The 127029-nt window shown below is 49.2% G+C and overlaps 2 protein-coding genes across 6 annotated transcripts; both read right to left on the bottom strand.

Moving 5' to 3' along the window:
- Positions 1 to 28995: 28995 nt before the first annotated feature.
- Positions 28996 to 107939, bottom strand: Ldb3 (LIM domain binding 3). Of its 5 annotated transcripts, XM_004658012.2 has the most exons (15): positions 107893 to 107939; positions 105927 to 106042; positions 94579 to 94730; positions 93982 to 94057; positions 88426 to 88448; positions 87067 to 87270; positions 81525 to 81694; positions 81003 to 81039; positions 65615 to 65800; positions 61224 to 61354; positions 51405 to 51873; positions 49035 to 49215; positions 47930 to 48050; positions 39921 to 40036; positions 28996 to 29371 (listed from the first exon to the last, which is right to left on the bottom strand). In XM_004658012.2, the coding sequence occupies exons 2-15, from the start codon at positions 106017 to 106019 to the stop codon at positions 29282 to 29284; spliced, it is 2049 nt and encodes a 682-aa protein (XP_004658069.2). In that variant the 5' UTR covers positions 106020 to 106042; positions 107893 to 107939; the 3' UTR covers positions 28996 to 29281. The 5 variants fall into 5 exon arrangements, with proteins under 5 accessions (XP_004658069.2, XP_004658068.2, XP_044993384.1 ...); XM_004658011.2 differs by lacking the exons at positions 87067 to 87270; positions 88426 to 88448 and adding an exon at positions 92353 to 92720; XM_045137449.1 differs by lacking the exons at positions 87067 to 87270; positions 88426 to 88448; positions 107893 to 107939 and adding exons at positions 92353 to 92720; positions 107373 to 107499.
- Positions 107940 to 109631: 1692 nt separating this feature from the next.
- On the bottom strand, positions 109632 to 122405 carry Opn4 (opsin 4). The gene is made up of 10 exons (XM_045137772.1): positions 122295 to 122405; positions 120711 to 120856; positions 119026 to 119159; positions 118496 to 118699; positions 117421 to 117592; positions 116105 to 116260; positions 114738 to 114845; positions 113772 to 113952; positions 111514 to 111657; positions 109632 to 109670 (listed from the first exon to the last, which is right to left on the bottom strand). Exons 1-10 carry the CDS (start codon positions 122403 to 122405, stop codon positions 109632 to 109634), a joined length of 1395 nt encoding a protein of 464 aa, XP_044993707.1.
- Positions 122406 to 127029: the final 4624 nt, after the last annotated feature.

Genomic DNA, 127029 nt, shown 5'->3' with positions numbered 1-127029 from the left:
ACGAGGCAAAAGACAGCAGCACTAAGCCATTGTGGGTATGGAGATAAGAGCCCAGTAAAGACTAGTGAAGGGATGTCCTTAGTAGGTGACATTGGAGTTTGTTTCAAACCCATTATTAAATGGATAAAAAATGTGGTAGAGCATGGACACTACTATATCATTTTATTGCTTAATGACATGCATCATGGTTTTAGGAGGGTCAAGTCACAACAAAATTGTGTTTATGGAAAAGATGTAATTTTGAACAACACAGGGAAAAACTTAAAAACCTGAATATGTTGTTTGGAGTCATATTTTACTTCCTCTTCTACTTAGTTGAATATGTTGTTTGGAGTCATATTTTACTTCCTCTTCTACTTAGTTGTTGTTGTTTTGATTTTTTTTCAAGGCAGAGTCTTTGCTCTAGCCCAGGCTGACCTGGAGTTCACTGTATAGTCTCAGGGTGGCCTCGAACTTGTAGCAATCCTCTGCTTCCCGAGTGCTGGGATTAACGGCATGAGCCACCACGCTAGCAATCTTCTTCTACTTTTAATTCTCAACAATTTTCTCTTCCCTCCCCCTCTACTTTAATTTTGCTATGCTTCAAAGCCCTAGTTTACTATGACTGGAAATCAGCTTCCTAGGGGTATTGCTTCAGAGTAGCATCACTTAATCTGGTTTCTGTATTCTTCCTGGCTTTAGAACACTGTCCTTTCCTAGGTAGGCCATGAGTTAGAGAGGATCCACAGAGCTTCTTTCTCAAGCTTAAGGCCTGGGCTTTACTATTTACTTGAAGGGCCTTGACCTTGACCTTGACCTCTGTCTAAGAACTGATTGCCAGCCCTTTTATGTTGATATACTTGCTGGTTTGTTTTTGAGATGAGGTCTGTTGGATCCCAGGCTGACCTGGAACTCTCTGTAGCTGGAAATGACCTTGATCTAGCTAAGGACGACTTTAACCACCAAAGCCCTTGGCTCTAAGTACTAGGGTGACAGACAGGTTGTGCTGGGGGTGGCTCCCAGGGCTTCATGTGCGCTATGCAAGCATTCTACCAATTGAGCTATATCCCTAGGACCTTTTCTTTTTAAACCCTGGTCTGTAAATCTGGCTGGAACTCAATTTTCTTTGCCTACTGTCTAGATTCAACCCCAGCCTTACCATACTAACTAGCCACACTTACTTGCCTGTGCTGTTTCTATGCTTCTAAGTTCTCTGCACCTGTATATTCTACCAGTCTAACGAGGTTGCATTGCCCGCATTATCTCAGACTGGACATCCTGATGCCAGCTGCTCTCCTGCACTACCACCTGTTGTTTGCTCACTGCTCTGGCTGTCAGCCTAGAGGGCTACACTTCCTCCCCTCCCAGATCACACTCAGCCCAGTCGCAAGTCTTGTCCTTCCCTGCCCTGCCACAGCCCAGAGCCTCACCTTTCCTGCCCTGAGAGTAGTGAGTTTATGACCTAATACAACAGGATTCTTTTGGGGTTTTCTCGGCGGGGTGTGTGGGGGGAGATGTCTTTTGAGATCTTGGAGGCAGGGTTTCACTAGTACCCTGGCTGACATGGAACTCACTCTGTAACTTAGGCCGGCTTTGAACTCAGAGCAGTCTTCCTACCTCGTCCTTCCCAGTGCTAGAATTAAAGGTGTGAGCCATGACACCAGCTTCCAGGATTCTTTCTCAAACAGAGGGGAAAAAAACATCATGTAGCATCACAAAATGTGTGTGCATCACAAAATTGTATGTAGAGAAAGTATAAGTGTATATATACTAAGTATAGATATTGTAAATAATTTTTATCTGATAAAAATAATAATCCAAGCCAGGCATGGTGGCACATGCTTTTAATCCCAGCACTTGGGAGGCAGAGGTAGGAGGATCTCTGTGAGTTCGAGACCACCCTGAGAATACATAGTGAATTCCAGGGTAAGGTAAAACCCTACCTAAAAAAAAAAAAAAAAAAAAAAAAAAAAATTAATCCCAGCACCTGAGAAGTAGGAAGATCTGTGTGAGTTCCAGGTCACCCTGAGACTACATAGTAAATTCCAGGTTCAGCCTGCGCTAGAGAGAAACCCTACCTCAAAAAACCTAATAATAGTAATCCTGGCAGGAGTATAGCTCAGTGGTAGAGTATGTGTTTAGCATGTATAAGGACTTGGGTTTAATCTTCAGCAAAGAAAGAAGAAAAGGAAGGAGGGAGAGAGGGAAGAAAGGAGGGGACAAAGAGGATCAGAAGGAAAGAAGAAAGGAAGAAAATCCAAGATAATATATTTGAGAAGACTCCCTATTTTTTGCTTATTATTGGCAAGCAGGAAAAGAAAGAGGAGAGAAAGAGAATGGCTACACCAGGGCCGCTAGCCACTGCAAGTGAACTCCAGACACAAGCATCACTTTGTGCATTTCACTTTTTGTGGACACTAGGTAACTGAACCTGGACCATCAGGCTTTGCAAACATGTGCCCTTAACCGCTGGTGGTGCCATCTCTACAGCCTCCCTAATATCTATTCTTTAAAAATCATGTATGTGGGCTGGAGAGATGGCTTAGCGGTTAAGCGCTTGCCTATGAAGCCTAAGGACCCCGGTTCGAGGCTCAGTTCCCCAGGTCCCACGTTAGCCAGATGCACAAGGGGGCGCACGCGTCTGGAGTTCGTTTGCAGAGGCTGGAAGCCCTGGCGCACCCATTCTCTCTCTCCCTCTATCTGTCTTTCTCTCTGTGTCTGTCACTATCAAATAAATAAATAAATAAAATTTAAAAAAAATCGTGTGTGTGTGTGTGTGTGTGACCTGTATTCCATACCTGATTCTACTACCAATCCAAATACTGATTCTGCTCAAAAACCCCAGTGTCTCGAGTTGAGTATGAGAGTTGAGTATGAGTGACTGGTCAGAAGGTAAGGTTGCATGGTAAAGATTCAAACTGAGATAGCTGGGGGTATGAAATCCTGAATCCAGCGTTCAGAACCATTAACAGCCACACTGCCTACTGAATGTGGGCTCTGCAGTTACCAAGCTCTGCTCCGCTCCTAGGTGTGGTGTGGTTTCAGCGGTGTGACCAGACAGACACACTTGTTTATTCGCCAGATACACTGGGGGTTTTTGACACTGCTGGACTTGAAGTCCCAGCCTCTGCTTTTTTTCAAGGTCCAGCTGGGGGTGGGGAGTCATAGATTGGATAAATTCCTTCCTGTCTACTCCCCTCAACCCCATGAACACCTTACTTAACCACTGTTGCTGTATTCACTGTGCTGAATGCCCTGTTGCTAGGTTACAGCTCCAAAGAGGTGCCTTCATGCCCTGCGCTGTGTGAGTGGTGCTATCAGAGTGGTACATGCTCCTACCCAACACCACGAGAGTACTGCTGTAGATACTGTCATCCAGTCTAATCCCTGCCTGCTTAAAGAACCAGCTTTGTGGAAGAAATACGAATGGCATATAAGCATCTAAAAAAATGTTCTACGTCACTAGGTACCAGGGAAATACAGATTAAAACTACATTGAGATTCCATCTCACTCCTGTCAGATTGGCCACCATCATGAAACAAATGATCATAAATGTTGGCGGGGATGTGGAAAAAGAGGAACCCTTCTACACTGCTGGTGGGAACACAGTCTGGTACAGCCATTGTGGAAATCAGTGTGGAGGTTCCTAAAACAGCTAAAGATTGATCTACCATATGACCCAGCTATAGCACTCCTAGGTATATATCCTAAGGACTCATCTCATTTCCTTAGAGATACTTGCTCAACCATGTTTATTGCTGCTCAATTTATAATAGCTGGGAAATGGAACCAGCCTAGATGTCCCTCAACTGATGAGTGGATAATGAAGATATGGCACATTTATACAATGGAGTTCTACTCAGCAGTAAAGAAAAATGAAGTTATGAAATTTGCAGAAAAATGGATGGATCTGGAAAGGATTATACTAAGTGAGGTAACCCAGGCCCAGAAAGCCAAGCACCACATGTTCTCTCTCATATGTGGATCCTAGCTACAGATGATTGGGCTTCTGCGTGAGAATGAAAATGCTTAGTAGCAGAGGCCAGTAAGTTAAAAAGGAGATATAAAAGGAAGAGAAAGGAAGGGAGGAGGGTACTTAATAGGTTGGTATTGTATATATGTAAGTAGAATGATTGAGATGGGGAGGGGATATGATGGAGAATGGAATTTCAAAGGTGAATGTGGGGGGGGGGAGGGTATTACCATGGGATATTTTTTATAATCATGGAAAATGTTAATAAAAATTGAGAAAAAAATAAATATAAAATAAAATAAAGAACCAACTTTGTCAATTCTCAGGGTGTTGGGGGGCATGTAGGGAGGGTACTAGGGATTAAAGCCAGGAGCTTGTACCTACTACATATTCTATGAAGATTTTGAAGAGAGGAGCTCAAAGACTCTAAATGATAAGAAGACTGACATGCCAAATAACCTGATTTGGTCAATATGTATTATAAACATGTATTGAAATATACTCCATGAATATATAATTACTACATGTTAATCAAAATGTTTTAAAGAATAGCCAGGTATGGTGGAGCACATTTTTAATCCCAGCATTCAGGAGACAGAGGTAGAAGGATGGCCATGAATTCAAGGCCACCCTGAGACTACATGGTGATTTTCAGATCAGCCTGAGCTAGAGTGAAACCCTACCTCAAGAAAGAAAAACAAAACAAAAAAAAGTTTTGAGACCCTATCTCAAAAAATACAAACAAGCCAGGCATGGTGGTGCATGCCTTTAAACCCAGCACTAAGGAGGCAGAGGTAGGTGGAACCCCATGAGTTCAAGGCCACCCAGAGATTACATAGTGAATTTCAGGTCAGCCTGAGCTAGAGTGAAACCCTACCTCAAAAAAGAAAAAGAAAAAGTCTTTTTTTAAATATGCATTGAGTGCTGGAGAGATGACTTCTCTCAAGCCCTTTGTTACTATTTTAAACAAAACAAGAGAAGAACTTAAACATTTTTGTTTTAACTTTTAAAATTCTTTGTGGGTTTTTGAGGTAGGGTTTCTAGCTCAGGCTGACCTGGAATTTATTCTGTACCCAGGCTGCCCTTGAACTCATGGGCATCTCCTACTTCAGTTTCTCAAGTACTGCAAGTACTGGGAATAAAGACGAGCCCTGCACCTGGCTGAGAGTAATTTTTGTTACGAAGATAAATATACACAGCAAACATATGGAAACTTCAATAATACACTGTGTATGGCTGTCTAACTGAATCTGTTCTAACGTGTGTGTGTGTGTGTGTGTGTGTGTGTGTGTGTGTATGTATATATATATATATACATACATACATACATACATATAAGTGTGTATATATATATATATATATATATATATATATATATAATGCAGTATTTATTTTTCTCATTTTTTTAATCAAACAACTATTTTATTATTCTTTGGTGTTTTTGAGACAGAATTTCCATGAAGCTCAGGCTGATCTTGAATTCAATATGTAGCTGATGATGAGCTTGAACTTCTGAGTCTCCTGCCTCTGCCTCTCAAGTGCTGGGACTACAGGTGAGTACCACCATGTCTGGCTTACAGCCAGTTGTTTTAAAGAAACTTTTTCTTTTTTTTGTGGTGATAGAGAATGAACCCATGAACTTGCATATGGTAGACCAAGAGCCCTGAGTTATTCACTCCCACCCCAGCTCCAATTTTCCTTGGTTATAAAAGTTATTTGGCCCATTGCATGGACGTAAAGCTTATTGAAGAACATAATAGGCTTGTACCAGACTACCACACAGAACACTTCTGAGATTTGGTTACCATTCCTTTTACTCTTCCTATGCATACTTTAAAAATATATTTTTTATTTTTATTTATTTATTTGAGAAAGAGAGAAAGAGTGGGCATGCCAGGGCACCCAGCTACTACAAACAAATTCCAGATGCATGTGCCACATTGTGCAGCTGGCTTACATGGGTCTTGGGGAATTGAGCCTTAAACTGGGGTCCTTAGGCTTCATAGGCAAGTGCTTAACTGCTAAGCCATCTCTCTAGCCCAAAGTTAATTTTTATTTTTAATATAATCCAAACATGTGACCTGATGGTAGTATTCCTTCTAAACTTTATGTGACTGAATTGTAAGTCATTCACTCGTGTTTGTTTTGTGTGTTTATATGCAGTTGAATTGGCCTGCCTTTGCTTCTGTGGTGAACACTCACAGTGTGGCTATTTAGGGATTGTGCTCAGCAAGATTATGCATAAAAAACCAAGAAATTCAGCATATATGTTGATACTTTGCTCTCTAGATGCATTCAAACTTCCTATATTTCATCATTTTGTAAATCTTTCTTTTAATTTTCAAACTTTTTTGAAATTGCAATGCCTTATATTTGATGATGTACCACATTTTAATTGGAGATTTGTAAAATTAATTTATTTAAAGTTCTCATCCCAGCCAGGCGTGGTGGCACATGCCTTTAATCCCAGCACTCGGGAGGCAGAGGTAGGAGTATTGCCATGAGTTCAAGGCAATCCTGAGACTACAGAGTTAATTCCGAGTCAGCCTGGGCTAGAGTGAGACCCTATCTCAAAAACATAAATAAATAAATAAATAAATAAATAAATAAATAAATAAATAAATAAATAAATAAAGTTCTCATCTGAGTTATTGTTATTTTGCTTATTTATTTATTTGATTTTTTGAGGTAGGGTCTCACTCTAGCCCAGGCTGACCTGGAATTCAGTCTCAGGGTGGCCTAGAACTCCTGGCGATCTTCCTACCTCTACCTCCCGAGTGCTGGGATTAAAGGCGTGAGCCACCATTGCCGGCTATTTTGTTTTTTTAAAAAACTTATTTATTTATTTACTTATTTGAGATACACACACAGAGGGAGAATGGGCACTGCAGGGACTCTAGCCACTCTAAACACTCCAGAGGCACCTTGTGCATCATAGGCAAGCACTTTAATGGCTAAACCATCTCTCCAGCCCCTGCTTTACTTTTTTTTTGAGGTAGAGTTTCTGTCGAATACAAGCTGACGTGGAATTCACTATGTAGTCTCAGGGTGGCCTTGAACGCATGGTGATCCTCCTACCTCTGCCTTCCAAGTGCTGGGATTAAAGGTGTGTGCCACCATACCCGGCTCAGCCCCTGCTTTTAAAAAACAACAAAAAAAAAAATCTTTTTATTGATGGGGCTGGAAAAAAAATGGCTTAACTCCCACCTTTATTGCTCCCTCTCTTTACTTGCAAATAATAATACATTTCAAAGACTCTTTTATTGACAACTTCATATAAACAATATACTGTGATCACAATCCCCTCCCCACTACCCAGGACCCATGTTAGCCAGATGCACAAGGGGGCACATGCATCTAGAGTTGGTTTGCAGTGGCTGGAGGCCCTGATGTGCCCATTCTCTCTCTATCTTCCTCTTTCTCTCTCTCTCTCTCTCTTTCTCTGTCACTCTCAAATAAATAAATTAAAAATGAACAAAAAAAATTAACTTTTGACAGTTGCTTATACTAGAAATGTGTGATGACAAGAGAATTCTAGATGCTAGCACATGTATTTATCATTGGAAAAGTCAAACTAAACAATCAGGAAAATCTCAGCCTTGCGGTAGAGTGACTTTCCACTATCCCGGAAGCTGAACAATAGTGCTTGCTGCTTATGGGGCGGTCAGGAAAAGCCAGCTGTGGATTTCTTTCTAGTACAATTAATTGCTTCCGCTGTATATAAAATTGAAAGAATTGGGTGCTTTAGTGCGGAAAAAGGATATCCTGCTACACAGTTCCTACTTCCTCACAGAGGCTATTACTGAGCTTTTTGCCATTAATTCACATGCATTGGATTATCCTGTGATGAAAGACCAAGAGGCTTTTCATTTTTATAGTCTCTTATCTCCTATTTATTTGGCACCTCTCTGGAGATACCTCCTCTTCTTCCAAGCCTAATTGTTGGGGTGTCAGAAGGTAGCTAATGACTGACTTCCTCTTTAAAGACAAATTGTGAGCCCATCTTTCCATTTTTATCTTGGAGTGGCATTTCTCATTGCTGAAAAATATTCTGAGTTCTGTTACTGTTTGAAATGGCAGATGCTGCATTTTCAATGCCAGCTTTCAAGCCCTACCCACCATATACTTTGAGACTGCATTTTACAAATACATAGAATTGCTAGAGCCAGCATGGCAGCCACTTGACATGCATCTGGGTGACTGTGAATAGTCTGATTCTTTTTCTTTTCTCTCTCTCTTTTTCTCTCTTTTTTTTTGGTTTAGGGAACCAAACCCAGGGCCTTAAATACATGAGGCAACCAGTGTATCACTGAGCCACATCTCAGCCCTTAGGCTTAGTTTTTTTTTTTTTTTTTTTTTTTTTTTTGGTTTTTCGAGGTAGGGTCTCACTCTGGTCCAGGCTGACCTGGAATTAACTCTGTCATCTCAGGGTGGCCTTGAACTCATAGCAATCCTCCTACCTCTGTCTCCCGAGTGCTGGGATTAAAGGTGTGCGCCACCACGCCTGGCTCTCTCTTTTTTTTTAATGTAAGGTCTCACTTTAGCCCTGGCTGACCTGGAACTCACTCCTTAACCCCAGGTTGGCCTCAAACTCACTGCCATCCTCCTACATCAGCCTCTTGAGTGCTGGAATTAAAGGTGTGCACCACCATGCTCAAATCTATGTATATTCGGGTTAAAAGTAGTCATGCCTGGGATGGAGAGTTGGCTCATCAGTTAAAGGGCTTGCCAGCAAAGCCTAAGTACCTGGATTTGATTCCCCAATACCTTTGTAAAGCCAGATACATAAGGTGGCACACGTGTCTGGAGTTTCTTTGCAGTGGCTAGAGGCCCTGGCATGCCCATTCTCTCTCTCTCTGTCTCTTCTTTCTCTCCCTGCCTCTTTCGCTTTCCCTCTCAAGCAAATAAATAAATAAAATATTTAAAAAGAATAAGCCTGGCATGGTGGCGCACACCTTTAATCCCAGCATTTGGGAGGCAGAAGTAGGAGGATCACTGAGTTTGAGGCCACCCTGAGGCTACATAATGAATTCCAGGTCAGCCTGGGCTAGAGCAAAACCTTACCTTGAAACACCAAAAAATAAAAATAAAAATAAAAATAAATAAATAAAATTAGCCTGGCATGGTGGCATATGCCTTTAATCCCAGCACCTGAGAAGCAGAGGTAGGAGGATTGCCATGAGTTTGAGGCCACCCTGAGGCTACACAGTAAATTCCAGGTCAGCCTGATCTAGAGTGAGACCCTACCTTGAAAAAAAAAAAAAAACCCACAAAAAATTAATAGAAAACTATCCTTTCAAGTGTTATTTTTATGGTATTGGAAATCAAATTCGGGGTTTGCCTATACCAGGCGAGCACTATAGAAACTATATCTCTGGCTCCAGGCATCTTTTCCGTCCTCTGTCAGCAGCAGATTTTCTAAATATGTAGAGTACTGGCAGCGTGGGTTACTATGTTTCAAGTTCTATGAAATGTTCCTGCCACAATCAAAAGCCAAAAGTATTAGCCCGGCATGGTGGCGCATGCCTTTGATCCCAGCACTCAGGAGACAGTTAGGAGGATCACTGTGAGTTTAAGGCCACCCTGAGACTACATAGTGAATTCCAGGTCAGCCTGAGCCACAATGAGACCTTACTTCGAAACCCAAAAAAAAAAAAAAGTAAAAAGTGTTGGACTGGAGAGATGGCTTAGCAGTTAAGGTGTTTGCCTGCAAAGCTAAAGGATCCCAATTCAACTCTCCAGGACCCACGTAAGGCAGATGCACAAGGGTACATGCATCTGGAGTTTGTTTGCAGTGGCTGGAGGCCCTGGCGTGCCCATTCTCTCTCTCTCTGTGTCCTTCGTTCTCGCAAATAAATAAATAAAATATATTTTAAAAATATTTTTTACTTGCCAGGCATGGTGGCACACACCTTTAATCCCAGCATTCAGGAGGCAGAGGTAGGAGGATTGCCGTGTGTTCGAGGCCACCCTGAGAATACATAGTGAATTCCAGGTCAGCCTGGGCTAGAGTGAGACCCTACCTCGAAAAAACAAACAAACAAACAACAACAAAAAAAATATATATATATATATGTGTGTGTGTGTGTGTGTGTGTGTGTGTGTGTGTATTAAAAAAGAAGTGTTGTTACATCATTTGTGAGTGTGAGTGTGTGTTCTGGGATTACAGGAGTGTGCAAACACACCCAGTTTTATGGGTGCTAGGGGTCGGACACAGGGCTTTGTGCATTCTAGCAAGCACTCTACCAACTGAGCTACATCCCAATCCACCACATTCTTTTAGTAGAAAATGGGCCAAATGCTGAATAATAGTTGTCTCTGTGTAGGGAGACCATGACCATTTTTTCTTCTTTCTACTTATATGTATTTTTCATGTTTTATTTAATAAGCACATATTCCTTTCTAAATTGGCAAAAAATTAAGATTACCTAAACCCATTCATTTCTTTTATTTCTAATTTCAGACCAAGTTAGTTTCATTGAGTTCCTGTCTCTAAGAGAAGAGTAAATCATTCCAAGCTACAAATTTTTTTCAAATATTACTCTTGGGCTGGAGAGATGGCTTAGCTGTTAAGGCACTTGTCTGCAAAGCCAAAAGACCCAGGTTCAATTCTCCAGAACTCACATAAGCCAGATGCACAAGGTGGCACATGGGTCTGGAGTTTGTTTGCAGTGGCTGGAGGACTTGGTGCATTCATTATTTCTCTCTATATATCTCTCTCTTTCTTTCTCTAATAAATAAAATTTAAAAACTACCGTAAGGTAATACCTTTTGTTTTGTTTCAATTTTTATTTTTAAAAATATTTTATTATTTATTTGAGAGAGAGAGAATGGGCATGCCAGAACCTCCAGCTGCTGCAAATGAACTCCAGATGCATGCGCCACCTTATGCATCTGGCTTACGTGGGTCCTGGGGAATCAAACTAGATCCTTTGGTTTTGCAGGCAAGCAAGCACCATCTCCCCAGTCCTGTTTTGATCTTTTGAGGTAGGGTTTTGCTCTAGACCAGGCTGACCTGGAATTCACTATGTAGTCTCAGGGTGGTCTCAAACTCATGGTGATCCTCCTACCTCTGCCTCCTGAGTGCTGGGATTAAAGGTGTGTGCTACCATGCCTAGCTTAGGTAGTACTTTCTAATTGGGAGAGCTGACATCCTTCCCTCCCAGCATGAATGATATTGGTGTCCTGGAGCCCTGCTCTGTGGAAATGGAAAGAGATGGAGAATGACTGCTAAGAGTCCCTTCACCAGAGCATTTGCTGAGTATTTTCCAGGATCCATATGTTTCTAGACTAGATAGTCTCGAAGTCAGTACTCAACAGATAAAAAGAAGCCTATGCATTCAAGAGGGTTCTGGTTTTACCACCAAGAACCATAAAAAAGAAACCCTTGTTTCCTAAAAGTTCAAACATGACCATACAGGTTTAATTAGGAACAGCAAGCTGTTTACAGAGAATTATAAACTGTATAAAGCAGACCTCAGTGGACACTCCCAGCGGATGTCCCATGAACCCTTCACTCTCTGAGTCCAGATTCAGCAGATCTGGCTTGGTGAGATAGGGCACTACAATGCCAGCCATAGAACATCCCAGAAATCCCTTCCTGGAACTTTCCACTATCCAAGAGCTCATGGAAAGTCTTATCTTTCTTCCTTGAAACTTAAAGCCAATCCCACTGTTTTCTTTACTGTTTCTGTTTTCATCCACCAGAGAGGCATCCAGAAACAGGCTTAGCATAATGTGGTAGGAAGAATATAACCTTGGTGGAGTTAAACTCCTGCATGTCCTATTTACATATATATATTATAATATTAATAATATCATAATATATACATATGTATAGATATAGATATAGATACAGATATAGATATAGATAGATATAGATATAGATATAGATATATAGATATATATATTGGCAGACAGAGACAGAGTGAGTACAGGCACGGCATGCCAGGGCCTCCTGCCACGGGAAATGAACTCCAGATACATGCGCCACTTTCTGCATCTGGCATCTGACCTTATATGGGTACTGGTAAATTAAACCTGGGCTATCTGGCTTTGCCAAGCAAGTAACTTTAATTGCTGAGCCATATCTCCAGTCTTCCTTTTTTTTTTTTTTTTCCTGACATGGAATTTCCTCGTAGCCCAAGGTGCCAGGAACTCATTGTGTAGCCAAGAATGACCTTGAACTTCTGATCCTCCTGATTCATTTCTCAAGTGTTGAGACTAAAGGCATGCCTGTTTTGTTTTTTTTTTTAATATTTTATTTAATTAATTATTTGGAGAGAAAGAATGGGCGTTCCAGGGCTCTTGCCACTGCAAGTGAATCCAAACACATGCACCACTTTGGGTATCTGGCTTTACATGGGTACTAGGGAATTGAACCTGGGCCACTAGATTTTGCAAGTAAGTGCCTTAAACAACTGAGCCATCTTTCCAGTCCTGTGCCCAGTTTTATGCAGTGCTGAAGCTCGAACCTAGGGCTTCATTCATGCTAGGCAAACACTCTACCAACTGAATAACATTCCTTACCCCTTGTATGTCCTACTTTTTGACTTTAGACGAAGCTCATCCATTCTTAGAGTCCCAATTCCTACCTGCACAGAAAGAAGATAAATATTAATATAAACTGCATGTGGTGGTGCGTGCCTTTAATCCCAGCACTTGAGAGGCAGAGGTAGGAGAATTTCAGTGAGTTTGAGGCCACCTTAAGACTACATAGTGAATTCCAGGTCAGTTTGGGCTAGAGTTAAACCCTACCTTGAAAAACCTGTGTGTGTGTGTGTGTGTGTGTGTGTGTGTGTATTAGAACAGATGTGAGGATTAACTTAGGGTTTGCAAGGTGGTTGGCAGAGAGTTAGTTGCCTTCCCTTTGCCTTCTAGAAAGTGATTTGTCCACTGGTGTTTACGTCACTGAGGAGAGAAAACAACTGTAAAACTCTTAATGAGCTACACATACTTCAAATAGAGCCCAGTGCAATGCGGTAATTAGCATGTGACTTCTGCTTCAGCCTGGGCTAGCATCCAGCTCTTTGCTCTGGAATCTCCTCCTTACAAAACTTTGGTTACGCACTCCTGGGCTGGCTTAGTGACCCTCCTGCAAAGCAGCTCACCTGGTCTCCTGCTTTTCAAGCCAGAGCACCTAACAGGGAATATGAATTTCACAATGATACCTTCTTCAGGGCATCCATCAGGTTTTTTTGTTGTTGTTGTTAGTTAGTTAGTTTGTTTGTTTTATTTTTAATAATAAGTAACTTAAGTCTAGGGATGTACTCAGTGCTTGCTTAGCATACAAAAACCCTGGGTTTGGGAGCTGGAGAAATGGCTTAATGGTTAAGGTGTTTGCCTGCAAAGCCAAGGGACCACAGTTTGGTTTCCCAGAACCCATGTAAGCCAGATGCACAAAGTGGTGCATGCATCTAGAGTTCATTTGTAGTAGTTGGAAGCCATAGCATGCCCATTCTGTCATTCTCTCTCCCTTTCAAATAAATAAAATAAAATATACATTAAAAAAAAAACAAAACAAAACCTAGGTTTAGCCAGGAGTGGTGGTGCATGCCTTTAATCCCAGCACTCGGGGTGTGTGTGTGGGGGGGGCAGAGGTAGGCAGATCACTGAGAGTTCAAGGCCGCCACCCTGAGTCTACATAGTGAATTCCAGGTCATCCTGGACTAGAGTGAACCCTACCACGAAAAACTAAAATCGAACTAAAACAAACAAACAAACAAACAAAAACCTGGGTTTGGACTGGAGAGATGGCTTAGTGGTTAAGTGCTTGCCTGTGAAGCCTAAGGACCGCTGTTAGAGGCTTGATTCCCCAGGACCCACGTAAACCAGATGCACAAGGTGGCGCATGCATCTGTTGTTCGTTTGCAGTGACTGGAGGCCCTGGTGCGCCCATTCTCTCTCTCTCTATCTGCCTTTCTCTCTCTGTTGCTCTCAAATAAAAACAACCAAAACAATTAGGACCTCCAGCCACTACAATTGAACTTCAGACACATGTGCCAGCTGGTGCGCATATGTGACCTTGCACACTTGCATCACCTGTGTGTCTGGTGTATGGGGGACCTGGAGAGTCGAGCATGGGTCTTTAGGCTTCACAGGCTAGTGCCTTAACCACTAAGCAATCACTCCAGCCCTTCTTAAAAAAAATCTTTTTCTTCCTTCCTTTTTGCTTGCTTGCTTGTTTGCCTGCTTTCTCCTTCCTTCTTTTCTTTCTTTCTCTATGTATGTTTTTTTCGAGGTAGAGTTTTGCTCTAGCTCAGGCTGACTTGGAATTCACTATGTAATCTCAGAATTCACGGCTATCCTCCTAGCAATGTCTCCCAAGAGCTGGGATTAAAGGCATGTACCATGGCGCCTGGCTTTTTTCTTTCTTTCTTTTTTGGCAAGCTAAGTTTTAGTGAAAGTGAAAGTAAAGGCAAGTGCTATTTTTTGTTTTGTTTTGTTTTTCAGGGTATGGTCTCACTCTAGCCCAGGCTGAACAGGAATTAGTCTCAGGGTGGCTTTGAACTCACAGCAATCCTCCTACTTCTGCTTCCCGAGTGCTGGGATTAAAGGCGTGCACCACCATACCCAGCTTTACTTTCTCAATTTTTATTTATTTATTTGCAAGTAGAGAGAGACAGCATGAGAGAGAGAGAGAGAGAGAGAGAGAGAGAGGGAGGGAAAGACACCAGGGCTTCTTGCCACTGCAAATTACAGGGACATGCACCACTTTGTGGATCTGGCTTTATGTGGGTACTGGGGGACCTGGGTTGTTAGGCTTCACAGGCAAGTGCCCTCCCTAACTGCTAAGCCATCTTTCCAGGCCTCTATTCTTTTTGTTTGTTGTTTTTCGAGTTAGGTTCTCTCTAGCTCAGGCTGACCTGAAATTCACTAGTCTCAGGGTGACCTTGAACTTCCGGTGATCCACCTACATCTGCGCCACCACACCCAGCTTCTATTCTTTTTCTTAAAGAGAAGCCTTGTAAACCGGGATCTCAGGCTAGCTAGGTCCTTCTCCAGCCTGTGCCTCCGTTCTCCAGTTCATCCCTCTGGTAGCTACTAGGAACAAGAACACAGGAATGGGGCTGGAGAGATGGCTTAGTGGTTAAGGCGCTTGCCTATGAAGCTTAAAGACCCAGGTTCGATTCTCGAGATCCTACATAGGCCAGATGCACATGGTGGCGCATGTGTCTGGAGTGCGTTTACAGTGGCTAGAGGCTTTGGTGCACCCATTGTCTCTTTCTCTTTTTTTCTCTCCCTCTCTCTGTCTGTAATGACAAATAAAAGTTAATTAAAAAAAAAATCAGGGGCTGGAGAGATGGCTTAGTGGTTAAGCACTTGCTTGTGAAGCCTAAGGACCCCGGTTCGAGGCTCGGTTCCCCAGGTCCCACGTTAGCCAGATGCACAAGGGGGCGCACGCGTCTGGAGTTTGTTTGCAGAGGCTGGAAGCCCTGGCGCGCCCATTCTCTCTCTCTCCCTCTATCTGTCTTTCTCTCTGTGTCTGTCGCTCTCAAATAAATAAAAAACAAAATAAAAAAAAAATCAGCAGGAAGGGCTCTGCAGCGTGGCCACAAGCCAGCACCACTTGCCTTCTTTCTGGCCCAGGCTCACTTTAGTTACTTTGCTCCCCAGCCTGCCACAGACAGCTTTCCCGAATGTTTCACTAGAAAAAACAAAATAAAATAAAACAACTAGTAGCTGACTCCTTCCCTTAATCGAAACACTATTCTGCATCAAATAACTTTGGACTAGAATCAGATAAAGGAACAACCCATTTTCAAATGGAAGGATAGTCTAAGAATTTACTTAATAAAATGCTTTGGTTTTTGACTAGAATTTGTTTATGAAAAAGGAACTTGTTTCTCAGCTAAGTGATCACACAATGATGGCATTATTTTGTCATTTTGCTTCTAAGTGTCTTCTAGCTGATAGGTGGAAACTCCTTGACAAAAGTATCTCAGGAACCACCCTGAGACTCCATAGTGGGCTAGAGTGAGAACCAACCTTGAAAAACCAAAAAAAGAATTAAAAAAAAGGGCATCATTCAGTGTTCTAGAAAGAAGTCAGAGTTTTTCACAGCCTGGCTAATGTCAAAATATGCTCCAAATAGTCATTCTTCACAAACTGCTTCTTGTGAAAAGAGATGAGAGATATGGGTACATAAACAGACAATTGCTAGACAGTGAAGTGTTGTGGAAATGTGGAGGAGTGAAGGAGCGGCCAAGAAAACACTGGGTTCTGTACATATGGAGTCAGGAAGCCAGGCCAAGAGAGGCTAATGAGCCCTAGCATGTACGGGTCTGAATGTTGTACCAAGGGGGTGATAGGAAGTCCTATCGGACTGTTATATAGGTCCATTCGATGGATGGTCACATTCAGGTTCAGAGAGGTCCTGAACAGCAGATGGATGGATGGGTTAGGAAGCTGGTGAGATAGGGCAAAGGAGTGCTGTCTGAAGGCAGGATCCCAGGGTCAAAATGGAGAGAAGAGATCACTTAGAAAGCTGGTGAGATAGGGCAAAGGAGTGCTGTCTGAAGGCAGGATCCCAGGGTCGGAGACGAAGACAGATTCAGGCGGCACATTGGGCCACCTGTGGTAATTGCTGTTTGTCAGAAACAGCCATTGTGGGAGGGAGAAGATAGGCACTAGAATGACTCTGTATTCCTACTTTCGGTGACTGGGTGGTACTTACAGTTCACAGAGAGAAAGAATACACAGGGAGAAGCTGGCGGGTGGCAGCAGGGTGGAGGGTTAGCCAGAGACAGCTCCAGAGCCTCATCCAGATGGGCTGTGGGGCAGCAGCACTGTGGGATTTGCCTGAAGCAATGCAAGCACACTTCTTTGCTACACTAGATGCTTAGATACATGCAGTGGCATGGGTAAGCTGGGTGCCAGGTTATTAGGGCACCAACCAGAATTTAGCAATGGACATTACAGTTGAGATTCTTTGGGTTGAAAGTAACAGAAACCTTGGCTATCTGTTTGCCTATATGTGTGTATATGTATACATGTCTTTTTAAAAAATTTTTGGCTCATTTTTATTTATTTGTTTGAGAGTAACAGAGAGAGAGAGAAAGAGGCAGATAGAGAATGGGCATGCCAGGACCTCCAGCCACTGCAAATGAACTCCTGATGCATGCACCCCCTTGTGCGTCTGGTTTATGTGGGTCCTGGGGAATTGATCCTCGAACCGGGGTCCTTAGGCTTCACAGGCAAGCATTTAACCGCTAAGCAATCTCTCCAGCCCTACGTGTCTGTTTTACAATGCTGGGGATTTCACCTAGGGCCTTACACATGCTAGGTGAGTACTATAGCACTGAGCCACACTCCCACCCAAGCCAAAACCCTAATTTAAAGAGGTTCAAGGATGGGAGCGGAGAGATGGCTCAGTGGTTAAAGGGTCTTGCTTGCAAAGCCTGGTTGAGTCCCTATTACCCACGGAAGGCTGATGCACAAAGTAGTGTGTGCATCTGGAGTTCTTTTGCGGTGGCAAGGAGGCCCTGGCATGCCCATTCTCTCTCTTTCTCAAATGATAAATAAGTAAATAATATTTTAAAAAGAAGGCCAAGGATAAAAAGGGAACATTGTTAAACCAAGGAAAAAATAGGCATGTTGGGAATGACTAGGTCCAGGAGCCTGCCTGTAAGCAGACACACACTCTGTCTCATTTTTACTTTTTACTTCTCAGTGCCAGGTGGCTTTGTTCTGTCCTAGTGCAGACAGATGTTCCTGGCTTCCACGCACAACCACCAGTGACAGAAGAGAAGGTCTTTGTACAGGTTCCAGTTTTAGCATATTGCTGGGGAAGGATTCTGATTGTCCTGGCTTGGTTCACAAACCCACTTCTTCTTTTTTCTTAATCCTAATTATTATTTCTTCATCTTTCCTTCCTTCCTTCCTCTTCCCCTTACCTCCTCTTTTTTTGTTGTTTGTTTTGTTTTTTTTTAAATTTTTTAATTTTTATTTATTTGAGAGCAACAGTCAGAGAGAGAAAGAGGCAGATAGAGAGACAGAATGGGCGCTTCCAGGCCTCCAGCCACTGCAAACGAACACTCCAGATGCATGCGCCACCTTTTGCACCTGGCTAGCGTGGGTCCTGGGGGAATGGAGCCTCAAACCGTGGTCCTTAGGCTTCACAGGCAAGTGCTTACCCACTAAGCTATCTCTCCAGCCGCGGTTCTTGAACCAATCACTGTACTGGAATAAAGGTTGGGAGGAGCACGCATATGGCCCGTCGTGTAACAGTGAGACTTGGATGGCCGGGCAGCATCCAGATTAGGCAGGAGAGCAAAACCTGCACACGAGAACCCAAGGCTCTCGGAGCTGTTCGTTCACTGCTCAGAAAAGGGGGTGAGTGCCTTGACAGCATTAATGGCAGCATGTATCCTGAAACTCGGATAAACAGATGAGCTCATAACCCTTGGTCTCAGATAATCCTTCAGTTGTAGTTTACAGAAGTATAAGCAGGACCGTACAGTGAAGTTCACGGTCACAGAGCAAATGGTCTTTAAAAGACAACGCACCTTAGAACCATGGGCACAGTATGATTCCAATTAGGTAAAGCAATGTGTGCAATGTGTGTGGGTGTGTAGACAAGCGTCGATTGGCGTTTCCCAGACTTCGTGGCCATACAGTGCTGCTGTGTTCCAGGGTTCAGACAACCTGCATTCCAACTTGGACAGTCTTCTCACTCATCCAGACCCGCTTGATAAGCAACTCTGCACACTGTTCCAAGTGAAAAGTTTTGTATGGAAAACACATGGCATGCTTTTTATCAGAAGTCAGGTTCTTAATTTTTACTTGGACTCTACCATTTATTTCCTCCTTCTGCAGGAGGAACTTGTGGGTGCTCTGCAGCACAGCCAAGCCCCCCCTTATCTCTTCTCCCCACTCCCCTTACCTCTGCTCTCAAGCCCCGTTCAGGATGTAGAAACCACCTCAAGTCCTCTATATTCCTTTATGTTTGCTTGGTTGGTTGGTTTTTCAATGCAGGGTCTCGCTCTAGCCCAGGCTGACCTGGAATTCACTACGAAGTCTCAGGGTGGCCTCGAACTCATGGTGATCCTCCTACCTCTGCCTCCCGAGTATTGGGATTAAAGGCGTGCGCCATCACAGCTGGCTTTTTTTTTTTTTAATTATTTATTTATTTGAGAGCGACAGACATAGAGAGAAAGACAGATAGAGGAAGAGAGAGAATGGGCGCGCCAGGGCTTCCAGCCTCTGCAAACGAACTCCAGACATGTGCGCCCCCTTGTGCATCTGGCTAACGTGGGACCTGGGGAACCGAGCCTTGAACCGGTGTCCTTAGGCTTCACAGGCAAGCGCTTAACCGCTAAGCCATCTCTCCAGCCCAACAGCTGGCTTTTTTTTTTTTTTCCATTTTGTTTATTTGAGAAAGAGAGAGAAGGAGAGAGAAAGAGGCATGTTAGAGCCTCCAGCCACTGCAAATGAACTTTACCTCCACAGTCTGGTCATTCCTGGCCTCTCAGTGTGAGTGAGACTCTCAGAGAGTCATTCCTTTGCCAACACACAGCTCTTTTTATCTTCCTATAGCACCCACTGCGATCTCTCAGGACAAGACTGCTTATTGCTATTTCTTCTTCCTCCTCCTTCCCCTCTTTTTTTAAAAAATTATTTATTTAGTTTCAAAGAGAGAGGGAGAGAGAGAATGGGCACAACAGGGCCTTTTGCTACTGCAAACAAATTCCAGATGCATGCACCACTTGGCATATCTGGCTTTACATGGCTCCTGTTGAATGAACCCAGACTGTAAGTCTTTGCAAGCAAGTGTTAAGCTGAGCCACCTCTCCAGCCCTTTGTTTTATTTCATTTCATTTATTTTATTTTTTGAGGTAGGGTCTCATTCTAGCTCAGGCTAACCTGGAATTCACTATGGAGTCTCAGGGTGACCTCAAATACACAGCAATTCTCCTACCTTTGACTCCTAAATGCTGGGATTAGAGGTGTGCACCACTAAGCCCTGAGTAGAGAGAGAGAAAGAGAAAGCAGGAGGGAGAAGAAGAATGGACACATCAGCTGTAGATGAACTCCAGATGCATGAGCCGCTTTTTGCATCTGGCTTTACATGGACACTGGGAAATCAAACTTGGATCATTAGGCTTTGCAGGCAAGTGCCTTAACTGCTGAGTCATTGCTCCAGTCCATTTATCTGTTTATTTATTGAGGTAGAGTCTCACTGTAGCTCAGGCTGACCTGGAATTCACTATATAGTCTCAGGGTGGCCTCAAACTCATGGTGATCCTCCTACTGCTGTTTCCCAAGTGCTGGGATTACAGGCATGAGCCACCACACCCAGTTTATCTTTTAATACTTGTTACTTACTTATTTATTTATTTATTTATTTATTTGAGAGAGAGAGAGAGAGAATGGGTGTACCAGGACCTCCAGCCACTGCAAATGAACTCCAGACACATGTGCCACCTTGTGTATCTGGCTTACGTGGGTCCTGGGGAGTTGGACCTGAGTCCTTAAGCTTTTCAGGCAAGTGCCTTAACTGCTAAGCCATCTCTCCAGCCTTCCAGCTCCTCCCCCTTTAAAAAAATATTTTTATTTATTAGAGAGAAACAAAGAAAAAGGGAAAGAGAGTTTGTGATGATGGTCCCACCATGGTCTGCCACCACTGCAAACGAACTCGATTCAAGCACCATTCTGTGCATCTGGCTTTATGCGGGTACTGGGGAATGTACCCAGGCTGTTAGACTTTGAAAGCAAGTGCCTTTAACCTCTGAGCCATCTCTGCAGCCCATTCCCTCTTCTTGGAGATAGGATATCACTGTGTAGTCCCGGCTGAACTTAAGCTCATGATCACCTAGCTTCAGTCTCCTGAGTTCTGAGATTACAGGCACAGAGGACCACGTCCAGCTTTTGTTGCCATCCTCCATACCACAACAGAGCCTTGCCTTACTCAGGGTATGAATGTCTGTGGCATGAAAATTCATAGATGGTCCCTCACTTAGATGGTTTCACTTTGGATTTTCCAGTGGCACAAAAGTGATATGTGTTTAGTAGAAGCCAGACTTCAAACCTAAACTTGGATCTTTTCATGGACTAGCTATATTCATGATAATCTTTATGCAGTGCAATGACAGAGTTACAGCTTCAGTCAGCCCTGATGACAAAGGGAAATAACCAACAGGCCACAGCATGCTATGCTGCCAAACTAGGATAACAGTGGGTTGGGTAGACTTGATACTTACAAATTTTTTTTTTGTTTTTATTTATTTATTTATTTATTTATTTATTTATTTATTTGAGGGTGACAGACAGAGAGAGAAAGAGGCAGATAGAGAGAGAATGGGCACACCAGGGTCTCCAGCCACTGCAAACAAACTCCAGACGCATGTGCCACCTTGTGCATCTTGCTTATGTGGGTCCTGAGGAATTGTAGGCTTCACAGGCAAGCACTTAACTGCTAAGCCATCTCTCCAGCCCCGACTTGATACTTTAAAAAAAATTTTTTTTTCTTTAAGATGGGTGTATTGGGCTGGAGAGATGGTTTAGCAGTTAAGACACTTACCTGCAAAGCCTAAGGACCCAGGTTCAACTCCCCAGAGTCTGGAGTTTGTTTGCAGTGGGTAGAGGCCATGGTATGCCCATCCCCCACCCCTCTCTCTGATAAGTAAATAAATACAAATAAAAATACATATTTTTTGTTTGTTTTTTGAGGGTCTCTCTCCAGCTCAGGCTGACCTGGAATTCACTACGTAGTCTCAGGGTGGCCTCGAACTCACGGTGACCCTCCTACCTCTGCCTCCCGAGTGCTGGGATTAAAGGCGTGCGCCACCATGCCCGGCTTTGTTTCTACTTTTTAGCTGTTACAGATGATGCCACTGTGAATAGTTGTGTACCAGCTTCTTTTGTAAACATTTGCTTTTATGTTTCTTGAGACATATGTCCATATATATCTATATCTGAAAATATGTTTATCTTCATCCAACTACTGTTTCCCAGAACTCTGCCTTCATTCTGTGTCCTTATTATGAACGAGTCTCTGCCCAGCTTCATGCTGCATGGCAGCCTTAACCAGTGCAAACAGTCCAAACCCCTGGCATGTGTTACTTGTTTGACTGATTCATTGGAGTCCACATTTCACAAAAGCAGAGTTATTGTCTATTGAATTCAAGTTCTCAGAGTCCAGAACTGTACCTGGCATCTGGCTGGGCACTCAGTGACTATTTGGTTTCTGTTATTGTTGTTCTTTCCAGAACGTGTTTATTGGGATGGTTTCCCACTCATCTTGATTCAAGATGCCTTTTTACCACATATTCCGCCTACAGGAATGGCCTTCTGAAAGCCTTCCTTTTCCTACTGCAGGCTGGTAGAGGAGATTGGAGCAACCAGCACACACACATGCGCGCGCATGCGTGTACACACACACACACACACACACACACACACACACACACACTGCTATTGGGCAGGAGATGGTAGCACATTCCTTAAATCCCAACTCTCAGGAGGCAGTGGCAAGAGGCATTCAAGGCCAGCCTGAAAATCCATAGTGAATTCCAGGTCAGCCTGGGCTAGAGACCTTACCTTGAAAAATCAAAAAAATAAAAAACAACAAACAAACAACAACAACAAAAAAAACCTACCATTATATTGAGGAGATTGAGTGGATAAAGCTTGTGCTACTTAAGCTACAGCACCTGAGTTAAATCCATACATTCCACGTCAAAAGCCAGAAACCCAGGCTGGAGAGATGGCTTAGTGGTTAAGGTGCTTGCTTGTGAAGCCTAAGGACCCAGGTTCGATTCTCCAGGTCCCACGTAAACCAGATGCATATGGTAGTGCATGCATCTGGAGTCTGTTTGCAGTGGCTGGAGGCCCTGGAATGCCCATTCTCTCTGTGTGTTTGTCTCTCTCTCTCTCTCTCTTCCTCTCTGTCTCTAATAAATAAATAAATCTTGGAAAAAAAAATCCTAGTACCCTGACAAAATGAGAAATGGACAGAAAAGAATTTTCTAGAAGCCCATGGAGAGACAGCAAAGTCAATAATACAGCAAAAATCCAGACAGAAAAACCTGCCTTAAATGAGTGGAAAGCTAGAGGATCAATCCAAAAGGTATCCACTTCAATGTGAACACACACAAATACATAAAATAAATAAAAAACAAAATGCTGACAGGTGTGGTAGTATACACCTTTACTCCCAACACTTGCGTGCAAAGGTAGGAGGATCACTTTGAGTTCTAGGCCAGCCTGGGATGACAGAGTGAGTTACAGGTCAGCATGGGCTAGAGTGAGACCCTACCTTGAAAAAAATCAGAAAAACAAAGCAAAAAACCTGGGCTGGAGGAATGGCTTAGCGATTAACGCGATGGTCTGCAAAGCCAAAGGACTCTGGTTCAATTCCCCAGCACCCATGTTAGCCAGATGCACAAGAGGGCACATGCAATCTGGAATTCATTTGAAACGGCTGGAGGACCTGGCATATCCATTCTTTCTTTCTCTCTAATAAATAAATAAATAAAAATAAGATATAAAAAAAAAACCCAGACCTGTTTATGCATGGCTAAAGACCATAGTGATTTTATTGGGGCTGTGCACCAGGCACTTCCATTGTTTCCTCTTTTCTCCTGAAGAGGGGCAAGGGGTCCCTTCGTGAAAGGCTCATTCTCTCAGCTGTCAGAAAAGAAATATTTGTTGAAACAATGAATGAGTAAAACAGAAAACAATTTGATCAATTGATTTTTTTTTTTTTTTTTTTGGTTTTTCGAGGTAGGGTCTCACTCTAGCCCAGGCTCACCTGGAATTCACTAGGAGGCTCAGTGTGGCCTTGAACTCACAGTGATCCTCCTATCTCTGCCTCCAAGTGCTGGGATTAAAGGCGTGCGCCACCATGCCCGGCTCAATTGATCTTTTTAAAAGTTGTTTTATGGTTTTATTTTGAAGCAGTCTTATTGCTAATCCAGGCTGATTTAGAATTTGCTCTGGAACCCCCGCATGGCTTTCAACACAGGTTTGGTTTCCAAGCTAGTCCTATAATAGCGTATGTGTTATAACCTTCTTTTTCAGATAGATAAAAAAGCATAAACAGTTCCAGTATCATTCAGGGTCTATAATAGCCTTGATCTAAACCTTGGTCTTACCATGTCAGAGTCCATGTTTATTTCTTGGCATCTGGCTGCCTTTGTAACTAGCTGTGCAAGATGAGAAAGCCATTTCCTTTTCCAGACCTTAGTTCCCACATGTAGGGAACGTCTAATGATCTCCTGGAATCCACCAACTTTAAATTCTATGATTTTATAAGCTCTTTTTCTCCATTGTCTATTTGTAAAATTACTATCATTTTAATACTACAAAAGAAACTAGATTTTTATTTTGATTTATAATTTCACAGCTATTTCAAAATATGATTCAGGAGCTAAAAGCAAATATAATAGTCCCCTCCCTTTTTTGTGGTGCTAGGAAATGAACTCAGCATTTCATGCATGCATGGTAGGCCAGCACTCTACCATGAAAGTAGACTTCCATACCCCTGTATGGGTTTTTTTGTTTGTTTTATGGTTTGTTTTTTCGAAGTAGGGTCTCACTCTAGCCCAGGCTGACCTGGAATTCACTCTGTAGTCTCAGGATTGTCTTGAACTCACTGCAATCCTCCTACCTCTGCCTCCTGAGTACTGGGATTAAAGACGTGTGCTACCATGCCTGGCCCCCTTGACTTTTTTAAACTTTATTTAATTTATTTGCAAGGGGAGAGAGAGAGAGACAGAGAGAGGATGAATGCCAGGGCCTCTTGCCACTGAAACCGAACTCCAGATGCATGTGCCACTTTGTGCATCTGGCTAATTTATGTTGGTGGTAAAGTACTGAACCTAAACCACCACGCTTTACAAATTAGTGCCTTTAACTACTGAGCAATCTCTCCAGCCTCTATTTGTTTTTGTTATTGTTGTTGATTGTTTGTTTATTTGTTTGTTTTTTTTATTTTTCAAAGTAGGGTCTCTCTCTATCCAGTCTGACCTGAAATTCACTCTGCAGTTCCAAGCTGGCCTTGTACTCACAGCAATCCTCATACCTCTACCTCTCAAGAACTGGGATTAAATGTATGAGCCACCACACCCAATTTTTTGTTTTTTGAGGCAGGGTCTCACTCTCACTCTAGCCCAGGGTGACCTGGAAGTCACTCTATATCTCAGGCTAGCCTTAAACTCACAGCAATCTTCCTATCTCAATGTCCTGAGTGCTGGGATTATACACACCAGCCGCAACACCTAGCTCAATGCCTTTATTTTTAAGTAATGCCTAGAGAAAAAAACAATATCAGGAAATATGAATTGGCTTTGTTAAGCATGGTACCTTCTAAAGGACCTTTACTATTTCTTTTTAAATAGAATTTTACTGAGTTTATTTCAAAAATAAACAAAATGGAAATAAATATAGCAACTTTTCTAGATTTGAAGCCATTTAGACTAGAATAATAGGGCCAGGTGTGGTGGCGCACGCCTTTAATCCCAGCACTCAGGAGGCAGAGGTAGGAGGATCGCCGTGAGTTCGAGGCCACCCTGAGAATGCATAGTGAGTTCCAGGTCAGCCTGAGCTAGAGTGAAACTCTACCTCGAAAAACCAAAATTAAATATAGGATAGAATAAAAGAACATTCATGTGGCCACAGTACCTGTTGTCCCAGTCCACAGGTGTCTGAGGCTGCCTCATAAGACCTGGCTATGAGCAGTAGACCACCAATAGCTAAATAAATCTTTCTAAAAATACAAGGCAAGGGCTGGAGAGATGGCTTAGCAGTTAAGCGCTTGCCTGTGAAGCCTAAGAACCCTGGTTCAAGGCTCGGTTCCCCAGGTCCCACGTTAGCCAGATGCACAAGGGGGCGCACGCGTCTGGAGTTCGTTTGCAGAGGCTGGAAGCCCTGGCGCGCCCATTCTCTCTCTCTCCCTCTATCTGTCTTTCTCTCTATGTCTGTCGCTCTCAAATAAATAAATAAATAATGAATAAAAAAAATTAAAAAAAAATACAAGGCAAGACTGGGCCTTCAACTCATTCATTCCTTTTGTCCGCAAAGCTTTCGTGTCATTTACACAACTTTAAGTAAAGTAACTACATGGCTGTTGAGCAACTGACCCACTGAACTGTTTTTCGCAGGGCAGTTTTGTCTTGCATTCTTCTTTGTGGCCATCTAAAAGTAGTTATTATTATTACTATTAATATTATTATTTTGATTTCCAAGGTAGGGTTTCACTCTAGCCCAGGCTGACCTGGAATTCACTATGGAGTCGCAGGGTGGCCTCGAACTCACGGCGATCCTCCTACCTTTGCCTCCCTAGTGCTGGGATTAAAGGCGTGTGCCACCACGCCTGGCTTAGACATAGTTATTTTTGATGTTGCATGAAAAACTACATGGGAAAAAAAATCTGCATTTGCACATCCTTTTTTTTTTTTTTGAGTTTTATTTTGCTAAAAAGTAGAATTCACACAGACACCCTCCTCCCCTCTGAAAACATGCAAAATAGTTCTGTGCACACTTCTAGTACATTTCTACATTTGTCTTCTGAAAATTACCAAAAAGGAAAAAAAAAAATCCCAAAGTAAGAATACCTGGGTCAAAAAATTAAGGTTAGAAAAGATAGATTCCTAAAACAAATGCTATGGATACAAGTCATTCTGTTGCAAAAAGTGAAAGTTTATCATGGATAACTTAATGTCAATAAGCAGACAAGAGCTGTGGATCACAGTGGGTTCTTCACTGTGAACGATTAAAAACTGTGCTGATGTCAACTTGAACTACTCAGAGCCTTCGTCATGGCACGTTCAAAGCTACCTCCTTTACCTGCTACCTTTAAGTTGGCTTTTTCTAGTGTCAGGAATTGAAGCCAGGGCCTCATGCATGCTGGGAAAATTCCGTACCACTGATCTACACCCCAGGCACCTAGAATGTTTCTCAAAACCTAGGTGAGCTCTGAAATGTGAAAAAAAAAAAAAAATCTGCATCAATGTAAATAATGGTAAAGCTGTCCTTAGAGATATTTTGCTTTTCTTCTTAATCTATCACATACTTTTTAATGATCACATACATATGTGTGTACATGTGCAATACCTTTAAAAAGGGATTTTGGAAACAACTGTAGAGTTTGTTTGTTGCCCTTTCCTGAATACTAATCACTGATCATTTCATTTAATAGATTTCTTTTTTTTTTTTTTTTTTTTGAGGTAGGGTCTCACTCTAGCCCAGGCTGACCTGGAATTCACTATGTAATCTCAGGGTGGCCTTGAACTCATGGCAATCCTCCTACCTCTGCCTCCCGAGTGCTGGGATTAAAGGCATGTGCCACCACGCCCGGCCCAGAGGTTTTTATTTTCTTTAATCAACTGCTTAGGGCCTTTCTGTTTAGTCAGCATACTCCTTGTCCCTGCATATTTGAACTTTCCAAAAATAACAGAAGGCTGCAAGGCACTAGTGTGCATCTCCCGACAAATCTCCAAGCTGTCCCAGCAGAATTTTCTCTGCCTGAAGCTTGGCATTCATTTTCTTACTACATTTAAAAAAAAAAAAAAAAAGGAGCACAGTGATGCCCTCCCTGGAGCTGCATGGAGGAGATCAGTAGCTTCACACTTGAAAAATACATGGTCTTCCTCCCAGGACATGGCCAGCCCCTTCCTTGTCCTCTAGAGAGAAGAGACACCCTTAAGCAGGATGGTCGTTCCATGGTGGCCTCAGTTCTCAAAAGCAAAGGAATTCTAGTGCATTCCTATGAAACATTCCAAACATGCAAAGAGAAAAACCCAAAACAGGAGCAAGAAGAGAGCAGCAGTGAGTTGGAAGAGTGCCCAAAATATTGTGCTACAATGAGGAACACACACACACACACACACACACACACACACACACACACACGGCCTGCTTCGCACTGTTTCTAGCTAGCATCCTAGCAGCGCTTCCTCACATGGAAAGAGACCCTGACCCTCTCGTCTCTGGCCTCAGGAAGGGCGCTTCTCTCTACTACCAAATAGCTTTACTATACTTACTTAAATCAAACTACCACCTGTAATCATAATAAGGAAATTTGAAGGCTGAATCTATTCCAATAAATACTCTTCGTAATTACGAGATTGACCAAGCTAGTGCATTTTCAAAATGTTGGCCCAACTGGCAGATGAACCATTCTTTTCCTGTAGAAGTCAGCACATAACCAGCATGCTGCACTAAAGGCAATGCAGGAAGAGAACAGCACAGCCCTGAAGGTGGGAGGTCCAGAGCCCATGTACTCTTCCTGAGGCTGGCAAAATGTTAAGTTCTCCCCAGTCCATAGTATGGGCATGCTAGCCTGCTCTGCAATCCTGTGTCTCTCTTCTCTTCCCACCAAGCCTGTTTTGGAGTGGAGGTGAGGAAGGCATCGTAAGTGAGTGACTGTGAGAAGGACGTGAAATGCATGCAGAGAACACTCATTCTCAGAAAACTCTTAAAGCAAAACAGAGACTAAACCCAGACTCTTAAAAAAAAACCCAAAAACCAAGGGAAAAAAAAAAAAAAAACTTGCACTGATACTTTGCAAAAAAAAAAAAAATCCTGGATAAACCCTATTCCACTTTCCCATCACAACTTTAAAAAGAGCTAAGCCTTCAGGGGACATTGGTTGGCTATTTCATACTGAAAGAGGGGGAGCTATGGGGGTGTGTCATTTTTTCTCAGCTGTCAATAGCATGAGCCAGAACCCTTCCGGGAACCATGTCACTTGCCAACTGGCGCCCCGACATCGCTTCAGACATCTGGGCTCCCATTAGACCTTTCAAGTTCTCTCAAGGTCTGAAGTCTGATGTGCAGCGGTGGCTCCATGATGCTAATGGAGCAACACTTCCTTTTTTGGTGAGGCAAGCCTGATGGGTCTTAGCTAAGCAGCCCTCAGCTATGGCTCTAAAAATACCCTGCAGCAAGGGCTGTTTGGCATTCATCATGTTTGCCAGGGAACATCGCAGAATTATGTTGGGCACTTTACATTCTCCATCCCTGCCCTGAGCTTGTCCCTATGCTGGTGACAATGATGGCAGGGGAGGTGTGTCACTTTGGGAACAATGCTTTTCTTTTCTTTTTCTTCTTTCTTTCTTTTTTTTTTTTCTTTCAACTTTTGAGTTCTTGGAATCCTATCCTAAATGTCTGAAGTGCAATTCCAGCCTTGGATTAATTACTAGCTCAGTTTAGAATCTTCTTTGGGCTTCTAGTCTGAACTATGCAAATACACGATTTGTGTACACAAGACTAAAATTATACTTCAAAAGGGCTCAATCACTTCCTCTCTCTTCCCTTCTTCTCTTCAAAAGACATGCCAGCTTCCTTGAATCTCCTCTGGTCGGTGCCAGGAGCAGTCTTCCCGGCTACACATTGATGGCGTGCGCATGCTTCTTGCACAGTGGTTTGTCCTTCTTGGAGTAGAATGGCTGCCCCTCCAGGTTCACATGGCAGACCTGAGAAAGAGAACAGGCTGGCATGAGATGAGGCCTTGCAGCTTGCAGGCAGAACAACGTGAGCCAAAGATTTCATTTGGGGCCTGGAGAGATGGCTTAGCGGTTAAGCGCTTGCCTGTGAAGCCTAAGGACCCTGGTTCGAGGCTCGATTCCCCAGGACCCACGTTAGCCAGATGCACATGGGGGGAGCATGCATCCGGAGTTCATTTGCAATGGCAGGAGGCCCTGGCACAGCCATTCTTTCTCTCTATCTGCCTCTTTCTCTCTCTGTCTATCACTCTCAAATAAATAAATAAAAATAAACAAACATGAAAAAAAACACCATGTGCACCCTGAAAAGGATATCATAAAAAAATTTTCATTTAGGTTAGATATGGTAGGGAACCCCTGTAATTCCAGGACTCAGAAGACTGAGGTAGAAGAATCTCAAGTTAGAGGGCCAACCTGGGCTACATAGCAAGATCCTGTTTCATATAAACAGAAATTTCAGTCATCTAGCCAAAGGAGGCCACAGGTTATGTCTCTCCGCTACAAAATCTTAATGACTAAAGTAGAGTGCATAGGTTAAAGAACACGACATAAAGTATATGAAAATTTCTAGGAGCTGAGGATGTAGCTCAGCTGGGAGAGTACTTGCTTAGCATGCATGAGACCCTGGGTCCAGGGTTCAATTCCCCAGGACCCACGTAAGCCAGATGCACAAGAGGGAACATGGGTCTGGAGTTTGTATGCAGCGGCTACAGGCCCTGGTGTGCCTATTCTTTCTTTCTCTCCATCTGTCTCTTTCTCTCTCATAGGTAAATAAATAAAAAAAAAATTTTTTAAGTGTAACATGGTAATGTTCATAATCCTAGGTCTGGGAAGGTAGAGATAGGTGGCTCCCCAGTGGCTTGCTGGCCAGACAGTCTAACCTAATTGGTGAGCTCCAAGCTGATGAGAGCTTCTATTTCCAAAATAAAGGTGGAAGGCTCCTGAAAAACGACATGAAGCTATCCTCTGGCCTCTACATGCATACACACACCTGTACACCCACATGCACACACACATGAACACACATTTTAAAAGATCAGCAATGCAAAAGGGATTGAGGCCTACATATAGCCTGCTAGGGACATATGAACAAGCTTGATTTGACAATATTGAACAACAGCCATGAAGATGTGTATACAATGTAGCCTAGTAATACTGCCTGGAGAACTTTCTTTGCAGAAACAATTCCATAGAAAAATTTCTGAAAGTGACATTTATTATGCTCATCATACTGCCCTGTAAGCACTTTACCTAATGTTCATACCCATATGTTAACGCTACCCTCACTTTTTTTTTTTTTGTTTTGTTTTTCCGAGGTAGGGTCTCACTGTAGCCCAGGCTGACCTGGAATTCACTATGGAGTCTCAGGGTGGCCTCGATCTCATGGTGATCCTCCTACCTCTGCCTCCCAAGTGCTGGGATTAAAGGCGTGCGCCACCACGCCCGGCTTACCCTCACTTTTGGTTAGAGAAGTTTCTCTTTTCAGATGGTGGTAACCACTGGAATGACCCAAAAGGCACCATGGTGCTGGAAAGAAGTGACAGGAGTGCTCAGCACTGAAATATCTCTATCACACCTTCCAAGGCTCAGGGTCCATTGGGGAAGAGGTGGCAGAAAGAATGTAAGAGCCAAAGGAAGGGTAGGACTCCTTACAACGTGCTCCCTCCGACACAAAATGGCCTGGATATCCATGACCTCACAGTGTCTGACACTACCTACACAAGACCACCATAATAGGAGGAAAAGATGATGACATAAAAATAAAAGAGAGACTAACAGGACATGATGGAGTGTGGATTTTTGAAGGGGAAGTGGGGAGGGGAGGGAATTATGGTTTATTGTCTGTAAGTATGGAAGTTGTCAATAAAAATGCAAAAACAATTATAAAAAAAGATCTGAAAGTGAATGAAATTACCTTCAGAAGAAAGATATTACAAAAATTGATAGTACATTTTCCTGAAGGAATGCTATCATGAAAAAAAAAAGATAAACCAAATATGGAAAAGTGCATACAGAAATGACAAAGAGAAGAGAAAATTACTTATCCCTATAATGAAGATATATGAGCGCAGCTTGAGGCTGGAGACATTTTAGAAAGAAGAGAACTGATTAATCTTTGTTGAGGCTACCATGGCTCAAGAAGGATAAGCTCATTTAATTCTCACAGGAAAAAAAAAAAAAAAAAAAAGAAACAAACCTCATGTTCAGGAATGGCTTTTCCCCACTGTACAATTGAAAAACTGAAACGCAGAGAGCCCAAATGTCTTGCTTTAAGACACAGACCTCCTGAAATGTACAGCTGGGAATCCTGTCTAGGGGTGAAGAACCCAATTCCATGAACTTTCCCCACACTCCCTAGCAAAGGGGGCTGTGTTCACATGAAGTTACATGAGCTTATGGAGTTGCAGAGTGTTAACACTGTCAGATGGCTACATTGCCAGTGTGTAGACTAGGCCCCAAGTGGGCAATATGCCAATACAGTAGAGTTGCCTGGGAAGGTACACTAGCTAGGCTAGGCCCCAGCTTTAGACAGAGCACTAAGCATCCCACTGGTGAGCAGAGTGGGCCACTTCTGGATCCTGACCTTAGAAGCCATCCCCACATACAGGCAGCCATAGGGATAAAGAAATCCTCTTGAGCCGAGCTTGGGTCAGTGAGTACAAGTGTGTTCCACAGGACTTGGAAAGGTTCATCACTATGGCCCAAGTAAGGAGAAGTCATACTTGGAGCACACAGGGCTTCCAATGGGCCATAAGCTGAAAAATTGCCTGAAAACACCCCAGCAGATGTGATAGTGCTGAGTGTAAGCGGGTGCTGTGATCTGGATGAGGTTTGTTTCACTAAGGATCCATGTGTTGGAAGCTTGGTCTTCAATGGGGTGATGTTGGGATTTGGGACCTTTAAGAAGTGGGAGTTTGAATGGAGACATGGCTTAGTGGTTAAGGTGCTTGCTTGCCTGAGAAGCCTAAGGACTCATGCTTGACTTCAGATCCCACGTAAGCCAGACACACACAAGATGGCGCATGTGTCTGGAGGTCCTAGCACACCAATTCTCTTTTGGTCTCACTCTCTCCCATTTAAAAAAAAAATGAGGGGGGAAGGGAGGGTATTACCATGGGATAGTTTTTATAATCATGGAAAATGTTAATAAATTGAGAAAATAGCTGGGCGTGGTGGTGCACGCCTTTAATCCCAGCACTCGGGAGGCAGAGGTAGAAGGATTGCCAAGAGTTCAAGGCCACTCTGAGATTACATAGTGAATTCCAGGTCAGCCTGAGCCAGAGTGAGACCCTACCTCAAAAAATCAAAAAAAAAAAAAATTGAGAAAAAAAATGAAGTGGGATCTTCTAGGAGGATGTTAAATCAACTGGGGACACACCTTTGAATTAAAATATTTATTGTCGGGCTGGAGGGATGGCTTAGCGGTTAAAGCATGTGCCTGCAAAGCCAAAGGACCCAGGTTCGATTCCCCAGGACCCACGTTAGCTAGATGCACATGGGGGCACGTATGTCTGGGGTTTGTTTGCGGTGGCTAGAGGCCCTGGCACACCCATTCTCTCTCTCTCCTTTCTCCGTCAAATAAATAAATATATATATAAGATATTTATTGTGGGCTGGGCGGGGGTGGTGGCACACACCTTTATTCCCAGTACTTGGGAGGCAGAGGTAGGAGGATTGCCATAAGTTCAAGGCCACCCTGAGGCTACCAAGTGAATTTCAAGTCAGCCTGTGCTAGAGCGAGACCCTACCTCTATGTGTGTGCATATATATATATATATATATATATATATATATATATATACACACACACACACACACACACACACACACACACACATATAGTGGACTCTGTTTAGTCTAGCAAGGAGGTTGTGATGAAAGCCCCACCCATTCTCTATTTTTGGGGGAGGGGTTCAAGGTAGGGTCTCGCTGTAGCTCAGGCTGACCTGGAACTCACTATGTAGTCTCAGGATGGCCTCCAATTAATGACTATTCACCTACCTCTGCCTCCCAAGTGCTGGAATTAAAGGTGTGCACCACCACGCCCCACTCATTCTCTATCTTGCTTCCTATCTGGCCCTGGGAGCTCTCCGTAAACACAATACCTGCCATGACGTAATGCAGCCAAAAGGGTCCTCTCCCAAGCTGAGGTAATGCTGATGCCACATCCTAGAACCTCATAAACTGTGTGGTAGATAAACTCCTTTCCTTTTTAAGCATTGTATGCATATAAGCCCTAGGTATTTCATTATAGTTGTGAAAAGTTAATACACCAGGCTCTTGTGGATACCTCAAACTCCTGGTGAAAATCTGGTGACAACTTCAAGAAGGTGACCTGACGAGCGTGGATTTCAGGAGAGATAGCAAGACATCTCGAGGGTGAGCTGGCCAGGAGCCACCTGCCAACATTCATAACTTCAGCTGACCTTGGAAAGGCTGGTTGTTTATGACAATTCAGGGATGAATAACGTGGGAGGGTGTCGGGGGACTGGAGACTGAGAAACAAGAAGAAACGGCCTCAGAGATGGCTCATGGGTGAGGTGAGGTGGTGCAAGATTACTTTGTAGTAGAGGAAGCCTCCATGTCACCCAGAAGAGGGGGACATTAGGGAAGGGCAAGTGGCATCAGGCCTGGCTGTGGAGGTATGGTGACCATGAGTAGTGCTGACCACAGTCCTAACAGAATGAGTCAATGAAACAGGCCAGCTGTGGCAGTCCCTTGAGGTGTCTCCATAGTTATACTCCGAGTGCCATTAAGGCATTTTTTTCAACTGAGGTAAGATCCAAATTGCACTGGTACCAAGTGCCAAAGGGGCTGAACCCTCAACCTGGCCCACCTCCTCAGCCTCCCAGCCTTTGTTTGATGTGCTATAGACTTTAGAATAATTTCTGACTTGTTTTTGTTCATTGCTTATATCTGTGCGCTTCGTTTTTCTGTAAAGCTTCTAGATTTTGTGAAGGTGGCTAGAGACTTGCTCTGAGATATTCATATTCCCAACATTCCAGGAATATTTGGCAAACTGAGTTCCTTTATTTATTTATTTTTGTTTGTTTGTTTGTTTTCCAAGGTAGGGTCTCATTCTATCCCGGGCTGACCTGGAATTCACTCTGTAGTCTCAGGGTGGCCTTGAACTCACGGCGATCCTCCTACCTCTGCCTCTTGAGTGTTGGGACGAAAGGCATGCGCCACCCACCATGCCCCCCGGCATCATACACATCCTTTTTTTCCCCATCATATACATACTTTAAAGGAACTCAAGCTAGGCGTGGTGGCGCACACCTTTCATCTCAGCACTCAGGAGGCAGAGGTGGGAGTATTGCCGTGAGTTCAAGGCCACTCTGAGATTACACAGTGAATGCCAGGTCAGCCTGGGTTAGAGTGAGACCCTACCTAGAAAACAAAAAAAAAGTTAGAACATTTGCCTAACATGTGCAAAGTCGTGAGTTCATTCATAGCACTATGGAAAGAAAGAAAGAGAGAGAAAGAGAGGGAGAGAGAGAGCAAGGATGGGATAGACAGGAGACACAGACAAAGAGAAAAGAAGTAAGCAAGCAAGGGAGAGACACCTCAAGGTTTTCCAACCGAATAAAATTTCTTCCCAAAGACTTGAACCATGTTCTACTTTGCAGTGTGTGTGTGGGGGGGGGGGGTGCAGTGACTGTCACACAGGGCTGGTTCAGAGCAGACCTAACAATTCAAGTTATTTTCCACAGGAAAGATCTCCCTAGTTTCTTTGGACAAATATGCTGGTTATTGCTTTTGGGTTTCTTACCCTTGATTCTTTTTTTGTTTTGTTTTGTTTTTCCAGATAGGGTTACTCTAGCCCAGGATAGACCTGTAATTCACTATGTAGTCTCAGGGTGGTCTTGAACTCACAGTGATCCTCCTGCTTCTGCCTCCCAAGTTCTGGGACTAAAGGAATGCACCACCACACCTGGCTTCACCCTTGATTCTTAATTCTTTCTTTTTTAAGGGAGAAGGGTTGAGATAGGGTCTCGCTCTAGCCCCGGCTGACCTGGAATTCACTATGTAGTCTCAAGGTGGCCTCTAACTCACAGTGATTCTCCTACCTTGGCCTCCTGAGTGCTGGGATTAAAGGTGTGTGCCACCATGCCCAGCTCTGGAATGTTCTTATTCTATACCAAGCTTTTTTTTCTTTTATAATTTTTTAATTTTTATTTATCTGAGAACGAGAGACAGAAAAAGAGAGAGAGAAAATGGGCACCCCAGGGCCTCCAGCTGTTGCAAACAAACTCTAGATGCTTGTACCACCTTCTGCAGCTGGCTTACATGGGTCATGAGGAATCAAACTTGGGTCCTCTGGCTTTGCAGGCAAGTGCCTTAGCCACTAAGCCATCTGTCAAGCCCAACACTCCAAGCCTTATTAGTTCTTCTTCTAGTTCTTTCTAGAACTTGATCTACTGTGACTTTGAATCCAGCAGGGCAGGCTCACCAGTACAGACTCTGAGTAACCTTTGCCACAGTGCTCTCTCCACGTAACATAGCCCTCCCATCAGCCTGCCTCAGAGAACAAGCCTCTTGCCCCTCTGCCTTCCTGGACCTTCTCCACAGCTTGTGGATCCTTCCAGATGTTGTGTATCCAGAGTTGGAAGGAGCGTCTGAGGATCAAACAAGCATGGCTTGGAAGCGAGGGTCAGGAACCCAATGCTATGCCTGGCTGAGCCCTAGCTCTGCAGGAAACAATCCCAAAGCATGGTAATACCATGGTCTCTTTCTGGAGGGGAGTCCCTGATTTTAAAGGACTTTAAAAAGTAACTACTGAACCTGTTCAGAGAGCTGGAAAATCCGTTATGCTGACGTAGGCACGGTGGTGCACACAAGCTTCTTGGGAGGCTAAGGCAGGAAGATGGATTGGACTCAGGAATTTTGCTTGGGCAACTCCATGTCAAAAACAAAACAAGGGCTGGAGAAATGGCTTAGTGGTTAAGGCATTTGCCTACAAAGCCAAAGGACCCAGGTTCAATTCCTCAGGACCCACATAAGCCAGATGCATAAGGGGTACATGCATCTGGAGTTCGTTTTCAGTGGCTAGATGCCCTGGCATGCCCATTTTCTCTCTTTCTGTCTCTCTTCTCTCTCTCTCTCCTTGCAAGTAAATAAATAATTAATTAATTAAAAACAAATGCATGATTTTACAATGTTTGTTTCAAGGCAGGGCCTCACTCTATAGCCCAGGCTGGCCTCAACTCGCAGCAATCCTCTCACATCAGACTCCTGAGTCCTGGCGCTCAAGACACGTCCCACCATGCCTGACACAAATTCACACATTGAAGTATAACCCCAAGTAGTTCCAGCCTACCCAATGTAAGGACATAAGCCAGGCGTGGTGGCGCGCACCTTTAAATCCCAGCACTTGGGAGGCAGAGGTAAGAGGATCACCATGAGTTCGAGGCCACCCTGAGACTACATAGTGAATTCCAGGTCAGCCTGGGCTACAGCGAGACCTTACCTCGAAAAAAATCAAAAACCAAAAAACAAAACAAAACAAAACAAAACAAAACAACAACAACAAAAAAAAAAAAAAAAAAAAAAAAAACGGTGAATGTCACCAGTATATATACACATAGTGCTGATCTTATTGGGAAATAGAGTCTTTGTAGATGCAACCAATATAAAAGTTAAGATGAGGGCTGGAGAGATGGCTTAGCGGTTAAGCGCTTGCCTGTGAAGCCTAAGGACCCCGGTTCGAGGCTCGATTCCCCAGGACCCACGTTGGCCAGATGCACAAGGGGGCGCACGTGTCTGGAGTTCGTTTGCAGTGGCTGGAGGCCCTGGCGCACCCATTCTCTCTATATATCTCTATCTGCCTCTTTCTCTCTGTCTGTCTGTCACTCTCAAATAAATAAATAAGTAAAACAAAAAAAAATTAAAGCTTAAGATGAGGCTGTACTGGAGTAGGGTAGGCCTTTAGCCCAACTTGACCTGTATCCTTTAAAAAGATGATATATCTTTAGAGACAGATGCACAGAAGGGAAGAGAGGCAGCAATTGTGACAATGCGGGCAGACTGGAATAACGCTGCTGTAAGGCAAGGAATGCAAGGATGGCTGGAAATACCAGAATGTGGCTGCCTGTCAGCACCCTGGTTAAGGACCTCTATCCTCTATCTATCCTCCTGAACAGAGAGAAAACACATTTCTGTTGTTTGACTTATGACACTCAAGAGAATAAATATGCAATGCACCTCAAAAATAGTGGGGGTGACATATGGAACCCAAAGCATCTGGCAGTGAACTTTATGACCAGGATTGTCCTCTATCATAAGTACCTAAAAACAGCACAGATATGATCCTTCCTAACTTCCTTCCCTCCTTCTTTTCTTTCTTTCTTCCCTCCTTCCTCCTTCCCTCCTTTCTTCCCTCCATTTACTTGTACATGTCTGGGTGTTGGCATGAGGGAAGCACCAGAGCCTCTTGCCTTTGCAAACAAATGCCAGAAACCTGTACAAGTTTTTGCATCTGGCTTTCATGAGTGGCTTGGGAATTGAACCCCAGCTGGCATGCTTCACAAGCAAGCACCTTTAACCACTGAGCCACCTTCCCAGCCCCCAAGATCTTTCCTTTTCTTTTCCCTCCCTCCCTTCCTCCTTCCTTCCTTTTCTTCCTTCCCTCCTTCCTTCTTTCCTTTCTCCCTCTCACTCTCTCTTTCTTTCCTTCTTTCTTTTCAGGTTCTCATGTAGCTCAGCCTGGCTGGAACTCACTATGTAGAGGTAGAGGAAGATGACCTTGAACTCCTCACCCTCCTGCCTCCACTTCTCAGGTGCTGGGATTACAGCAGGTATGCGTCACCACACCTGGTTTATGGGGTGCTGGGGACTGAACCTAGGGTTTCATGCATGCCAGGCAAGCAGTCAATTAACTATGAGCTTTGTCTCCAGCCCCAGAACCGCACAGGTATTCCATCCATTCTCCAGATTGACCTTGAACAACTCTAGTAATTAAAATGGTGGCAGTAGGAGCTGCAAAGTCAGCTCAGTAATTAAGGTGCTTGCCTGAAAAGGTTAATGAACCAAGTTCAATTCCCTGGTACACATGCAAAGCCAGATACACAAAGTGGCACATTCATCTGGAATTTGTTTGCAGTGGCTAGAGGTCCTGGCATACCCATTCTCATTCTCTCTCTCTCCTCACACATAAATAAATTAATTTTTAAAAATGGTGATAGGGGCTGAAGAGATGGCTTAGCAGTTAAGTGCTTGCCTGTGAAGCCTAAGGACCCCAGTTCGAGGCTCGATTCCCCAGGATCCACGTTAGCCAGACGCACAAGGAGGCGCACGCATCTGGAGTCTGTTTCCAGTGGCTGGAAGCCCTGGCGCGCCCATTCTCTCTCTCTCTGCCTCTTTCTCTCTCTGTCACTCTCAAATAAATAAATAAAAAGTGAACAAAAATTTTTAAAAAATGGTGGTAATAGTACATTAAATTTTTCCAAATAAAGTTAAGTCAGTTAGACTGATATTTACAGAGGTTTACCAATAATGGTTATTTCCTATTTCTTTTCTTTTTGGTTTTTCGAGGTAGGGGCTCACTCTAGCCCAGGCTGATCTGAAATTCACTATGTAGTCTCAGGGTAACCTTGAACTCATGCCTTCCTCCTACCTCTGCCTCCCAAGTGCAGGGAGTAAAGGCGTGCACCACAACGCCCGGCTTTCCTATTTCTAACTCAAAGTCTGAATAGTGATGGGCACAGCATCATGTCCTCACAAGAGTGCAAAGCCCTCTCGAGGAAAATGCCAGCCTTCTAGTAAAATGACCTCGCTGCTCAGCAGAAACAAAGTGAGCCCAGTTAATAGTTAATCTAAGGTTTATCTCCTGGCAGCTGTGTATGACGAACAAGACCACTTAGGGAAGGAAAATGATACCCAGTCCTGATTTCTAAAGGCTCGATCAAGGGAAACCTTACCTCAGCTTTTTATAGGACTGGTCAATAAGCTACAGACTAATGTTCATGAGGAAAGTTCGAGAGAAAGCCCTCACCTCCCTGTGTCATAACTGAAGCCACATACAGCCTTAGAAGCCATCTGCCCCTCTTAAATCCAGACACCAGCTGCCTACCCCACCTACTGCTGGCAAGACAAGCTGCAAGTTTTCCACATCCTTAGGCACTTTGTTCCTCAAGAAATGGAAAGTGCCAGACCACACTGGTTTGTAAGCAATCATTCTTAATAAAACTTTGTTCAGGGGCTGGGGAGTTGGCTTAGCGGTTAAGGCGCTTGCCGGCAAAGCCAAAGGACTCAGGTTCAATTCCCCAGAACCCACATAAGCCAGATGTACAAGATGGTGCATGTGTCGGGAGTTCGTTTGCAGTGGCTAGATACCATTCTCTCTCTCTCTCTCAAATAAATAAATGCTAAAAATATTTTTTTAGAAACACTTTGTTGAATCAAGACATGTTATTTGCCAACTTTTTGAAGAATCACAAGAGATGCCAGGGGTTGGTCATCTAACTGTCACACCGTCCTGTCCTCCCCTGAGAGGTGAAACTCCAGGCTAGAAACATACCGCACAAATGAAGCAGGTGTCATGCCAGGTATGTCCCAGGGCCTCAATAAACTTGTCACCAGCTTCCACAGGGAAGTCGCACCCATGACACTTGGTGCTGAACAGATTGATGTAGTCTGAAATAAAAGGCAGAGTTAGGATCAGACATCCAGGCAGGCAGGGAAGAGCAATGGGTCACACAGACCCAGGGCCAGGACGACGCCTACATCAGTGAGGCAGTAGAGTTCGTCTTCCGGGACAGTGGAATTCATCATCTTACAGACAAAAATCTTCAGTTACATGACTAGCTTTTTCTCCTTTTCCCAATCATTTGTACTGTTTTGCGGTGACTCAGATTCAGGCTTAGTCATCACCTTCTGCTGGTCTGATCTGTCTGTAAAATACTTTCTGGAATTGTCATCAACTTTTTTCATGGTCATTGTCTCCTCTGTCTCTGTTACCTTGGATACTCCCGGTAGGCCAATCTTAGAACATTTTTTAGAAAAAAAAAAAAAAACAATAAAAATCCACATTTCCCAACAGCAATACTTATTTTGGGAGAAAAATTAGGGTCCCTAAAAAGTTTTAAGAGTTAGAAATATCAGCCTGGACCAGAGTGAGACCCTACCTCGAAAAACCAAAAAAAAAAAAAAAAGAGTTAGAAATAACCTGGGCATGGGCGCACACACCTTTAATCCTGGCACTCAAGAGCAGAGGTAGGAGAATTGCCATGAGTTCAAGACCACCCTGAGACTACATAGTAAATTCTAGGTCAGCCTGGGCTAGAGTGAGACCCTACCTCAAAAAACTAAAAATTAAAAAAATCACATTTTAAATAGTATTTGAGCTATCTTATTAGGACATGTCTTCTTCCTCCTTCTCCCAACAAGGTAGGTAATACTACAAAATAATATTTATAATGCCTTAAGGTTTACTAACCATTTTTCTTTTCTTTTCTTTTTTCAGTTTTTTGAGGTAGAGGGTAGAGTCTCATTCTAGGCCAGGCTGAGTTGACCTGGAATTCACTACGTAGTCTCAGGGTGGCCTCGAACTCATGGCGATCCTCCTCCTTTGCCTCCCAAGTGCTGGGATTAAAGGCGTGTGCCACCACACCCAGCTACTAACCATTTTCACATCGATGACACTGTGGTTTGAATGTGTGTCCTGCAAAGTTCACATGTTGGAAACACAATCCCCATTACAAGAATGTTGAAAGTGGGAGATGGTCAGGTCTTAAGGGCTCTGTTTCTTGAGTAGACTGATGTCATTATTGAGGGATTGGGTTCATTATGACAGGAGATGGTTTCTTTTATCTATTTATTTATTTATTTGACAGAGAAGGAGGGAGAGATAGTAAGAATGAGAGAATGGGCAAGCCAGGGCCTCCAGCCACTGCAAACGAACTCCAGATGCATGCGCCACCCCCCCATGCATCTGGCTTACATGGGTCCTGGGGAATTGAACTGAGGTCCTTTGGCTTTGCAAGCAAACACCTTAACCACTAAGCCATCTCTCCAGCCCAAAAGTGGGTTTCTTATTAAAGTAAACTTGTCTGGGCATGGTGGCTCACATCTATAATCCCAGCATTCTTGGGAGGCTGGAATAAGGGTATTGCTATAAGTTCAAAGCCAGCCTGGGCTAAATGAGTTCCAGGTCAGTGAGGGGAAGAGTGAGGCCCCCATCTCAAAAACAAACCAGCAGCCGGGCGTGGTGGCACATGCCTTTAATCCCAGCACTCGGGAGGCAGAGGTAGGAGGATCACCAAGAGTTCAAGGCCACCCTGAGACTACATAGTTAATTCAAGGTCAGCCTGGACCAGAGCGAGACCCTACCTCTGGAAAACCAAAAAAACCAACCAAACAAACAAACAAAAAACAGCAAACAAACAAACAACAGCAACAAGAAAAGGTGAACTTGGCTTTCTCTTGTCACCCATCCTGCCCTACCACCTCTGCATGGGATGATGGGGTAAGAAGGCACACACCAGATGTAGCCTCTTGATCTTGGACTTGCCAGTCTTCAGAAGGCCTGAGCCAAACCAATTTCTGTCATAAATAACTCAGTCTCAGACATTCCGTTGTATGAGCACAAGATGGACTAAAACAGATGGCATTACTTATAAGAATTTCAACATCAAGAAGCATGTCTTTCTTTACTTTGTACTTCCAACATAGAGCCTAGTGTGTAGTCAGCACCAAACACATATGTTGTGAGTGGAGCAGTAAATCAGTTTATCAGTGCGTGTATGGTAAGTGAATGAACGAATGACTCTCATCTTCACCATCTCTCTCAGAGTTTGAAGTGTTAAGGTCTTGGTCATGTTTGTCTTGCGTTGTTTTATGAGTGAGGAAACTGAGACTCAAAGAGGTAAGGGACTCAGCCAGCGTTCCATGCCAGATGTAGGATCACACAGCAGTTGGCCTCTGCATGACAGGGGCTACAGTGTTCTACAACACTGCTTTCGAAGTATTCTAGAAAAGTTCAAACCCCTTTGGAGACTTCACCCTGTCCCTCACCAGAAGAATACTTTTTTCTCAATAGTTTGGCCATAATTGACATTCTTTTTTTTTTGTTTGCTTGTTTTTGTTTTTGTTTTTCAAGGTAGGGTCTCACTCTATCTTAGGCTGACCTGGAATTCACTTGTAGTCTCAGCGTGGCCTTGAACTCACAAGCGAGTCTCCTACCTCTACCTCCCAAGTGCTGGGATAAAAGGTGTGTGCCACCACACCTGGCTGTAATTGACATTCTTAAAATATGTTTTTTATTTACTTATTTGAGAGAGAGAGAGAAAGAGGCTGAGAGTGAGAAAGAAAGGGAGGGAGGATGGGTGTGCCAGGACCTCTAGCCATTGCAAACGAACTCCAGATGCATGTACCCCCTTAAGCATCTGGCTTATGTGGGTCATGGGGAATTTAATCAGGGTCCTTTGGCCTTGCAGGCAAACGCCTTAACTGCTAAGCTACCTCTCCATTCCATAATTGACATTTTGTTTTGTTTTGCTTGGTTTTGATTTTTTGAGGTAGGGTCTTGCTCTAGCCAGTATGTCCTGAAATTCACTATTAGTCTCAGGCTGGCCTCGAACTCAAGGCCATCTTCCTTCTTCTACCTCCAAGTGCTGGGATCAAGGGCATGAGCCAACAGGGCTGGCTCATAATTGACTTTTTTTTTTTTGGGGGGGGGTAGGGTCTCACTCTAGCCCAGGCTGGCCTGGAATTCACTATGGAGTCTCAGGGTGGCCTTGAACTCACAGTGATCCTTTTACCTCTGCCTGCCAAGTACTGGGATTAAAGGCATGCTCCACCACACCTAGCTGAGTTTCCTTTAAAAAAAAAAAAAATTGGGGGCTGGAGAGATGGCTCAGCAGTTAAAGCACTTACCTGCAAACCCTAATGACCTGAGCTCAATTTCTCAGTACCCACATAAAACCAGATGCACAAAGTGACACATACATCTGGAGTCTGTTTGCAGTAGCTGGAGGCGCTGGCATGCACATTCTCTCTGACTGTCTCTCTTCTATTTCTGCTTGTAAATAAATAAATAATTTTTAAAAATTATTTATTGATTTGTGTGTGTGCGCACATTCCAGGGTCTTTGCGCCAGCTCTACTTGGGTGCTGGGGAATCTCCAGGCTGGCAGGCTGCAAGCAAGTGCCTTTAACCATTGAGCTATCTCCCCAGTCCTCATGACTTTGCTTTTTTGGTGGGGGGGGGAGTGTTTGGTATTTCGAGGTAGGGTCTCACTCTAGCCCAGGCTGACCTGGAATTCACTATGTAGTCTCAGGGTGGCCTCAAACTCATGGCAATACTCCTACCTCTGCCTCCCAAGTGCTGGAATTAAAGGCGTGTGTCACCGCGCCTAGCTTGATTTTTTTTTAATTTATGGGAGAGAATGAATGAGCGCATGAGGACCCCTTGCCCCAGGGCTGCTTACTGCTGCAGATGAATTCCAGACAGATGAGCTACTTTGTGCATCTGGCTTTACGTGGGTACTGGGGAACTGACCCTGCGTTAGCAGGCTTTGCAAGCAAACATCTTTAATGATCGAGCCACCTTCCCAGTTCTCATGAACTATATTATTAAAATGGATAAGGTGATATATTTAATATGTTTTTACTAAAATTGACAAATGGTGACAAGGCCGAGGGTGGTGGCGCACGCCTTTCATCCCAGCACTCGTGTGACAGAGGTAGGAGGATCCCTGTGAATTCGAAGCCAGCCTGGGACAGCAGAGTTCCAGGTCAGCCCGGGATAGAGTGAGACTCTACCTCAAAACAACAACAACAAGAGAACAAATGCCGACAAGGTCACAACCAAGAACAGTGTCACATGGTATACTCAGAGCCTTCTCAGGCGGATGCTAATATATTTGACTTTTTTTTGCAAGGCTGAGGATTGAACCCAGAGCCTTAGCATGCCACATAAACACTCTAACGCTGATCTATATCCGCATAAACACTTCAACACTGAACTCCAGCCCCAGCTCTGATGTAGTCTGCCAATCCCGTGGCAGGTTAACCAACCACGCTTGGCTTTACCTTGGGTCGCCCAGCGCTTTCTTCCTTTGCCTTGCTCATATTATCCATTGTTACAATCCAGCCACCATCACATTTCCAGTGCTCTTTCGAAAATAGAAATTAGACTGTGTTGTTGCCTTCAACAGCTCAATGATCCTATTGCTTAAGCAAGTCACTGTTTTGTTTTGTTTTGTTGGAGACTGAACCCCAGGCCTTGGGCATGTTAGGCAAGCACCAGTACCACGGAGCCACTCCCCTAGCCCAGGAAGTGGATTTTAAATTACACTCTGTAGAGCACTGGGTCCCCTAGAGCCACTTCAAAGACCACTTAGGGGCTGGAGAGATGGCTTAGCGGTTCAGGTGTTTGCCTGCGAAGCCAAAGGACCCATGTTCGATTCCCCAGGACCCACGTAAGCCAGATGCACAAGGGCACACATGAATTTGTTTGCAGTGTATATAGGCCCTGGTGTGGCCATTCTCTCCTCCTTCTCTCTTTACTCTCTTTCTCTCTCCTTGTAAATAAATAAATAAAAATAAATAAATAATTATCAAAGACCGCTTAAGTTGCCATGGGAAGATGCCTTGCCAAGAGTTTTGCATAAGTCACCTCAGTCAATCCTTACAACAGCCTCTGAAGGTGGTATGAGGAAACACTGAGATGAGGAAAGCCCTTGGGCCATGGTCACATAGACTGAAAGTAGCCAATCTACACTCAAGGGTGCCTGTGTCCAAAGGCAAATCTGCCCCCTCACTGTTGCCCATTAATGCTAGACTACTCTCTCTTCTCTTATTTGCTAGGCCTTTTTACACAAAATATCCTTTGCTGTTGTTTTGAGGCTTGGTCTCTCTCTATCCCAGGCTAGCCTTGAACTCACAGAAATTCTCCTACCTCAGCCTCCCAAGTGCTGGGATTATTGGCATGAGCCACCACGCCTGGCCTCCACAAAAATGTCATTTTGAGAATTTTTTTTGTTTTTGGTGGGGGGGAGTATGGTGTAAAGGAGGGAACAGAGGTGATAGGGGAAGTTTTTTTGTTTGTTTGTTTTGTTTTTATTTTCTGACAGTACTTGGAATTGAACCCAGGGTACTGAATCTGTGTATCCTAGACAAGTGCTCTATCACTGGGCTGTATCTTGAGCCCTCTCTCCACTTTTTTTTTTTTTTTGGTTTTTTGAGGTAGGGTCTCACTCTGGTCCAGGCTGACCTGGAATTAACTCTGTAGTCTCAGGGTGGCCTTGAACTCACGGGGATCCTCCTACCTCTGCCTCCCAAGTGCTGGGATTAAAGGTGTGCGCCACCACACCCAGCTACTTTTTCATTTTGAGATAGGGTCTCACTAAGGTGCTTACGCTAGCATAAACTCATTCTGTCATCCAGGCTGGCCTTGAACTCTTAATCCTGCTTCAGCCTCTTGAGTAGCTGAGGTTACAGTCTATGCCATCAGGCCCAGTTTGGAAATATATCATTCCTTCATAATGCTCACACTCCAATTGTGGCTTATCACAGATTATAGAAATATTCTAATGCTACTAGCTGTTGAACAATAAGTTTGTTTGGGCCCCAAAGCGATTTTCTTATCAAGAAACACCAGATGCTGTGGTAGCTCATGGGAGAGGGCTTGCCCAACATGTGGGAGGAACAAGACAGGTGTCCTCGGCTCCTTTGCACAGACGTGAAGCCAGACCCACAGAGTGGCTCAGTGACTGCTTAAAGTGACTCAGTTCATGTTGGAGCTGGAAAGAGAATTCACCTCCAGAAAAGCACAAGAAGTTTCCTTTCAAAATTCAGCCAGGAGGAAAAAAAGTTTTATTTCGGTTTGCTTTTTCCCTAGGGGAACTGCAAACGTTTTTTTCCTTTCTGACTTGGAAGTTTCAATGTTTCTCGTTTTGTTCTCGTACTGGCTGCTTGGCCGGTCACTGGGCTCTGTACCACCTCATAACCAGTAAGCTTGTTTCCCCCCTTCTGACTTTCTGGTGCTGTATCTTAATGTTCTCGTCTTTTTAAAAAAAATTTTTTTGTTGTTTATTTAATTATTTGAGAGCAACAGACAGAGAAAGAAAGAGGCAAACAGAGATAGAGAAAGAGAGAATGGGCACACCAGGGCCTCCAGCCACTGCAAACAAACTCCAGACGCGTGCGCCCCCTTGTGCATCTGGCTAACGTGGGTCCTGGGGAGTTCAGCCTCGAACCGGGGTCCTTAGGCTTCACAGACAAGCACTTAACCGCTAAGCCATTTCTCCAGCCCAATGTTCTCGTCTTTATTGCCTTTATCGGAGCCTGTCTCAGATCCTTTCTGAAAGAAGCAGGCTGTAAAGGCAGGAGAAAGAAGCCAACTCTCTGGGACTTGTGCTTATAATATAAAGAGCTACATCTCCTGGACTTGCCACAGTTCCTCACATTTTAAGATAACTTATTACACTTTAGGATATAGAGTTTCTGGAAGCTAAAGGAACACCAAAGCCTGAAGGTATCAATGGCAAGGATGTTTGTGTATTTTTTTTTAATTTTTTAATTTTTTTTTGCTTTTCAAGGCAGGGTCTCACCCTAGTTCTGGCTGACCTGGAATTTACTCTGTACTCTTAGGGTGGCCTCAAACTCATGAGGGTCCTCCTACCCCTGCCTCCTGAGTGCTGGGATTAAAGGCATGCGCCCCCACGCCCAGTTACGTATTTCATCTTGACACCCACCTCTGGTTTTGTCCACACTGCAGCTCCAGGAGGAAGTGTGTACAGATGAGAAAAAAAAAGTGGGGTTCGAAGAAGTTTAGCAACTCACTCAGGGTTACAAAGCCAGCTTAAAATGGGGCCAGGAATAGAAATCAGGAATGGAACCTAGGACAGTGTCCAGAGCCAAGGCCTTTTCAAGACCAAACCTGAGTCTCAAAGTCAAAATACTCTGAAAGGTTTCCCAGGCAGTTAGGAGGCCAACTTGTCACCCGTATATTGGACACACGGAAGGGGGCAGAGATGGATGTGTAAACCGTAGAGCTGTAGACTCTGCCTACCTTTCCCACAAAGCTGAAGCCAAACGAGCAAGGGAAAGAGGTCACCCCGCTCCCTTTGTGGAATAAGAGCATGATTCAGCCAGAGGTTTGGCTCAGTGGTAGAGAGCTAGCATAGTGTGAGCGAAGCCTTGGGTTTGACTCCCAGTACCGCACAGGAAACAAAATACCAAAACAACCCGTCTTTTAGGCTGGAGAGATGGCTTAGCGGTTAAGCGCTTGCCTGTGAAGCCTAAGGACCCCGGTTCAAGACTCAATTCCTCAGGACCCACATTACCCAGATGCACAAGGGGGCGCACGCATCTGGAGTTCGTTTGCAGTGGCTGGAGGCCCTGGCGCGCCCATTCTCTCTATCTGCCTCTTTCTCTCTCTGTCTGTCATTCTCAAATCAATAAATAAAAATAACAACAAAATATTTTTTTAAAGTCTTTCTTCTGAAAAGACCTGACAGCCAGATGTGAATGGACAGAGGCAGCCTCTGGGCATGGTGCTGCATGGCAATACGCCGGGGCCTACCTTTCTCGCAGTACGGCTCTCCGTCCTCCATGTGGAAGAGGCTGTTCCCGAAAGGCTGCTTGCAGGCGGCGCACACGAAGCAGGTGGTGTGCCATGTTTGTCTCAGGGCGTGCATCACTTCCTGGGGAAAAGAGTCCAAGCTCAGCACAGAAAGGTCCCCGGGAGCCAGGCTCAACCTCCCCGCCAGACCTGGCCACTTCCCAAGGGGCCACCAGGGAACAGGACAGGAGGGCTCAGGAAGGAGGTTCCAGACAGGCCAAGGGGAAGGTAGCCGAGGGGTTCTGAGCGTTCGGGGCTTGCCGGGTTCTTTGCATTCTTACATAAGCTGTGATGTTTAGTCCTCCATGAGGGAGGTCCTGCTTACATTTATTTATTTTATTTTATTTTGGTTTTTCGAGGTAGGGTTTCACTCTAGCTCAGGCTGACCTGGTATTCACTATGTAGTCTCAGGGTGGCCATGAACTCACGGTGATCCTCCTACCTCTGCCTCCCGAGTGCTGGGATTAAAGGCGTGAGCCACCATGCCCGGCTTATATTTATTTTTATTTATTTATTTATTTGAGAGAGAAAGGAAGTAGAGAGAGAGAGAGAGAGAGAGAGAGAGAGAAAATTGGTGCGCCAGGGCCTTCCGCCACTGTAAACAAACTCAGGCATGTGCCCCCTTGTGCATCTGGTGTACATGGGTCCTGGAGAATGGAACCTGGGTCCTTTGGCTTCACAGGCAAACACATGAACCACTAAGCCATCGCTCCAGCCCCGAGGTCCTGCTTATTATTGCCACTTTATCGAATGGGGCATTGAGGGTCAAGGCCGCAGGCAATGAATGGTGAGGTCAGGCTATGGAGCAACCACTTGCTTTGCAGAGGCCCCCCATCATTTGTAGCTATGTGGTGCATGCATACAGTGCCTCTCACCACGTTTACTTGCTCCCTGGCTCATTAGTGGCAAGCCAACCCCTGTCTAAGATAATAATGGAGTGGCTTTCTCCATCATCAGCAACTTCTTGGCTTCCTAGTATGACATCAGAATCTTAGGGAAGCAGGGAGGAGGTCGGACAGGCTGATTAAGGGACGAAGGTCAGAGGAGAAGGTGGCTGTCCACTTACCCCCATGATTTTGGTGTTGCACTTGGCACAGAGCGGAGCGAAGAACTGCTCGTAACACCGCTCGCAGTAGACGTTGTTCTGTTCCTCCACGAAGCACGTGTCTGCCAGGGACGTCTTGCAGTAGGCACAGTTGAACTCTTCCGGATGCCAGGAACGGCCCATGGCGACCAGGAAAGGGCCTCTAGGAAGCAGGGAAGAGCATACGATAAGGGATCCCCCACAACTTAGAACCCGATATTGGGGTTGGGAATTTAGCCCAGTGGATGAGCACTTGCCTGGTAAGTACAAGGCCCTGGGTTCGGTCCTCAGCCCATTAAAACAAGGACCCACAAGGGGACTAGAACCAGATATTCCAAGAATCCCAGCGATGTTCCTATGTTTACCTACTGACTCCTATTTTTGTGACCGTTCAAATGAAACGATGGGTACTTCTGAGGAAGTGCTATGCAGAGAGGCATTTATTGCCATGTGACATAGTCAGTAGAACCCCGACGCAAGTGAAAATATCTGCCATGGAGGGCTGGGAAAGCACATGACAGAACCGAGTTGGTTACAGCAAATCATACAAACAATAATGGCGATGGCTAACTTTTATTAAGTGCTACTCTGTGCCAGGCATTTAATAATCTGAGGGCTGGAGAGATGGCTTAATAGTTAAGGTGCTTGCCAGAATCCACGTGAGCCAGCTGCACAAGGTGGCACATGTGTCTGGAGTTCCTTTGCAGTGGCTAGAGGTCCTGGTGTGTCCATTCTCTCTCTCTCTCTCTCTAATAATTAATAAATTATTATAAAAAATTAAAATTAAAAAATATTATAAAATAATCTAATTAATAAAAATTATTTTTTTTAAAAAAAGAATAATTTGTTTTTGCCAATTAATATGTTCAATCCTTATAACGAAGGAGGAACTGTCATGATGTCCATTTTCAGGACATCATAAACCAAGGCAGAGGGAAGTTAAGGATTAAGGACCTTATTCAAGGTCATGGCCAGGGAGTGATGAATCAGAAAATAAATTTGGTAGTAGAGCTCCAGATTAGTAGATGAAACACTAGAACTATGAGAAAATTCTTTATTCTAATTTTTCCAGTTCTGTGTCCTTGAATTCTTCTTTTTTTTAATATTTATATATATTTTTTTTCCTAGGTAGGGTCTCGCTCTAGCCCAGGCTGACCTGGAATTCACTATGTAGTCTCAGGGTGGCCTCAAACCCATGGCGATCCTCTTACCTCTGCCTCCTGAGTGCTGGGATTCAAGGTATGCGCCACCATGACCAGCTCCTCTGCTTTGTTTTTAAAGATTGCATTTCTTCTTTCTTTTTTTGGCATGTGCATGTGATATTCATGTGTGTGCACGTGTCTTGTATGTATGCATGCGGATGCCACAGGAGGATATTGCGTATCTTCCTCTATTGTTCTTCACCTTATTTTTTTACTTTTAATTTTATGTATTTGAGAGAGAGAGAGAGAGAAGAGGCAGAGAGAGACAGAGAATGGGTACACCAGGACCTTCAGCCTTTGCAAACAAACTCCAGACACATGCGCCACCTTGTGCATTTGGCTTATGTGGAGAATTGAACCTGGGTCCTTTGCCTTTGCAGGCAAGAGCCTGAACCAGTAAGGCCTCTGTCCAGTCCCACCTTATTTTCTTTGAGACCTACAGTGTCTCAGTGAATCTGGACCTAGCCTTTTTTTTTGTTGTTTTGTTTTGTTAGACTGGCTGCCCCGTGAGCTACGACAACCCTCCTACTTCCATCCCCCTCAGTGTTTGGCTTTCTTATGCGGGTTCTGGGGATCAAACTCAGGTCCTCAAGCTTGCGTAGTAAGCACTCTTGCCTAAGTGAGCCATCTCCTCTAGCCCCAAGAGTGCATTTTTCAGATATGTATGCTCACATTACACATTCATGAACATACTGCATTAAGCATCTGGCTTCTAAGTGGAGTGACTTGTTTTCATTTCAATGAAGTGCTCACCAGAGTCCTGAAAGGCACAGGCCTGTCTGTGGAAAGACCCAGGAGCAACTCTACAGGGAAGCTGGGGCAAGACCATCACCATCAGCCTGCTTGAGAAATGCCCAATAAACCTGCTGATAATAAGGCTGGCAATTCCCAGAACCCAGCCTTAACCTAAGGGTGCGCTCCTGGCACTGGGCACCTTGCTGGGAGCTTTGCCCACTAACCTCAAGAAATCCTGCCACCTCCCCAAGGATGTAGGTGTCATATAGCCAGGGAAGTTAAAGCTCATAGAAAGTCCGAGACGCAGAGGGACCTGAGGCTGCCCTGTGTAGCTGGACTTCTGCCTACACCTCCCCCATCACCGACTTTGGTTAAGGTCAGCAGACCCCGCTTCTAGCTCCCCAGCCCACCGTACCGGATGACGTTGTTGCAGTGGCCGCAGAGCGGAGTCCGGCTGCTAGCTGGGAAGCGCTCGGCTCTCTGGACGATGCCCCTGGAGAGCGGGGTCACCTGGGGACCTGTGGGGCTATAGGCTGGGGCTCCCCTGGGCAAGGTCTGCTTGCTGATGGAGGTGGTGTTCTTGCCAGGGGCAAATTTCTGAGAGAAGCTGTCATCTGTCACCCAGGGGGGGCGGCTGGCAGACTCTGCAGGGCCTCCGCTATAGGCCCCGGAGGACGCAGGATTGTAGCTCGGAGCGGGGGAGGGGGTATAGGCTGGTGCCGGCGAAGGGGTGTATGTGGGAGCCGGCGAGGGGGTGTATGTGGGAGCAGGCGAGGGGGTGTATGTGGGAGCAGGCGAGGGGGTGTAGGCAGGAGCAGGTGAGGGGGTATAGGGAGTGGGCGTATAGTTGGCTCCTGGGGATGGGCTGTAGGTTGATGCAGGCACTGCAAAGTCAAGAACACCCAAAGAATATGTGTCAGGAATTCAGTCTTCCTTTCCCCGCCCAAGCCCGTAAACCACAAATGATGAGTTTAATATTGGATCAGTAAATCAGAAAGAAATTCTATCTATAACGGAGAAGAATATTCCTAAACTGTTTTTTTTTTGTCCCCCCCCCACTCCACTCCCTGGTATAGGAACTTGAAACGAGGGGTTCAAGTATGGCACACAAGTGCTTACCCCTGAGCGACAGGCCCAGCCCTGAACTCCTGAACTTCTTGATGGCCTAGATTTTAACTCACTGCAGGGAGCTCAGGGAAGTAAACTGCGATCAAGAGGCAGCGGAGCCCTGGGGAGCTTACACAGGGCTAGGGATTTGCAGTGCCCAGGGTGGGGCTCTGCCAGACCTTGGCTGCCTGAGCTCGCAGAAGATGGACAGCGAGGATAGGAAGGCAGTGGGTCAACTCATCGTGGACTGAAGGATGCCTTTAGTGGTACTCTGACTAGTGATTTGACTCTGAAAAGTACCGGGCACCTTGTGTTTGCTGCACCTGGGAGCCAGTCTTTGCCCGAGGGAGGAAGCAGATGACCAGGTAGGTAGCTGGGTTTTCTGGTTGAGCTACAACGGATGTCTTGAAAAACAGCTTGGCTTGATTTGTGCCGGGGGTGGATTCTATCTTGGTTTGATCAGTCCCCACCCACCTTGAAGGAGTCACTTGGTGAGCCTGGGCAGAGGTGTCGGCATGACACAGTTCAGGTAGAGCTGTTCATGTGGCCCTTGGCTGCCCTATAGGATCCCAACCATGACCTTGACACAAACTAAGGTCTAGCACACTAGCGGTCACTAAGGAAGTCTGAGTGCGGTGAAGGGGACAGACTGACCCTCTTCCCGAACGCTTCTTGCCTGTCACAGAGAGAGGAGGAACACAGAAGAGGCATTGCAGCTGCAAAATTTTGCTGCCTACCACTGTGGAAGCCAGCTGGGCAGATCCTGAGCACATGGTCCAGCCAGACTCTTACCCCAGGAAAGAAAGTTCTAGAAGCTTCCCCTTTGCTCCCAGTCCACTCTTCCAGGAAGAGCACGGTCCCCTGGCAGCATGTCAGGGCAGCCTCCTTGCCCACTCCCAAGCTGGGCCTGGGTATGGTGGGTTCTCCCTGGGACCTAGCTGGGCTCAAGACCCTGGCCCTATTTCTGGTTTCTCTTTCCTACATGGTGTCCCAAGTCATTTTAGGAGCCTATGGCCCACTGTTCCAACTCCATACCTTCTATTCCCAGATGACTGGCCCTTGAGAGCTGGGGATTGTGGGAGGCGCATGCATCCCTTTGCCCAGGGCTGGTAGGGCTGAGATGATGCTCGGTGTGTATAAAGGTGTAGATCCTTCACAGGCCTTCCCTGAATCTGTTCTGGGAATGATGCTGGCTCCTAAAGGTAGGACTTTCCCCCTATGGAATCTTCCTCCCATCCACATTGTGGATTAGGCACACAGCAGGTCCTCTGAGTCCATTTTCCTATTACTCCCTTTTCTGCTCCAGGGCATGGGGGCCTAGAGTTAGTGGCAGACTGTGCCTCTAAAACCTTTCCAAACTCCTACCTGCTTCTGCAAAGAACATGACCACCTCAAGAACTTATGTTCCACATGGGGGAGACCCTATGATCTGGAATACAGCATGGCTACCCAAAGCCCTGGTTTCACTTAGTGCTTGCCTAACTTTTCTGAGCATCTGAGTTTCATCTCCAGCACTGCTCCCCACCCCAAAGAGCCCCGGTTTCACATTCCAGCTCTACTGTTCCTGACCGTGTATCCCCTGGGCAGTTTCCTTAACCTCCCCGTGCCTCTTTCCTCATGGAAAAATGGCATCAGGATTATTATGAGGACTAAGGGAAAGTAAGGAACATAATTGTTCAGCCTAGTACCTGTGACATGGTATGTATAACACTAAATGTGAATGAGGATGACAAGGACAGTGACACCTGGTCTCGGGATTGGAATACGTGTATCCCAATCAACTCTTCTCATGGCCTAATGGTCACTAGGAAGGCTCGGCCCAGGCACACTGCAGGGTGGTGGAGGGGATGGAGGTGTGACACTCTGAAGTCAGATAACCTGGAATTGAGCCTATTCCCTGGTGGTGGAATGGATGACCTCCTGGCTGTGCATACCAAATTCAAGGTGGAACCACCCTCCACAACAACTTTGTATATTGCTCCATAGTGCTCAGTGGGTGTCAGGATGCTACGCGCAAGACTGACTTGTGGGATTGATTAATTATTAAAGGAGAGTGGAAAGCAGTGATCTGGCAGAAGTTAAGAGGTTCTGTGTAAGATATTTCTTCTTCTTATTTTCTTTGCTTTTCACTTCTTCCCTTTCTTCCTAAAGCTTTGCTAAAAGGGATTATGAATTTCTTTCTTTCTTTCTTTCTTCTTTTTTTTTTTTTTTTTTTTTTTTTGATTTTTCAAGGTAGAGTCTCACTGGCTGGCTTGTGAACTTCCTTGTGACAGGGTCTTGCTATGTAGCCCATGCTGGTCTACCTCCAACTCCTGGTGACCCTTCTGCCTCAGCCTCCTGAGTGCTGAGGTTATGTGTGTGCCGCTAGGTGGTTCTAAAAGGGATTATGAACAAAAGTACTATAACGTCCCATTCATAGCCTTCTGTGGCTATGAATCAAAGAACATAAAAGATCTCATAAGGGCTGGGCGTGGTAGGGCATGCCCTTAATCCCAGCACTCTGCAGACAAAGGTGGAGGGATCACTGTGAGTTCCAGGCTATCCTGAGAGTACATAGTGAATTCCAGGTCCGCCCCGGGTAGAGCAAGACCTTACCTCAAACAAACAAACATTATATATATTATTTTTAGCTGGGTGTTGTGGCACATGCTTTTAATCCCAGCACTTGAAAGGCAGACATAGGAGGATCGCCATGAGCTCAAGACCACCCAGAGACTACATAGTGAGTTCCAGGTCAGCCTGGGCCACAGTGAGACCCTACCTTGAAAAAAAAAAACAAAAAAAAAAACAAACCTTCCTTACTTTCCTTTACTTTTAAAAAAATGTGGCTTGGGACTGCAGAGATGGCTTAGCGGTTAAGCGCTTGCCTGTGAAGCCTAAGGACCCCGGTTCGAGGCTTGATTCCCCAGGACCCACGTTAGCCAGATGCATAAGGGGGCACACGCGTCTGGAGTTCATTTGCAGTGGCTGGAGACCCTGGCACGCCCATTCTCTCTCTCTATCTGCCTCTTTGTCTGTAGCTCTCAAATAAATAAATAAAAATGAACAAAAAAAAAATGTGGCTGGGATGGGAAGAGAGCATGTTGGCTGGGGCGCTTGCCAGCAGGGTCGGGAGACAGTTTGATTCCCCAGGACCCACATAAGCCAGTTGCACAGGGTGGCACATGTGTCTGGAGCTCGTTTGAAGCGGCTGGGGCCCCTGGTGTGCCCTTTTTTCTCTCTCTCTCTCTCATATGTGTGTGTGTGTGTGTGTGTGTGTGTATGTATGTATGTATGATGTATGTGTGTATGTATATATATGTATATATATACATATATATGTATGTGTGTATGTGTATATATGTGTGTGTGTGTGTGTGTGTGTAAATCTGCCTCTGTCTCTCTCAAAATAAATAAAGAAAAATTTTAAAATATTTTATTTTTATTTATTTGCTTGAGAGAGGCAGAGTCAGACAGAAGGAGAGAGCGAGAGAGAGAATGGTCACGCCATGGCAGCCACTGCAAACGAACTCCAGATGCATGTGCCATCTTGTGCATCTGGTTAACGCGGATCCTGGGGAATCGAACCTAGATCCTTTGGCTTTGCAGGCAAGTGCCTTAACCGCTAAGCCATCTCTCTAGCCCAATAAATAAACATTTTTAAAAATAAAAATGTGACTATTAGAAAAAATTTTTTTTCCTCCTTTTGGATGGCGCTGCCTAATCAAAACAGGGGCTGCCAAGTGGTGACCACTTCCCGCGCACGGTGCAATAAGCACATAGGACCGGCAAGTCCATCTGACTTGAGGCTTGGAGAGCCGCTGAGTATAATGCAAGCTCATCTCCAGAATCCTTCCTGAACCACTCCTGGGGCAGAAACAAGGCTTCCTCAAGCCCCTTGGGCTGGGCCTTTGCCCATCCTTCCTGCCTCCCTCCGGCCACTCTAACCCTCTTCGCTCTGCCTGGCTGACTCCCTGCGTCTCTTGGGCCCGCGGACTCCCCCGAACCACCCTGCTTTTCCAAACCCCCAATTCCACGAGGTCTCCCGGAGGCAGGACGGGAACGGGACGGGTCTAGCAGCTTCCCCTCCTTGCTGGCCCTTCAGGCTCCCCTTCCCTCCGCCTTGGCCGCGCCACCCTCGAGATGCCAGGGCGACACTTGACGTGCCATCCCCGCAGCCCCGCGGCTGTTGCTATTTCTGCGTGACGGCACTAGAGCCGGTCCAAATTAGAAGGTGATACTGCATCTGTAATTGGCAAGTTCAAAAGGCCCCCCTATCGCACTCGGGACTGTAATTAAACAAGGTGAAGTGAGTCACTCCGGGCCGGTCCCGGCTCCCCGCGCAAGCGCGCGCGCGCGCCCCAGCCTCCGCCCGGGCCCGCAGGGGGGAAACCGACGTGGCCGTGCCAGGGCCCCGGGTGTCCTGCCTACCCCGGCGCCAGCGATAAGATCCGAGCTGCCCACGTCCGCCCTGCCTCGGGCCGCGGGGAGCTGTGGCCCTGGGCTCGGGTCCCCGGGGCCGAGTGGGTCTCGAACCCGCCGCCTTCCCGGCGTCCCGGAGCCCCACCGCGCCTGGGCCTCTCCAGGAAGGCCGCTCCTCCCCTCCTCCAGGCAGGAATGAGTTAACGTGTGCACCGCCTGGCAAGCTGCAGGAAAGCCGGGCCGCGCCCTCTGCTGGGCCGTCCAGCGAAGGTTCCAGAAGGGTCTGCCCAGAATTGGACACCAAGGCCTTCTTCCTTCCTCTGTGCCTCAACGAGGCATCACCTCTCACACTTGGCATCTAATCACCCAGGGGCTTAGCCCCTCTCTGAGATTTGCACCGAGCGTCTTCCAAAATGCCATCTTTTTTTTTTTTTTCTTTTTTTCTGAGCAGGGTCTTGTCTAGCTCAGGCTGACCTGGAATTCACTCCAACCTCTGCCTCCAGAGTGCCGAGTTAAAAGCGTGTGCCGTCACACCTGGCTACTGTCAACTTTCTAAAGCAGAGAGCTAGTCCTGTTGCCCCATGCACCAAGTGTGAGTCCCCCCAGCAAGGCCCTTCCCCATCCTTCCTTTCTCTATCTCCTCACCAGCCTCAGAGAACTTCCTTGGGCCTTAGCAGGTCATGCTCTGGAGTTGGGACTTTTGGCATGAACTGTTCCTTACTTCTGTGGCTGCTTGACCAGTTCACACTTGCAAAGCACAATCTTTTTTTTTTTTTCCCCTGGTTTTTTGAGGTAGGCCGACCTGGATTTCACTATGTAGTCTCAGGGTGACCTCGGACTCCCAGTGATCTTCCTGCCTCTGCCTCCTGAATGCTGGGAGTAGAGGCGTGCACCCCGACCCCCCCCAACTGCAATCTTTGTCTTTCTGGGTCCCTCTTCCCTCTCTCATCTCATTCAAAAGCAAGTTTGTAACTTCTTCTGTACATCAGTTTACCACATGTAAAAATGGCATATGTGGGTTGGAGAGATGGCTTAGTGGTTAAGGAGCTTACCTGCAAAGCCATAGGACTCAGGTTTGATTCCCTAGGACCCACGTAAGCCAGATGCACAAGGTGGCGCATGCATCTGGAGTTCATCTGCAGCGGCTGGAGGCCCTGGTGTGCCCATTTTCTCTCTCTCTCTGCCCCCCTCCCCACCTCTTTTTCTTTCTCAAATAAATAAATAAAAATAAATTTTAAGAATGGCATATGAGCCGGGCGTGGTGGCGCACGCCTTTCATCCCAGCACTCGGGAGGCAGAGGTAGGAGGATCTCCGAGAGTTCGAGGCCACCCTGAGACTACATAGTGAATTCCAGGTCAGCCTGAGCCAGAGTGAGACCCTACCTCAAAAAAACAAAAAAAAAAAACAAAAAAAAAAAAAAAGGAATGGCATATGTTGCAGGACATGGTGGTGAAAACACCTTTAATCCCAGCACTGGTGAGGCCAAGGTAGGAGGGTAGAGCAAGACCCTACCTCAAATAAACCAAAGCAGCCAGGCATGGTGGTTCACGCCTTTAATCCCCACACTTGGGAGGCAGATGAGGCTACCCTGAGACTACATAGTGAATTCCAGGTATCCTGAGCTAGAGCAACTCCCTGCCTTTAAAAACAAAAACAAACACCCCTCCCCCAAAACTCCCAAAACAAAATATAACAACCCTGGTTTGATTCCAGTACCCATGTAAAACCAGATACACAAAGTGGCCCATGCATCTGGAGTTTGTTGGCAGTGGCTAGAGGCCCTGGCATGCACATTCTCTTCCCCCCTGCCCCCTTCTCTCTCTGCTTGCAAATAAATAAATGAATTTTTTAAATGGCATATGTGCTGGTATGGGTTGCTGATAAAGGAATTTGCATATAGGGGAAGGGCAAGAGGTATTTGGGTAGTGACATTTTACACTCAATTTTGTTGTAAACCTAAAACTGCTCTTTAAAATGTCTATTAACGACTGGGGGAGCTGGGCATGGTGGCACATGCCTTTAATCCCAGCAGTCAGGAGGCAGAGGTAGGAGGATCGCTGTGAGCTTGAGGCCACCCTGAGACTACATAGTGAATTCCAGGTCAGTCTGAGTTAGAGTGACATACTACCCCCAAAACAACAACAAAAACAGACTAGATGTGGTGGCACATGCTATAATCATAGTACTTGGGAGGTAAAGGGAGGAAGATTAGGAACCAGCCTGGGCTATGTGAGACCCTGTCTCAAAACAAAACGGGGGGAAAAGTCTATTAAAAATCCTATATGTGGGCCGGGCATGGTGGCACACGCCTTTAATCCCAGCACTCGGGAGGCAGAGGTAGGAGGATTACTGTGAGTTCAAGGCCACCCTGAGACTACAGAGTGATTCCAGGTCAGCCTGAGCTAGAGTGAGACCCTACCTCGAAAAACCAAAAAAAAAAAAAAAAAAAAAAAAATCCTATATGTGGGCTGAAGAGATGGCTTAGCAGTTAAGGCACATGCCTTCAAAGCCTAAGGACCCAGGTTCAATTCTCCAGGTCCCATGTAAGCCAGATGCACATCATGACACATGCATCTGGAGTTCATTTGCAGTGGCTGGAGGCCCTGGCATACCCATTCTCACTCTCTCTCCCTTTCTGTCTGTAATAAATAAAAATTAATCTTTAAAATAAAAAATCTTCGCTGGGTGTGGTGGCGCATGCCTTCAATCCCAGCACTTGGGAGGCAGAAGTAGGAGGATCACCACGAGTTCGAGGCCACCCTGAGGCTACATAGTGAATTCCAGGTCAGCTACAGTGAGACCCTACCTCTAAAAAAACAAAGCAAAACAAAAATCCTATGTGTGCATGGGCCTGAGAGACAGCCCAGCAGTGCAGTGTACTTCCTGGGCAAACACAAAGGCTTGAGGTGGCCAGAGACTCCAGAATCCCTTTAAACAGCCTGACACAGGCCAGTCACCCCAGTCTTAAGGGGAGCAAACACCAGAGAATCACCGGGACTGGCAAATGGCACATAAGTAATTAGGAGGGTGAGTGAGGGATGGAGGGGGACCCCCCTGAAGTTCTCCCTGGCTGCTTTAGGTGAGGCCATGGGCGCTGCATCAGCACACACATGTTGCACACATCACACATACCACACCACAGCATCGCACTCCACACATGCCAAAAAAGACATATGTATATAATAATTTTGAGGAGGGGAAAAATGAAGTTGCTATTGTAAATGCAAAATCATCATTGCTTTCTACAAATTCGATATGACAATATGTTGAAGGAATTAATGTTTAAGTGGACAGTGTGTGCCCACCAACATCCTATCATGTGCATCCATGAAATGAACACTGAGGGATCACCCTGGAAACACTTGGCACGCATTGTCTGTGTGTGCACAACTGCCACCGAATGCAAGCTTACAGCCTCTCCTTGCCCACTCTGTGCCACCCTCCTTACCAACATTCATAGATCACATTTGTTCGTCCCTCCCTCCCTCCCTCCCTCCCTCCCTCCCTCCCTCCCTCCCTCCCTCCCTCCCTCCCTTCCTTCCTTTTTTTTTAAGAGAGACAGAGAGAGAGAGATCTGGCACACTAGGACCTTAGCCCCTGCAATAGAACTCCAGATGCTTCTGCCACCTAGTGGGCACATGTGACCTTGCACTTGCCTCATCATTGTGGACCTGGCTTGCGTGGGATCTGGAGAGTTGAACCTGGGTCCTTAGGCATCGCAGGCAAGCGCCTTAACCGCTAAGCCATCTCTCCATCCCCCTTCCTTTCTTTTTTTCTGGTGCTGGGGGTCGCGTGTGGGGCCTCACACGCACACGCTAGGCAAGCAGTCTGTCACGGAACTTGTGCTGAGCATTTCTTCATGCTGGGTCCCATTCAGGTACATGCAAGGAAGAGACACCCACCACAGCCCTGCCCTCCTAAATTGAGTCAGAATGCACCAGCAAGGAAGGAGGGGATGGTGACCAGTTTCAGGGCTTGGATGCCAAGAGCTCTTCTAGGTACAGGAAACCTTCCTCCAGCCTGGGCAAATTCCTGCTGAAGGTTAGGCTCTTGGCGCACTGGCTGGCCGGGAAAATGTCTGGTTTGGAGGAGGAGGCCTGACTTTCCAGTGGAAGGCAAGGGACATAGGCTAACATCTCATCCCTGTGAGGAGACCCTGGGCGCCAATAGTAAGGCACACAGAGAGAGACTGGGCCAGTGAATTGTATCTCAAGGCCACCATAAGCAGGCCCCAAGTGCCATGCTGCAAGGTGCCTCCAGCCGTCCCGTGCCAGCTGAGGAAACCACACACTAGACACGGTGAACAGTTCGCCCAAGAGCACACTCTGATGCTGTGGGTTGGCACCAAGTCTGTGGCGGTTTTGTTACAGCTTCTTGCCCTCCTGCTTGAGCCAGACACAGATTCATGGAGGCGATGCGGAGCAGCGGCTCCCCATCCCTGACCCCTCTCAGCGTTCTTTCCCTTCCCCTTGAACCTCAAAGTCTCTAGCTAGGACCATCCTCCTCCTAAGAGCTGGGAGCTCATCCACTGCTGCGTGATGCTGTCTAGCTGTCTCCCCAAAGCCAAACGCAGGAGCCATCGGGTTCTAGCCCATAGGTGGGAGGAAGGAGGGCTGTGCTTCACAAACAGGGCATCCGCTGCCACCATCCCTTTGGAAACATGGTCTTGAAGCAGATGACCCTTCGAGCCCTTGCCACCCCCGCCCCCACTCTACCTCTGCTCACCTGGCTGGTAGACAGAAGGCCTGATGCTGGCAGTGGTGACAACCCGGGCTTTGGGTGCGGGGGCAGCTGGACCCTCGTTGTAGCTGGTTTGGGCAGAGGGTGCTGGAGAGGTGGCTGCTGAGGCTTGAGGCCTAGGACAAAGGGGGAAAGAGTTACGGCCAGAGCAGTCCATAGCTGTCCCTGGGGGCTGCAGCCATGGAAGCCCGGCTGTCTGGTCTGCAGGCGCCTCTATGAGGAGGAAATGTAACAGACATGCCACTGGAGAGCTGGTAGAGTCTGTAAAAGGAGAAGCCAGGGGCTCTTAGAGGGGGACAGAGCTGTTTCCCAGGGCTTCAGTTGCCACCTTTAGAGAGGAGAAAAGGCACCAGACAGACAAAAGGACGCGTGCAGAACCCTTTATCCCGGGAGGGAATGTACAGAGCCACTGAGCACAAGGCAGAGAGTGCGGGAAGCAGGGGCATGACGGCGGTCACAGCAGCTACCCTCCACGCACGGCTTCTGGCCACCTGGCCCCTTCTTCTGTTGTTGCTGGAGGGGAGCAGCAGTCCCAGGTTTCCCAGCCAGAATTTTCCAGCAAAGCCTCAGGGGAAGAAGCCAGGAGACCTCCAGCAGCTCCTCCAGCCAACCCACTTATTTCTTGTCCAATCCCTGTTGCTTCCAAATCTCAGCTGCTCAGCTATCAAGACGCCTACAGTAGACTCTTCCCATACATGGCCCAGGGACCATGGGAGCAAAGAGATTTAAAAAAAAAACAAAAAACCTAGTTCACTGCCCTCAGGAAATGCACTTGGCCTCTCTCTTGGGGAGCCGAAGGCTCCAAGAAATCCCAGAGTTCAGCAGCTTGTTTAATCTTGTCTGATGCAGTGTTTCCCAATCTCAGCTGTTGGCGAAACAGCCCCCACCCCACACTTTTTTTGTGGTTTTTCAAGGTAGGGTCTCACTCTAGCTCAAGCTGACCTGGAATTCACTACATAGTCTCAGGGTGGCCTAGAACTCACAGTGATCCTCCTACCTCTGCCTCCCGAGTGCTGGATTAAAGGCGTGCGCCACCATGTCTGCCTCCCCCCTCCTTTTTTTTAAAAAAAATTTAAAACTAATGAACACCTTATGGAGCATGTCCTGCTGTCTCCTGGCATCTTGCGTAGCCTAAAGGGGATACTGACCAAGCCCAGGGAAATGGGTCATTGGTGGGGTGCTAGAGAGTTGAGCCCCTGGAAATATGCCCTACAGCCTATAACTTCCTGCGTTCCTTCTATCTGTTCCTCATGGGCTCTTCCAGCTCGGCTCTGCTGGGCGGCACTGTAAGGTGAGGGAAATGCTTTCCTGTCTGGGGCTCTGGGAGGGGTCGGCTGGGAAAACAGCTGGTCCAGACAAGACAAAGGTTATCCAGTTGGCCAAGCCACCTGGGGCCTGGCCACCCTTGTCACACTGTGCTACATTTCTGGTTCAGCATGGCCATTGTCTCCCCTGGGCCCACTTGCTCTTCAGGGAACCAATCCCTGTGCTAAAAACCAAACAAAGGATTAAGGGTTTTTGCTTTGTTTCGTTTTGGTTTTTCGAGGTAGGGTCTCACTCTAGCCCAGGCTGACCTGGAATTCACTACGTAGTCTCAGGGTGGCCTCGAACTCACGGCGATCCTCCTACCTCTGCCTCCCGAGTGCCGGGATTAAAGGCGTGCGCCCCCACGCCCGGCGAGTAAGGGTTTTGATGGAGAGGAAGATAGGGCATCCAAGGGTGCCCGCTTTCCACTGTGGTGGACAAGGCCACACACAAGTCAGTGGGTTAGAGACCGTGGAGGACACTTTGTCTGGGTCCTAGGTCAGGGTCTGCTGTAGGGAAAGGAAGAAGCTGGAAGACCTTCAGGAGAACACTGAACCTAGGCTTTGCCAGTGGGCTCCTTTATTTATTTACTTATCTTGGTTTTTCAAGATAGGGTCTCACTCTAACCCAGGCTGACCTGGAAATCACTCAGGGTGGCCTCGAACTCACAGCCATCCTCCTACCTCTGCCTCCCGAGTGCTGGGATTAAAGGCGTGCGCCACCACGCCCGGCCTAGCGGGCTCCCTTAGATGGAGCGCCTTCTGCACTCGTGTGCAAAGAGGAAAGGTAGCTGGGCTCACAGTGCACACCCTCTGATACCATCTGCGGCTGCTCAGTGAGCATCCTGCTGGGCAGCCCTCTGCTCTCTTGGCAAGGCAGATAGAAAGAAGGGTTCCCCCTGCTGAGGGTGTTCCGAGGGTTTCAGGTGCCCTGCAGTGGACATGTCCAGGACACAGTGGCCTAAAGCCTGTCCTTCAGTGGGGGTGGGGCTGGACTGCCCACAGGCCCTAGCATACTGCGCTCCTTTTCCCCCATTCAGACCAGAAGGCTTCTTCCCTCTCAGAGTCAGGAACACTTCCTACCCTTCTCTGTGAGAGCAACATGACTCTTCTGAGGCTCGATTCTGACAAAGGAAGAAGGGAAGTCACCTGCCAACTCTGTCCTGGGGAGATGGAGCAGAAACAGCCTGGAAGCCCCCGAAGGCTTGAGTTGGGCTGGAGGAAGGCTGGGCTTGGGGCCATATGGGTCAGGCTGTACCACAGACCCATGCACCCTAACCCAGAGGGTGCGTCCTCTGCAGGGGCCGGGAAAGCTGGTCTCTGGCTCCCAACGCTGACTAGACAGCCTGATGAGCATCCTGGTAAGGGAGCCAGGCCAGCTCTGGCAGGTGCCCTAGCTCACCGCTCCAGAGTGAGCTATCCAGCCCGCCCCTTCTACCTCTGTGCATGCCCCCCTGCCTTTGCCCTCTGCTTTGGTGGGTAGTCAGGAAGGCAGGCTGGGAGGCAGGAACTCGAAGAACTTAGTCTTTTTTTTTAATGTGTATCTTATGGATATGTCTATTTCTTTTATTTCTTTTTCTTTTTCTTTTTTTTCTTTTCTTTTTTTTTACCGTAGGTTTTCACTCTAGCCCAGGCTGACCTGGAATTCACTCTGTAGTCTCAGGGTGGCCTTGAACTCACAGTGATCCTCCTACCTCTGCCTCCCTAGTGCTGGGATTAAAGGCATGCACCACTGTACTCTGTTGGATATGTCTGTTTCTTTAAACATCTTAACTGATGAGGAAGCTGAGGTTCAGAGAGGGTAATTCACTTTCTCATGGTTATTACGTACAGTATGTCAACAGACTTGAATCTCACTACACCATACTCCTCCGTGAAGAGAAAAGAGAATAGAGAAAGTGGGCAAATCAGTGACTAAACTATCTGACCAAATCTGGCCTGTCTAGCTCCGTGTTTACACCACCAAGGAAACTTCCTTGATTCTCCTGCTCTTAAGGATGACTTTTCTTCTCCCATAGCTGAGTTTCAGGAATAAGAATGTGCACAACGTGTCTCTGTTCTCTCTCTCTGTGTCTTTTTTTAAATTTTTTTGTTCATTTTTTATTTATTTATTTGAGAGTGACAGACACAGAGAGAAAGACAGATAGAGGGAGAGGGAGAGAATGGGAGCGCCAGGGCTTCCAGCCACTGCAAACGAACTCCAGACACACGTGCCCCCTTGTGCATCTGGCTAACGTGGGACCTGGGGAACCGAGCCTCGAACCGGGGTCCTTAGGCTTCACAGGCAAGCTTAGCCGCTAAGCCATCTCTCCAGCCCATCTCTCTGTCTTTTTTTAATAATTTTTTTTGTTCATTTATTTATTTATTTATTTGAGAGCAGCTGACACAGAGAGAAAGACAGATAGAGGGAGAGGGAGAGAATGGGAGCGCCAGGGCTTCCAGCCACTGCAAACGAACTCCAGACGCGTGCGCCCCCTTGTGCATCTGGCTAATGTGGGACCTGGGGAACCGAGCCTTGAACCGGGCTCCTTAGGCTTCACAGGCAAGCGCTTAACCACTAAGACATCTCTCCAGCCCTCTCTCTGTCTTTTTTAATTTCTATTTTATTTATTTGCAACCAGAGAGAGAGAGAGGCAGAGAGAGAATGGGCACACCAAGGCCTCTAGCCACTGCAAACAAACTTCAGATGCATGCACCCCCTTGTGCATCTGGCTTACGTGGGTCCTGGGGAATCAAACCTGGGTCCTTTGGCTTCGCAGGCAAACGCCTTAACTGCTAAGCCATCTCTCTAGTCCCTGCGTGTGTCTTTTACCTGTCACCAGAGATGTGCACCTGGGGGGGCAGGTGACCAGACCAGTCTTTATCCATGGTGGGTGCACTCCCATGGAATCCACTCATCTTCCCCTTCACAGTCTACACCAAGCAATGCTGGCCTTGGCTTCCTTGCAAAACACGAGGGCCCTGACCACCTGGACCCAGCTGGCCCACAAATGGACCCACGGTGGGGCCTGTCTTGTCTCCCTTCCCCCCCCCCCCACCGCATGTCAGCACCCGCGCCTGTGGACCGGTTACCTTGGCCTGTCCGCAAGGCTTGAGGCAGGGGCTGCGGCAGGGGCTGTGGCAGCATGGGCAACAGCAGCTGTGGCCAGGGGTGGCGAGGCAGCACTGGGCGAGGCAGCAGCAGGCGACTGGGCAGAAGCGGGCAGCAGAGGGGTGGCAGCCTGGCTGGTGCACACTGGAGCATGCTCAATGGGGGTACTGATGAGGCGGGATCAAAAACAAACAAACAACAACCAACAGGTCAAGGGGGCCCAAAGCCCTGTGGGTCCTTTTTTTTTTTTTTTTTTGTATATTTAATGAAAGAGAGAGAGAGAGAGAATTGGCACATCAGGGCCTCCAGCCACTGCAATGGAACTCCAGACTCGTGCACAGGGCCCCTGTGGACTCCCCCAGAGCAAGATCAGACCGCAGGGAAGGATCCAGCAACATCAGAAGCATTCCTGGAGGGATGTTTGCTCCTCAGTGTTCTGTATTTCCTAATTTCTCTTTCTTAGCAAAATACAGTGCAATGGACAAGTACCGGTTTCCATCCTCTCCTGTTTTCTTCTCTCTTTCAGTCAGGAATGCTCAGGAAAGAATTATTATTATTATTATTATTATTATTAGAGGTAGGATCTCACTATAGCCCAAGCTGTCCTGGAATTCACATGTTGTCTCAGTGAGTTGTTGGCCAGGGAGGTCCTTGATACCCCCAAAACATTACAGGCCATTGCTGAGGCCCTTGATTTCCCACCAGGAATAGATGGTAAGATCCTATTGCTGAAGACTCCACATACTTGGGCTGCAAAGTCACTGAGAAATCCTGCTGGAACTGAGCTGAAAACCTCATCCATGTAGACTAGCTAACAGAAAGGTGGAAAAAGCCACACTGCACACAGTTCAATGGGAGAGAGAGAAATCACCAGTGAAGATACCCAACAGTGGACACTGCAAGTCTTATATTATAACTGCAAGTCTTATATTCTGCCAGCCAGGCCAAATGAGCCAACAGGCGCAATAGTGGCACATCTGTCATGGGGAACCAAGCGCCCTCTATTTTGACTGGAGGCCTGCTCCATGGGAGGGAATACATCCCTGATACTGAAAACCTAAACCAGGGATAGTCATGAGCCCTAGGAGTGTAACGTCTGCTGCTGTCTGGCTAAAAGTATGTACTATGCTCACCAAACTGCCCAGTAACCACTTCTCTTAATGTTCATACCCATATATTAATGCTATTCTAACTTTTGGTTAGAGAAGCTTCTCTTTTCAGATAGCAGTGACCTTGGGATGACTCAGAAGGCACCATGGTGCTGAGAAGTGACAGAGGAGTGCTCAGCAGTGAAATATATCAATCACACCTTCCAAGGCTCAGGGTCCATTGCGGAAGAGGTGGCAGAAAGAATGTAAGAGCCAAAGGAAGGGAAGGACTCCTTACAACATGCTCCTCCAGACACAAAATGGCCTGGATCTCCATGACCTCACAGCGCCTGACACTACCTACACAAGACCATCATAAGAGGAGGAACAGATGATGACGTCAAAATAAAAGAGAGACTGATTGAAAGGGGGAGGGGATATGATGGAGAGTGGAGTTTCAAAGGGGAAAGTGGGGGGAGGGAGGGAATTACCATGGGATATTGTTTACAATTATGGAAGTTGTCAATAAAAATTATATATATATATATACACACACACACACACAAAGAAATGCACATTCTTTTTTTTTGGACAGGCGGATCTCAACTCCGGGGCTGGAGGTCCTCTGGTTTCAGCTTCCCCGATAGCTGGGAACACAGGCATGTTCTGCTACACCACAAGCCCAGCTCATTCTTTGCATTTTGACTGGTGTTTTTATTTGCTACAACAGTGATAGAATAAATACAACTCCTGCAAGAGGTAATAGCACCCCCATTCAATGTCATTCATGTATTGGCTTCATTTCATACAATGTGTCGTGTCCAGTATTATGTCCTTAATTCCTCACAACAGGCTTGTGATGTGAGTATTATCAACTCTATCTAATAGACAAAGAAATGGAAACAGATGCAAAAATGTTCAATTGCTCAAGGTTCTAGAACTTACCCACTGAGACAAAATTAATTTCTTTGAGGCAAGCCCAACACACTAGCCTTTTTTTTTTTTTTTTTTTTGACGTGTGTGTGTGTGTGAGAGAGAGAGAGAGAGAGAAGAGAGATAGAGGGAGAGAACTGGCACACCAGGGCTTCTAGCCACTGCAGTTGAGCTCCAGATGCATGCGCCTGCCCCCTTGTGTGCATGCATAACTGCGCATCTGTTTTACATGGGACCTGGAGAGTCGAATGTGAGTCCTTAGCCTTTGCGGCAAATGCCTTAGCTGCTAAGCCATCTCTCCAGCCCAAAATTAATTATTTTGATTTGAAGCCTTAACCAGTACCCCATGGAAGAAGACAATGCCTTTTTGTGATCAGCCAAATAGAATCTATATCTGATAAAAGGCACTTATTAAGCTGGGCGTGGTGGCGCACACCTTTAATCCCAGCACTCGGGAGGCAGAGGTAGGAGGATCACAGTGAGACTGTGAGATCGAGGCCACCCTGAGACTACATAGTGAAATCCAGGTCAGCCTGAGCCAGAGTGAGACCCTACCTTGAAAAAAAAAAAAAAAAAAAAAAAAGCACTTGTTTTGTTTTGTTTTGAGGTAAGGTCTCATATCCCAGGCTAACCTGGATGCACTATGTAGACTCATGATGGCCTTGAACTCAAGACAATCCTTCTACCTTTGCTTCTCAAGTGCTGGGATTAAAGGCATAGGCCACCACACCTGGCCACTTATTCTTATTAGAAATAACTAGATTCACGGTACTTCCCTCTACCATGCACTCCCCCAGTGTATTATCCCATTATTTCCTTTTATCCTTTCAACTTCCCTCATCTTACTGATGAGCAGCCTACGGTTCAGAGACATTGTTTCTCTGCTAGAATAGCACATAGCTAGCTGCACACACCTGCAGTCCAGGTATTTTGGAGGCTGAGGCAGGAGGGTTGCATACTTGAGGCCAGTCTTGCATACACAGCAAGTTACAGGCCAGCTTGGACTACGTAGTGAGATCTTGTCTCAAAACAATGCAAAACAAAACCAGAAAACATCACGCAGCTGCCAAGTGACAGAAAAGCGCTTAAACCCTAATTACTGCAACGTTTCTCAGACTTTCTTTTTTTCTTTTTTTGAGGTAGGTCTCACTGTAGCCCAGGCTGACCTGGAATTCACTATGGAGTCTCAGGGTGGCCTCGAACTCACAGTGACCCTCCTACCTCTGCCTCCAGCGTGCTGGGATTAAAGGTGTGCGCCACCACGCCCGGCTTTCAAACTTTCTTAAATAGAACCACCAGGAGGTCTTGGTAAAATACAGCTACAATTGAGTCTACATTTCTGAGCTCGCTGGTGATGCTAATGCTGCTATTCCGTGGACCGCGCCTGGAGGCGTGCAAGGTGCTGGAGAGGCCGGGCCCCAGAGGGAGGCTACCTAGCTGCTACGAAAGTGTCATCCAGTTGCTTTCCTCTGAAATTGAGTGAGAACATCAGGCAAGAACGGAGCTACAGGGCTGGACAGATGGCTTAGCAGTTAAAACTCTTGCCTGTGAAGCCTAAGGACATAGGTTTGATTCCCCAGGACCCACGTAAGCCAGATGCACAAGGGGGCACCCGCATCTGGAGTTTGTTTGCAGTGGCTGGAGGCCCTGGCGCGCCCATTCTCATTCTTTCTGTCTCTCTTCTCTCTATCTCCCTCTGCTTGCAAATAAGTATGTGCATGTATGTATGTCCGTGGTGGCGCGTGCCTTTAAGCCCAGCACTCGGGAGGCAGAAATAGGAGGATCCCAGTGAGTTCGAGGCCACCCTGAGACTACATAGTGAATTCTAGGTCAGCCTGAGCTAGAGTGAGAACCTACCTCGAAAAAAACAAAAGAACAAACAAACAAACAAAAGCTATCTCTGCCTGTCTGCCTCTATATTCCAATGCACTGTCAGACTGGCTTCTCTTTAGCCTGCACCAGCCATCGCTGCAAATGAAGCCTGCATGTGAGGTGATGACGTTGGAGCCGGACATGGGCTCCAGGACAGTTCATCACTCATCAGAAGGCCAGGATTACGTTCACCACCGGACACTCATTCACGTGCCTATCAGCCCACTACTGCTCTGGGTTTTGGACGAGGGACATTCTATTCAGGACCACCGTTCTGTAAACACCAAGCACCCGGGGCCTGGAGGAAGGGGGCGGAGGCAGCAAGGAGCATCCTGAAGGATCTTGGGTTCTTGTTCCGGCATGAAGTTCCACAAACCTCCAGAAACTCCAAAAGGGAGCATGAGCAAACGTACTTACACCATGGCCCTGGCTTTGATCCTAAAGAGCACCCGTGAGCTCGCCCAGCCTGGCCTATGATTGATCCTACAGCTGCTTCCTGCCTTTGGCTCAGATTCAGTTTCCTTCTTTGTTTTTTCATTGTTGGTGTTGGAAATGGAGGTCAGGGCCTCGCACACATGCTGAGCACATGCCTTCCCTCTTAGCCTCGTAATTCACTTTAAACACTAGAGGGGGAAAAAAGCAAGCTGGATTCAGATGCTCATGGCTGTCTGGGGGACAGGGAGGTAGTGTGGTGGCCCTTGCTGGTAGGAACGGCGTGGCTGGTGACAGTGGTATGTCGGGAATGGGTGGGGGATGATGCTCATGAAAGTACTGGGTCTTGGGGGGTCTGTGCTCGCTGGACTCAGTTGGGAGCTGTGCTAATGGGTAGGGGGTTTGGGATGGGTACTGATGGTGTGTGTGGGGGGGACCTGTCATAATTGGGATGTCAGCGGTGCTTGGGTTAGCAGAGATAGCAGCAGAGTATGAGGATTTCCGAAGCTCCTCAGCTCACAAGAGAGTACCGGCCAGGTGTTGGTCGTGAAACTGTCCGTGTCAACCTGCCCTCTTTTTCCTTTCTAGCCTCGTGACTATTGCTCAGTGGAGTTCTTGGTATGTCACTCTGCAGCAAAGCCAGGGCCCTCATTGCATTGTGGTCTATGTGCATGATGCCAGCAGTTGTGACGGGCATGATGCCCTGAAACTTTTGCACATTCCACTCTGCCCCAATAGATATTCAAACCCTTGTAAGCCTGGAATTTTAGATCAAGACCACTGCTGATCATGCCCTCCCCTGCATTCCCTCCCTCCCAGTCAAAATGATTGTATCAGGAAAGATGAGATTTTTCTCTCACCGGCGCCCCTGTTTCCTTTGTTTAGATTGCCTGCCCAGCCTGCCCCATCAATGCATGCCCAACCCTGACCATCCTTCAAGACCTAACCCGGACCTCTTCTTCCAGGAAGCCTTCTCTGATCCTCCTTTCGGAGGGAACCCTACCGCTGGACTCCACAAGATCAACATTGCATTGTGGTCACAGCTACGTTGTCCCCTTCTGAATCCTTCAGCATCCACAGCAACCGAGCACTTTGCACACATGCCCAAAGACACAGGATACTGAATGAGGACACCTCTCAGGTTCACTCTGTGGACTTCATATAAACCCCTGGCCTGGGGCCATGCAATATGCTACACACAGGCTGGAGGAGCTGGGAAGGCCCCAGGCAGGCCGAACAGCGAGTTTCGACCAATGGGAGCCAAGAGGGCTGTAACAGGCTTGGAGCTGGTGACCGGAGTCCTAGAGCCCAGCAACTCTGCGCCATCCGTTCTCTCCCAGCCTTAGATGTCTCCCTCTCTCTATCAGCAGCTGCGCCACGGCCTACACGAGTCACCAGCCCAAACATGATTGTGATCCAGTTTGCCCAGAAAGAGGCAGACACCCTTTTGTCCTTCCCAGGTGGATTTCCCAGCCAGACTGGTGCTTTCTTGGCCCTGGCCCTGGCATCAGACTGCTGGAGGTGGGAAGAGGTAGGAGGCCAAGGAGGAACAGGACGGTGGCCAGCCCTTCAGGAACGCTTGCCCAAGAGAATGGCTGTTTCTAGACATCGGGAGTGGGAGGGAGGCTCTGGCCATCCAGCCTCAGGGGAGGAAGGGTGTCCTGAGGACTGGGCCTCTTCATTGCCTTCATTTTCCAAATGTCATTGTCCTCATGTGTCAGTCTGTGATTCCATGCAGACAGGGTTCAGGCTGCTGGCTCAGCAGGTGAGTGGGGTGCTGGCTTTGAAAGGATGGGAACCCAGTGAGAGCTAGAGTCTCTCCCACCTCTGCCACCCCAATTCGCCCTTACAAAATATTCTGCATTAGCTCAAGGCCACAGGGACTATGGCCAAGAGGCGACTGAAGGTCATCTCCATCCTCCTGCCGCCAAGGCTCTGTTGGGTCTGCCTTCCATCTCCTCTCCCCTCCCGCGTGCCCCCACCTCAGCCTCCTGAGCACCCCTGCGGACTGCCCCTTCATCCAGGAGTATCTACTGGAGCCTCTCTGTTGCTGCCTGGACAGGGCTGAACATGATGAAGGGGTGGCCTGGGAGAAGGGCTTGCGGCATGCTTCCTGATGGCGAGGGAGGACGGATGCGCTTGCTGGTTGTGGATGAGTGTGGCAGGAGAGGCAAGGTCCTGGGGTGGCCACCCATCCGTGGGTGGTCGTAGGGCCCCAGTGTGGATTCTCATGTCATCCTGAGAGGGAGTCAGGCAGCTCTTTCAGGTAGTTTAGGGTGACTGGGCCCCTGAAAGTAAGAAGCAGGAATGCCCCTGGGCTTGCCCATACAATCTGCACTTTGCTAGAGTTCGGAGAAGAACCTGGCTTCGCCTCATCTCTGGCTAAACAAGTTTCCTAGACCTGTTTGCAAGACCCTCGCCCTTCCGGGGAGGGAGGTCTCCTTTCCTAGAGTTCAGATCGAACACTGGCATGGCGGTTGGTCAGGCTTAGACCCCATACCTTGACATTACAGCTGGCCTCTTCCTGAGCCAGCTTCTAGCCCAGACCAATCAGCTGTATCTGGCTTACCAGAGCAGGAAGGTGGGCCCACCACCATACGGTTGTGAATACGTTTGCCAGGGGAGGGCAAGCTCTCTTGGTAGCCTGTGCGTCACACATGAACCTCTAGGTTCTGGTGAGTCTTCCCCTCATCTCAGCCCAGCTGGGCGGGACCAGGGGAGAACCCCTGATCCCTACACCCACACGGGCTCTCTGCCCTCTCCTGCCCTCCATCTGGCAGGAGGTCTCTGTCCTTTCTTGTCTCTCTAAGTCTTGTCTCTCTAAGTCTCTTTTCACATTTCTTCCAGGCCCCCGTGAGTATATTCATTTTCCTTCCCTTCGTTCTGTACTTCTTTCAATAAATGTGATCATTTAATAATTATCCTTCTCAGCCAGGCGTGGTGGCGCACGCCTTTATTCCCAGCACTTGGAAGGCAGAGGTAGGATGATCGCCATGAGTTCAAGGCCACCCTGAGACTCCATAGTGAATCCCAGGTCAGTCTGGGCTAGTGAAGCCCTACCTCGAAAAACAAAAAACAAAACAACAACAACAACAAAAACCTATCCTTCTCAGTTTGGTTTGCCCGATTCTTGGTTAAAATTCAAACATGAACTCAGGGTTTGAAGTTTGAGGACTCTTTCCTGAACTCCAACAGTACCCCCGTATCAATCCCCTATCCTGGGATCCTTAGTCTGGGCGTAGCACCCATGGGGTAGGAAAGCATTAATGAGCTTTATTCATTTAATGTGCTATACTGGGTGCCCACATAGACATAGAAGGAGGTACCCCTGCCTCTGCGCCTCGGCTGGCAGTGTCTGTCCTCTGTCCTTTCCCGCTCCTCCTGGGGTGGCGCACGGGGCATACACATAGGCACAGCGTGAGTTGGGCTTGCTTTGGTTCACTTCAAATCCTTTTTATTTCAGAACAAGCATGCTTATATGTACAGGAGAAAGGACTATGGAGCCGGCACACAGGTACAGAGAGGAGGGTGCCCACCCAACCCCACCACAGCCCGAAGGGGTCCCTGCCTCCTCTACCCTGGGCTTCCCTTTGCTTTGCCAAGAGTACTGGTCTAGGCAGCCCTGGACAAAAAAAAAAAAAAAAAAGGAACCAGAAGGATCCAGGAATTAGCTCCTTCCTAGGACTCTGATCTATGGATAACTTGTTCTGTGAGGGCACGAGGCCAGGAGCTGAGGGTGATGGGCAGATGCTCAGTGGTCATTATATTTTCCTTGGTTCTGGGGTGTTAGGTCAGCAATCCCTATTCTGTCCTCTCTGGTCTATGGCTAAAGACCTGTGCATGGGGTGGGGAGTAGAGGCTCAGCTGCGGAAGAGGGAAGGATCACACAGTGCTGGGCTTGGGGCCTGGGGAGGTAAGGAGATACAGAGCCTATGGGACTGGGCCCCAGCCATCAACTCTGGGGTGGGCAGAAAACAGAATACTGTGGTTGGCTACCAGAGGTGCCTCCCCCCCGACACACGGTTATATTTTGTCAAGCATCACCATGGGGCTCACATGCCAGATCTGTGTGTGGGGAAGGGGTCCACCCTGCCGGGGATCAGGGGGCTTCCAGGCAGCCTTTTAGCTTTTAACATTAAGGAGTTGGGCAGAAAGGCCATGGTGCCAGTTGCGCAATTTGGCAAAACGTGGGCTGTTACGTTCCGTTTCAAACCTTTCCCTGTGGCACAGAGACAGAGAGAGACAGAGGGAGAAAGAGAGAGAGAAACAAACAGACAGAAAGAGAGAGAGAGAAAGAAGAAAGAGAGGGGTTAGGGGACGTGTCCACCATTCCCCTACTTGAATATATAGGGCAGAGGGCAGGGGTGGGCAGGTGGCTTGGAAACGTGTTGCCATCTAGGGGGCACTTCCTAGGGGACAGACCTGGGTTGAATGGAGCAAGATAAGAGTCCCAGGACAGAATGGCGGGACTTGCCTTGCCTGAGGGGGTGTGGGCAATGTGAAAGAAGGCCGCAAAGCAGGCTGGCGCAAAGGGTGGGTGCTCCCTGGCCTACGGAGTCAGGGCTGGGCAAGGCTGCTTTGACTGTGGGCTCTTGGGCCTGAACCAAATGGGGTCAGTGAGCCTAGCATCGTCTCTGTCCCCTAGCTGGGCACCAAAAAGGAAGAGCACCTAACCCCTTGTAATCACGAACCCAGCAGGCAGATCTGTCACCTGCTTGCCTAGGTGGGCTACCTGGCCTCCCTCACCTTCACTGTCCTCAGAGAAAAGACTCCACACTCCCCCCAGGCCACCTGCTGGCCCGGGGCCTGAGCACAGGCCGGACACACCAGTACCCAGGCAGGCACTTACACACAAGGCACTGCCACACAAACAGAGAGGCGGAACTTCCGGCTACTTCTTGCCAGTAGGACCTAAGGAGGGAGGTTCAATCCACAGCTGTCCAGGCGAGGGGGCTTTACAGAGCATGTGCGATGTCAGAAATGTGCAAAGGGAAGGGGGGGTGGTAGGGAAAGGCCAGTCCACGATGCCAAAATTCTAGCCCTCCAAAAGAGGAGCCTCCAGCACCCTTAGAGCCAAGGTACAGACTGATGACCAAGGGATAACATCTTTTTTTGGGGGGGGAGTGTTGGAGGTTCGAGGTAGGGTCTCACTGTAGCCCAGGCTGATCTGGAATTCACTATGGAGTCTCAGGGTGGCCTTGAACTCACTGCGATCCTCCTACCTCTGCCTCCCCAGTGCTGGCATTAAAGGTGTGCGCCACCACGCCCGGCTGACATCTTTTTTATTGATTGATTGATTGATTTTGAGACAAGTTCTCATGTGACCCAGGCTGGCCTTGAACTTTGTATGTAGCTAAGGGTGACTTGAACTTCTGATCCTCCCACTTCCACTTTCTGAATTCTGGGATGACAAGTGTATGACACCACACCCCGTTTTATAATGCACTGAGAATGGAACCTAGGTCTTCATGCACGCTGGGCAAGCACTTTGCCAATCGAACTACATCTCCAGGCCCGAGGGATCACATGGAGCCACAAACACAATGTGTTCAACCTGCAGAGAGCCACAATTAAAAAAAATAAATAAATAAAAGCACTGTGGCCGGGCATGGTGGCGCATGCCTATAATGCCAGAACTCGGGAGGCTGAGGTAGGAGGATCACTGTGAGTTCAAGGCCAGTCTGAGACTACATAGTGAATTCCAGATCAGCCTGGGCTCTTAGAGCGAGGCCCTACCTCAAAATGCCAAAAAAAAAAAAAGAAAAAAAAAATTAGAGCCAGCATATTGGCCCACGTCTTTAATTCTAGCACTCGGGAGGCAGGGGTAGGAGGATTGCTGTGAGTTTGAGACCACCCTGAGACTGCATAGTGAATTCCAGGTCAGCCTGGGCTAGAGCAAGACCCTACCTCAAAAGCAAAAAAAAACAGTGCTAGGGATGTAGCTCAGAAGTAACACCTAGTTAGTGTGCACAAGGCTGTCAGTTGCATCCCTAGTACTGGAAATATATATATAAATTGAAAAATAAAATAAAATGGGATGCTACTCAAAAAGAAAAAGGGATATATGAAAAATGAACTATAGGCTGAGTTAACCTTATCCAAAATGTTTGGGACCAGAACTGTTTAGGACTTCAGGATTTTTTTTTAATTAAATTAACTTGAGAGAGAGAGAGAATGAGCATGCCAGAGCTTCCAGCCACTGAAAATGAACTCCAGGTAAATACACCACCTTGTTCATCGGCTTACGTGGGTGCTGGGGTATTACTGGGATATTGAACTTGGGTCCTTAGGCTTTGCAGGCAAGTGCCTTAACTGCTAAGCCATCTCTCCAGCCCCATAATTTTTTAAAATTTTGGGATATAAATATGTCTATATATGTATGTATATTCATATTCTTGGGGCCCAAGTCTAAATACAGAGTTTATTTATATAGTTTAAAATTTTATTTACTTGAGAATGAGAGAGAGAAAGAGCCAGAGAGAGAGAACGAGAGAAAGTGCACAACAGGGCTTCCAGCCACTGCAAACGAACTCCAGACACATGCACCACCTTGTGCATCTGGCTTTATATGACGACTGGGGAATCAAACCTGGCCCCTTATGCTCTGCAGATAAGTGCCTTAACCACTGAGCAATCTCTCCAGCCCTTCATTTACATTTAACATATGCTTGATACCCATAAACTGTAAGATAGACATTTTTTAAACAGCACCTGTGTAGCTTTTATTTCTAGTGGTACTAAAGATTGAATTCAGGGTCTCACGTATGCTAAGGAATCATTATACCACTGAGCTACATCCCAGCTTGGCATCTGTGGGGCTTTTTTAATATTTTATTTTTATTCATTTATTTGAGAGAGAGAGAGAGAATGGGCGCACCAGCTCTAGCTACTACAAATGAACTCCAGACACATGCGCCACCTTGTGCATCTGGCTTTCGTGGGTCCCGAGGAATCAAACCTAGGTCCTTTGGCTTTGCAGGCAAGCACCTTAACTGCTAAGCTATTTCTCCAGCCTGGCACCTGTGTTTTGAGTAAGATCTACCACATGGAGTTAGGCATGAAATTGCCCATCTTGGTGCTGTTTGGTGCTCAAGAAGTTTTGGATTTCAGAACACTCCGGGCTTTAGATTTTTTTTTTTGTATTGGGGTGCTCAACCTGTACTGGTATGTTCAGCAACTTGGATAAAGCCTGAAGGAATTATGCTGATGGAAAAAAAAAATCCAATTCTGGGACTGGAGAGAATGGCTCAGAGGTTAAAGGCACTTGCTTGCAAAATCAGACTGCCTGGGTTCAATTCCCCAGTTCCAATGTAAAGCCAGATGCACAAAGCGGCACATGCATCTGGAGTTTGTTTGCCGTGGCAGGAGGCCCTGGTGAGCCTGTACGCACTCTCACTCTCTTTATGTCTGCCTCTTTCTCTGTCTCTCTTCCAAATCAACAAATAAATAAAATATTTTTAAAAATTCAGTCCTAACATGACTACGTGTTGTATGAGCCCATCTGTAGAACATTCATAGAAATGACAAGGTGACAGAAATTCAGAACAGACAATAGATTGCTGATCACCAGATGCTAGGGTGGAGTGGGTAATGGGACTGTGCGTGGCTGTACCAAGGCATCTAGGACAGCTCTATGCTGTGGAAAGCTCTGCATCTTGAGTGTAGCAATGTCAGCTATCAGTGTGACATTGTGCTATGGGTTTAAAAAAAAAAAATTAGAGCAAAATAGAGAGAGAATGAGAATTGGCACACCAGGGCCTCAGCCACTGAAACCAAACTACAGACACTTGCGCCACCTAGTGGGCATGTGCGACCTTGCGCTTGCCTCACCTTTGTGTGTCTGGCCTATGTGGGATCTGGAGAGTCAAACATGGGTCCTTTGGCTTTGCAGACAAGCGCCTTAACCACTAAGCCATCTCTCCAGGCCCTGTGCTATGGTTTTGCAAAAGGCTGTTGCTGGAAACAGGGAGGCCAGTAGAGGGGACAATGGCAAGTGGATTGGCAGTGACCTCAAAATGAAAAATAAGTTGCCAGCACACACAAGAATCGGGAAGATGAACTTGAGGTAGTCAGAGATCAGAAATGTGACAGTGCTGGTCTTACAGTTCTGCCTAGTTAACGGTCACCAGGTCCTGTGCCCCCATGTTAACAGAGGTCCACTTTCCCATCTGCATGACCTGGCACACTCTCACTCTGTCCGAGTGCAGCACATTGGGTCTCAGTGAGGCTGTTTGACCAAAGGGGTTTGTTGCTAACACAGTTGAAACCCACTGGTCTAGTCCAAGTTTTCCTCATGCCAAGAGGAACCTGAGGCCTAGAAATGTCCACACAGAAACAGCCAACCACGGACTAAGTGTTAGGCGCCTCCTTCCCCTGCCACTGAGGTCAGGGTGAGTGAGGGAAGGCAGATTGAGCAAGGGCTCTGCAAACCATCATGACCGCCCCATGGAGAACACCTAGAGCTAGGTGCACCATTCGACACAGCCAATCGCCAGTTCTAGCAAAGCCCAATGCGGCCATGTAACAGTCTGTCATCAGTGCTCAGTGATAGATAACAGGTAAAGGACAATCCTAGAACCTCGGTGACTGTAGTGCGGCCCCAGGGCCACCGTCCCAAGAAGAGCATGCGGGACAACACGCTTGCAAGCAGAAGTGGATGCACGATCACACTGGATTCCATGCCTCGCCATGGAAGACCCTCACAGGTTTCAGTGGGAGCTTTGGAATTCCTGGCTTGACAAAGAAGGAAGAAAGAGGTGGGGGGGGGGTGGAGAACGCAAAAGAAAGGGAGAGATCCCATCGAGGCTGCTAAGACTATGACGCTCAGATGTGCCAGTGTCTCCAGCCGTGGTTTTCAGACTTGCTAGTGTGCCGTAATACTTGGAGCTAATATGGGAAGAGGGAAGAGCCAGTGGCAGCTGCCCCTCAGCCCACAAGGTGGATTATCAGGGTCTGGGAGTCCAGCATCCCAACCCTGAGTTGGGATGAATCCAGTGTGCCTCGGCACCCTGAGGGGCAAAATTCCTGAGCAGTCTGTAACCAGACCAGGAAGGACAAGCATGCTCCCTGCTGCTCCGGTGGCCACTTGGGCGTGCTTAGGACCCAAGCCATCACTAGGGGCTGCAGACAATCCTTGGAGCCGGACTCCCAAGCAGAATGGAATTGGGGCATCCCTCACCTCCCCCTGCTCCTGCCCCTGCCCAGAGCCCAGGACTTCTGGGACTCAGAGACACGGAGGCTCTGCCCATGAGGACTATTCTGGAGACAGTAAAGTCAAGAAAACGGTGAGGGGCAGGGTGCTTGCACTTGGTGGTCCTGAGGAGTCCCACCATCTCCATGACAGGGTCTGAGATTCTGGGGGGCGGGACTGCTGGGGGTGTGGGAGGAAGAAGGCAGCAGCCTCTTCTTGGTAGGCCCTTTGCCCAGATTTCCCTCTGATGAAGCCTTACGGCAGTGCCAGCTAATGTTCCAGGGCAAAGAGGAAACAGGAGACTGGATCTCTTTCCCCCAGTACTCCTTCCCTTCCAGGGACAGCTGGCTGACAGCGAGACGCAAGCTTAGCATGATCAGCGTGCATATTAAACAAAAGGGAACATCAAATGACCAGAAAGAGATGGCCCAGAGGGCCCTGAAGACAGGGACCCTGTGTCTTGTGGGAGGGAGCAGAAAAGGCCCTCTGCTGACTTCCTGATGAAAGGAACCTGTTTAGTGTGGAGGGTGATGTTAAGGTCCCTTCTATGGAGTATTTGGAAAAGACGGCACTGCTCCGGGGGAGAGCTGTTGGGTGGCTTCAATGCCAAGGGTGGGATAAACACAGAAACAGCATGTGGGGACAACGCAGCAGGGAGGGGCTGAGCACTCAGCGACACTTGAAACAGCTGGCTCGCCACATCTGAGCTAAGTCCAACATACCTCTCTTGGCACTGTTCAATACACTGCAGCTACTAAAGGGTTAAGAACATTTCAAGAACTGCGCGCCACCCTTAGCAGGGCTGGGGGAACACACACCATGGCTTCAAATGCCCCAGCTGAAAGATGGGAGCAGCAACTTGGATTGGCAAAAAATAGATATATATATATATATCGTTTTAACAGTAAAATCCATGTGGAGCCCCAGCTGGCCCGAGAAGTCTTACTCTGTGGCCACCATACGCGGTTAGCAAGTCCAGCAACGGCTCAGGGTGCTGCATGGCTCTGAGCCCCAGCCCCTCCCAGAGAGGCCACCAACAGGATGCACTGGCCCCAGGCTGACTGTCCCAAGAAAAGCATGCAGGACAACATACTTGCTGCCAGAAGTGGATGTATAATCACACTGGACTCCATGCCTCACCATGGAAGGCCCTCACAGGTTCTAGTGGGTTCAAATCAGGCTTGCCATCCTGCTCCCCTCCTCCCATACCCAAGGCTGTATACAGCTCTGATAGGGCACAAACAATAGGCAAATGGCTTAGGGCCTCAGACCTGCCGCTGACCAAGAGACCATGCCCTGAGACCCTTTTCCCTGCACAAGTCTCTCCTCATGTGTGTGTGTGTGGCGGGGGGGGGGGGGGGGGCAGGAGCGGGGGGGGGAGCTTGTCCTTCTTGAAGCAGCTTTTGAGCAATTTATGAAAGTGGTGCCTCAGTGTGGGTATGGACAGGTGAGCCCAAGAGTCAGGCGTTTGTCCCAGCACAGCTCTCCATGTGCCTGCTTCCAATGCCTAGCTCAGATTCACAGAGGGACAGGCTCTGAGCTGAACGGGTGGCATGGCACTGGCCCAATGCCCTCACAGGGAGAGATGCCCTCATTCTCCACAGCCCAGTGAAGGCCAAAGCAGCCCTGCCCTTGCCCGGGGATGGAGCCGGGAGAGCCTATCGTCCTCATTCCTCTACCCACCTCACTGATGGAGGAAAACCTGCCGAAGCCAGCACCCGCTGGAGCCCTTTGAGGGCCGGGCTTTCCAAACACATGAACTTGAGAGGTTCCTTCCATGGGTCCTGTGGCCTGGGGGGCTTCCTGGGAAGGGGTGGGGTGAAAAGGGCAAGACCGTGGAGTGCAGGCACCTACCTTGATCTTCGCAGAGCCTCCTCATTGGGGTCTTGCACTGTGGGCAGAAAGGAGCCAGTAAGTGGGGGAGAGGGGCTTTACGGGAAGCCCAGGAAAGAAAAGCCTCCTGACGTTCTGTGGACAGTGAGGTCCTTGCCAGGCCCTGGACACTTCCTGCACCCCACCTGTCAACTGTGGAGAGGGCGCATGGCAGGCTGATGCAGGAGGATGAGAAAACACTGTGCATGACTAGTAAGGTCCTCTGCACCCAACCCCTCCGGGGCAGTCATGGAAACTGCATGACAAGCTTGCTACCCAGGACTGGAGTGAGTGATTGAAGTGGAAGTACAAGGCTGCCATCACTGCATGGCCAACCATAAGGCACCCAAAGGTGCTCCACCAGCTGCTTAACTGTCCAACAGTCAGTTCGTCTTCTTCAAGGGCAGGTGGCTTGACTCTGGCTTCTGTAGGCTTTAAGACTGGGCAGTAGGACCCCCACTGTATGTCACCTCATCCTGGCCCCACCCTGACACCGCCACTTACTGAACTCTGTCCCGGTCATCTGGGCCAGGATGCGGAAGGAGCGAGACTGCAGGTTGGAGGAGCGGCGTGCCCACTCGTCAGCCTCGTCTTCGGGCTTGTTCTGGTTTTTGATCACAGCCTGATACACCGGGGAGGCACTGTCCACGGCCAGGTCCTTCACAGGGAGGCTCCTGCGGAGCAGGAAGGAGCGTGAGTTCAGGCCCGGGGCTGGCGCTCCAACTCCTGCCACACTGTCCCCCTCTGCATCCCCCCACGCCCTCCCTGGTGCCCAGTGGTGACCCCTGCTGCTCTTCACCCTCCACGCCCTCACCCACTGCTAGTGAGAAGCTGAGACACGGGCACGGCCTGGGTTCTCGGTGCTCACAGTGGCTCCTTTTGCCCACGAAGAGGCTCCTATCCTTCCTGCTGGGCCCTCCCCAGCACTAACCCTGGGCCTGAAGACGTCTCCATCTCACGGGCTGCAACCCCTTAGGGAAGCAGGAGGCCGGTCTTAGCCAAGTGATTTTGGCATCCTGACAGGCTGCTTGGGGAATCCAGGGGCTTCCTCGGGGACACCCACTGGCCTTTTCACACCTGCAGATGCAAACTTGGAACTGCCAATGCCATGCTGCCTGACAGGAAGTGGTGTGAGAAACAAGACAGGGAGACACATAGGGCCCTGCAGTGACCCACAGGGTCAGTGGGATTTGTGGCCAGGGGCAGATAAGGGGATTGGAAGTGGTGCTATGCAGGGGTATGGGTCCTCTACCACAGGGTAGCACAACCTTTTGAGGTGGACCTGGTGATGTTCCCTTTGGTTTCCATAGTCTGGCATAAGAAGGTACTCAAAAGTCTTATCTGAATGACTGAATCCTAGATCAGAGCCAGAAGGGACCCCAGAGGCCCTCAGGGGACCTCGTACCTGATCCAAAGCTTTATAGGTCAGAGCTGGTGGTGCGTGTTGCCCAGCAAACCCTCTCGGAGGTCGGGGAGAGCTCAGAAGAAGTCCATAGCAAACGAGCCCACCTGCTCAGCTCTTTCCTCTCACAGATGGTGAAAGTGAGAGGTCTTACAGAGGTCAGCTGACTAACTTCAGGCTACGGCAAGCAAGGGCCTCATGCAGCTAGAATTTAGGCTGCCAGCTCCCAGCCCCCTTTCTTTTTCAATTACCATCCTCCTCATCATTATTAATTTGAGGCAGGGTCTTGCTACGTAGTCCAGGCTGGCCTGAAAGTTAATGATCCTCTCACTTCTGCCCCCCCGGGTACTGAGATTACAGGAACCATCACTCTTGGCTTGCCTGGGGTTCTAGAATTCTATCAGAGGTTTTTAAGGTCAGGAAGCTCAGGAAGGCCACTTCTGTATTCCAGGGCCTGCACGGAGCAGATGTTCCAACCAAATGGAGACTCAGCCTAACCTAGACACACCTTATCCTCCTGCCCACGGGGACTGCCTGACTGAGACAAGAGCCCTCCCTCAGCCCCCACCCCCCAGGGCTTAGGTCTATCTGCTCTATCTGCAAGGAGCTGAATAGAATTGGCCTAGTCCCCCAGGATTGGTTCCCTAAGCCTGGCTCAGGGTGGGCCATGACGGCAGAGGCAGAGGAAGAGACTGAAGGCAGGTGGAGCTGTGCCTACATCGCTAGAGGTTCCACTTGGGACTGGGGAGCTCCGTGTGCTATGGAATTGTGGTTGAGACTGGATGGGGGACCAGAAGGTCACTCTGGGGTCCAGCCGTGGAGAAACTTGCAGCTGTCCAGGAAGCAAGGGAAAGGGTGGGATCATGATCTTGTGAGAGGCCGTTTTTCAGCACAGGAAGGATCCCAAGGGTTCCTAAGGTCTTTGAGCACAACAGGTCACCCCCGGGGCTTGTTTCCTGGCTTGCTGAGAGGAGAGGAGAAGGGAGATGTGTGGGCTGTGCCTCGGCAGAGGGAAGGTATAGACCCAAGTTCAAGGCCTGTCTGAAGCCTATGTGCTTGAGGCTTTGTGGTACAGAAATCAGATGGAAGGTGTTTGCTGCCATTCCCCTGAATGTCCAGAAGGTTCTTCCCGAGCCTTCCCATTTCCAAGAGCTCCAGAAAGCTACCAAGAGCGAGGCCCTCAGAACTTACTGGCTGCCTTCCCACCAAACCGTGCCAAGACCTGGAACTGATGTCACTGCTGCTACAGAGATTTGGGGGAGGGGGTGAGAAAAAAATCTTTGTCCCCTTCAAGACACCGAGGCTCATGGGAAATACAGTCAGGGAGAGAACGGAACAGGTCCTGCCATTCTGGGACCCTGTGTCAGAAGCTGCTCTCTGTGACCATGAACAGCTCTTGCTTCTGGCCTCAGAAGAGATTCCACGGTCACAAAATACTGAGGTCAGCCTGGAAAGACGGCTCAGCGGTTGAAGGTGCTTGCTTGCAAAGCCTGGCAGTCTGGGTTCAATTCCCCAGGACCCACATAAAGCTAGATGCACAAAGTGGCACATGCATCTGGAGTTTGTTTGCAGTGGCAGGAGGCCCTGGCATCCCATTCTCTCTCTCTCTTCCTTCTCAAATAAATTTTAAAAATATTTTTTAATACTAAGATTGCATTTACTCCCAAATCTGACTTTCATCTTCCTTGAGCTACCCTGGAAGGAACTATCACCTATAGATTTCTCTCTCTTTCAGATTCTGGGGACTGGCATTGAAGATGTGCTTTTGCCACTTTCTGGCCCTAAAATAATAGATCAGCGTGGATTCTGACCCCCATGTCTAAAGGTCCCATTGCAGACAGGAGAGGCTGAGGAAGCTTTGCCAAGGCCTGGCAGCAGTGCACCATCACTCTGGACTTCTCAAGCCACACGGGCGTGACGTGGGGCTGACCTCAAAAGACAAGCATCTTGCCTGTGCAGGGCTGCAGAGGGGGTGTCGTGTGGCCGTGAGGTGGGTGTGAAGAAGGAGGTGGGCAGCAGCTGGGCTGACCACTGATCCTCGGACACATCCCACCAAACCCAACACAGCATCCGGCAACCAGACAGACAACTGACTGACAGACAACTGCAGGGTCTACTTACGCCAGCGGCGAGGCCCTGCCAAGCAGAAGGAAACGCAGCCGCGAGTGCGCGTCCATCAGGGGGTAGCAGAGGGGCGGCGCACGCAAGAGAGCAGGGTTTGGACCAGAAATGAGTTAGGGGCGGGGCGTGGGTGATGGAGGAAGAGAGAGAGAGAAACAACTGTCATTGAGGAAGGAACCGTGGCAGTTAACAGCAGAAACGGGAGCACGTTATGGCCAAGGAGGGTTTCCTCACTAAGCCACAGCAGCAGCGGCCCAGGGCAGCTGAGTTAAAAGGAAGGGGAAGATTGGTCCTTCCCAGGCACGCGAGCGAGGAAAACAGAGGCAGTGGAGGGAAGGGCATAGGAAGGAGATGGGAAATACCTAGATTAAACAATGGTGCATCATAGTACAAACAAAAAAAAAATTTTTAAATCACAGGTAGCCTGATGGGAAACCAAAAAGTAGCAGTTTCTCCAAGGTTCAGAAAATATAGTGTGAAGAAAAAAATTTTCCCCATTATTTTCCAACTAACTTCTCTGGTGACTGCAACCACTTTTTACCAAGGCACCCAGCATTGCATGGCAAGCAATGTTAATGGGAAATCTCTCCGTTGGCTTGTTTTCATTGTTGTTGTTCTTTGAGGCAGGGTGTCACTGGCCTTGGAACTCACTATGTAGCCAAGGCTGGTTTCGAACTCACAATGATCCTCCTAACTTGGCCTCCTGGGGGTTGGGATTATAGGCAAGAAACACCATGCCAGGATATTGTGGGTTCTTGAGTTGAGTCAGGCAGACTTGTTTTCCTGCGTGTGCATGAGCTATTTTAAACTTGCATGGTCATATTTCTTGCTTTGACTTACTGAGTGATTGAAATGAATCAACACCGCCTAAAAATTTGAGAAGGGCTGCAGACTTGAGTTTAGCAAGGTCTGAGGCTGTGGCTCCAGAGCAGGTAAGCTCTGCCCTCTAGTGGTTAATTAGAAGTACTGTATCCCAGCCGGTGCACCCCTTTAATCCCAGCAGAGGCAGAGGTAGCAGAATCGCCAATGAGTTCGAGGCCACCCTGAGACTACATAGTGAATTCCAGGTCAGCCTGGGCTAGAGTGAACCCTACCTCGAAAACCAAAAAAACAAAAAGTACTGCATTCCTGGAGTGTTGGTGCCAGGTTCCTAGGGACCTGGAGAGTCCTGGACAATTAAGCCAGAGTTTTGCCTCCTCGTCTCTAGAGCCTGTTCTTTCTAAAGTGCAAGTACACTGTGGCCACAAGGCCAAGATATAGAAAGTACAAACCCTATAGGAACTACTTGAGATTTTTTTTAAAAAACCTTATGTCCTTCTTATACTATTTGTTTTTATAGTTGCAGAAAAGTTTAACTGTTGGGGTTGGAGAGATTGCTCAGCGGTTAAAACACTTGCTTGCAAAGCCTATTGACCTGGGTTCAGTTCCCCAGTACTCAGGTAAAGCCAGATACACAAAGTGGCGCATGCATCTGGAGGTTGTTTGCAGCAGCTAGAGGCCTTGGCATACCCATTCTCGTTCTCTCTCTTCTCTCTGTCTCTCTCTCTCTCTCTGCTTGTAAATAAATTTTCTTTTAAAAAAGTTTAACTATCATCTCAAAACATTTTGCCCCAAGTTTCTGAAGAACCCCGATCCAGGAATAATGTGTTACCTAATGCGGTAAGCTGTAAGTTAACCAAGCAGAAAACAGGAAAGAAGTGTGTGTGTGTGTGTGTGTGTGTGTGTGCGTGTGTGTGCATGTGTGTGTATGTTTGTGTAAGAAAAAAAAGTGAGAGAGAGAGACAGGATAATAGAGAAAACAGGTTAAAAAAAAGACAGAAAGATACAATGTATAAAAAATAGGGAGAGAGCTATAGAGATAGAAATAAGAGAAGAGAGGAGAGAAGAGGAAAGGAAAGGAGAGGGGAGGCCCCATTAACACTTGTACAATTAGCAGTTTCATCCAAAAGAGTTTCAGCCAGATCTGTTCCCAGCTCACCCTCAAGTCCCCCAACCAAAGCTAATGGGCAAATTTCCGGAACTGGGCTATGTTAAATCCCACTGTCAAGGCCAGACTTCTTGGGGGAAAGAGGAGGAACGAAGTGCCCATCAGTGGTGTTGGCTGCTAAAAGCATCTTGGATGCTGAACCTCTTCCAATAAGAATGAAGCAACTCACTCCCCTCCCCCCAGTATGATTTAGTCATGAGAGGCGGGGGGGGGGGGGAGGGTGCCCAGTGCTCCTTTGAAAAAAAAAAAAAGGATCGTAGAACTCTTTCTAAACCAGCCTCCTCAGGAAGCCTGGGAGATGCAGAGGCTGTGAAAAGTCCTTTGAGGAGACACCACATTCTGCATTTCCCCCATCTTCCTCCTACAGCTGGACATGGGATATGGTTCTGAAGATTGAGGGCACCTTATTCTGTAAGGCCCGAGTGAAGGCTGGCCCCACCGCTGGTGGTGCTTGTGCCTACGATGAGAGAAGAAGACAGCTGGTCCTGTTGGTGCCCAGTGGCCTCTGCAGGTGTGTGGAGCAGGAAGGTGCTTACCCACTGAAGTCACTGCCCTGGGCCTGGGCCTGCCCAGCGATGGCGTCCATGATGGCGTCCTGGGAATACATGCTGATGGGGGTGTTGTACTGCGCGTGGATGATGGTGGCCTTGCCCCCCAGCCCCTTCACCTCGATGGGCTTGTGGGTGGACAGGGCTGAGTCCTTCAGAGCACTGGGGTTGAAGCGTTCCTGGTAGTCGGCGCTGAGCGGTGGGGGTGGGCAGATGAGGGGCAGGCAGGGTGGGTTGGAGGAGAGAAGGGGAGGAGAGAAGGGCAACAGGTGGTTGTTACATGGGAAGACAAGACCAGGGCTGTAAGGTGCGCGGGGGGTGGGGGGGGTTATCAAGAGCGATCTCTCATAGCTGAAGTCCTGACCCAAATAAACTACTCAGGTTTCCCAATCCTCTCCCTCCCCCCACCCCACCCCGCACTGTGAGTTGCCTGGATCTGGCCAGGAAAATCCGTGGCCCCTCCCAAGGCTGTGCAGAAGTTTGTTCATGTCCATCAGTTTCCACCCCGGATTGCCTTGCAGGCTTCAGCGAAGCCTGCGCTACCACCCAGGGCCAGCAGGGGCGCCAGGCATGGCGTGCTCTTCCACCGCACACAGCAGACAAGAGGGTTTAGGGGAGCGTGGGGCTTGGGGGACGGGGTAGGAGCCGGGTCATGAGACAAAGGCAGCGGCAGCGCAAGCTTGAGTTCAGGACATCCCAGAGGCGTAAAGCAGTCACGCTGGGCACCCACAGGAATTCTGAGAATCTGAGCAACGTTTCTCCATGATGGGGGGCCCTCATCCTGCAGGCCACCCCTTCGCGGCTTGGGGGCTCCGTTCTTCCATGTGTTTCTTTCTTGAAGCATGACTGACACTGGCCAGGCTCCTTCCAGTTCAGCTCGTTGTAGCCTGCCAGTCTCTACCCTTCCGGAGCTCTTCCCTCCGACAGATAGATGCGCTCCCCACGCCCCCCCCCCGGGGGGGGGTAGGTGGAGACAAAATCAGGTGCTGTACTTCTCAGAGGTCTTGCAGGAACAGAGAGGTCTTCAGGCCCACACAGAGCGCAGCAACACCGCCCCCCAAAGCATCCTGCACCCCCTCCCCCCGCAGTCAGCCTGCAGGCCATAAGCAGCTACAGCAGGAAATCGGGAGCAAAATGGAAACCACCACAGAGACACACGTATCCCTTGCAACGCCCTCACTCCTTACTCCAGGGTTACACCGAGCTGACTCACCCAGGGCACAATGCACCCCGTTCGCACATGCACTTACATCCACATGCTGACAAGGCGCACACTTTCCACACCCAACACACGGCAGATGCATGCTGGAATGGACACACACACACATGCTGTCCTTGGATACTAACTTGGCGGGAGAATTGGCTACCACCTGGGGAGAAGAGAAAAGACAAAGCAGACAGAGAGGTCAGAGGGAGGCTCCTGGCTGGAGGGTTTAAACTCCTGGGACCATTCACAGAAGGGCGTGGAGGCAGAACAGCTGAGCTACCGGGGTGACAGGGTGACCGTGATAAGGAGTGAGAAAGGAACGAGAAACGGAGCCAGGAACCATGACCTCCAGCACCCTCAGATTGGGCTGGACATGCCAACGCTGCATCATAACCTCTGTGATGGGCCCTTAGCACCCCAGCTTTGCAAGGGAGAAGGGTTTTCTTGTCCGTCTCGAGGGCACCTGTACCGTGTACATAGACCACATGACACAGACCACTTGCACACAGCCTGGCTGGGGACCCCAGAAAAGAAGCCGGGGGGGGGGGCGGCGGGTGGAAACGGGACTATTGTTATCTGCTTCAAGAAAGACTAAGGTCCCAAGTTTCTTCTGGCCAGAGGTCCCAAAAGTGGAAACCTGGGTTGGCAGGGTTCCATGGGCGCAGTTCTGGAGTTCATTCCCTGAGGAGAGACTATGGCAATGCTAGATGTGCACTTATGCTTGCGGCTCCTGGCACTTCCTCTCCCTCCCAGAGGTGGGACAGGCCGACCTGGCCACTCCTCCTGGGGCAGACAGTGGGGGGTCAGCACAATGCCTACTGACTACTTCCAAAGTCCCTGTGGGCCAGCGACGACGAGGCAGGACTGACAGACCTAGGAGGAGTGTGAGTTCAAGGCTTGCTGCGAGAGCTCCTGCAGCTGGGTCAGCCCAGCTTGGTGGACGCAGAGGGCCACTGCCCTCGCTGGGATCTGACCGCAAGCCTCCTGGAACATGACCTCTGGGGGCCAGGAAAGTACCGCCTATATGATGGTTCTTTAAGTGCACGTCCTCTGTGGTGGTGCACGCCGTGGCCAGTGGCTGTTGACACCTGAGACAGAGTCTGGAGGGCTCTGTCCTCAGATCCTGCCGCCTTCCTGGATCTACCTACCATAGATTCTGGATGGGGCTGTACATCCACATACCCCACAACCAGGACCCTGGGGAGCCAGGGATTCCTCCCCACACACACACACACACACACCTACCCTCCAACACACACACATCAGGGAGCCTGTGGTGGCTCTACTCAGCCCCAGACCCCCTACTGCGTCAGAACTGATAAAATTCCCTCTGTCTTCCCATGATTAAAATAGCCACAAGTGGAGCTATATTAGGAAAGGGCCAGCTCGGAGCTTCCATTTCTTCTCCATGTTTGGCCAGTGCTGACAGCTGCAGGGTCAGCTCTTGTCCTGACCAGCCAAGTGTCCCCTGCAGAGGGCAGTGGTGGGGTGGGGGCTGCCTTTGCCCTGTGCAAAGGCTGATTCCTGCCCCCTGCTGAGAGGATCCAGGAATGTCTGCTACACACACAACTCAGCCAGTGCCCAGGTCTCACGGAAGGAGGCACCAAAGGTGCAGTATCTGCCCAGGGCCCTGGCACAGAGTGATCCAGCAAGGCTTTGCCCTCAGGGCCATCCCCAGACAGGTGGGTACAGATGGTTGAGGGAAGCTCAATCCTGCCTGCACCCCAGTTGTTCCTCTCCACTCCTTCTGAGAGATACCAGCTGCCAAAAATCATACTGCAAAAATCAGCTGCCGAGAGAGAGAGAAAGGAAGTGAGAGAGCGAGAGAGAGAGAGAGAGAGAGAGAGAGAGAGAGGGAAGCAGAGGGTCCCCTTTTTTGTGAATGACAAGACAGAGATCAATACCTGACCCTGCCTCTCTCTAGCACTGTGATTCTGGGTAAGACTCAACCCAGTTATAAGAAGATCGGGGTACCCACCACACAGATGGGTCATGCAGAGTAAACAAGACCCTAAGTGGAAGCCCGTAATGAAGGATAAGTGTGCAGTGAACAGACATGGAGAATTTGCCAGTGCTATCGCCTATGAGTGGTTAGACACTTAGCAAAGGCGGCGGCATCAGCCGCCCCAGCCCTTCCCATGACTGGTCTAAGACGGCAGCGTCAGGATTTGCTTCTGACAAAGCATCAACTCTGCCACTTCTCTTGTTCACCTTCCCATGAGAGAATACCGTTGGGTGCTGCCTCTATGGTTGTCAAGTAATAACCTCCCTGTTTGCCAGGTTCCTGTACCAAGGGGAAGGCATCTAGAACTAGTTGAAGTGGGGCTGGTTCCTGACTTCCTAGCCCTCCAACCCATCTCTGAGCAAGATGGAGTCTGTCAAGTCTTGCCTGCCACTAACAAGTGGTGTGACCTTAGACCAATTCCCCTCCCTCCCTCCCTCCTTCCCTCCCTCTCCCTCTCTCTCTCTCTCTCTCTCTCTGCTCCTATTTTCCATTTTGAGATGGGGAAATGATGCTCACCTCTAAAGAGATAAAACAACCCCCCAACCCAGACAGAGCTCAGTCAAGGGGACACACTGCCATCACGTCTGGTGGGCTTTCCCGGGGTGAACGTCTACCAGAAGCCAACCTTCCTGCCTAGGGCTGACCCCCAAAACTACCAGAAGGACCAGGATGACCTACCCGCCCATGAGAGGTGGGCAAACACGGCCATCTTTATTGTGCCATTCCTGGAATTTTCAAGTCAAAGCTCCCTGCTGGGAAAGCTAGAGGGGTGAGGGGATGTGGCTTTGCCATTTTGGGGTAGGGAAGCCATGATGGGCCAGAGGCCAGCTTTGCTCAGATCCCAGGAGCTGGGGAAGCTGGGAAGCTGAGAGAGCTAAGAGCTGAGGGCTGAGGGACCCAGGAAGGGCAAAGAGGGCGTGGCTGGGGGCATGCCAATTTTTCCTCATACCGGCTTTGGGACTTCAGGCAATGAGGGCCAGGCAGTGAGCATGTGACCCAATAATCCTGAAGTGAGGACAGTGTGACTCCTCCATTGAGCCACTAACTCAGCCTGCCGTGCTTTCAGTACCCAGAGATAAGCACACCAATGGCACAGGGTGAAGGCAGAGTCACCTTGAGACAAGAGCCTGGAGGCTGAGGCAGCATGGGGCTGTCCCCTCTGCCCTTCCACAGTGCCCCCTGGCTCTATGCTCTTCTGTCCCCAGTGTCCATGGCGTGTCGTCACCTACACCATGGGGCCGGGAGAGGCTGCTGTTCTCCACAACCCCTTTCTCCTCAGAGTCCTGCTTCCTTGCTGCCTACTGTGGCCTGGGCATTCCTGCGAGTCTCCCCTCCTTATGCCATTGCTCAGTTTCCACGAACTGTTTCCACGTTTCCTCCTCTAGGCAGCTTTTCCAGACCTCTCTGGGTCTTTGAAAACTCACCCTTCCCTCCGTAACTCTTCCTTGTTCCTGCCTCGGGGCGCCTAGGGTAAGGGACCAGCCTGTCCCTTTGAACCATAGCTCCCGGAGCTGGAGAGGTGGCTCAGCAGAGATGCTTTCTTGCAAAGCCTGACAGCCTGGATTCGATTCCCCAGTATCCACGTAAAACCAGATGCACAAGGCGGTGCACGTGTCTGCAATTTGTTTACAGTGGCAGGAGGCTCCTGGCACGCCCATTCTCTCTCTCTATTTGCCTTTCTCTCTCACATGTTATGTGTTCCAATGGGGAAGGGTGTGTGGCCTCGGATGAAAACTTTGGGAGGTCAGAGTCTTCTGCACGCAAGCTTCACTGGACTACTGGACCTCAGCTTAATCTTTGCTAAGCCTCGGTTTCTTCCTCTCCAAGAGGCTGACACATCACCCCAGGGTATTTGTATAAAGCAAGCATGTGCCTGGTCATAGCAAATGTCAATAGATTCTTACTGGTGTTGCTCTTAGCGTGTGCTGCCACATGGGTATAATAAGGCTGGCTGGGTAAAGGCCAATTCCTCCCTTTGACCACTTGATCAAGCCTCTGCAATGAGCACCGAGGACCCAGGCGGCCCTGTCCACCCATAGAGAGCAGTGTGCCCATTACCTACCCTCCTAGAAGTCCGACACCCGAGGTCTTGCCTCGGAGGCCCATCTGATACAACTGAGCCATCTCTCTCAGGGTCTCAGCTGAGTACAGGCCAATGGGGTTGTTATATTGCCTCGGCTGGCTCGGGCCTGGCAGGACTTTGGGGTTGAGTGGGGCCCGTGCTCCCTCCGAGCTGGCCGTGGCCCCTGGACTGCTTTGTGGAGGGCCAGGATCGGAGGCCTCCATGCGTGAGGAGCAGACAGAGGTCTGGGAGAAGGAGGAGTTAAAGGTGCCCCTGAGCTCCAGGGTGCCTGGGATGCCCGGGCTGTCCCTCGCCTCGGGACTGGGGCTGGGAGTCACCAGGCTGCCGTTCGTGTCCAGAGCAGGGTCCTGGCACAGGGCAGCGCCATGCAGGGGAGAAAGAAGACAGTGGTTAGCGGCCACACACATCCACACTTGTGCACGGACTTGAAAAAGGCGTGTTAGTGCAAGTGCCTGTAGCTCGCAACCCGCAGCCCTCCACCCACCACGTGCGGCCTGATGCCTGATCCCCCACCCCCGTAACGGGTCACTGGAAGGGAAGGGCATTGTGCAGAGGAGTTGGGGTGGGGGGGACCGTTGCTCCTGGCCCAGAGGCTGGTATCTATCTGGACAGAATACATGCTGCCTCTGGGACTCAAGGAAGGAAGATGGGGCTCAGGGGAAGGGTCCCTCTATCCTGCTCCCCCCTCTTCTGAGAGTGAGGACCTTGTGAGGGTGGCCCAACCCCCTCCTGCCTCACCCCACATGGAGAAGACTGTGCACAGATAGGCCTGACAGATGGTTGGGGGGGGCAGGGACAGAAGGAGAAGCTAAGGAAGTAGAAGGGCTGTTTGCTTTTCTCCATCTGCCTCTGCAACATCTCCCAGCCCTCTGTCTAGCTCCCCATCTGTGACCCTATCATCTTCTTCATGTCCCTACTCCCCCATGATGTCCAGTGTGCCCCAGCGCACAGATGAGACCAGTCTATGGCCACGCAGAGGGACCATAGGCCGGAAAAACAGTGATGGACCTCCCCAGCTCTGGGTCAGGTCCCTTGGGCCCACAGCATTGAGTTGCTTGGAGGGACTTTGGAAAGGTTCTGGGCACAGTAGTAAGGTGATATGGTGCCCATCCATAGCTATCTCTAAAGGTACAACCAGCCCTTTTAATGAGCTATAGAGGTATGCAGCTGGAAGGGACAGGTGGATGTTTGGAAACCCAGAGCAAGAGTCTATGGAGAATTCCTGTGGGCCGGCAGGCTTCTCCATAACTGAGAATGCTCACTGGGGTGCCTGGTCCACGTGGGGGCCTCTGACAGTCCCCCTTCCCAGCTTCAGTGTCTTCAGACAGATGAGGGTCAAAGCCTTCTGGGTGCCTGACTCCTGGCTGGCTAGAAGGATGACCCCTCTTCTCAGAATACTGCTTCCCAAGCTGCCTTTCCTCGAAGACCAGCCACTGAGTCTAGGATGGTGGCCAGTGCCCAGGCAGGTACCCCCACAACTTAGAGTGTCATCAGGGGTGCAAATGCCTCTCCTCAGAGTCAGTAATGGCAGAGGCAAGAGCGGGCATGCAGGGCTGCACTCTAAAAATCATGACTAGTGGGACCCCACTGCCAGCACCCAGCACCTACCTTCTGATGGGGGATCACTGGCAGCGGGGACTGTATTGGGGGTGCTGCCGTGGAGATGGGAATGGGACGCTTGGACCTGGAGAAACAAGAAATGGGATTCAGTAAGGACACGTATACCCATCCAACAGCTCCTGGGCAGGGCTGGTAGGGGGAGAGGAGACCTGTGCAGTGACCCCAGAAGGCCCAAGGTTCACGATCCACCCTATGCACTGGGTCTCTCTAGGGGGGGTACCAGGTCTGACAAGGGTGGAAGGGTCACAGTCCTTGAGCATTTTCATCAGTTCTCATCATCTCAATTTATGTCTTTGGTCCGGGTGGTGGGTGGCAGGGGACTTCTTGGGCAAATTGGAAGCAGTGAAGATTCTAGCTTCCAGGTCTAGCTATCCATTTGCTGGCAGCACTGTGGCTACCTTCTGTGAAGCTTCTGTAAAGTGAAGCATTAAAAATCCTGCCAAAGACTTGGGCTGGTCATTCTTGCATCCTTCCACACAGCACAGGGCTATGTCCATGCTGCTAATGCTAGGGACAATCTCTCCTGTGTTGTCCTTCCATGCCCATGTCCACCACTGTGCCCTGCTTTGGAAAGTTTCCACTTACTTCTGCAGGGTGAGGCTCAGGTTGTAGCTGGCAGACTTAATCTTGTTCTGGGCCTCCAGGTGGGTCATGGTGTCTGTGTTGATGCCGTCAATGGCCACCACGAGATCGCCCTGGCTGAGCTGGGATTGGGCAGCCTTGCTACCTGGTGTGATCTGATCAAACAACAGAAAAGAATCAGGGAACAGTCACTTGAAACACCTACTAGAGACCAGACCAGTCCTTTTTTTTTTTTTTTTTTTTTTTTTTAGGTAGGGTCTCACTCTAGCCCAGGCTGACCTGGTATTCTATAGCTCAAGAGTGGCCTCATACTCATGGCGATCCTCCTACCTCTGCCTCCCAAATACAGGGGTTAAAAGTGTGTGCCACCACGCCCAGCAAGACCAGTCTTTGATTCATAATGGCCAGCCCTAGCTGCTCACCAAACCTGCTTCTTCTCCCTGTCACATGACCACCATTTCCTTGTGCTCTCTGACAATGGTCACCCACTTTGGTCAATAGAATGAAGATCAAAGTAGTGTACAGTGTGTCAGGTCTGCCCTTAGCAACCATCCTTAGGATCCTGCACGTTGCTGACTTAATTGCAGAGAGAGTGGAAGACAGACAAACAGATAACTGAAAGGGGTCCCAGAGCTCTACTACCTGGAGCAGAGATAAGAAACACTGTAGCTCAAGTGGCCTTGAGAAATAAGCATTCACTGTGCTAAGCCGTTGATATCTGAGGGCTGTTCGTTGTACTGGCTAACCCACTATTACTTCTGAAAAACCACAGAGAACTTTCCAGCCCCAAGAAGATAAGGAGACACAGAAGCTAAGACTTAGCACAACCCCTAGACACTGCCAGGCCAGAAGGTAGGATCAATACAAAAGCATCTAGGATCATGGGTGGTGGGCAGAGGACTGGGTGAGCAAGGCAGGCTGGGAAATAGGGCAGGGCTTAAGGTTCTCTGGTTAGCTTTACATCTCAGAAAGGGGCATGCAGGTGCTGGGCTAGATCCAAAATCTTGTACCCTAAATGACGTCATAGAATGGAGACCTCATTTTCAGCAAAGCCACGCAGAACACCACTGTGATTTCTTCCTGGAAACCGCCTGTGTGGTGTTAGGAAGGCCACACTCCCACACACCCGGAGATATTACTTGCTGGCTCAGACTAAACTCTCAGTGATATCATACACAGTACCAAATTGGGCATGGTGGCCTCCCAGTAATAATATCTAATTACTAATTGTTAATAATTAATAAGTAATAATAAAGTGCTGTGGTGGCCTTACTTACAGTAATATCACCTGAGATACAAAATTCCAGAGGACTCAATAATAGTGCTTGATGGAACTATTCCTATGACATTAACAGCCCTATTCCTAAATAGAATCTTGTCAGATGTCACTAGGTGAGACTTGCTTTATCTCTTATGATGTCCCATGGACTACCTCCTGCTGATATCATACAGAATAACTTTAGTCCATGGTGTATAGTCTACACAGTGGACTTAGATGAGTGCTATGCACTTAATTTTAAAATAAAACTAAAAAGAAAATAACTTTAGGCCTAACCTTTCTGATGTCATGTTGGAGGTCTCCTCATGACCCACATGCAACACCATACAGGCCCTCCCACAGTGGCATCACACAAAAAAGAAGTCTCTGAGCAGCCCAGGCTGTGGCTGGATTACATCCCTTAGCTTTCCTTCATGTTTGTTCTCCTGGCTTTTTGAGGCACATCCCAACATAGTCCTGATTAAAACACAGGGACAAGACCAGCCAGTAATGCTAGCAGAAGTCAGATTCTGACCAACGCCTGAGAACCATCCTAGAAGGATCCCAGAGATAAACTGGGGACAGTCCCATGTTCCATGTGTCAAGCCTGTGTAGGCCTCTAACCAAGACCTGGGCTCACAGACATGGCTGAAAACCTCCTGCCAGGTCCCTCAGAGGGGATTCTACCCAACGCAGAATGACCTACAGCCACTCAAATCCAGTGCAAATGGGCTTAGAAGGTGTGTCCAGGAGCCAAACAGTTTCACTGGAACCATATCACCATTCCCAGAAACACTGCCCTTCACCCTGTGAGTGATGACAGCAAGATCAGAGGGTCTGTTCCTCGTCAGCTGCAGTTGACCAGCCTTTACAGCCCCTGGTGCTTTCTTAAGTACCATCCACCTTGTGCCCAGAACACCTTTCTCCAAAGCCCTAAACCTAAAAAGCTGTGACAAGGGGCTGGAAAGATGACTCTTGCTTATAAAACCAGATGGCCTGGGGTACAATTCCCCGGTACACACATAAAGCCAGATTCACAAAGTGGTGCAGGCACCTGAAGTTTACAGCAGCAGGAGGCCCTGATGGGCCCATATTCTTAAATACATCAATAAACGTTTATTTATTCGCAAGGAGAGAGAGAGGAGACAGACAGACAGAGAATGGGCACACCAGGGCCTCTAGCCACTGCAAACGAACTCCAGATGCATGCACCCCCTTGTGCATCTGGTTTACGTGGGTACTGGAGAATTGAACCCAGGTCCTTTGGCTTTGCAAGCAACTGCCTTAACCACTAAGCCAACTCTCCAGCCCTCAAAGAAATATTTTTTTTTAAAGCTGTGACACATGCTTGAGCTGCAGGTCACTGAGAAATCAAACTGTTGCTGAGCTGGAAACCTCCCTGTTGACCAGCTGACAGAAAGCTGGAAAGAGCTATGCAGCCTGCAGCCCTATAGGAGAGAGAAGATATCAATGGTGGTACACAGCAGTGGACCCTGCAAGCCTTATGGCTGGTAAGCCAGGACAAATGTGCTAACTGATGCAATAGTGGCACATCTGTTATGGGGGAAACTAACCACTCTCTCATTGGACTGGAAGACCTCTTCATGGAAGGGAATACACACCTGGTACTGAAAACCTAGTCAAAAGCCTTGTGGCTGGGGTGGTCATGAGCCCTAAGGGAGTAATACCTGCTGTTTTCTGGCTAAATGCATATATAATGCCCACCAAATTGCCATATGAGCACTTGTTTTAAATGTTTATAACCATATATTAATGCTACTCTCACTTTTGGTTAGAGAAGCTTTTCTTTTCAAATGGTGATGACCACTGGGATGACTCAAAATTCACCATATAGGGCTGGAGAGATGGCTTAGCAGTTAAGGCCCTTGCCTGCAAAGCCAAAGGACCTCGGTTTGATTCCCCAGGACCCACATAAGCCAGATGCACAAGGGGTCACATGTGTCTGGAGTTCACTTGCAGTGGCTGGAAGCCCTGGTGTGCCCACTCTCTCTCTCTCTCTCTTTCCCTCTCTCAAATAAATAAAATAAAGTTTTTTTAAAAAGTCACCATATAGGGCTGGAGAGATGGCTTAGCGATTAAGCGCTTGCCTGTGAAGCCTAAGGACCCCGGTTCGAGGCTCGGTTCCCCAGGTCCCACGTTAGCCAGATGCACAAGAGGGTGCACGCGTCTGGAGTTTGTTTGCAGAGGCTGGAAGCCCTGGCGCACCCATTCTCTCTCTCTCCCTCTATCTGTCTTTCTCTCTGTGTCTGTCGCTCTCAAATAAATAAATAAAAAATGACCAAAAAATAAAAAAAAGTCACCATATAAATAAATAATTTTTTTTAATCACCATAGCACCGAGAAGTGATGGAGGAGTGCTCAGCACTGAGACATCTCTATCACATCCTCCAAGGCTCAGGGTCCTTTGCGGAAGAGGTGGCAGAAAGAATTTAAGAGCCACAAAAATGGCATGGATATCCATGTCCTCACTGTGCCTAGCACTACCTACAAAAGACCTTCATAATAGGAGGGAAAGAGAACATCAAAATAAAAGGGACACAAATTGAAAGGGGGAGGGGCTTGATGGAGGATGGATTTGAGAGGGGGAGAATAGGGATTGGGGAAGGAGTTATCCACGGTTTATTGTCTATAGTTATGGAAACTATCAATTAAGTTTTTTTTTTTTTAAGAAGCAAGCAAAAATAAAAATAAAAATAGGGACTGAGCATGGTGGCGCACTTGGGAGTCAGAGGTAGGAGGATCGCTGAGAGTTCAAGGCCACCCTGAGACTACATAGTAAATTCCTGGTCAGCCTGGGCTAGAGTGAGACTCTACCTCTGGGGGTGGGGGAGAAGGACTGGAGGGATTGCTTAGTGGTTAAGGTGCTTGCCTACAAAGCCAAAGGACCCAGATTCCCCAGAACCCACATAAGCCAGACACGCAAGGTGGCGCACGTGTCTGGAGTACGTTTGCTGGAGGCCTGGGTATACCCATTCTCTCTTTCTCTTCCTCTCTCTCTCAAATAAATAAATAAATAATAAATGAGTAAAAATTTAAAAATAAAAGCTGTGACAACCCTTCCCATGAAAACCCAAGTCTCGCTAGCATTGTCCAAGCGTAACGTTTCCCTCCTCCGCTTTATCACAGGCCAACCTCCTTGCTGTCCATCCACCGACCTGTCGACTTGGAGGTGCTGCAAAGAAAGCTGCAGACACAATCACTAGCTTGCTTCCTGCCGGGCTAAGGCTTGCCATGCCACGCTGTCCTGGTGCACTGCTCAAGTGCTCCCTTGGTAGGTTCTCCTCACGGTTGGATGCCCCACAAAGAGATACCTCACCGTGGAGCTCTCCTAGGGTCGGTCACCCTTGTAACATGCCCCTCCGTAGCCACAGATACCTTTAACCATTTATGGAGAAGGGATTGTTCCCTACAGCCGAAGCTTGAGGCTGGGTGGAGAGGTCTTACACAGGCATCTTGCATAGAAGGATCAGGTTGCAATCCCAGGAGGTGGGAGCCTTAAAACCAGAAGGTGGGGCCTTAGCCCCAGAAGGGACACTGCCAGGCAGGATGGCAGTATTTAGAAGATCATGGTGACAGTGTGAGCAAGGGCACCAGAATGACATCCAAGTGAGGCTGTGCCCGATCAGCTGGTGCCAGCTGCAGGCCATCTGGAATGCCTTGCCTTTAGAGCTGCCAGGTGACATATTGGGCCTGGGCCAACCTGTGCCTATTCTTCCCTGGGACTGGTTCTCCTGGGACCTTCTCATTGTCAGGAGTGGGCTGGGGTGATCCTTGCTATCAGACAAAATCTGACTCCCTGAGCCTTTTCAGTGGCCGAACACCAAGCTGGCTGCCCCTTGTCCCCTGGCACCTCTTTCCAGCACCTGTGTCTGCCCATCAGGGCACAGCTGGCCTAGCCTTTGCCTGCCCTGAACTGGGCCCAATGTCCCTCAGGGTGGGGATGGGATATATATATATATATATATACACACACACACACACACACACACACACACACACACACACACACACATATATATATCCTTTTTTCCTTTTCTTTTTTATTAAATTATTTATTTATTTATTTATTTATTTATTTGAGAGTGACAGACAGAGAAAGAGGCAGAGAGAGAGAGAGAGAGAATGGACATGCCAGGGCCTCCAGTCACTGCAAACAAACTCCAGATGCATGCACCACCTTGTGCATCTACCTGGTTTACATGGTTCCTGAGGAATCAAGCCTTGAACCAGGGTTCTTAATCAATCACTAAGCCATCTCTCGAGGCCCCCCCCCCTTTTTGTTTTGGTTTGTCTAGGTAGGGTTTCCCTCTAGCCTAGGCTGTCCTGGAATTCACTATGTAGTTCCCAGTCCCACCCTGATCCTCCGACCTCTGCCTCCCAAGTGCTGAGATTAAAGGTGTGTACCACCACACCTGGCCTTATACATCCTCTTGTAAGGAGGTGTTCTTCTGTTCTCTTCAAGGATCCTTAGAGAAAGAGTCTGAAAGGAGGCAGGCACCTTAAAGACAGCCATGGGCCATCAGATCCCTCCCCGGCCACAAAAGTAACCTGAGCATCCACAGGGCATGCAATCCCTGCATCTGATTCTCCATCCTTCTCTCAATGTTGACAGTCCCAGAAAAGATCCAAAGCACCAAATCCTTGAAGAGATTTTTGTCTTTAAAAATATCTTTCTGGCCAGGCTTGGTGGCGCACGCCTTTCATCCCAGCACTTGGGAGACAGAGGTAGGAGATCGCTGTGAGTTCGAGGCCACCCCGAGACTACTAGTGAATTCCAGGTCAGCCTGGGCTAGAGTGAGACCCTACCTTGACAAACAAACAAAACAAACAAACAAATCTTTCTGTCTCCTTTTGAACATTTAAAACTCTCTTTGGAAGAATGTTTTGTTTTTACTTTACTCCCCAGTTTTCTCCAGTCAAGCACTCATCTCTCAGTGGGAGTGAGGGGGGGACTACAATGCTGGGCAGAACCTAGAGAGGCCTCAGCGCAGAGGTACTGAGGCTCTGGGTATTCAGAGGCCAAGGCCAGCTACTCAGTCCATAAGAGCTCCTCTGTCTGGCTAGTCCACGATTAAGCATATATTATTATTTTATTTAAGACAAAAGGGGAGAGAGGGAGAGAATGGGTGTGCCAGGGCCTCTAGCCACTGCAAATGAACTTCAGACACATGTGCCACTTTGTGCATCTGGCTTACGTGGGACCTGGAGAATTGAACCTGGGTCCTTAGGCTTCACAGCCAAGCGCCTTAGCCATTACACCATCTCTCGAGCCCAGGACGGCATTATTAACAGGGGATGATAAGGGTAAGGATAGTGCAGAGCTGGGGAAGTGAGTATGGACCCCGCGTGCTCCCCCCAGAAGGGCTGAGGTTTGCATGGGGAGGGGCCAGTAGGTGTGAGGTCAGTGCGGCTGTGACCCTGTGTTTCATGAGAAACCGGGAGATGAGGGTTCAGTCCTGAGCCAGCCTGTTGTTCCTAGAGGGGCTTTGGAGGATGGTAGGGATTCTGTCCAGGGTCCCTGGCACCAGGCAGGCAGGGAGCGCTTCAATGCCTCTGTGTCATGGCCTGCTGATCTGTTAGTTCCCTGGAGGCAGCTGGGCTCTAGCGAACTATCTAGCATCCCTTGTATTCAGAAGCAGACAGGCCTTCCTTCTCTGTGACTTGCCAGGTACAGTGGGGCAGGAAGAAAGCTTCTAGTGAGTGTGAGCCTGCAGCTCCTCCTCCCAGCCCTGGCGGGGATTTCCCATGGAGCACACTCTAACCCCGGGAGATGAATTTACCATCATGCCGCACTGGCTCCCTTCCCATCTGGCCTCCCCTGGGGCCTTGCTCCCCAGCCCTCACTCTTCTCTGGAACCCTGGATCTCCCCAGGGCCTCACCCCCCACCTCCATTTCAATCCTGGCAGCTCTTTTTGTTTTTGTTTTATTTTATCTTATTTATTTGAGAGAGAAAGAGGCAGACAGAGACACACAGAGAGAATGGGTGCTCTAGGGCCTCCAGCCACTGCAAACAAACTCCAGATGCTTGTGCCCCCCTTGTGCATCTGGCTTACGTGGGTCCTGGAGAATCGAACTGGGACCCTTTGGCTTTGTAGGCAAATGCTTTAACTGCTAAGCCATCTCTCCAGCCCCCTGGCAGCTCTCTTAGGTGCTGCCTTGCTACTCCAAAAGATGCCAATCTCCTTTCTTTTCCAACGTTACCCACAGTCTTCCTCAAGAAGTCACCACAGGTCCTGGCTCTGCTGTCTCCCACTGCCTTCCCCCTAAGCCTTAGCATCCACCCCTCCACCCATACCAACAGCTGCCAAATGGGGCCAGGGCATGGTGGTTGTGAAGAGGTGGGGTAACTACACCTTTGTAGCTAAATATCCCTTCTCCTGCCTCTCTAGGCACAGCCATCGTCCCTCCACCCCTCCTAAGTAGGCCCCTAATTCTGTCTGTGTCCTGGGTTTGCTAGTACAATGTTTCTGTATACTCATGGCTCATGGAGTCCCCTGCAAAGTTCTCTTCCTGCCTTCTAAGGTGGTTCCTGTGGGTAGAATGAAAGCCTGGCTTTCATTGGTAGAAAAGCGGGGTTTGACCGGACACCTTTAATCCTAGCACTTGGGAGGCAGAGGTAGGAGGATCGCCGTGAGTTCGAGGCCACCCTGACACTCCATAGTGAATTCCAGGTCAGCCTGGGCTAGAGTGAAACCTTATCTTGAAAAGAAAGAAAGAAAGAAAGAAAGAAAAGCTGGGTTTGGGATTGGGAAAGGCAAGGGAGTCTTTGTACTTAATTGGAGACTCCCCTACACACCTGGAACCTTTGCCCTTCTCACATCTGCTGTCCCACAATGCCTTTAGCCTCAGAGCCCAGGTGATCCGGGGTCTGCCTGTGGGGTCATCCTTGCCCTGTGTGCTGGTCCAGGAATCTATGAGGGCACCCTTCCCTTAACAGCCTCAACTCCACTCCCTTTGGAGGCTTCGAGGCGTCAGAGGTCCGGTGAAAGCCTGGCCGGGCCTGACCCGGAGGTACCTCTAAGAATGCAGCCTCCAGCTATGGCTCGATCCCTTATCTTGCCATATTGGATAGACAGATAGATGGCTGGAGCCTCCGAGGCTAGCCTGACCTTCAGGGCGGCTATAAACAGCGCAGCCTGTCAGCACTGATAGGCGCTGCCGAGAACAGTATGGAGCTGCGCTCCAGGGCCCTCGAAATTCCAGGAATTGCAGGCGCATCTACACCCCCTTCCCCCCCACCCCCAGAATAGTCTCTGCCTATCCTCCTTCCTCTCCCCAGGGACCCTCTGTTCTCAGCGGTCCCACCTTGGCTGGGAGAGTGCGGTAATACTGAAGCTGGGGGCAGAGGTCTCTGAGTGGCGGCCCGGAGGCCTTTGCCCGCCGCCCAACTGCCCGCCAGCCTCACAGCCAGAGCCACACGTGCAATGAACAAGGCACTTGACAAGTGCTGCGACTGGCAGCGGATGACACAAGCTGATGGCTCAGAGCTAAACAAAGGCACACGCCCCTTTCCTAAGGTGAGGACCCCACGGCCATGAGAGGGCAAGGCCCCATATCTGGCTCCAGCCTCTGGCCGCCTGCCTGCACCCTGGAGCTGTACCCTCGGCGGGGGGTGGGGGAGTGGGGGGGGTTCTCCCACCCTCCCCTGCTTCCTGGAGAACTGGCTAGGGTACCGGAGGGTGGGGCGAGAGGGCAGCTCAGGTTGCAAGCCTGCTGCACCTGTCTGGGATTTCCCCTCCACCCGCCAGTCTCCCTCCTGAAACCCAGCTCTGAGGGTCTTCAGGCTAAGACCCTACCTGCCTAGGTTGATGTCCTGTGACCTATGCGGGGGGTGGGGGTGGTGGCTATGGGCAAAGCAGATACAAGAGCTGCCAACCAGGCTGCATGAAGCAGATATTCTTATGGGGGAAGAGCTACTGCAAGAACCCAGCCCCGAGTGGGGACAGCTTCTACGGGCCCCTGGTTGAAATGGGGACGTTAGGCACTGCCAGGACATGGGCCTTCTGCCCACGGCGCCTCTATTCTGTCTATACACACCTGTTGGGCTCTGAGTTGGTAACTCCGGCCATGTCGCCTGAATACCCCGCACGCCTGCAGTGACTGGATGGAGCAGAGTCTTGGGGGGGGGGCAGGGGGCATGGCTGCTGAAGATGAACAGAGGGTTCTGGGCCTGTGTCACGGTCCTGGTGAGTCCCAGCAGAGCCAGTGTGTGCCTGGCAAGCAGCACTGAGCTTGGGAAGCCCCAGACCATTGTGCCTGTGGCTCACCAGTGGATTTTAAAATTTTTTTTAGGATATGCCAAGTCCTGGGCAAGGCTCCAGTACTCAGCCCACTCTGCTCCAGGTGATTTGAGGCATGTCCCAGAAGGAAACCTATCCCCCCCCCCATTGCCTTGCTTGGGTTCTATTTTTAAAATGTCCTCCTAGCATTGGCCCCAACACACCCCCTCCCTGAGCGAGGGCATTCCTCCTGCTATGTAGCTTAAGACAACTCTGCTGCCATTTAAGCCCCTGACCATCTGGGGCCAGGTGGTACATAGGTCCTGGGTGAGGTCATTGGCTTTGCTGGGTGCCAGTGAGTCGGGACACTGATTTGCCCCACAGGACAAGGCAGGGGGCACTAGCCACGGGCCTTGGGTGGTGGGCTGAAGGGCACGGAGACTCGGCCCTAGGCACGGGGGGCAGCAGGGCTGTGGAGGGTGGGGAGGGTCTATCTTGCCCTAGGAGGAAACGTGCAGCCATGGGGCGTGGGGACTGTGCAAAAGCTGGGTGGGGGGGGGGTAGCCACCGGGCTCAAATGGCCACATGTCACCACATCGTTAAGCAAAGTGTGCACGGTTTTGGATGTCCCTTGAACACGGAACCCTGTGGCTTCCAGGGCACTAGGTCTTGAGGGCAAGGCCTTCCCCCCAAGGGCTGCCCCAAATATCTGGACTCCAGAACCAAGGCCGCTCCTCCAGGTGGGGGTACCTCCCCTCTGCCGAGCACCTGCGTCGCTCGCTCAGTGCTGACCCCAGGCCCCGGCGAAAGTCTTTGCTGCTTCGGGGGAGAAGCTGTTATTTTGCCCCAGGGGCAAAACCACCTCGGACACCCTTGCCAATCCACCATCCTGAAGTGACATCCTGGGGACTCAATCTTCCCTCTCAAGCCCTGACCAGTAACTGCTAGGGACTTGGCCACCAAACAGGTTGTCCTTGCTCCTCACAAGCCTCACAGTGCCCCTGAGACCTGTGCCCTTCAGCCCCAGTTCTGACAGGATTCGCTGGGGTACCTACAGGCCCCTAGGCTCTGGCTTAGCTGCTGGGACTACAGCAGGAATAAAACAAGGGCCCTTCCTTCCCCTCGGGCATGTGAACCTTTGGGGGGGCCTCAGAATCTCTGTGGCTCTGTGCCATCTCCACTGGGCACAGCTGTTTCCTATCTCAGGCCCCGAGGGACCAAGGTACCATTCCCCCAGGCGAGCAAATGCAAGATAGGCTGACTGCGCATCCCAGCCCCAGGAGCCAGCCATGTGAGGTCGCAGCAGGGCCAGGGCAGGAGGGGGGAGGAAGGGCTAGTGTCCCCAGGCGGGGATGGAGCGGTTGCTGGAGGCCACTCGACGCCATGTCAGCAGGCAACGGCAGTAGCATCCCATCTGCCTGTCCACCTGTACGCCTGTCACCTGCCCTCCTCGAGCTAGGAATGTTCTTTCCTCAAAGCATCTATCCAATTCCAGGGACTCCAAACGTGGGGACACCTCCAGCCCACCCTGCTGGGTAAGAGTTTGTGGAGGAGCTGCGCCACCTGCCCGCCTGCAAGTTCAGCATCTCCTCAGCTGGGAACAATGCCGGCCAACTGGTGGTCAGGTCTTAACTCAGTTGGGCAAACTCCAAGGGGACAAGTGCGGGTGGGTGAATTCATCCGTGGTCAAGACCAGGAGACCAGTCCCGCCCCAGCCCTCAGGTGGGTTGCGGGGCAGCCTCCACTGTCCTAGAGCCCTGGAGAGGACAGACAGATGGACACGGACATGCCCTCTTCCAAACATGCCCCGCCCCTTTGACAGGAAATCAGCCTGTAAGTGGCGTGCACTTACCCGGGAGATAGTGAGGGGCATGTTGAAGTCCTTGCCCCCCTGAAGACGGAAGCCCCAGGGCCCAGGCCCAGTCAGAGTGACACTGTAAGACATGTCGGGAGTGCTAGCAGCTGCCTCTGCAGACAAAGGATAAAAAGAGTCAGGCGAGAGACAGTCATCCACCTGGCCTCCCTAGCCCATACCTCTGCCCCTGGTCCCTCCGACCCCCAGCCCCTGGCCTTGCCTGCTCCGTCCCCTGCTGCCTGGCCAGGCTGCGTGGAGCTCCTGAGAGGCTCCTAAGAATAGCTGGGAGTGAATGCCATCGACACTGATATGTGCCCTTGCTGCGCCCATAAATGGACTGTAACCCTATACTGGGCCCGCCCGCCTGTGGCCTCCCAGCCAGTCCACCATGACTCACGCGGCTAATATAGCCCCTGGGGAGGGGTGTCAGGCACCCAGAAACCCCTCCACACAAGGGGCATACACGGAGGACTGGCCTTTCTTTTGCCCTCTGCAGAGCCCACACACCCTTACCCTGCTCAGCAGGCCCACTCTGGGCTCCTCCCTGGGCTAAGTTTTCTTGCTCTGTGTGCCCCGGTAAAGACCCCGAGGTGGTCCTTACCCAGTGTGGGCCCCGTGGCACCTACATCTAAGCTCAGTATCCAGCGGGTCTGGAAAATACTTCATCTCAAAAGGCTGATGGTTGGCCCCAGGGCTGCCCAACCATAAAACTGATCACATGACAGCAGTCCCTTGAGTTTGGCCAAGTTCAACATCTCTTACACCAGTGTCCATGGGGTCCTAAGAGGCTGCCACCTTGGCCCCATAGGAGCCAAGGCTCAGAGAGGTTACACTGATTCTCCAAGGTCACACAGAGGATACACCCAGGTCCCCACAGGAGCCTGGGCTCATCCCAACTGGATTCACAGGAGGTAACGGGCTCCTAGTGGCTGCAGGCATCTTCCAAAGACCTGGCCCAAAGTGGTGGGGGTGGCGGAGGGAGGAGGAGGCTGGACCTCTGCCTACTTTCCTTGGCAAAGGTCTATAGGCAGGTCTGGGGCAGACCCACCCTTCCAGACCCTCTGGGGCCCAGCTGGTTATTCCTGGCTCTCCTGTCTCATTTGTGCCCTGGAAAACTTGACAGTAGCATGGGAAACTCAGCTGCCAGCACTGCACGCCAGGCCCCATGCCCTTTGCGCAGGAACTCGGGGGGGGGGGGTTAGGGAGGAGGTGCCATCTGCTCAGCTGCTAGGACACAGGGCCAGAGGGCAGGGAGGGAGGCATGCGTGGCATGTCCACCTCAAACCCCGGAGACAGCGTGTTCCGGGTGGGGGCCTTGGCCCCTTGGGATTCCTGCTGGCATGGTTTTTGAGTCAGGGTACCCCTCCTATGAAGCTTCCCCCAAGAGAGATCTCAGGCCCTGTGTGATCGGAAAATAGATTGAAGAGCACTCCGGCTCCCTACCTGGGAAAACAGAGGCCCTGGGGAAGACGAGGACTTGACTGGTTTGCTGGCTCTTTCAGGAGGGCTCTAACCTGGGCTGAGCTGTGGGGACTCGGTGCAGGCCTGGGTGTGAGTGATTTCCTAGCTGCCAGCATTGCAGCCTCACACCCCGGGCCTGGCACACACAAGGTACAATGACAGGAGTGCCCACGTTACAGGGTTGCTTGGTAATTTGCCCAAAGTCACAAGAATAGCAAGTGGGAGAAAAGCGAGGGAGGAACTTGGGTTCTCTTTCCTTACTTTGCCATCTCCTCTGTTCAACTCTACCTGTTCTGTCCCAGGAAGCAGGCACCCAATCTCTCCCACAGCCCACCCCCTGCCTCTCTGCCCCATACCATCCACCCCTAAACTCTAGCTTTGTCCCTTTTCTTATGACGATCTGTCTTGGCCAGCTGGGGAGGAAGGACATGGTAGCAGGGTATAGCCAGTATGGGGGAAGGAAAGGACGGGCCCAGCATAGGAAGGCCAGGCAAGACTGTACCTGAAACTACAAGCTCTTTCTCTGGACTCTGGCACCTGCCTGATGGTGGTGGGAGGAGGCTCTTAAAGGGGAAGGCTCTTAAAGGGGAAGGCCAATCCCCCATCATGTGCCTCCCTTGGGAGACTTGAAGCCAGCTGGGGAGCAGCTGGTACCTACAGGGTAGAGCTCAGCAGCTCACTGGGGACAGGCCCTGAGGGACCTTTGTCCCTCCTCAACTTTGCCCCACTTCAGTGTAAGATGAGTTTTCAAGAATGAAAAGCTAGTGGGCTGGAGAGAAGGCTTAGCTGTTAAGTGCTGGCCTGTGAAGCCTGAGGACACGGGTTCGAGGCTCGATTCCCCAGGACCCACGGTAGCTGGATGCACAAGGGGGCGCACGCGCCTGGAATTGGTTTGCAGTGGCTGGGGGTCCAGGTGCACCCATTCTCTCTCTCTCTGTATCTGCCTCTTTCTTTCTCTGCTTCTTTCTGTAGTGCTCAAATAAATAAATAAAAATAGCCGGGCCTTGTAGCACATGCCTTTAATCCCCGCACTCGGGAGGCAGAGGTAGGAGGATTGCCGTGACTTCGAGGCCACCCTGAGACTCCATAGTGAATTCCAGGTCAGCCTGGGCTAGAGTGAGATCCTACCTCGAAAAGCCAAAATAAATAAATAAACAAAAATGTTTAAATTTTTTTTTGTTATTTTTATTTATTTATTTGAGAGCAACAGATAGAGAAAGAGGCAGAGAGAGAGAATGGACACACCAGGGCCTCCAGCCACTGCAAACAAACTCCAGACGCGTGCGCCCCCTTGTGCATCTGGCTAACGTGGGTCCTGGGGAACCGAGCCTCGAACCGGGGTCCTTAGGCTTCACAGGCAAGCGCTTAACCGCTAAGCCATCTCTCCAGCCCAAATAAACAAAATGGTTTTTTTTTAAAAGAATGAAAAGCTAGTAAGTGAGGAAAGGGAGGAAGACTGCTGGAGACATTAAGACCAGCTCCATCTTTGTCTCCCATCATAATAGGTAGACACACCGTGTTTATCACAGGAGACCCTGTCTTTTATTCTCCTGTGCCCTGAAGAGACGCACAGCCCGGGAGGAACTCTCACCACTGACAGGAAACAAACCACGGGGGGCTCGATGTGCATGCAAAGAGTTTCCTACATGCCCGCCAGTGTCTGTGTGCATGCGGGAGCGGGCCACGATGGGAATGGCAACGGGGCAGAGGGAAGGGTGAGGTGTGTTTCCAGTGCCACCAAGTAAAACCTATGTCCAGCTTGGATACTGGCCGTGGGAAACGCAGGGCTGGCCTTCCTAGGCTGAGGACATTTCTAGGCAGAACACACGGGCTGCCCGAGATGCTTGGCTCGTTACTCGATGGTGTGCCTCCCAGTGGCCGTCACCATTGTCATCGCCCGGACAATCACAGCGCACAGCATGTGAGGAGAGATGGATGGCTGCTGGGCGTGAAGCAAGAGAGCCTGGGTGTGCATTTCTCCGGGCTGAGCCAGGGTGTGGCCTCTGAGCTGGGAAAGGGTACAGACTGCACTGGAGAGGGTGGGTGAGGCAAAGGAGCTGGGGATGTGGATCAGGTGACGTAGGTACACCACAGGGGACAGGACCACCTTCAAAGCCTGCAGGCATGTGGGAGAGTCCTGGGCCCGTGTGTGTGTGTGTGTGTGTGTGTGTGTGTGTGTTTGTGTGTAGGAGGTGATGGAGCTGGCCAAATCCCAGATGAAAGGCAGAGGCGGTGGACATCCTACAGCCTGGGGTCCAGGCTGGGAAGGTGCCCTTTGGTCTGAAAAGAAATAAAACACACACGTCCATTTACACTGAGGAACATCCCACAAGAGCAGTCCCCCAATGACCCTCTTCATTTGGGGTCACCGAGAAGTGAAGGTAAGCCTGTGGAGGGGGCCCAGCTGAGGTAGAAGTTGGGGTGGGGGGAGCGGCTCTTCTCAAGGACCACTTCTTGAAAAATGAAATCTTGGGTTGCCTGCAGAATGACCCCTGGGATGTCCCCAGGCTCTTGGACTCTGGGGTTTGCGCTCCTCACGCCCACCCTCCAGTTCATCCCTCCTCCTTACCCGGCATGTGTTACCTTCCTTTTATCCTGGTGGCCCTCACCCAGCCAGTTCTCTCTGCTTGGCAGTATCAGCCTACTCCACTCAATGAAGCCTTTCTGGGGCGTGTTAGAGGGGGCTGGACGTGCTGCAAGGCTGACTAAGTCCCTGTCTGGCTCCCCGTCCCCAGGGTCAGGTCTGGAGGCCCCTCAGCTCACTGCTCCTGCCACCTTCTGCCCCTCTCCCCTTCTGTGTCCCCACTGTCACCCCCAGGGTCCCTTTGGATGCTCCCAGGGTCACAAGATGACATTCAGTTTCAGGACACGAAGTTCCCACTCCCGCTTCTGTTGTGTTCACACAGGACCTAGACTTGGCCAGCTCAGTACCACCCCTCCCAGCCAGCTGCCTGGAGATCCCACTTCACCTTCCCTGGGAGCCCAAGGGACTTGCCTCTGCAAGCTGCGTGCTCACAGCTCGATGGCCGTGCTTAGCGCCCGTGTTTGGCGAGCGCTGGTCCTCCCTGCCCAGTGGCCCTCCCAAGCCCTGCCTTCCTCTAAGACAGGCAGCGTGTCACTAACCACTGCCTGGCCAGCCTGTGGGTCACTGGCCGGGATTCTGCCATGGCTTCTGTGGCTGTGTATAGTGCTGGGAATCCAAGGTGGAGGGGGCAGATAGATAGCAGCTCCCCACCTGCAGGAACCGCCCTGGGCTTCTCTCCTTGTGCACACAGAGGAAAGTAGCATGAGGGAAGGGAGGCAGGATGCACTGGTGATCCTGGCCTGGCCGGGGAAGCCAGAGAGCACCCCGTGTCTGGGAGGGAGTGGGATGGGGTGGGGGTGCTGTGTGAGAATGAGGACGGAGTGCAGGGCTATCAGATGAGGGCGGAGGCTGCCTGGGCTCACGGCGTTTCCAGAGTTCCAGAGTACGACCTTCTCTAATCACCATCGACATTCCGTTCCATAGGCACTTGGGCTGACAGCTGGCCTTCTTTTAATAGCCACAACTATTCTGGGTGACATCCTGATCTCAGGGCGCCCGCAGGGAGCACATACACAGCTTGCAGCACCCCCCCCCCATTCCAGGTATGTGCAGTACAGAAAAATACGCACCATCTACACTGGATCTCACACACAGCACAGAGCTGTCACGTGAACCATGGCTCCTGGGGTGTCACAGTGACAGAGCCCACATGCTGGTCATGTGGTCACAGGCATGCCCGGAGTTACGCTCTGCCTGCTTCAAACTACGTAGTTTCATGAATACCCACAATTATTCACATACCAACACATCTGTCACGGCACAATATAGCCAACGACACTGTCTGCTATGTGAATACACTGTGACGTAAACACCCCCCCCCCAAAAAAAAAAAACAGTCACAGACCACACTGGGGCCCTGATCAGGATGTCTGGGAGGCAAGGGCAAGCAAGGGAAAGCGGGGATGTCCGGGGAGGAGATGATTTCCAGAGGGGCAGCAGGCCTGTCCCCAGAGCAGCCCTGCCTTCCCGGCTATCCCCAAGGACACTTGCCATGGCTCCCCGCCCCTTGACACACGGACAGGTCCGGGGCCCGGTCACCTTCCTGGGAGTCTTGGCTTCTTGTCCCTGGGACCTTGGAGGAGTCTTGATTTCCTTGTCTTCCAACCCCTGACTACAGGGAGACCGTCCACTCGCTTGCTGGGCAACTTCCCATGCAGCGGTTGCCTCTGTGTCCGTCCAGCCCTGGGGAGGTGGGGGCCAACGTGAGGAGAGAGGGGGAGCTGCACGCCCCGGCTTCCTCCCACAACGCCGGCTTACTTCTTCAGCTCCCCCACAGGTATCCCCTGAGGGGGGCCATGACATCATCTGCAAGATCGTGGATGGTCACCAAAGCCCAGGAAGGTGGGCTAAGGTGTTCAGGTGTACATCTGTGCACTTACATGCCCACCTGCACAGGGTTGTAAGTGTTTAGATTTGGAGGTGGATGAGTGACCTTCATGAAGGTCTAGGCCTCCGTTAGCAAAGGAGACTCCTCATTCTCACTAGTGGTTCAAGGAAGGGACCCCGACACACCCACAGCTTAACAGAGAGCCCCAAAGATGGGACAAGTGGCTCAGAATCACAGAGGGCCCTGAAAGAGACAACGACCGAAGAGCCTGACTGAGACCAGGGATAGGGGTCTGTGGTGCAGGGAGCTTTCCTGGGGATATTCAGGAGCACCTCAGCTCCAGCCTCTGGGAAAGGCTGACAGGCTAGAGGCTCCCGGGGCTGACAGCATCCATGGAGTGAGTCAGTGCTGGCCCATGGGCACCCCTGAGTCCCTTAGGTCAGTGCTGGATATAGAGGAGGCTTGGGGGGAACCAGGTGTGGTGGTACACACCTTTAATCACAGCACTCAGGAGGCAGAGGTAGGAGGATCGCTGTGAGTTCAGGGCCACCCTGAGACTACACAGTGAATTTCAGGTCAGCCTGGGCTAGAAAGAGACCCTACCTTAGAAAACCAAAAGAGAGAGATAGAGGGAGGCTGAGGTACCATAAACACATTAAGAGTGTGGTGAATGTCTCCTGACTCCTGGCCAGTGTTCCCTCTTACCAGACATGCTACAGCTCTTCCCACTTCCTGGGAGGAAGGAGCTTAGTGCTAAGAAACAAGAGGCCAGCCTGGGCCAGCTCTTGACTATCTCCAGAGGCCCATTCAGGGATAAAAACACTAATCGTTTCAGTCTATGGCTGTAAAGGGTGGTGTTAGCACAGAAAAAGAGGTGACCTACATGTGAAAAGCCCATATTCAGACTGGATCTGCTGCTGGGTGGCCCCAGGCCATCCCATGTCCTGTCTGTCCCCAGTGTCCCTGCCTGTCACAGAGGAAGATGTATAAAAAGTCAGGAGGGGGCTGGAGAGATGGCTTAGCAGTGAAGCGCTTGCCTGTGAAGCCTAAGGACCCCGGTTCGAGGCTCGGTTCCCCAGGTCCCACGTTAGCCAGATGCACCAGGGGGCGCACGCATCTGGAGATCGTTTGCAGTGGCTGGAAGCCCTGGCTCGCCCATTCTCTCTCTCTCCCTCTATCTGTCTTTCTCTCTGTCTGTCACTCTCAAATAAATAAATTAAAAAAAAAAAAAAGTCAGGAGGGAGCTGGAGAGATAGCTTAGCAGTTAAGGCTCTTGCCTGCGAAGCCTAAGAACACATGTTCAAATCTCCAGGTCCCAAGTAGCCAGATGCACAGTGATGCACGTGTGCAATGTCACAAATACACACAAGGAGGCACACGTGTCTGGAGTTTGTTCACAGCAGCTGAAAGGCCCTGGTGCGCCCATTCTCTCTCCATCTCTCTCTGCTTCTCTCTCTTGAAAATAATAAAATAGCTAAACATGGTGGTGCATGCCTTTAATCCCAGCACTTGGGAGGCAGAGGTAGGGGGATTGCTGTGAGTTCGAGGCCAGCCTGGGACTACATAGTGAATTCCAAGTCATAAATAAATAAATAATAAAATAAAATTTAAAAATCAGGAGGGGAGGGCTGGAGAGACGGCTTAGCGGTTAAGCACTTGCCTGTGAAGCCTAAGGACCCCGGTTCCAGTCTTGATTCCCCAGGACCCACGTAAGCCGGATACACAAGGTGGCGCATGCAGCTGGAGTTTGTTTGCAGTGGCTGGAGGCCCTGGCGCGCCCATTCTCTCTCTACCTATCTGCCTCTCTCTCTCTATCGTTCTCAAATAATTTTTTTTTAATAAACAATTTTTTTTAAACAATCAGGAGGGGTAAGGGTCCCCTAGTCTCAGTGGCGGTCCTGCCAGAGCCCTGGGAACAGTGGAGGAGGGGATGGTAAAGCACTAGCCAGCAAGGACGCAGCATCCTTACCACCTCACTCTCAGAGCCCAGGGACTCCTGACGCTTCCGGCCAGAGATCCAGCTGACGTCGGAGGCCTGGCTGCTCAGTGTGGAGCGCTGAGTTGACAGGTAGCTGGGGGAGGGGCGCTTGCGCTGGCCCGACATGCCCAGAAGTGCCCCTAGGCAGGGCAGGTGCTGAGCAATGGCCATCCTGTAGGAGTCACATATCTAGTTAACATGAGAGGACCTGGAAGTGAGGGAGAGCTGACAGACACGCTAATATATAGAGAGCTGGCCTGGGTCAACGGGCAGATGCTGGGTGATGTGAACAGACAGGTTCTGCTGGACAAAGGAAACTGGCACACTCATAAGGCTGCTACGATAAACAACCCTGACATGGTGGGCTTAGAGGGATGGCCTTGGGCTCAACGACGCGGACATCGCTTCCAGGCCTCGTGTAGTTGGCCCAGGCCATATCTTTGAGAATGGAATCCAAGGACACTCCGGAGAACTCTTGGCTGGACTGGCTGAGGCCTACAGCTGGCATCAGAGGGCCGCAAGTGATGGGCAGTAATAGGCTAAAAGCAGCACGGAGGGCCTTGTAGGAGAGGTGCCCTGATGGATTCTTATCAGCAGCACACACAGCTCACGGCACGCTAGAACACTGCCTGAGCCCTTGAGGAGACACACACTTCCAGCTGGGGTCTCGGTCTGGGATGGGGAGGTGGCTTGTTTTTGACGGTCAGCAAAACTGTTCAGCCACCCTGGCCATCTCATGATCGAACTCTGAAGATTCCATGGCTAGAACTGGACTCTGTCCAGAAAGCCCTGATATCCCTTGTGGGATACTTGGGCAGGAGAGGGGGTCATGCCAACTCCAGACCCCACCCAGCGTCACTGTCTGCTCCCAGATGCCCCCACCCAACATACATACAAGAGCCCAGGCCAGGATCTCCGTGCCTATAGATGGGCCTAGAGGCCTGGAGGAAGCCGCACCTGTACTTAGGGTGGGTGATGGCATAAACGATGGGGTTGTGGATGGCAGAGGCCTTGGCAATAACAGCTGGCACCGAGTTCATGTAGGGTGTCAAGACGTGTGCATACCTAGGACAGAGAAGTTGTGGGGTCCCCCGTTCACGCCTCCGGTTGGCTCTCATCCATGAACATTCCTTCTCTGGACCCAGACCTTGCCAAGATCCAAACCCCAGCCCAACCCAAACTGACACAGTCAAGTCCTCCTTCCCATAGGAGGAACTGGCAGGCGCCGGGGAGAATTCTGGTCAGAGGTGGGTAGAAAGGAGACTAGAGGGTGGTTGAAAGTAGGACTCAATGAGGGAGGAAGATGTGCCAGGCTTAGGGGGTAGTTAAGTCCCTCTGCCCCTTAGAGCTTGTGCTGATGGCAGTACTCCCTGGGATCCCCTCTAGTGGACCCTGGCCCCCATATCCTGTCCTAACTCCTTCCACCTCACCCCCTCCCTACTCCAGTGCAAGCTGCTCCCTTGGATGTCTTAGAGAACTTTATAGCGAGCCCCCAGAGGAGACCGCACCATCACTATGCAAGAAGGTTAATACCCGTGGTGGTTTGATTCAGGTGTCCCCCATAAACTCAGGTGTTCTGAAAGCTAGGTTCCCAGCTGATGGGGATTTGGGAATTAACGCCTCCTGGAGGCGGTGTATTGCTGGGGGCTGGCTTATGGGTGTTATAGCCAGTTTCCCCTTGCCAGTGTTTGGCACACTCTCCTGTTACTGTTGTCCACCTTATGTTGTCCAGGGGGTGATGTCCGCCCTCTGCTCATGTCATCGTTATCCCTGCCATCATGGAGCTTCCTCTCAAGTCTGTCAGCCAAGATAAACCTCTTCCCACCCCACCCCCCCCAACAAGCTGCTCTTGGTTGGGTGATCCCTACCAGCAATGCGGACCTGACTGCAACAATAATACCCAAACAGTTCAAGGTGTCACGGCTGTCCACCGGAAAGTGCATCTGAGGTCCAGCCCAGGCCTGTGCTGCCCAGAGTACCAGAGTCCCCAGACTCTAGCACCAAGAGCTAGAAGGCAGCTTTGAGAGACTCATTCCTAGATAACAGCACCCCTGCTGTGTGCCCATGGCTCAGATTAAGGAAACTGGAACCTTAGAGACAGCTGCATGTTCCCAAGGGAATGGAAGGCCCTGAAGCCTGACCTGTGGGTGGCCTAGAGCTCCCCCACCATGTGCCCTGAAGTCACCAGGAACTGGGCAGGTGGAGGTACGCGCCACAGGAAAAGCAGCAAGGCCACGAGGCTGGACTTCAGGTATCACGATGCCGGCTCAGGTCAGGCTGGAGGGAGAGGTTATGGGGCCCCCATGCCTTCTGCCCCGGCTCACCCAGAGAAAGCCACCAGAGCCACCGTGGAGTAGGGGGCCCAGGAGAGTACAAAGAGGAGGATGACCAACAGCGCCACCTTGGCCATTTTCCATTCACTCTGCAGCCGCTGCCACTGCCTCCGCCGCTGAGGGGACTCGCCACAGCCCTCACAAGCCCTGGGAAGAACGCATTTGGATTGCAGTGGAATCAAGGGTCAAAGCTACTGCTTGGGAACGTCCCTGGACCATCTCTAGGGGTAGGTAGGAGGGATCATCCCTCCCCGTGTAGGTAGGTGGCCCTGACTTCCAGAAAGTACTCATTGCACTAAGCCTCAGCTAACCTCCTATGGCTCTATTAGGGGTGCCTTCAATACTCCCTCCTTAGAAAATCTTACCCCCCCATCATAACGGGGAAAAATCTGATGACATAAAAATAAAAGACGGGGTCTGGACAGATGGCTTAGCCATTAAGGCATTTGCCTGCGAAGGCAAGGGACCCGGGTTTGATTCCCAGGACCCACGTAAGCCCTATGCACAGGGGGCACATGCATCTGGAGTTTGTTTGCTGTGGCTAGAGGCCCTGGTGTGCCCATTCTCTCTCTGTCTGTCTCTCTTCTCTCTCTCTCTGCTTGCAAATAAATAAATAAAATTTAAAAATAAATAAATAAATAAAAGAAAGACTGATCGAGGGCAGGAGGGGACGTGATGGAGAGTAGAATTGCAAAGGGAGAAGGAGGGGCAGGGAACTACCATGGTTTATTGTCTATAATTATGGAAGTTGACAATTAAAAAAAAACATTAGGCTAGAGAGATGGCTTAGTGGTTAAGCGCTTGCCTGTGAAGCCTAAGGACCCCGGTTCGAGGCTCGGTTCCCCAGGTCCCGTGTTAGCCAGATGCACAAGGGGGCGCACGCATCTGGAGTTCGTTTGCAGAGGCTGGAAGCCCTGGCACGCCCATTCTCTCTCTCTCCCTCTATTTGTCTTTCTCTCTGTGTCTGTCGCTCTCAAATAAATAAATTAATTAATTAAAAAAACATTAATTAAGCCGGGCGTGGTGGCGCACACCTTTAATCCCAGCACCCGGGAGGCAGAGGTAGGAGGAGCGCAGGGAGTTCGAGGCCACCCTGAGACTACAGAGTGGATTCTAGGTCAGCCTGGGGCTAGAGTGAGACCCTACCTTGAAAAACCAAAATAATAATAATAATAACTAGAAGAAAGAAAAAGAAAACCTCATCTCCAGGAACTTCCCTAGGCACCCCCATAAGAGTCTAGAGCTGTGCATTCTCCCGTGGGCGGGGCAGAGCAGAGCCCCGTCCTTTAGGCCCCCTCTGCGCTCACCGGCCTGTCTCGCGGATGGCCTTGAAGATGAAGACGTAGCAGTGGATGATGAGGAGCAGCGGGAGAAAGAACACGAAGCAGAACAGCAGCATGGTGTAGGCACGCACCGCGGGCGTGAAAGTCATGTAGTCCCAGGAGCAGGAGGTCAGCAGCCCCTCGGGGACATAGGCACCTGGGAGGTCAGGGCAGGTGCTCAGTCTTTGCCGTGACATTGTGACATTGCCAAGGGCTCCTCGTCCACCACGGGGCTTCACAGAGATTCCCAAGTATAATCTGACCCCCCCCCCACCTGCCCCGCCTGGAAGTGAGGAGCAATCGTAGCTTCCGGCATCTGCCCAGGACTCCAGCCTTGCTGCCGAGGCCCCACAGCCCGGCCCCTGGCTCGTCTGACTCCCTACAAACCCAGCCTCAGACGCACTTCACTTGATCCCACTCAAGAAAGCCTGCTTTGGGGCTGGAGAGATGGCTTAGTGGGTAAGGCATTTGCCTGTGAAGCCAAAGGACGCAGGTTCAATTCCCCAAGACCCACGTAAGCCAGATGCACGAGGGGCACGTGCATCTGGAGTTCATCTGCAGTGGCTAGAGGCCCTGGCGTGCCCATTCTGTCTATCTGTCTCTCTTCTCTTTATCTCTCTCTGCTTACAAATAAATAAATAAAATTTAAAAAAAGAAAGAAAGAAACCCTGCTTTTAAACCGGGTGGGTGGTGCACGCCTTCAATCCCAGCACTCGGGAGGCAGAGGTAGGAGGATCGCTGTGAGTTCGAGACTACCCTAAGACTACATAGTGAATTCCAGATCAGCCTGGGCTTAAAAAAAAAAAAAAAAAAAAAGGACTGCCAGCTGATTTTATTCCCCCCCCACCACACACACACACACACACACACACACACACACACACAGCCTTGTAGGCTTCCCCTGATGCTAGTGATGGCCTCTAAGTCCCTGTCTGATATGAGGCTTAGGGCCTCCCTGGGTCCCCCGCAAGCTGGTCAACCCAAGCTCACCAACATCCTCTTAAAACCATCCCCAGTGTATCCATCCCTCCCCCGGCCCCAATTCCCTCAGCCCTCTTACTCCAGCCAAAGAAAGGGGGCAGACTCCAGGCCAGGGCATAGAGCCAGACACCCAGCAGGACAAGCGCCGTCCGTCTCTTGGATGCTGCCCCGATGGTGGCCAGGGGACGTGTGATCACCAGGTAGCGGTCCAGGGCTATGGCGGTCAGGGTGATCATGGAGGTGATGCCAAAGAGCGCCCCACAGAAGCCATAGAACTTGCAGCCTGTGGGCACACACACCCCCCCCAGCTGTCCCTAAGTCCTTGGCCGAGGGAGTATTCCTGTTACCCAAGGGGAGGGAGAGGCTGACGACGAAGCAAACTTGAGTCTTGACCCTTTCCCAAGCCCGAGCGCTCTCATGGGTGCCTGCTTGCCACATCCGGGGAGACAGAGGCCTCAACGCTGGAAGCTCATCTCTCTCCCCTCCCCTCATTAATCTACTGGGCCCATCAGGAGCAAATTGCCTCATCTGTGGCCCCCCTCCACCGGGGCATCCCCTGTCAGCCCCTCCCCCATACTCCCTTCCGCACAAGGGGGTTCCAGTGTCTACCTGCCTCCTCGAAGAGCCACCTTCTGTAGAGGCTGCTGGCAAAGAAGACCGGGGCCTGCGTGACTGACATGAAGAAGTCGCTGACAGCCAGGTTGATAATGAACATGTTGGCTGGTGTCCTCAGGCTTCTGCTCCTGCGAGGGTCCAAGGTGGTTAGGGAGTGCTTCCCAACACCTCTGGAGCCATGGTGGGGGAGGGTGGTCAGCTCTCTATACACACAAGTGCCACATGCACACATGAACACACACACACACATCACCTATGCCTACACTCAGGCTGGGACCTTTGCACCTGTTACAGACCTGTCCCCGGGTCCAGCAGCTACCACCAGCAGTTCGGCAGGCCCCTCAGAATGAGGTAAGGGACATCTCTAAAACAACGATGGTGGGCTGGAGAGATGACTTAGCGGTTCAGTGCTTGCCTGTGAAGCCTAAGGACCCCGGTTCGAGGCTCGGTTCCCCAGGACCCACGTTAGCCAGATGCACAAGGGGGCGCACGCGTCTGGAGTTCGTTTGCAGAGGCTGGAAGCCCTGGCGCGCCCATTCTCTCTCTCTCCCTCTATCTGTCTTTCTCTCTGTGTATGTCGCTCTCAAATAAATAAATAAATTAATTAATTAAAACAACGATGGCGCCCCCCGGGAGGCTGTTTCTCATGTCATGGGCCTTTCCTTCCTCTCACCCTCCGGATTCCCTCTGTGCGCTCCTGCTTGCTCCTTAGACAACCCAGAGCCTTCCTTCCCCCCAGGCTCCCCCTGCTGTGAGTTCCTGAGAGCTTTTCACACCTCTCTCCTGCTCGGCTTCTTTTTCCTCCTTCTCTTCCCACTGTCCTGCCTGGCCCAGCTCCGTCCAACTGGGCACAGCTGGCTCTGCAGCCCTCTCCCTTGAGGTGGCAAAAAGCACCAGAGCTGATGACTGTGACCCTTGGCATAAGCGACTTCACAAATCTCCATGGTCACCATCCATCTTTCCATCTCCCCTCAAGGAGGGCCTTGTGGTTCCCCCATGGTCCACACGAGAACACGGAGACCTTGGCTCATGAAGCGACTTACTCCTGCTCACAAAACTCAGTGAGTTATAAGGCCAAGATTCAAGCACTCCTTCACCAAACATTGCACACACAGGGACCTGGACTTCGTGGGGGAATCACAATTCCATTTTTTTGCAGAGAAAAAGAAACATGAGCTTAAAGAGGATGAATAACTGGTTCAGTCCTTCCAACTAGTCCATGGTAGAGCCCAGGTGACCCCACCTGCCTGTTTTGGCTGTCAGCCAGCCAGCTGGGCAAGAAGGGAGGAAAGCCGGGGTGGTTGTGGAGAGGCTCCAGGATTCAGGATGCTGGTACCCAGAGCTTTCTCCAAAGTACAGAGCGATGTCCACTCTGGGACAGAGACAAATGGCATAGACAAACTGAAAGCAGAGACCTAAGGGTCCTGGGGTACCCACTCTCCAGAGGCCTAATGGGCATGTGTTCTTCAAACTTCCATGGATTCTTTTTTTTTTTTTTTTTCTTTTTTCCTTTCCTTGAGCTTGTAGCCAGGGTCTGGGACTATCAAAGGTTTGGCCCTGACTTCTACTTCCCTGCATGTTCTCGGTGGTGCCCTGAGCAACGTTTCAGTTCCTGTTCTGCCCTTTCAGCATGACTGGTCACCCTCAGTGCCCTGGGCCCAGCTCCACCAACCAAGCACCTGCAGAAGGTGTAGATGACAGTCAGATTGCCTAGTATCCCTGTGAGCCCCACCAGCAGGATCACCGTCCCCAGGATATAGTGGGCATGGTCTGGAACATTGACCGTGGGGAAGGGGACCCAGGTAGCAGCCTGAGCCCCAGCCACCTGTGGAGAGAGAGAGAAAGGAAGGTCACCTCATCCTCCATCATTTGCAGATATCCCTGAAAATGAAGAATAGATCCCAGCAAGGTAGGTGGGGAATCAGAGGTGCAGCATGGCCAAATCATTGCTTACAAAGTTAGCCCGTGGAAGGGAAAATACAGATCTTAACGAAATTAACGCCAGGCGTGGTGGTGCACGCCTTTAATCCCAGCACTCGGGAGGCAGAGGTAGGAGGATCACCAAGAGTTCGAGGCCACCCTGAGATGACATAGTGAATTCTAGGTCAGCCTGAGGTAGAGTCAAACCCTACCTCAAAAAAATAAAAGTAAAAATAAATAAATAAATTTACCCCCAAGCCTCTATGTGCACCCGTTTAGGGATTCTAAGGGCAAGATGTGAGGTTCAACTCACCTACTAGAGGCTGGAAGGACAGGTATGTGCTTGAAAAATATGGGCATGGCTTGGGTGACCTTGAGGAGTGGGCAGAGCTAGCTCCTGAGGGTTGCCCAGCCCAATGCATGGACACCCAATATCAAGCCTCAAAAAGAAAACTATAACCCCCATAGCATAACTGGGGGGCTGACCATGAAGCCTGGCAAGAAAGATGGAAAGACTTTCCTCTAGGAAGAAAGCTATCGGGCATGGTGGCACACACCTTCAACAATTCCAGCACTCAGGAGGCAGAGGAAGGAGGACTGCTACGAGTTCAAGGCCAGCCTGGAACTACAGAGTGAGTTCCAGGTCAGCCTGGGATAGAGTGAAACCCTACCTCAAAAAACGAAAGAGACAGGCTGGAGGGATGGCTTAGTGGTTAAGGCGTCTGCCTGCGAAGCTAAAGGATCCAGGTTTGATTCCCAGGGACCCACATAAGTCAGGTGCACAAGGTGGCACATGCATATGAAGTTCATTTATGGTGACTGAAGGCCCGACGTGCCATTCTCTCTCTCTCTCTCCCTCTCCTTCCATCCCTCTTTTCCTCCCTCCTTATACCTCTCTCTCAAATAAATAAAAGTTTTGAATTTTTAAAAAAGAGAATTGGGCTTTTAAAAAAGGAAGGAAGGAAGAAGGGAAGAATTCTCCCAACATGCCCTTTCCAGAGAAAGGGGATAGTCTGATCTCTGTTTTGTTCAACAGCCCACTCTGGCCTAGAGCAATCCAAAGACCGGGAGGTGTGTTCTCCTCTCTAGGAGGCTCCCTCAGGGTATCTGGCCAACTTCGGAAAGGAATAGATGCCTCCAAGGGCTGGTCAGGACTGGCCTTTCTGGCCGTCCAGGGCTCTCTCATTTAGTCAATTTGCGTAGGGCAGGCTCAGAGAGGCCCAGTGATGTGCCCAAGGTCCCTCAGCACAGTTCATGCCTTTTCTCTCTTCCTGTCGGCTCAGGAGGAGGGTCAGGACTTGGGGAAGGGAGGCTTTGCCCACGCACATGCCACCCACGCTTACCGTGGTGTTAACAGGCGGAAAGTGAAGTCTGGCAGAGGAGACATTTTTCTGGGTGCTGTTCCACTCCTGGGCCAGGCCGGGCAGGACTCTTGTCCCCGACGGAGGGTTCATCCTGAGGTAGGGGGGTGCTTGCTCAGGACCACCAAGAAAACAAGGCAAGGACAGCTAAGGGCTTTGCGCCCAGCCCCCAAGCTTTCCTCCATCCCTGGCACTGCTGCCCAGTCTACCTGCTGCCCGCTCTCGAGTCCGGTGCGTGGACTCAGCCTGGAGCTGCTCTCGGGGTCGGTGGCTGCTCAGCGTTTGCCGGAGCGCAAAGGAATGAGTGTCACACTTATGGTCTCTCCCAGCCACTGGCTCTTTCTGCACCTTTAAGTAGCAGCACTGGGGGACTGCACATGCTCAGTGGCTCCTTGCCACTGGCTTCCTGACATGGGCCCCTGGTGTCTGCCCACAAGGGTCTGATGATGATGACATGAAACTGCATGAGCCTGCACACTCACGCTTAGGTGGGCATTGCTGGGTTCGGCTCCTGGCCCCTTGGTGGAAGGCATTGTCCTTCACTCTGAATGCTCTACTCCCCATCTTTCCTGGGCTTGGCAGGAGCAGCTCCTGCTGCCTTAGCAGCCTATGGTTACCCCCGTGGGTAGGTAAATCTACGTGCAGTCCTCCCCCAAATCTGGCCACATGAGCCCATGGCATCTTCATACCGCCCTAGATGGAGTCGCAGACTCTGCCCCAGCCCTAGCTGGAAAAAAAAAAAAAAGTGAGGGGATAGCTAGGATAGCAAAGTATGAAAGTGAGTCATAACTCACAAAGCCGGAAAAGATCTGGCCCTGGCCTGATGCCTCACTAGAAGACGTGGAGCCCACGCTTCATCCCTTCACAGGAGGCAGCAGGAACCCCAGAGCTACAGACAGGAAGGCCAAGAACACTGTCTCCAGAGAGGCCTGCGCTGCACTGGCATGCATGTGTGCAGGCCAACCAGGGGCCTCTGCTGGGTTTCCAGAACATTCCATGCAGGACTGTCCCCTGAGGCATGGCGCAGAGCTGTGTAGGGTTCTCTTCCCGGGCTCTCTCCGTCTTTACAAACAGGGCTTCTCGGTTCTGTGTGGAGAGCGGTCACTATCCTCACTCAGGAGGGACGCTGCGCTCCCCAATCAGCCGTTCAGGCCAGTTCAAGCTCCAGGCTCTTCATTTCTTCCTCTGGCTCATAGGAGGTCACCCCTGGGCTTTGCCTCTTGTCCTCAAGCTCAGTGAGGACATGTCAGCTGCTTTGGAGCAGTTCTGAGTACATGGAGACTCCCGCTGGACATGAGACCCCGCTTGCCGACCACCAATGAAGAGAGGGTGCAGGTGATATACTTGACCTAGGGTAGAAAGGAGTGGGCCCAGAGAATCAGTGTTTGTGAGATAGATGGATGAGGAAGGAGTGCTCACGCACGCGCACACATGCACACACACACACCCCTCTCCACAGGCCTCAAAGCAACACTTCAAAGCAAGGCCTAAGAAACTGAACATGCCTGGGGCCTTCAGAAGCCAACAGCTCCCTTGACAATGTTTTTTGTTGTTGTTCATTTTTATATATTTGAGCATGACAGAGAGAGACAGAATGGACACGCCAGGGCTTCCAGCCACTGCAAGTGAACTCCAGACGTGTGTGCCCCCGTGCATCTGGCTAACGTGGGTCCTGGGGAATCAAGCCTCGAACCGGGGTTCTTAGGCTTCACAGGCAAGTGCTTGACTGCTAAGCCATCTCTCCAGCCTGACAAGGTTCTTTTTCTAAGGCATATGCAGAACAGCCCTTGTGGGTACAGATGAGATATTCCTAGGGCTCAAGCCTTGCCCCATGTTCCCATCCCTCTAGAAAGGGCTCCCATGATCCTCTGCTCCTCATATCCACCCAGAAGCTCCTTTGCATAGAGCCTGCTGCCCCGTTAGGCCAGGAGGTCTGTGTGGGCAGTCTCAGCCCCCACTGCTCCCACTGGCCACCACTGCCCAGAGTGTCCTAGCTATAAGTATCTGAAGAGAGAGTAAGGCAAGCATTAAGAATGGTTTCAAGCTGGGCATGGTGGCGCATGCCTTTAATCCCAGCACTCAGGAGGCAGAAGTAGGAGGATCACCATGAGTTCAAGGCCACCCTGAGACTCCATAGTGAATTCCAGGTCAGCCTGAGCTGGAGTGAAACCCTACCTTGAAAAATTTAAATAAAAAAAAAGGATGTTTTCTTTTCCGGGTGTGGTGGAACATGCCTTTAGTCCCAGAACTTGGGAGACAGAGGTAGGAGGATCGCTGTGAGTTCAAGGCCACCCTGAGACTACATCAATTCCAGGTCAGCCTGGGTTAGAGTCAGACCCTACCTCAAAAAATCAAAACAAAACAAAAAAAAGAGAATGTTTTCTTGGGCTGGAGAGATGGCTTAGCAGTTAAGGCACTTACCTACAAAGCTTACGGATCCATGTTCGACTCTCCAGATCCCACATAAGCCAGAGGCACAAAGGTGAGGCAAGTGCAAGGTTGCACATGCCCACTAGGTGGCGCAAGCATCTGGAGTTCAATTGCAGTGGCTGAGGCCATGGCATGCCACTCTCTCCTCTGTCTCTCTCTCTCTCTCTAAAAAATAAAAAAAAGAAAGAAAAAAAGTAAACACTTCTCTTAATGTTCATACCCACCTATTAATGCTACTCTCACTTTTGGTTAGAGAAGCCTCTCTTCAGATGGCAATGACCTTAGGATGACTCAGAAGGCACCATGGTGCTGAGAAGAAGTGACGGAGGAGTGCTCAGCACTGAAATGTCTCTATCACACCTTCCAAGGCTCAGGGTCCGTTGCGGAAGAGGTGGCAAAAAGGATATACGAGCCAAAGGAAGGGTAGGACTCCTTACAACGTGCTCCTCCAGGCACAAAATGGACTGGATATCCATGACCTCACAGCGCCTGACACTACCTACAGAAGACCATCATAATAGGAGGAAAAGATGATGACATCAAAATAAAAGAGACTGATCGAGAGGGAGAGGGGATATGATGGAGAGTGGAGTTTCAAAGGGAAAAGTGGGGGAAGGGAGGGAATTGTCATGGGATATTGTTTACAATTATTTCAAAGGGAAAAGTGGGGGAAGGGAGGGAATTACATGGGATATTGCTTACAATTATGGAAGTTGTCAATAAAGAAACTAAAATAAAAAAGAATGTTTTCTGGGGCTAGAGAGATGGCTTAGCACTTAAGGCATTTGCCTGCAAAGCCAAAGGACCCGGGTTCGATTTCCTGGAACCCACATAAACCAGATGCACAAGGTAGCACATGCATCTGGAGTTTGTTTTCAGTGGTTAAGAAAGAGGCCCTTCAGGTACAGATGTTCACAGCTGTGATTTCTGTACTAGGGAGGCTAAGAAAGGAGGATTATGCATTAAAGGCCAGACTGGGTTACACAGTGAGTTCAAAGCTAGCCTGAGCTCCATGGTAAATTGAAGGACAGCCTGGCCTAATAGCAAAACTCGTTCTCAAAGAGAAAAGAAGGGAGGAGGGAGGAGAGGCGGGAAGGAAGCAGAGCACACATGACATGGGTGACAGTACATAGTAGATGAAAAGTTGTTTCTCCCTTAGAGTGTGGACAACAACCCTGAGCAGAGAGTGAGAATCTAGGGAGTTACCATGACTCCACAGGAGAGAACCAAGCCAAAAACCTGGAGATGGAAAAGCCTGGTGTAGTGGCCAGCCTTTAATCCCAGCTCTTAGGAGGCAGAGGTAGGAGGATCACTGTGAGAGAAAAAAAAAAAAAAAGAAAGAGGCCCTAGTGTGCCCATTTTCTCTCTCTCTCAAATAAATAAATAAAAAGAAAGTTTTTTTTTTTTTAAAGAATATTTGCCTTATATATCCGAAGGATTCATCTCATTTCCTTAGAAGTACGTGCTCAACCATGTTTATTGCTGCTCAATTTATAATAGCTGGGAAATGGAACCAGCCTAGATGTCCCTCAACTGATGAGTGGATAATGAAGATGTGGCACATTTATACAATGGAGTTCTGCTCAGTGGTAAATAAAAATGAAGTTATGAAATTTGCAGAAAAATGGATGGACCTGGAAAGGATTATACTAAGTGAGGTAACCCAGGCCCAGAAAGCCAAGCGCCACATGTTCTCTCTCATATGTGGATCCTAGCTACAAATGATTGAGGCTCTGCATGGGAAGGAAAATACTTAGTAGCAGAGGCCAGCAAGTTAAAAAGGAGACATAAAGGGAAGAGAAAGGAAGGGAGGAGGGTACTTAATAGGTTGATATTGTATATATGTAAGTACAATGATTGTGATGGGGAGGTAATATGATGGAGAATGGAATTTCAAAGGGGAAAGTGTTGGGGGGAGGGAGGGAATTACCATGGGATTTTTTTATAATCATGGAAAATGCTAATAAAAATTTAAAAATAAATAAATAAATAAGAATGTTTGCCTTATCATGTGCTTGACAATTAGTAAGATGGCTTGGGGCAGCTGCCCCCTTTAGCATGCCCATGTGTAATAAGTCAGAAGCTGCATGTGGGCAAACTATTTAGTGACAAGGAAATAACTCCAGGAAATAATGATCTTTGTTCTTAAGATCTGCAGAACTGAAAAACATCTCAAGTGTAGGTGACTGGGATCTAATGTACATCATCTGATCCACCTGCTGTAAGAAGGAAGGCACCCATCACCTGCTGGACAAGGTATCCACCAGGCTGAGGTTACACATCACTT

Source organism: Jaculus jaculus, chromosome 18, assembly GCF_020740685.1.
Source record: "Jaculus jaculus isolate mJacJac1 chromosome 18, mJacJac1.mat.Y.cur, whole genome shotgun sequence".
Classification (NCBI taxonomy): Eukaryota; Metazoa; Chordata; class Mammalia; order Rodentia; family Dipodidae; genus Jaculus; species Jaculus jaculus.
This window is presented reverse-complemented; position numbering and strand designations above follow the sequence as displayed.

Bases quoted from the DNA above. Each gene is read 5' to 3' on its own strand.
- Ldb3 (XM_004658011.2), bottom strand. From the start codon at position 106,019: ATGTCTTACAGTGTCACTCTGACTGGGCCTGGGCCCTGGGGCTTCCGT. The intron at 51,874-61,223 runs GTGAGCAGAGGT...TTGACTTTGCAG, and splicing joins GCCTTCTGTCTACCAGCCAG to TGCCTGCATCAACCTACAGC. The intron at 49,216-51,404 runs GTACGGTGGGCT...CCTGCTTCCTAG, and splicing joins CACTGCAACAACGTCATCCG to AGGCCCTTTCCTGGTCGCCA.
- Opn4 (XM_045137772.1), bottom strand. From the start codon at position 122,405: ATGAACCCTCCGTCGGGGACAAGAGTCCTGCCCGGCCTGGCCCAGGAG. The intron at 120,857-122,294 runs GTAAGCGTGGGT...CTCTCTCCACAG, and splicing joins TTCCGCCTGTTAACACCACG to GTGGCTGGGGCTCAGGCTGC. The intron at 109,671-111,513 runs GTGACCGGGCCC...ATTTCTTTTCAG, and splicing joins AAGCCAAGACTCCCAGGAAG to ACCAAAGGGCACCTTCCCAG.